Source organism: Oncorhynchus mykiss, chromosome 11, assembly GCF_057628025.1.
Source record: "Oncorhynchus mykiss isolate SJ-2025 chromosome 11, ASM5762802v1, whole genome shotgun sequence".
In the NCBI taxonomy this organism is placed as follows: Eukaryota; Metazoa; Chordata; class Actinopteri; order Salmoniformes; family Salmonidae; genus Oncorhynchus; species Oncorhynchus mykiss.
This window is the reverse complement of record NC_143032.1, coordinates 58,096,099-58,217,994: the sequence shown is the minus strand read 5'-3', so window position 1 is coordinate 58,217,994 and position 121,896 is coordinate 58,096,099. Positions and strand designations below refer to the sequence as shown.

The 121,896-nt window shown below is 42.5% G+C and overlaps 3 protein-coding genes, 1 long non-coding RNA gene and 1 pseudogene across 4 annotated transcripts; 3 read left to right on the top strand and 2 right to left on the bottom strand.

The window, feature by feature from the left end:
- Positions 1-1,440: 1,440 nt before the first annotated feature.
- Positions 1,441-20,842, top strand: LOC110535067 (cGMP-dependent protein kinase 1-like; annotated as a pseudogene).
- Positions 17,940-40,727, top strand: acsl2 (acyl-CoA synthetase long chain family member 2). The gene is made up of 21 exons (XM_021621483.3): positions 17,940-18,085; positions 31,561-31,814; positions 32,500-32,614; positions 32,719-32,783; positions 32,904-33,005; positions 33,201-33,300; positions 33,413-33,591; positions 33,750-33,782; positions 33,880-33,931; positions 34,156-34,229; positions 34,493-34,570; positions 34,670-34,804; positions 34,901-35,035; positions 35,137-35,232; positions 35,341-35,413; positions 35,521-35,609; positions 38,771-38,887; positions 38,983-39,126; positions 39,219-39,320; positions 39,434-39,505; positions 39,956-40,727. Exons 2-21 carry the CDS (start codon positions 31,563-31,565, stop codon positions 40,094-40,096), a joined length of 2,154 nt encoding a protein of 717 aa, XP_021477158.3. The 5' UTR covers positions 17,940-18,085; positions 31,561-31,562; the 3' UTR covers positions 40,097-40,727.
- bin3 (bridging integrator 3) lies at positions 40,702-78,665 on the bottom strand. Its single transcript, XM_021621485.3, has 9 exons — positions 78,506-78,665; positions 73,089-73,137; positions 70,501-70,541; positions 65,295-65,356; positions 62,610-62,746; positions 58,800-58,840; positions 48,909-49,050; positions 45,005-45,139; positions 40,702-41,905 (listed from the first exon to the last, which is right to left on the bottom strand). The coding sequence occupies exons 1-9, from the start codon at positions 78,511-78,513 to the stop codon at positions 41,759-41,761; spliced, it is 762 nt and encodes a 253-aa protein (XP_021477160.1). The 5' UTR covers positions 78,514-78,665; the 3' UTR covers positions 40,702-41,758.
- Positions 78,666-79,199: 534 nt separating this feature from the next.
- Positions 79,200-89,080, bottom strand: egr3 (early growth response 3). Its single transcript, XM_021621480.3, has 2 exons — positions 88,568-89,080; positions 79,200-85,286 (listed from the first exon to the last, which is right to left on the bottom strand). The coding sequence occupies exons 1-2, from the start codon at positions 88,719-88,721 to the stop codon at positions 84,178-84,180; spliced, it is 1,263 nt and encodes a 420-aa protein (XP_021477155.1). The 5' UTR covers positions 88,722-89,080; the 3' UTR covers positions 79,200-84,177.
- A 21,973-nt stretch (positions 89,081-111,053) lies between these two features.
- LOC149979643 (uncharacterized) lies at positions 111,054-113,806 on the top strand. Its single transcript, XR_016484310.1, has 2 exons — positions 111,054-111,203; positions 111,788-113,806. It is a non-coding gene; the product is annotated as an uncharacterized LOC149979643 (long non-coding RNA).
- The last annotated feature ends 8,090 nt before the right edge of the window (positions 113,807-121,896 follow it).

The window sequence follows — 121,896 nt, the reverse complement described above, 5'->3', positions numbered from 1 at the left end:
GAAGGAATGTGAGGAAGGCTCCACATCCCTCTCTCATTTGAGTATCTTACCTAGTTATTTTCAGATGAAGAACGACGAGTTCAGCTAAGCCCATACTGCCCTTCAGTCCCTCGACTTTTTGGTCCTAACGGAGACATAAATCACCCCAGAGAACAATGCTACTCCAGCTGCTCTCTCTTCATCTGATAAAGCATCTGGTCATCGCGGTGGTGGCACAGGGATACTCATTTCTCCTAAGTACAGATTTTCTCTTTCCTTTCTCTCTCTCTCTCTCTCTCTCTCTCTCTCTCTCTCTCTCTCTCTCTCTCTCTCTCTCTCTCTCTCTCTCTCTCTCTAATAATGTCTGTGAGTATAACATAACTGATATGGCAGGCAAAACCCCGAGGACAAATCATCCAGGGGATTTTTTTTTAGGTCATGTTATTTTTCAATGGTTTTCTATGGGATACCCTTATTAATAGGAACCTGGTTGCAGTTCCTATGGCTTCCACTAGATGGCAACAGTCTTTAGAAATTGTTAGATGTTTTTCTTTTGAGAAATGAAGTAGTTCTATGCATTGTAAGTGTCACTCCAGGTGGACTCAACTTTTTTGGTGCGCGTGAACTGGAGCGCGCTTCCCGTTGTTTTTATCCGGTATTAGAAACAGTTTATTCCGTCTTAAATTTGAACGATTATTTACGTTATAGGGTACCTGAGGTTGGATTAGGAACATTGTTTGAAATGTTTGGACCAAGTTTACAGGTAACTTATTAGAAACTTTGTAGGCATGTTGGGCGAGTTGAAACCGGTGTATTTTTGATTCAAACGCGCCAAATAAATTGACATTTTTGGGACATAAAGAAGGACATTATCGAACAAAAGGACCAATTGTGATATTTCTGGGACATTTTGGAGTGCCAACAGAAGAATATCTTCAAAGGTAAGGCATTAATTATATCTCTATTTCTGACTTTTGTGGCGCACCTGCCTGGTTGAAATATGATTTTCATGTGTTTGTACGTGGGACGCTGTCCTCAGATAATCGCATGGTTTGCTTTTGCCTTAAAGCCTTTTTGAAATCTGACACAGCGTCTGGATTAACAAGAAGTTAAGCTTTATTTTGATGTATAACACATATATTTTCAAGAATGTTAAATATTTGAATTTGGTATTTCACCGGATGTTGGCTAGGTGGGACGCTACCATCCCACCTGCCCATAAGAAGTTTTAACTAGGCAAGTCAGTTAAGAACAAATTTTTATTTACAATGACGGACTACCCTGGCCAAACCCGGGCGACGTTGGGCCAGTTGTGCGTCGCCCTATGGGACATCCAATCACGGCCGGATGTGATGTAGCCTGGTGTCCCCCTCCCAGAGTGCAAAGAACCTTACCGTGACCCTGGACAATACCCTGTCATTCTCTGAAAACATCAAAGCAGTAACTCGCTCCTGCAGGTTCATGCGCTACTACGTCCATAGAGTACGATCCTACCTCACACAGAAAGCGGCACAGGTCTTAATCCAGGCACTTGTCATCTCCTGTCTGGACAACTGCAAGTTTCTGTTGTCTGGGCTCCCCACTTGTGCCATCAAACCCAAGCAGTGAGACAGCTTGGTGTTCAACCTTCCCAAGGTCTCCCATGTCACCCCGCTCCTCTGCACACTCCACTGGCTTCACCATCGCGCCGTACTCAAACCCTCTGTTCTCTGTTCTGCACTCTGTTCTTCCACCTTCGGTCTCTTTGCCCTCCCTCTTCTCTGTTCTGGCACAAATAATCCCACAGCCCCTCCCCCCCCCACACACACACACAACTTTCTGTAGAATAATAGTGAAGACATCGCAACTATGAAATAACACATATGGAGCAACCAAAAAAGTGTTAAACAAATCAAATTATATTTTATATTTGATATTCTTCAAAGTAGCCACTCTTTGCCTTGATGGCAGGTTTGCACACTCTTGGCATTATCTCAACCATCTGCATTAGGTAGTCACCTGGAATGCATTTCAATTAACAGGTGTGCCTTGTTAAAAGTTCATTTGTGGAATTTCTTTCCTTCTTAATGTATTTGAGCCAATCAGTTGTATTGTGACAAGGTTTGGGTGGTATACAGAAGATATCCAAATTCGGTAGACCAAGCAAGAACAGCTAAAATCGGCAAAGAGAAACAACAGTCCATCATTACTTTAAGACATGAAGGTCAGTCAATCCAGAACTTTTCAAGAACTTTGAAAGTTTCTTCAGGTGCAGTCCCAAAAACCATCAAGCGCTATGATGAAACTGGCTGTCATGAGGACCCCCACAGGAAAGGAAGACCCCCAGAGTTACCTCTGCTGCAGAGGATAGGTTCATTAAAGTTACCAGCCTCAGAAATTGCAGCCCAGAGGAGACTGCATTAGTCAGACCTTCGTGGTCGAATTGCTGCAAAGAAACCACTACTAAAGGACACCAATAAGAACAAGAGACTTGCTTGGGCCAAGAAACACGAGCAATGGACATTAGACCGGTGGAAATCTGTCCTTTGGTCTGATGAGTCCAAATTTGAGATTTTTGGTTCCAACTGCTGTGTCTTTGTGAGACGTAGAGTAGGTGAACAGATGATCTCTGCATGTGTGGTTCCCATAGTGAAGCATGGAGGAGGAGGTGATGGTGTGGGGTTGCTTTGCTGGTGACACTTTCTGTGATTTATTTATAATTGAAGGCCCACTTAACCAGCATGGCTACCACTACATTCTGCAGTGATACGTCATCCCATCTGGTTTGCACTTAGTGGGACTATCATTTGTTTTCAACAGGAGAATGACCCAAAACATACCTCCAGACTGTGTAAGGCTACTTGACCAAGGAGAGTGATGGAGACTGCATCAGATGACCTGGCCTTCACAATGACCCGACCTCAACCCAATTGAGATGGTTTGGGATGAGTTGGACCGCAGAGTGGAGGAAAAGTAACCAACAAGTGCTCAGCATATGTGGGAACTCCTTCAAGACTGTTGGAAAAGCATACCTCATGAAGCTGGTTGAGAGAATGCCAAGAGTGTTCAAAGCTGTCATCAAGGTAAAGGGTGGCTTCTTTGAAGAGTATAACATATTTTGATTTGTTTAACACTTTTTTTGGTTTCTACATGATTCCATATATGCTATTTCACAGTTTTGATGTCTTCACTATTATATTACAATGTAGAAAATAGTAAAAATTAAGAAAAACCCTTGAATGAGTAGGTGTGTCCAAACTTTTGACTAGTACTGTACTTGTGAAAATTGCACCAGAGTGATAAAAAAAAAAGATGTAAACACGCACATACAAAATGTAAACATGCACAAAGGTAAAGACACACATGCGTACACACACGCTAAATAATGCTGCAAAAGTGTCTTTATGTTTAAATGTGTGTTTAATAGAAGGGAATATGGAGGTGACGAAGGATGTTTGGGGAATTGGCACTCCTGTTCAACTGCACACACACCTACACTATAACAGGTATTGGAGCGTTGTGCATGGAGTGCTGTGTTGCGTGGTTGTTCTATTCTATTGTAATAACAGCTGAAGTGAATACAAAATGTCCTCCAGAAATCCTTTCACAATTTTCCTGTGTTTGGATAGATTTTTCATAATAATTATTGTTCAAGAGAGCAGAACAATCACAGACCAGCCTATTCACAGCTGAGTAGATCTGGTGCAGAGGGAAGTACTCTAGAATTTCTAATCAAAATCTATTTTTCAAACAACATCACAGCTTCACACGCTCCTCTCTGAGATGTGGGGAATACAAAACACGTCTAGCTTTGTCTCATAAATGGCTTAACTCATCTCCTGTCTCAGAGCTCCCACTATTTATACCCGGTGGAAATTGGAAATTACTGTATGCTAATATGTAAAATGGTATATCAACACATTTTATTTGGTTATACATTGTTTGATCAATTTCACCACAAATGTTTTAACTGGAAAATTAAATGTGTGCTATAGTCTTGCTACACTGTCTGTGCTCAGCCTCTGCTGCTCACATCTGACTTGCTTTCACAAAGAAATAGGTTGATGAAATGGAAAGAATCAGTGCGAATTGAAAAATGTTTTTTTTCCCTCACAGTGTTTCCTATACACTTTCCTCTGTGCATTTTCTCTTTCAGTGCAATGATGCTTTCCTGATTAACTGTATAGCACCTTTATCTTTCAGTCAATCCCTCTCCAATTCCCTCTCTCTGTATAACCGTTCTCACAGCAACAGTTCAGCAGTTCTTTCTTCCATATCCACTCCACCCATTCCTTTCCCTGGCTTGGCACTGGCCTTGTTCTCCTGGCTGACTTGAAATGACTTTTTCCCTTTGTTGCCACCAGAGAACATCAATAAAGCTTCCTCTCCTGTGGTCTGACTCACTGTGACTGCAAGAGGTTCTAGTGAAAAAAGGAGTTCATGGTTGCACAGGATGTTCTTCCCAGAAATGGCAGAGAGCATGACATAAAAGGGTTAGACAAATATCTTAGAATGCTCTATTAGGTGTCAGTTGACATTCAGGTTTTAAACTCAAATATACTGTAGCGATCCTTACTATATATAAGTCCCCTGGATAATTTCACAGCATTATAAGGCTGTGTTTAAAAAATATATATGTATTTGACCTTTATTTATCTAGGCAAGTCAGTTAAAAACACATTTTTATTTTCAATGATGACCTAGGAACAGTGGGTTAACTACCTTGATCTTGCAACCTTTCAGTTACTAGTCCAACACTCTAACCACTAGGCTACCTGCCACAGTTGAGACAATTACTTATCATTGACCCAAGCCCAGCTCAGTTAATCCTTACCATTGTGTCGCTGAGTTGTCATGATGCTTCAGAAAATGTACATTATCCCAGGGGCATTGGAAGACACAATGTAAGTAACCTAATAAATGTTCCTCTAACTGCCCTGAATGTCTCCACTGATCCTACAGCTATTGTATGCTGTAATCATGTGCCTATGAACCAGAGTTATACTGTTAGCATTGAGGCTGTGTGCCTTAGTAGGAAGTCTACTTTGTGCAGCTCACCCTGCTCTAACATAAATAACATGAGCATGTCTACTTCTGCTAAGCTTCCCAGCAAAGCAATGAAAACAATCAAGCATCCCAGAAAAGTGCTAAAAATAGCCCATGTTAACATATGTAGCTTAAATAAAGGTTAATTAAAAAAATATATTGGTTCACACACTTCACTATAGAGTTTCCCAGTCTATATAATATATGATTATAGATGTGTTGTTGTTTATTTGATGTATTGCCAAAATAAAGGTTCAATAAAAACTGACTACAAAGAGAACACATTCAAGTCCTCCATCCCCCACTTTGTCTGATTGCTGCTCTCTCTGGCTCCACAACAAACCCCCGCCCGGGCCATCTAGAGGTGTGAATACCCAACCAGCCTACAAGTAGAGGATGGTAAGTGCTTTACAGCAGAAATAGACTTGGGACTTGGGACCAGCAGCACAATGATGTGTAGAGGGTGTTCTAAAGTCTGTAAATGGAAATAGTGTTTTTTTAAATGTTTTACTTTGTGTGGTTTGTGATGTGTTTTCTTATGACATTAGATCAGTGTTGGCTGCTAACTTGGCCCTTTTCTTAAATATTTCCCTTCTGTGTTTGGAGACATTGGATCAGCATTCTTGTTGCATCTCTTGTTAGTACATTTTATGGAGGGAAGCTAATGATCCATAATGTATGACATTCCTGGGAGTGTGTAAACTTGTTTTTTTTATTAGCATAGCATTTTTTATGTTTTCTATATATTTATATTCTTGAAAATGGATCAATTTACCAATTCGCCCACTTGGGTACATTTGGGCAAATCGTGAAGGACACCTAGGTGACTTCATACTAAATGTCATGTAGCTTGCTCATTCTTGAATTTATCAGTCTGAAACTTTGTACATACACTGTTGCCCTCTTGTGGACTCCATCTACATTACCTGTGTGACCTTTCTCTTGCATTTCAAAGATGATGGTACAAATAAAATACAGTTGTTTTTTTTCTTTTAAATTTATTTTACCAGATCTAATGTGTTATATTCCCCTACATTCATTTCACATTTCCTCAAACTTCAAAGTGTTTCCTTTCAAATGCTATCAAGAATATGCATATCCTTACATCAATGCCTGAGCTACAGGCAGTTAGATTTGGGTATGTCCCTCTTGGCAAAAATTGGGAAAAAAGGGGATGATCCTTAAGAGGTTTTAAGGAGCCTTTTGGTCCTAGACTTGGCGCTCTGGTACCGCTTGCTGTGCGGTAGCAGAGAGAACAGTCTGACTTGCATGACTGGAGTCTGACAAATTTTGGGACTTTCCTTTGACACCGCGCAGTATATACAATAGGTCCTGGACGGCAGGAAGCTTGGCCCCAGTGAGGTACTGGGCCGTACGCACTACCCTCTGTAGCGCCTTACGGTCAGATGCCGAGCAGTTGCCATACCAGTCGGTGATGTAACCGGTCAGGATGCTCTCGATGGTGTATCTGTATAACTTTTTGAGAATCTGAGGGCCCAAGCCAAATATTTTCAGCTTCTTGAAGGTAAAAGGGAGTTGTCGTGCCCTCTTCACGACTGTCTTGGTGTATTTGGACCATGATAGTTCATTGGCAATGTAGACACCAAGGAACTTGAAACTCTCGACCCACTCCACAACAGGCCCGTCATGTTAAAGGGGGGCTGTTCGGCCCGCCTTTTCCTGTAGTCCACAATCAGCACCTTTGTCTTGCTCACATTGAGGGAGAGATTGTTGTCCTGGCACCACACTACCAGATCTCTGACCTCCTCCATGCAGGCTGTCTCATCGTTGTCAGTGATCAGGCCTACCACTGTTGTGTCGTCAGCAAACTTAATGATGGTGTTGGAGTTGTGTTTGGCCACACACTCATGGGTGAACAGGGAGTAAAGGAGGGGACTGAGCATGCACCCCTGAGGGGCCCCAGTGTTGAGGATCAACATGGCAGACGTGTTTTTGCCTTCCCTTACCACCAGGGGGAGGCCCGTCAGGAAGTCCAGGATCCAGTTGCAGAGGAAGGTGTCTAGTCCCAGGGTCCTTAGCTTAGTGATGAGCTTTGTGGGCACTATGGTGTTGAATGCTGAGCTGTAGTCAATGAGCAGCATTCTCACATAGGTGTTCCTTTTGTCCAGGAGGCAACAGGCAGTATGGAGTGCGATTGAGATTACGTCATCTGTGGATCTGTTGGGGCGGTATGCGAATTGGAGTGGGTCTAGTGTTTCTGGCATGATGGTGTTGATATGAGCCATGACCAGCCTTTCTAAGCACTTCATGGCTACTGACGTGAGTGCTATGGGGAGTTTACTCAGACCCTTTACTCAGTACTTTGTTGAAGCACCTTAAGTCTTAAGTCTTCTTGGGTATGACACTCCCATTCTTCTCTGCAGATCCTCTCAAGCTTTGTCAAGTTGGATGGGGAGGGTCGCTGCACAGCTTTTTTTAGGTCTCTCCAGAGATGTTAGATTGGGTTCAAGTCCGGGCTCCGGCCGGGCCACTCAAGGACATTCAGTGACTTGTCCTGAAGCCACTCCTGCGTTGTCTTGGCTGTGTGCTTAGGGTCATTGTAGTGTTGGAAGGTGAACCTTAGCCCCAGTCTGAGCAGGTTTTAATCAAGGATCTCTCTGTATCTTTCTTTCGATCCTGACTAGTCTCCCAGTCCCTGACGCTGAAAAACATCCCCAAAGCATGATGCTGCCACCACCATGCTTCACTGTAGGGGTGGTGCCAGGTTTCCTCCAGGTGTGACGCTTGGATTATAGGTAGGCCAAAGAGTTCAATCTTGGTTTCATCAGACCAGAGAATCTTGTTTATCATGGTCTGAGAATCTTTAGGTGTCCTTTGGCAAACTCCAAGCGGGATGTGATGTGCCTTTTACTAAGGAGCGGCTTCCGTCTGTCTCCCACCTCCACAGAGGAACTATGAAGCTCTGTCAGAGTCACCATCGGGTTCTTGGTCACCTCCCTGACCAATGCCTTTCTCCCCCGATTGCTCAGTTTGGCCAGGCGGCCAGCTCTAGGAAGAGTCTTGGTGGTTCCAAACTTCTTCCATTTAAAATTGATACAGACCGCTGTGTTCTTGAGGACCTTCATTGCTGCAGAAATGTTTTGGTACCCTTCCCCAGATCTGTCCCTAGACACAATCCTTTCTCGGTGCTCTGCGGACAATTCCTTTGATCTCATGGCTTGGTTTTTGCTCTGATTTGCCCTGTCAACTGTGGGACCTTATATAGACAGGTGTGTGTCTTTTCCAAATCACGTCCAATCAATTTACCACAGGTGGACTCTAAGTTGTAGAACATCTCAAGGATGATCAATGAAACAGGATGCACCTGAGCTCAATTTCGAGCCGGGTTTCATAGCAAAGGGTCTGTAAACTTATGTAAATAAGGTATTTCATTTCATTTTATTTTTTAGGTGCAAAAATGGCTAAAAAAACTGTTTTCGCTTTGTCATTTTGGGGTATTGTGTGTAGATTGATGGGGAAAACAATTGGTTTAATCATTTTTAGAATAAGGCTATAACATGACATAATGTGGAAAAGGGGAAAGGGTCTGAATACTAGCCGAATGCACTGTATATTGTGTTAGTGCTTGTTATAAGCTTATATGAACCTTTATTATGTCTTATCATAAGGCTTATAATATGTTTTCTTTCTCTATCTCTCTGTTTGTATTTTAATGAGCCATGATCCAAATGAATCATTCCGATGAATTTAACCTTTATTTAGAACCAGTAAAGCAACATGGGTAACTCTTCTTTTCCATGACAGCTGGTCAGAGGAAGATGCAGCTCTCCTCTTCAACGTGTCTCTTCGGGATTTCCAGGTCATATGCATCTAGTAGAGAGGGAAATCGGTCATTCTGAGCTGGTGAGTTGGGAGGAAGTAGTGGGTCAGGCTTGAAAATGTGTCAGTAAATCCCATTGCATTGTTTTTGTCTAGTTTCCAACATTTATTTTAATGGATAGGCCCACATGTTGACGTTGTAGTTTATGTTTTTATACTTTTCTCAGATACAGCTTAGGACCAACATTAACTGCCTTTTCACCATGAGGGTGTTGAGGAAGCATCAGATCCTTAGCACTGGTCAACAGGAGCGCATCCTCAGGGAAAGACACATCCTCATGGTAGCACATAGTCCATTCATTGTCAGGTATGCACCCACCAGCCTCAGGTATGCACCCACCAGCCTAACATACCTCAATATGATCGCGGTTTATTTTTGTATTTATTTATTTCACCTTTATTTAACCAGGTAAGCCAGTTGAGAACAAGTTCTCATTTGCAACTGCGACCTGGCCAAGATAAAGCATAGCAGTTCGACACATACAACAACACAGAGTTACACATGGAATGAACAAAACATACAGTCAATAATACAGTAGAAAAAAAGAAAACAAAGTCTATACACAGTGAGTGCAAATTAGGTCAAATAAGGGAGTTAAGGCAATAAATAGGCCATGGTGGCGAAGTAATTACAATATGGCAATTAAACACAGGAATGGTAGATGTGCAAATTATGGATGTGCAAGTAGAGATACTGTAGTGCAAAAGGAACAAAATAAATAAATACAGTATGGTGATGAAGTAGATAGATGGGCTATGAACAGGTGCAGTGATCTGTGAGCTGCTCTGACAGCTGGTTCTTAAAGCTAGTAAGGGAGATGGGAATCTCCAGCTTCAGTGATTTTTTTTTGTAGTTCGTTCCAGTCAGTAGCAGCAGAGAACTGAAAGGAAATACGACCAAAGGAGGAATTGGCTTTGGGGGTGACCAGTGAGATATACCTGCTGGAGCACGTGCTACAAGTGGGTGCTGCTATGGTGACCAGAGAGCTGAGATAAGGCGGGGCTTTACCTAACAGAGACTTGTAGATAACCTGTAGCCAGTGGGTTTGACGACGAGTATGAAGCGAGGGCCAGGCAACGAGAGCGTATAGGTCGCAGTGGTGAGTAGTGTGTGGGGCTTTGGTGGCAAAACGGATGGCACTGTGATAGACTACATCCAGTTTGCTGAGTATTGGAGGCTATTTTATAGATGACATCGCCGAAGTCAAGGATCGGTAGGAGGGTCAGTTTTACGAGGGTATGTTTGGCAGCATGAGTGAAGGAAGCTTTGTTGCGAAATAGGAAGCCGATTCTAGATTACATTTTTGATTGGAGATGCTTAATGTGAGTCTAGAAGGAGAGTTTACAGTCTAGCCAGACACCTAGGTATTTGTAGTTATCCACGTATTCTAAGTCAGAGCCGTCCAGAGTAGTGATGCTGGATGGGCGGGCAGGTGCGGGCAATGATCGGTTGAAAAGCATGCATTTAGTTTTATTTGCATTTAAGAGCAGTTGGAGGCCACGGAAGGAGAGTTGTATGGCATTGAAGCTCGTCTGGAGGTTAGTTAACACAGTGTCCAAAGAAAGGCCAGAAGTATACAGAATGGTGTTGTCTGCGTAGAGGTGGATCAGAGAATCACCAGCAGCAAGAGCGACATCATTGATGTATACAGAGAAGAGAGTCGGTCCCAGAATTGAACCCTGTGGCACCCCCATAGAGACTGCCAGAGGTCCGGACAACAGGCCATCCGATTTGACACACTGAGCTCTATCAGAGAAGTAGTTGGTGAACCAGGCAAGGCAATCATTTGAGAAACCAAGGCTGTTGAGTCTGCCAATAAGAATGTGGTGATTGACAGAGTCGAAAGCCTTGGCCAGGTCGATGAATACAGCTGCACAGTAATGTCTCTTATGGCGGTTATGATATCGTTAAGGACCTTGAGCGTGTCTGAGGTGCACCCATGACCACCTCGGAAACTAGATTGCGGCGAAGGTACGATGTGATTCAAAATGGTCAGTAATCTGTTTGTTAACTTGGCTTTCGAAGACCTTAGAAAAACAGGGTAGGATAGATTTAGGTCTGTAGCAGTTTGGGTCTAGAGTGTATCCCCCTTTGAAGAGGGGGATGACCGCGGCAGCTTTCCAATCTTTGGGAATCTCAGACGATACGAAAGAGAGGTTGAACAGGCTAGTAATAGGGGTTGCAACAATTTCGGCAGATCATTTTAGAAAGAGAGGGTCCAGATTGTCTAGCCCGGCTGATTTGTAGGGGTCCAGATTTTGCAGCTCTTTCAGAACATCAGCTATCTGGATATGGGTGGAGAAATGGTGGGGGCTTGGGCAGGTTGCTGTGGAGGGTGCCGGGCAGTTGACCGGGGTAGGGCTAGCCAGGTGGAAAGCAATGCCAGCCGTACTGAAATGCTTATGGAAATTCTCAATTATAGTGGATTTGTCGGTTGTAACAGTGTTTCCTAGCCTCAGAGCAGTGCGTAGCTGGGAGGAGGTGCTCTTACTCTCCATGGACTTTACAGTGTCCCAGAACCTTTTTTGAGTTTGTTCTGCCGGATGCAAATTTCTGTTTAAAAAAGCTAGCCTTGGCTTTCCTAACTGCCTGTGTATATTGGTTCCTAACTTCCCAGAAAAGTTGCATATCACGGGGGCTATTCGATGCTAATGCAGAACGCCATAGGATGTTTTTGTGCTGGTCAAGGGCAGACAGGTCTGGAGTGAACCAAGGGCTATATCTATTCCTGGTTCTACATTTTTTGAATGGGGCATGCCTATTTAAGATGGTGAGGAAGGCACTTTTAAAGAATAATCAGGCAATCTCTACTGTCGGGATGAGGTCAATGTCATTCCAGGATACCCCGGCCAGGTCGATTAGAAAGGCCTGCTCGCAGAAGTGTTTTAGGGAGCGTTTGACAGTGATGAGGGGTGGTCGTTTGCTCGCAGACCCATTACGGATAAAGGCAATGAGGCAGTGATCGCTGAGATCTTGGTTGAAAACAGCAGAGGTGTATTTTTAAGGGTGAGTTAGTTAGGATGATATCTATGAGGGTGCCCGTGTTTACGGATTTGGGGTTATATCTGGTAGGTTCATTGATAAATTGTGTGAGATTGAGGGCATCAAACTTAGATTGTAGGATAGCCGGGGTGTTAAGCATGTCCCAGTTTGGGTCACCTAGCAGCACGAGCTCAGAAGATAGATGGGGGGCAATCAAATCACATATGGTGTCGAGGGCACATCTGGGGGCAGAGGGTGGTCTATAGCAAGCGGCAAAGAGAGACGTGTTTCTGGAAAGGTTAATTTTTAGAAGTAGAAGCTCAAATTGTTTGGGTACAGACCTGGATAGTAAGACAGAACTCTGCAGGTTATCTTTGAGGTAAATTGCAACACCGCCCCCTTTGGCACTTTTATCTTGTCGGAAAATGTTATAGTTAGGAATGGAAATTTCAAGGTTTTTGGTGGTCTTCCTAAACCAGGATTCAGACACGGCTAGGACATCCGGATTGGTGGAGTCTGCTAGGGCAGTGAATAAAACAAACTTAGGGAGGAGGCTTCTAATGTTAACATGTATGAAACCAAGGCTTTTACGGTTGCAGAAGTCAACAAATGAGAGAGCCTGGGGGATGGGAGTGGAGGTAGACACTGCAGGGCCTGGATTAACCTCTACATCACCAGAGGAACAGAGGAGGAGGAGGATAAGGGTACGGCTAAAGGCTAATAGAACTGGACGCCTAGTACGTTCAGAACAGAGAGTAAAAGGAGCAGATTTCTGGGCTCGGTTAGAATATATTCAAGGCATAATGTACAGACAAAGGTATAGTAGGATGTGAGTACAGTAGGGGTAAACCTGTGCATATAGTGATAATGAAAGAGATATTGTCTCTAGAAATAGCATTTAAACCAGGTGATGTCACTGCGTGTATGGGAGGTGGAACTAAATTGTTAGCCGAGGCGTGGTGAGCAGTGCTAGAGGCTCTACAGTGAAATAAAACCATAGTTACACACCAGAACAGCAATCGACACGGCATGGTGACGTTAGGAAAAGGCATGCGTAGCCGGGTGATCATACAAGTCCAGTGCGTGGCTTCAGGCAGCTAGCAGCACGGGGCTAGCAGGCTAACAGAAAGGCCTTAGAGGGATGACGCGACGGAGGAAAGTCTGTTGTGGCCCCCTCGTGTAGTTACATCAGTGGACGGATCAGCAAGGTTCCGTGTGGTAAACCAGGCCAATTGGCAAAATATGTATAGTGGCCGAAGAAATATGTCCGAAGGGCCTCTTAAGCCAGCAGTCCAATGTGCTTTAGATAGCTAGCAGGCCGCAGATTAGCGGCTGTGCGTTCAGGGGTTGTTAGCTGCTATCATTCCAGGTGGATTTAAAAAAAATCATAATAAAAATGTACATTTAAAAAAAAAAAAATAGGTTCAGAACTTGCGGTAGGAATCCTGAGATATGGAGAAGAATAAGTCCGACTAGCTCTGGTTTGAGTCGCGCTGTACAGACTGGCGAGAGTTGTCCGGGATAAAGGTAGCTGATGACCGCTAGGAAAAGATAGCTGACTGCTAGCTAGTGGCTTCGGAATGTATTCGATGGGTCTCGTAAGCCAACAGTCCGTTGTGCTCTAGACAGCTAGCATTCAGGGGACGTTAGCTGCGAAGGTCGAAGGTGAGAAGGTTCAGAGCTTGCGATAGGAATCCGGGGATATGGAGAGAAAAATAGGTCCGGTATGCTCTGGTTGAATCGCGTTGTACAAACTGGCGGGAGCTTTCCGAACTAGAGGTTAGCTGATGACCGTTAGCTGGCTAGTTAGCTGGCTAGTTTATGGAAAGATTCCAGTAATAGAAGCAAAGAAAAATACTTTAAAGAAAAAGCAGGTCCACCCCACATTGGGTAAGGCGGGTTGCAGGAGAGTATTTTGAAGTAAGGGTTTAGAAAGATATAAAAAGATATGCGAAGAAAAATGTATCAAAATACACACGACAAGACGAAGGACAAATACGTCTGACTGCTACGCCATCTTGGAACTTTTATAGGCATTGTAGCTTAGGCAATGTTCCCGCGTTCGCAGAGATCCCAATTACGGGAAATGCTGCGTATATCGGCTCAATCGGAAATTGACTTTAAAAACCACAATGTCTATAACCTACGACTCGATTGAATCCCTGCCCTTATTTAAGACTGGTGAACTCACTATATGCTTATCAACTGGACAATACCTGTGTCTTCTTTGCCACTGCTAGGCTACACCGTACCTTCGAAGAGGCGAAGTGCTTGTACATGCTGGCCGAAGCTTGTCTAGGTGGTGAGCTCTGGAGTCTACTGAATAACAGGTACTGCTAACGGCAGTACTGTTTTCATATTATGTTTGTATATTTTACAGTATGGATTTTATAACTGAATTGATAGGATTTGAATACTTCTCCTAGGGAACAACATCGGAATATCCCATGAAACTTTCTGATCACTATTGTGCTCTTGCTTCTACATTTCAGAGGCTCGTTTGATGACAGAAGCACATGTTTTTACACTGCCTGTGTTGTTGAGGCCCTCACCTTCTTGCACCACAACAATATCATCTACAGGGACCTGAAGCCTGAAAATGTAGTTCTGGACCAGTGCGGATAAGCCAAAGTGGTAACTTAAAGACTACAGCTCCATCTGATGCATTTTTAATCCACACAAGATGAAGAAAGGTGGCATCCTTATAATAATATAGCAATTGTCAATTTCGTACATGGCTACACAAACAAATACAGTACGTCCAAAGGTTACAGTTATATTATCATACATAGAACTGTTTCACTTTGGAAAATCTATGTTATAGATCCATTGAGATACCGAAAATCCATATTTATCACGTTTCAGGTAAGTCCCAGATGCAGACAACTTTGAATGAATAACAGTTTATTAATCCAACAGGGCGTGCAAAAGACAGGTCAAGGGCAGGCAGGGGTCAGTAATCCAGAAAGGTGGGACAAAGGTACAGGACGGCAGGCAGGCTCAGGGTAGGCAGAGGTCAGTAATCCAGATAGGTGGGGCAAAGGTACAGGATGGCAGGCAGGCTCAGGGTCAGGGCAGGCAGAAAAGGTCAAAACCGGAAAAACTAGAAAACAGGAATAATCGAGAGACAGGCACAGAGGGAAAAACGCTGGTAGGCTTGACGAAACAAAACGAACTGGCAACAGACAAACAGAGAACACAGGTATAAATACACAGGGGATAATGGGGAAGATAATGGGTGACACCTGGAGGGTGGGTGGAGTCAATCACAAAGACAGGTGAAACAGATCAGGGTGTGACAATATTCATAACTTGATTGTGCTTTGCCTTAGGTTGTGTCACGTCCTGACCTTAGTTCCTTTTTTGTCTCTATTTTGTTTTGGTCAGGGCTTGAGTTGGGGTGGGCATTCTATGTTTTGTTCTATGTTTTGTACTTCTATGTCTTTGGCCTGGTATGTGTTTGGCCTGGTAGGTAGCCTGTGTTTGTGGGTAGTTGTTTTCTGTCTTTGTATTCTGTACCAGACAGAACTGTTTCGGTCTCGTTCATTCTCTTTTGTTGTTTTTGTCATTCAGTGTTCAGTTAATTTCATAAAATTTACGATGAACACTTACCACGCTGCGTGTTGGTCCGATGATTCCTATTCCTCATCATCAGACGAAGAGGAGAGTCGTTACAGAACTACCCACCACCAAAGGACCAAGCAGCGTGGAAGAATGGACTCCTGGACATGGGAGGAAATCCTGGACGGCAAGGGACCATGGGCACAGCCGGGAGAGTATTGTCGTCCTAAAGAGGAGCTGGAGACAGCCAAAGTGGAGCGGCGACGCTACGAGGAGTTGGCTCGAGGAAAAGTGCACGAGAGGCAGCCCCAGAATTGTTTGGGGGGAGGCACACGGGGAGATTGGCGGAGTCAGGTAGGAGACCTGAGCCAACTCCCCGTGCTTACCGGGTGGGGCGTCGTACTGGTCAGGCACCGTGTTATGTGGTGGCGTGCACGGTGTCTCCAGTGCACATTCACAGCCCGGTACGTTACATCGCAGCTCCTCGAATCGGCCGGGCTAGAGTGGGCATCGAGCCAGGAGGGATGAAGCCGGCTCAGTGCATCTGGTCTCCAGTGCGTCTCCTCGGCCCGGGTTATATGGCACCAGCCCTACGTGCGGTGTCCCCGTTTCGCAAGCACAGCCCAGTGCGGCCTGTTCCAACTCTCCGCACATACCTGGCTACAGGGGCTATCCAGCCAGGAAGGGTTGTTCAAGCTCGTTGCTCGGCCCAGTGCATCCGGTTCCTCGGCCAAGGAAGAGGCCGCCTGTATGTCTCCCCAGCCTGGTAAGTCCTGAGCTGCCCGTCTGTCCGGAGCAGCCAGAGCCGCCCGTCTGTCCGGTGCCGCCAGAGCCGCCCGTCTGTCCGGAGCCGCCAGAGCCGCCCGTCTGTCCGGAACCGCCAGAGCAGCCCGTCACTCCGGAGCCGCCAGAGCCGCCCGCCTGCCTGGCGCCGCCAGAGTCTCCCGCCTGTCCGAGGGTCGCCACTCCAGGGGCGCCACCTAAGTGGGCCAAGACTAAGGTGGAGTGGGGTCTACGTCCCGCACCAGAGCCGTCACCGCGGCGAAATGCCCACCCAGACCCTCCCCTATTGGTTCAGGTTTTGCGGCCAGAGTCCGCACCTTTGGGGGGGTGGGGTCCTGACCTGAGTTCCTTTTTTATGTCTCTATTTTGGTTTGGGCAGGGCGTGAGTTGGGGTGGGCATTCTATGTTTTGTACTTCTATGTGTTTGGCCTGGTATGGTTCCCAATCAGAGGCAGCTGTCTATTGTTGTCTCTGATTGAGAACCATACTTAGGTAGCCTGTTCCCGCCTGTGTTTGTGGGTAGTTGTTTTCTGTCTTTATATTCTGTACCAGACAGAACTGTTTCGGTCTCGTTCATTCTCTTTTGTTGTTTTTGTCATTCAGTGTTCAGTCCATTTCATTAAATGTACGATGAACCACGCTGGGTGTTGGTCCGATGATTCCTATTCATCATCATCAGACAAAGAGGAGAGTTGTTACAGGTGGGGTATGGTTCTGCTAAGAAAGTGGGCTTGGGTAAGAAAACGAGGACGTTCTGTGGCACACCTGGCTATGTTGCCCCTGAGATAATCCTAAACAAGGGCCACAGTGTATCTGTAGATCTCTGGTCTCTGGTTGTCTTCGTATTTGAGCTGCTGAGTGGAAGGTAATATTATTAAATAGTCTATAGTCTATTTCCCATTTTTTGTTCTCTGTCATCTCTAAGTCATTCTACTTCATGTCCCCTCTCAATCTTTACCTTTCCAGTCTCCCATTCTGTGGCCCTGATCCTATGAATACGTTCACAGCTACCATCCGTGGGATTGATCTGGTTGAATTCCCTAAAACCATCAGTAAGAGTGCCTCAAATCTGATCAAGAAGCTCTGCAGGTGTAACACAGCTAAGCCATATAACAATGACTGCATACTGTTGTGTGTCATGATGTCTCTCTGTCCAGGCCTCTCAGGAACAACCCCGTAGAGACTTGGGAATCATAGAAATGGGTCCAAGGACAACAAGAAGCACAAGTAAGATGGCTGAAATGGGTTCCTGAGTGGTGCAGCGGTCTAAGGCACTACATTTCAGTGCAAGAGACGTCACTGCAGTCCCTGGTTCAAATCCTAGCTGCATCACATCTGGCTGTGATTGGGAGTCCCATAGGGCGGAGCACAATTGGCGTCGTCTGGGTTTGGCTGTGGTAGGTCTTCATTGTAAATATGAGTTTGTTCTCAACTGATTTGCCTAGTTAAAAAAAAGATGGAAACATCAGACTGTGGCACTGTCATCTATGTAGCAGCAGGTTTGTTATCTTGTTCTTTCTTTCAGGTGATTTGAAGGTTTCAACTGGGAAGGACTTCACAAAGGCACAATATCTGATTATTTGTAAATAGACAAATACATAATCTGAGCTTCATCATGTGAATGCATTCAACATCTGGTTGTTAAATCATAGGATGTTTTCTTCAACTTCAATTAAAAGAAAAATGTAATTACCTCCAGCATTTATTTAGTTACAGTGTAACGCGCTTTACTCGTTCAATGGCTTTTTCTCTCACGATACTTTTTTTCAAGCTGACGTCAGTCAAAGAAGAGGGGTGGTTAGGGTGTAGCATGGGGTAACACTTTGGCATGTGGTGGCGGGTGAGTATTTCGCTTCTCATGCTGAAGTAGGGGAACACAATTTGAAGAACATTGGTGATCTACATTTTACTCAGGTAAGAGGCGGTAACTCGAAACTTGTAAAACGATTTCTTTAAAGGCATGGGGAAAGTTCTGTACTCGCTAGAAATAAGCTACAGTATGTAATTGTAACGCACTAGTAGTGACACTATTATTGGATACAAAGTAGCCTACCCATCGTGGCTTAAGTGCAATACACTGTTTTAACCTGTTCATCATTTCCATTCGATACATGCATTGAAATGTTTTGACAATTTTGAATTGTCCTGCTGCATTTTATGTCAATGGAGATAGAGAGACAGAGGTGTCGGTTCTGAAGATGATGCATGTTGATTTATATATTTGGCATGGATAGGACAGAAATACGATTTTCGACCTCACCTCTCCGACCTCACCAAAATGGTTTTAGTTGTAACATTGTGCCCTTTTGTTTTGCTAGCTACAGCATTGGGCAAAACTCCAATATCCACACAGTAACTATAAAACACAATATTCTAAACTTTACAATGCATGGTCAAAAGAAGTCCGTTTCAAGGAAGGATATACATGTACTTCAGCACGTCTCTGTACTTTTAATTGTAGTTTATGGTGTGAAAAAAACTGCACAATTATGTGGTCGTTCTTTTCCCCCAAACAAAGGCTGGACCAAACCCATGTATAGCTTGAGTTCTTTGGAATTCCTCATTTTGCAGTTCATGCTGTACAGTCACTATAAATCATGTCTGGCTAAATGTCCCTATGTGTCTGCTTTGCCGTAATCTTGAAGTCTATGTCTGTCTATGGAAACCACGGGCAACGTGTTGAAAGTTGTCCCATGTTGTTGGAATGTACAGCCTGGGCAGGGCTGAGTTGGCACACTGGTAGTGATGGTTCGTTCGCGAACGAACTGCTGTTTTCGAACGGATCTTTTTGGTGAACATCGGGAACGAAATTGTATCTGTGACAGAGCCGTTCATTTAACTCCCTGATTTGCAAACTGCTACTGATGCTTTTTGTGCTCCAGACAGCTATTATTTTTTTAGATAAGTTACAAAAAACATTATCTGAAGATGGCAATTCCTCACTGCAAGAACAGGTGGTGAGGAGAGTAGTGCTGAGCGATTAATGCTTTTAGAGGTCGTTTCGGGTTCAATTATTAAAAAATAATAAAGATTTTCGGTTTCGATTTTTTTTTAAACATTAAATGCACTATGCATTATGTGGGATGAATGCAGTAGCAACACAGAATAAAACAATTAATACAATTCCCATGATGGTAGTGACTGTCCATGACTGCTTCCCTTATTAATCATCAGTTATTCACATTACTATGCAACAGGGTTGGTTATGGATCCATTTGCCAATGCATAAATGTGCATTCGATGTTTATGTATTCCTATTGCTTGGTTGAATTTACATATAGATGAGATGTTATGCCATTGGTCATGTTTGTAGTCTGATATTGACATACACGACTCTATTCTATTTTCATATTTACAATGTGTTCACTATACATGGCCTGATATATACAGTGCAATCTGAATGTATTTGAAGCCCTTCCCATTTTCCACATTTCTTTACATTACAGCCTTATTCTAAAATGCATAAAAATAAAAAATCCTCATCAATCTACACACAATACCCCATAATGACAAAGCGAAACAGGGTTTTAGAAATGTTTGCAAAAAATAAATACAAATACAAATAACCTATTTACATAATTATTCAGACCCTTTGCGATGAGACTCGAAATTGAGCTCAGGTACATCCTGTTTCCATTGATCATCCTTAAAATGTTTCTACAACTTGATTGGAGTCCACCTGTGGTAAATTCAATTGATTGGACAAGATTTGGAAAGGCACCCACCTGTCTTTATAAGGTCCCACAGTTGACAGTGCATGTCAGAGCAAAAACCAAGCCATGAGGTCGAAGGAATTGTCTGTAGAGCTCCGAGACAGGATTGTGTCGAGGCACAGATCTGGGGAAGGGCACCAAAAAACTTTTGCAGCACTGAAAGTCCCCAAGAACACAGTGGCCATCATCATTCTTAAATGGAAGAAGTTTGAAACCACCAAGACTCTTCCTAGAGCTTGCTGCCCAGCCAAACTGAGAAATCAGAGGAGAAGGACCTTGGTCAGGGAGGTGACCAAGAACCCGATGGTCACTCTGACAGAGTTCCAGAGTTCCTCGGTGGAGATGGGAGAACCTTCCAGAAGGACAACCATCTCTGCAGCACTCCACCAATCGGGCCTTTCTGGTAGAGTGGCCAGACAGAAGCCACTCCTCAGTAAAAGGCACATGACAGCCCGCTTGGAGTTTGCCAAAAGGCAGCTAAAGGACTTTGAGATAATGAGAAACAAGATTCTCTGGTCTGATGAAATCAAGATTGAACTCTTTGGCCTGAATGCCAAGTGTCACGTCTGGAAGAAACCTGCCACCATTCCTACGGTGAAGCATGGTGGTGGTAACATCATGCTGTGGGGATGTTTTTCCGCGGCAGGGACTGGGAGACTAGTTAGTGTCGAGGGAAAGATGAACGGAGCAATGTACAGAGAGTTCCTTGATGAAAACATGTTCCAGAGCGCTCAGGACCTCAGACTGGGGCCAAGGTTCACCTTCCAACAGGAAAATGACCCTAAGCACACAGCCAAGACAACGCAGGAGTGGCTTCACAATAAGTCTCTGAATGTCCTTGACTGCATCAGATGACCTGGCCTCCACAATCACCCGACCTCAACCCAGTTGAGATGGTTTGGGATGAGTTGGACTGCAGAGTGAAGGAAAAGTAGCCAACAAGTGCTCAGCATATGTGGGAACTCCTTGAAGACCGTTGGAAAAGCATTCCAGGTGAAGCTAACCACCCTTTAACCTAACTCCTAACTCCTAACCTTAACCCTAACCCCTAGTTTAGCTAACATTAGTGAGCTAGCTAACGTTAGCCACCTAGCTGGAATTCATAAGATATCATACGTATTGCAAATTCAAATACCATATGGTACATTTAGAAAATTCATACCATATTTTACTTTTTGAAAATTTGTAACATATTGTACGTTTTGCAAATTTGTCCCATACAGTATGAATTGTAATTCGTTACACATCATTCAAAATGGGTGATGGACATCCACAAATTAATACAAACCATACGAAAAATAACATATCATACTAAATATAGTGTTTTAGTTTTACGTATAGAATAATCCAAAATGCTCTGAGACCAGGTTGCTAGAGGAGAAATCCTCATTCTGGTCCACGCAAATTTTTTCAATGTGTTAAAAATACTTCACTTTTTTTGGAAGTGGTTTAATTTAATTTAAAAAATGTATTTGAACTCATATTTCACGGTCTGGCATAATAGTAGCCAACCTTTTAGCCTTTACATTAGATATGTTCTATTTTTCATGGTTTTTCATACAATTTTTAATCAAGCACTAAACAAAGAGCCGTTTGCGAGGCAAATGAACGGCTCTTTTAGGTGAATGGAGCCAAAATATCTGGCTCACCGATAAGACTCGGAATGCCCATCACACACTGTCCTGTCTCTCTCTCTGGTACAGACAGGGGAGGCACAGCTGTAGGATCTTAATTTGAGTCAGTTTGCTACAGCAGGAAAATAATCCTGCACTAATGCAGGACACTTGAATTATTATGTTGATTATAATTCATTATTATAACATTTTTGTTGAGGTTGTTACATTTTTCACAAGGGATAATATAGTCAGAAATGTCTAATTACAAACTTCAGAAGCCTTTTTAAACCTCAGATATACAAACATTTTTACATTTCCTGCATTGCAGGAAAGTTCTCCTGTAACAGGGTGATCAAATTAAGATCCTACATCTGTAAGGTAACACTGTGGACAGCTTAAGTCTAGTTTCCATTCATGCAGAGTGGGCTGTGCTGCTTTAGTACACAAACACACAGGGTCTGTCAGAGTGCTTGTTTGTTTCAGAGAACAGGTTACTTTGGAGTAAGACTCTTGGACACTTGTCAGATGAAAACACAGGTGATTTGAAATGGTCACTGACTTGTCATGTTATGTTTGTTTTATTTACTGACCAGAGGAAAAACATGAAGTCAACAGGAGTCAAATCTAATTAAAGATTAGAGCTTGGACGATAAACCGAAAATGTGCCTGTCAATCATGTCAGACAGCCACAGCCCTCACAGCTGAACCTGTGTGTCTTGTGTGCTTCTGTGTGTCTGTTTGCAAGTGTTTCTTGTTAATATCATTCCAAATACTGCAGTAATGTTTTGATATAGTCAGCAAGTTACTTGGCTATATAAAATATCCTTATTGGAGAAAGCAAAAAGATATTAATCACTGAAAAGCTCCATTGCTGAAAGCTCCTCCACCACGCACTTGTCTGCTTGAAAGCCTTCTCTCCCACCCTGCCTCCCGACACAAGCCTCTCCCAACTGTCTGGACCCCACCTTTCAGTCTGCTCCCGACTACCCAGGCCTGCTCCCCCTGTCTGGTACAGGTACCCCTGCCACTTGCCCCCTTCCCCCCGAGCTTCGCTCACCACTCCAGCACCCACTTCCATGCACACACTGCGGTCTCTGATTTGAATTGTATTCTTAGCCTGTGAACTTGTGTGGACTTTTACTCTGGAACTTGTATGCGTTTAGATTTGTATTACTTGGCCTTTATTGTTATTTTATTGTAGCTTATTTCTTGTAGCTTAGGCCTATTTGTGATTTGTGTGCAACCTCCTAGTCCTATAGACCGGATTCTTACAAAACTATTGGTTATTTCTCACGTTGATCGATAGGCTACAAACAAACATGTTGCTGTTTCTGTTGTCTACCTTGACTCTTACACTGAGGATGATGCATTTAGGGCCCGATACTAGGCCTGTGGCGGTCACAAAATGTTATCAGCCGGTTATTTTATATTATTTTGTAGAATGAAGAATACAATTGAACAAAGCTGAATAAAATAAAATTTATCTTTTCTCTAAACGATGAGGGAGTGCACACATCCGGGTATTCTGTGTTGAGCGGTGAACAAAGAAATAGGTGTCTCCTATATGCTTAATTTAGAGTTATTACTGTAACTTTAGTTGTTCTAGAAACGTTGGGCTGTATGTTTAGATTTTTAATACATTGCAAGGCTGCATGATGCGACTCTAAATGATGATTTGAAAAAAGTTGCTTGAAAGGCATAAGCTCTGCTTGTTTTTTTTGCGCAGACTGTACACACTCCAATAGTCTCTCATTCACAATTTCATAAGCACTTGATAATGCCTATAATTTCACAGCGGCATCCCATTTGTGTGGCCATAATGCACCCTAAAAAATGCACCACATGATCTGGTCTTTCTCACAGGCTACAAATGAAGACAGACACATGCAGGATGAAACTGCGCGTGTCCTTATCCAATTCCAAGGTGCATATTGAAGATATTGAAATAACATTTACTTACAGTGCCTTGCGAAAGTATTCGGCCCCCTTGAACTTTGCGACCTTTTGCCACATTTCAGGCTTCAAACATAAAGATATAAAACTGTATTTTTTGTGAAGAATCAACAACAAGTGGGACACAATCATGAAGTGGAACAACATTTATTGGATATTTCAAACTTTTTTAACAAATCAAAAACTGAAAAATTGGGCGTGCAAAATTATTCAGCCCCTTTACTTTCAGTGCAGCAAACTCTCTCCAGAAGTTCAGTGAGGATCTCTGAATGATCCAATGTTGACCTAAATGACTAATGATGATAAATACAATCCACCTGTGTGTAATCAAGTCTCCGTATAAATGCACCTGCACTGTGATAGTCTCAGAGGTCCGTTAAAAGTGCAGAGAGCATCATGAAGAACAAGGAACACACCAGGCAGGTCCGAGATACTGTTGTGAAGAAGTTTAAAGCCGGATTTGGATACAAAAAGATTTCCCAAGCTTTAAACATCCCAAGGAGCACTGTGCAAGCGATAATATTGAAATGGAAGGAGTATCAGACCACTGCAAATCTACCGAGACCTGGCCGTCCCTCTAAACTTTCAGCTCATACAAGGAGAAGACTGATCAGAGATGCAGCCAAGAGGCCCATGATCACTCTGGATGAACTGCAGAGATCTACAGCTGAGGTGGGAGACTCTGTCCATAGGACAACAATCAGTCGTATATTGCACAAATCTGGCCTTTATGGAAGAGTGGCAAGAAGAAAGCCATTTCTTAAAGATATCCATAAAAAGTGTCGTTTAAAGTTTGCCACAAGCCACCTGGGAGACACACCAAACATGTGGAAGAAGGTGCTCTGGTCAGATGAAACCAAAATTGAACTTTTTGGCAACAATGCAAAACGTTATGTTTGGCGTAAAAGCAACACAGCTCATCACCCTGAACACACCATCCCCACTGTCAAACATGGTGGTGGCAGCATCATGGTTTGGGCCTGCTTTTCTTCCGCAGGGACAGGGAAGATGGTTAAAATTGATGGGAAGATGGATGGAGCCAAATACAGGACCATTCTGGAAGAAAACCTGATGGAGTCAGGTTAAAAAAATAAACATATCCAGGTGTTAGAATGGCCAAGTCAAAGTCCAGACCTGAATCCAATCGAGAATCTGTGGAAAGAACTGAAAACTGCTGTTCACAAAAGCTCTCCATCCAACCTCACTGAGCTCGAGCTGTTTTGCAAGGAGGAGACATACCCCAAGCGACTTACAGCTGTAATCACAGCAAAAGGTGGCGCTACAAAGTATTAACTTAAGGGGGCTGAATAATTTTGCACGCCCAATTTTTCAGTTTTTGATTTGTTAAAAAAGTTTGAAATATCCAATAAATGTCGTTCCACTTCATGATTGTGTCCCACTTGTTGGTGATTCTTCACAAAAAAATACAGTTTTATATCTTTATGTTTGAAGCCTGAAATGTGGCAAAAGGTCGCAAAGTTCAAGGGGGCCGAATACTTTCGCAAGGCACTGTAGTAGGCCTAACGAATAGCAAAAGCACTAGCCTATGTCAATCTACTATCCCCCATAGTACAAAAGTTGACCTATTCTGTGTGAGAAATAAATATTGCAAATATAGTCTGGGACAGTTGTGGGATGCGATTGTTCCCAAATTAATACGACCACTAGCATCAAAAAAATGTTTTTACGTAATGAGTCTGAAGCAACAGATGAGAATGTTTATCTTAAAATGTTGATAAAATATTAGGCTAAATCTTCACATATAGGCGCAGCAATGCGCACACGGCAGTAGGCTATAAGTGCGACTGTTCCACTAGTGGGAAAACACAATTATCAAAAGTGACCACAAATGCGATTATGCATGTAATGCTTTTATTATAAAGGTGCATTTCTATGGTGAAAATGATCTTCCCCAAACTTGAAACTCACCTGCTTCTTAAGTATGCCAGTTAGGCTCTACACCCCTTGTAAAGCAGATTAATGTCCTTCATTTTAAGAGGTTATTTGGACACTGTAGTTGTCATACAAACCTTTTCAAAACATATAGGCCTATGGGCTGGGCTACATGAGTTGTGCGGCTATTATAAAAAAAAAAAATTAAAAAATAAGACATTGTTTCTTGCCTTAAGAGGGCATCATTCGGAAGTTTACATACACCTTAGCCAAATACATTTAAACTCAGTTTTTCACAAATCCTTGTAAAAATCCACTGTTTTAGGTCAGTTAGGATCACCACTTTATTTTAAGAATGTGAAATGTCAGAATAAGAGAGTAGAGAGTAGAGAGAATTATTTATTTCAGCTTTTATTTATTTTGCCACAACTTTGGAAGTATGCTTTGGGGTCATTGTCCATTTGGAAGACCCATTTGCGACCAAGCTTTAACTTCCTGACTGATGTCTTGAGATGTTGCTTTGATATATCCACATCATTTCCCTTCCTCATGATGCCATCTATTTTGTGAAGTGCACCAGTCCCTCCTCCAGCAAAGCACCCCCACAACATGATGCTGCCACTCTCGTGCTTCACAATTGGGATGGTGTTCTTCGGCTCGCAAGCCTCCCCCTTTTTCCTCCAAACATAACAATGGTCATTATGGGCAAGCAGTTCTATTTTTGTTTCATCAGACCAGAGGACATTTCTCCAAAAAGTACGATATTTGTCCTCATGTGCAGTTGCAAACCGTAGTCTGGCTTTTTTATGGCGGTTTTGGAGCAGTGGCTTCTTCCTTGCTGAGCGGCCTTTCAGGTTATGTCGATATAGGACTCGTGTTACTGTACTTTTGTACATGTTTCCTCCAGCATCTTCACAAGGTCCCTTTCTCTAAGAGACAGAATGCGTTTCCTTTCTGAACGCTATGACGGCTGCTGGTGTTTATACTTGCGTACTATTGTTTGTACAGATGAAAGTGGTACCTTCAGACATTTGGAAATTGCTCCCAAGGATGAGCCAGACTTGTGGAGGTCTACAAAAAAAATTCTGAGCTCTTGGCTGATTTCTTTTGACTTTCCCATGATGTCAAGCAAAGAGGCACTGAGTTTGAAGGTAGGCCTTGAAATACATCCACAGGTACACCTCCAATTGACTCAAATGATGTCAATTAGCCTATCAGAAGCTTTAAAAGCCATGATATCATTTTCTGGAATTTTCAAGCTGTTTGAAGGCACAGTCAACTTAGTGTATGTAAACTTATGACCCACTGGAATTGTGATACAGTGAATTATAAGTTAAATAATCTGTCTGTAAACAATTGTTTGAAAAATGACTTGTGTCATGCACAAAGTAGATGTCCTAACCGACTTGCCAAAACTATAGTTTGTTAACATGAAATTTGTGGAGTGGTTGAAAAATGAGTTTTAATGACTCCAACCTAAGTGTATGTAAATTTCCGACTTCAACTGTATATAATTCACAAGTGATAAGCTTTTTGTCTACCATTAGACTATTATTGATTTAATCTTGTCTTTACATATACTAAATAATATATGTGCACAATTTGTTTTGATTTAGAATGGACCATTATCATGCACCTGTCTCGAAAACAGAGGCATGGAAAAAGACATGTCATCTCTGCACTTAAATAGCGAATGGGGGACACTTTTCCTGTGGTTCATTTTCATGTCAGCCAGGTAGGCTATACTCTTGCTGTAAAGATAAGCAATGTGCTTAATATTAGGAAAGTTGATAAGTAAATATAGTAGGCCTAGCCTATAGAAAGCTGATGGCCTCTATCTTTTTAATAGAGGCCATCACTCTGTTTTCTCGCGCAATTTCATAGCCTATAGAAATGTAGTGCAACATGAGCTCATGGGCTCTCACGAAGTGTTTGATTACATTTTCTATTACATTTGCATTGATGTCAGAGTGATTAGAGGGACAATAGAGTGCCGAGTACCAGGCAGTTAGCATGTTTAGTAGGCTACTAATGACCATCAACAGCATCAGAGCTTGGAGAAGCCTAATTACCGTAACTAAATGGTCACGTGGAATTTGACTGCCTTCATGACTCAGCCGGTGTGGCGGTAATACGGTCACCGCAACAGCTCTACCCATACCCCTTAAATGCAGAGAACTTTGAGTGTTTATTCCATGTTGCGTTCTGGGAGAAATCATGCACTTGCCCCACTATCACTGACAAAGACTTTGGCATTGATGGCTACAATATCAGATTGCAAATGTAAAGGTGGTGGTGTTGCTTGAATACATAAAATACATGTTTTCGGCGACCATTCTGACTTACCAAACCCAAGCAATTTGATCATCTGTCTTTAAAAATAAATCTCTGCACCTCCTTGATTCTTTTTGGCTCCTGTTGTTATAAACTCCCATCTGCTATTGCTGGCTCTCTGGATTGTAGTTTTGAATTACAAGTCAGAATTTTGAACAAATTTAATTTCAAATGACTTTACCTGTTGTCTGCCGATTTCGTCCCGATGTCGGAGGTAATCTGACACAAAATATCCACAGGGAAGTGTTATCAACCCGACCTTCAGTACACTGGTCTGCATATCATTTGCATTTCCAGTTTTTATTTTAAATTCTGATGCAATTCGCACGACAAACACTTGCACAATGTGGCCGAGCCTAAGCGAACAGCAAACACTTCCAGCTGATTGCAAGGAAACTGCTTCAGACGACTACATTCGGTTACAGTTTACATATTGCGCATCACGTGCAATGCGTCAACAGATAAAAAATACAACAGACAGAACTTACTGGCGCTGCAAAATGTCAGGTAAACAACACTTTCTTGTGGACACATTATCACCACCTCCTACCTGCCAACAGTACCAACATGTACAACTGGTAAAATAAGTGTAAATATCATTTTATTCAACATTCTGCCCTGTAGAGACTATTGCGTATTTTTTTACAGTGACTTCTTTCTGACTGATATCCATGGTATTTGGTATTTTAGTCCACAACAATGCAACAAAAAAATGTACAGCTCCCTTAACAACTGCTGGTTGACCTCTATTCTGAACTCTTTTAAATCACAATGTTCTTGATGCAGGTAGATTATTTGATAGGGTTAAAGGTCAACATGAGTCCCCTGTGTAATTACCTAACACTCCCGAGCACTCCTTCTCGCCCTTCTCTTGTCTGAGGTGCGTAGATCCTGAAAGCAATTGATGTAATAAAAAAAAACCTGGCCCTGATGATCTACAACAATAAACTGCATACATCATTGCGCCCCCTTTTGGATTTTATGTCCATATTGCCCAGCTCTATTATATATGTTTAACCTTATTTCAGATAGGTCCTTCTTTTAATCAATACACCATGGAAGTCTAATGATGGTGGTAGGAGTGCTGCAAAGGCCTCCTGTGTTCTTTGAGTGTGTGTTGACTAGAAGGGGGTCTCTGCTCTGTCTGCTCCTGGACAGTTGATCATCCCAGCAGCCCTAAATCGTGACGCATAGCTTGCCTCCTTTCTTCCTCTCCATCGCCTTCCCCTTCCCAAAACCTTCATTGTGACTGTGTTTTTCACACTTCATTTGGGAATCACAGCCAGAAAACACCAGTGCATTTCACTCTCTCTCTCTCCCCTTACTCTCTCATTCACTAATCTCACGTTAGTATTGTTTTGTGGTGGCTTTTGATCACTGGAAATCTGGAAAACACTGCTTAATCTCTCTGCTTGATGAGGAAGTCCCTTACCAACCACATTCCCCCGTGCACCTCTCTCCTGTGGAACGGAGCCCCAGGTGTGTCGTTAAACAGGCCCCTATGTTATTTTAGTGCAAAGACAATGAGGATAGCGATAGTGGATGCAATACTTTCCACAGACAAGTGTTGCATCATCAAATATTCTTATTTACAAATGATATGGTTTCTGTTTTTGTCTTACTGTTGCTCAATTTGGTCTATCTCTGCCAGCCAGCAAGAGTGAATATGCACAGACATGCAAACTGCCCTTGGGTGTCTTAAGTATTTGTTACTTCCTTTTGAAACTAAGCTGGTGCCTTACGGCAGCTTTTAATGCGTACCTTACTGAGCAGTATAGGTGATTCATTCCAGATTGTAGTGTTATATCTATACGTTACAATACAGCAGATATACATGTTAGAGGCCTACAATGGGTGTATTTAATCCCTCTTAGATATATAATATGCTTAGTAACTGTTTGACATGTCTCCATTATTCCCTTTCTCTCATTTCTGTTCTCATTTCTGTTTGGGAGTAAGTGCCAGGGAAGCACAATAGTCTCTGTCTGGCTCTGACAATAGCCATTATAAATGGGACTGCAGGAGGAAAGGAGAGAATACTAAAGTATAGATAAAGAGAGAAAGACAGGAACATAGGGGAGTATGCTCCTCTCAACAAACCATTTTTCTTCATGTGTCATATGAAAACTCATTTATTTTCTCTTTGTATACGTCAAAAGAGACATGGGGACCTTCCAAACTCCATCTGCAACTTTTCAGCAGGTGTTGGCTTCTATTGAAGTGCAACACTTGGGCCAATTGTTGTCCTATTTTTTATTTTATCAGCTAACAGCATTCAAATGATTTATTATTGTGGATGCTGGGCACAGTATGAATTATGCGACAATAGCGACAGAGCAATCTAAGCATTTTATCTGAGCATTTGATATGTTCTGGCTAGATATTGTGCATTTGGAGAGGCCCTAGAACTTTCTAAGAACTTTATGAAAAAGTAATGAGAAAAAGAATGATGGTCATTTTATTCTCCAGGGGCGTGTACTGGGACATGGTCGGCTTGGTTTAAAGACTGAAGGAGAGGGGGTGACATCACTCTTTATCCCCTTTACTTTTGGAAGAAGGGGGAGGAAGTAGGTGAGAGGTTGAGGGGTATGGAGGAGGGGGTTTTATTTTGTGAAGTGAATTCCATGTGCAGATGGAGAGGAAGTGGAACGGTGGGCAAACTCATATATTGGAGTGACATAAGAGATTTTAGAAGACAGGAGGGTGTGAAAAAAACATTTGTTTGGGTTAATGTATTGTGCCCAGGTTTTTTTTCTCTCACACTGGTTTGGTTGTGAGCAATTACAGACTGGCAGGGAAACATGAGGGTGGACCTACGGGCCACTGTCCCACCCCCTCACCCCATCTTGCCACCAAACTCTGTTACTGTATGCAACTATTCTCTCGCTCGCTCACTCACTCGCTCTCTCTCTTTTCTCCTCTCTCTAGCTCCATTTCTGTCAGTGGACACAGCATGACTGAGAGTAACCTCAATAGTGCCTCTTTTTGTTTAGCCAATCATGATTACTTCCGAGTCCCTGTCCCCTATACACCCCAGCCGTTCATTCTCTCCTCAGTACCCCTGTCTGTCTGCTGAGCCAGAGGGCCAGTGTGCTTTAGATGGGCTTTTTTAAATGATCAAAACGGGATGTTGCAGTATTTAGTTTTAGTGGTCAAGTTTGTATGTTGTAATTTTGTTGTATTCATTTTGTACTGTATAGGATTTCAGTCACTTGAATTCTTATTTGTACCATAAAGATTGACCCCTCTCAGCCCCTCTTGTCCCGGAAACTGACATGTTGAATGCTATTGTATAGGGGAGTTTAGCTACTCTTTCCTGCTTACAGCAGATGCTTTATGTTCTATTTCTAAAGTACAATAGCACCTATGTGGACGTCTTTTCACAAGTTTGTTGAGAATTCCTGGATGTAATTACTTCAACTACACGGATCCCCCGGTACTAATGCTCATTCCGTTCACCTGCTCCGGAGGCCTACGTCACCGGCCTTCTAGGCGTCACTGAACTGGATTCATTACCACCAACCCCGGACTATCTTGTCTCATTACGCACATCTGGTTCCCATTTTCCCTGATTAGTATGTTATATATGTGCCCTCTGTTACAATGGCCGTTGATCCTGAGTACCTGTGCTGTTGTATCGGCTTCCATGCGAAGTGGTCCCTCGCTGTGCACTTGTTTTACGGGTCTCGTCCCGTGTATTATTTGGAGGTTTACACATCGCTCCTTTGTTTGGGTGGAGAAAATTAAACACCCTATTACGTATTCCTGCTCCAGTCATTAGACAACGTGACACCCTTTCAGTGTTACACTCTCATTACATTTCTCTCATTCATTCAGGCAAACACACTTGTGTGTTTCTTTCTCTCTTTATCTCTCACAGCTATGCATTTTCAGGAGTGGTTACAGTCCCTTCACTCCAGTGGGGGGGTTCGGGGACCTGTGAGGGAGGACTTCTGGAGCCTTCTCCCCTCTCTCCCTTCGTCATCCTCTTTCTCCCTTTCCTCCCTCTCTCGGTCCCCCTCCTCTCTGCTGGGTATAGGGGCTCTGGCCTCCCTCACTGCATACTGGCTGGTGACCCGCCGTCGGCCCATGCAGCCCCCCTGTGATCTCAATGCCCAGTCTATCGCTGTACAGGTGAGAGCATTATGTTCTGGAAGCTTTTAAGTAGAAGCTGAGTGAAAGATTAGGAGTTATATTTATCCAGAACACTCAAGTGCTCGTTTGTGTGATGGATAGTAGTTGTATTCATCATAGTGTTTTGGATTTCAGTTATAATAACTAATTAACATTGATTACATCCCAAGCCCTGTTTATACCTGGTTATAACGTGTGTCCTTTGTCCACATTCTAATTGCCAACATTTTTAAACAGGTGTAGATTATTAAAAGACGCATTGATCGGATTGTGATCAAATCTTCCTGACCACCCTTGGAGGTAGTCCTACATCATTGTCTGGATACCTTGCAAGTGTAGATGGATCTGGACAGTGAAATCATTTAAATCTTTATCCCGCCCTCTAGTCATTGACAAGTGATGCCATTGACTTATGGCATCAATATGTGTTAAAATAATTAAATAAATAGTATTTAGACAGTATATTGTCAATTAATTTGCATACAGGGAGTGAGCAGGATATGCGGTCACAATGCGGACAGTGGTTGGATAAGAGACATTTTACTGCCATGTGTAGGTGCAACGGCTAGAATGTGGGCACAATCAGAATATAAGTAAGATCAGGACAAAGGACACATGTTAGCCCTCGGTATAAACAAGGCTAAAGAGCTGAATAGGGAGAGTTTTTATACAGTCTGTGTTGCAGGGAGAGCCCAATTGGAGGCGTTCAGCTTTGCTCAAGGACGATGCCCTGTTGGAGTTCTACTATGATGACACCAGGACAGCCTATGACATGTTCCAGAGAGGACTGAGGGTGGCAGGTGAGCTGGCCGGACACAGTGGACTAACAGGCTAGTTAGGAGCAGACATGGGCTATTTACCAGACATGCCAGAGTGTACCTGATGAGCTTGTGTTGATGCACAGGGAATGGCCCATGCCTTGGCTTCAGGAAACCTGGGGAACCTTACCAGTGGATCTCCTACACTGAGGTCTGTGGATCTTTGGTCTTTATTACTATTTACAGAGAGAATACAAGTATACAAGCATACAAATATGCTCAAGCTCTATTCAAGGATTGTATTATTGTTTGTCTGATTGTTCTGTTTTAGGTGGCTGAACAGGCACAGGTGCTGGGCTCTGGGCTTTTGGGCAAAGGCTGCCAACCAAACCCTGAGCAGTTCGTTGGAATATTTGCCCAGAACAGACCAGAGGTACAGAAGGCTACACATTCCTTCCCTATTATTTTTATGTAGTGAAATTCCATGATGTTTAACCCTAAGGCTTCCCTCTGTTAGAGCACTGTCCTTGTAGAGACTCCAGCAATGTAGTGACCAAGCATCAGTTAGGAAGGAGTCTGGGATCTGTCGTTCTAATAGTGTTGCTCTGTCTCCCTCTGTTGGTGGCAGTGGATTATTTCAGAGCTGGCCTGCTACACTTTCTCTATGGCCGTGGTGCCCCTGTATGACACACTTGGAGAGGAGGCCATGGTGCATATCCTCAACCTGGGTAAGGCTGGAATACTCTGCTACAAAATGAAATGTGTATATATAAATCAGTACACTCCCATACCACTGGCCTACAACTATTCATGTTGATTTGTCGCTGTTTCACCTCCTAGCGGAGATCTCACTGGTGATCTGTGACAAGGAGGAGAAGGCAGAGTCCCTTCTGGGGAATAAGGAGAAAGGTGCAACACCCACTCTCTCCTGTCTGGTGCTCTTTAATGACTGCAGTGATGCCATAGTGGAGAGGGGCAAGAACTGTGGAGTGGAGATCCTAGAACTCACACAGCTCATGGTGAGAAGAGGGTAGCTGCAGACAATGTAAAGATGATGAATTGCTAGAATAGATGCCGGCTTCTTTAGTTGAGAGAGAAGTCCCTTTCCATGGGGTTAGATTAGAAGACATCTTGATTACCACAGACTATCACAGTGACATGACCCTGCATATTGCAGGTACTTGGACGACAGAACCTCAAAGATCCTATGGTGAGTTTTCTTCTGAATGTTGATATGGTCTCATTGACTGTTTTTGTTGCTTCACTGCTGTTGATCCTGTTGTCATTCATCTGTCTTTTTGTTGCAGCCACCAAAACCCCAGGACCTGGCAGTTGTGTGCTTCACCAGTGGAACCACAGGTACCATTAGTTTTTATAGATCTCTGTGTGAGTCCTCATGTAGCCTACCCCCACTACCCTGCATGTTAATCATATACTAAAGCATTTACCCACGCTACTAGAGATGTGCCCATGGGGGCCCACTGACAACCTCTCATTATGTTATGAGATGAATTCTTGTGCTGCACAGAGCCGTGCAGTAATGCCCTCCTCCAAACTAAACTGTGTTCTGTTTATTTGGCCAGGAAAGCCGAAGGGAGCCATGATCACCCACGGCAACATCGCCTCCAACTCCTCCTCTGTTATTAAGATCCTGGAGGTCTGTTCTGGCTCCCTCTGTCTAAAGTTCAGGAGGAGTTTCATGGCTCGCCCCATTTAGCTCACTACATCTCTCGTTCCATCTCTCAATCTGTTCCTGTGATAAATGGGATGTTTAATAGAGATAGTTGACCCATTATTGTCCTACTAAAACATACACTGCACATCCAATTGCCTTTGTAAAATCTAGATTGCATATTCAATTGGCCACCTCTATTATCCACTGTGTAACCGTTTTACGTATCAATTCTTTCCATTTCACAGGGGTCATTTTTTATTCGGCAAGAAGACGTGTCAATCTCTTACTTGCCTCTTGCTCACATGTTTGAGAGGATGATTCAGGTAGCTCACCCTCTTTTGATTACAAAAGTAAATGTATTTGTCTGTCTTGGACTCAGGGCATGTCAGACAATTCTTTAAATGCTCCTACGTCTGTCTCAGGTGTCCATGTTCTGTCATGGGGCCAGGGTAGGATTCTACCAAGGGGATATCTCCCTACTCATGGACGATATTAAGACTCTGAAACCCACTTTCTTCCCAGTGGTGCCTCGCCTACTCAACCGGATCTACGACAAGGTCAGTCCAAATCCTATGATACCAAACATACTTTAAAAAAAAAATATATAGCCTTTTATTTTCTATGCTCTTGTGTGTGAATGCGTGTCTGTGTAGATCTTAGGCTCTGTGACGTCCCCATTGCGCCGGGCAGTGCTGCACTATGCAGTGAGGAGGAAGCAGGCTGAGCTCAGCAGTGGGGTTGTACGTAACAACAGTCTGTGGGACAGGCTGGTATTTAACAGGATTCAGGTCAGTCACTGAACACAATGAACGTGGCCCAACGTCTCCCCTTTTCTAAAACTCTATTTGTTAGACGTAATGGGATTCTATTTGTTTTCCATGGGTTTCAGGCTAATTTAGGAGGTAATCTGAGGTTCATCCTGACTGCCTCGGCCCCCATCTCCCCCACCGTGCTCTCCTTCCTCAGGGCCACCCTCGGGTGTCTGGTGAGAATGCCTGCCTGGAGCTCAGACTAAGTGTGTGTATGTGTTTATTTCTGATGGGAGTGTGGGTATGTGAGGTTTGATGTGGAATGTTCCTGCTGCTCTGTGCAGATCTTTGAGGGTTACGGGCAGACTGAATGCACAGCAGGCTGCACCTTCTCCATGCCAGGAGACTGGAGTGCAGGTAAGGGGACTCTCTGACAATGGGGAAACTATCCACGTATATCTGGAGACGACTAGTCCGTGATACCCATGTCTGCGTGTTGGTTATACTCTGAAACTCTGTCTCAGGCCATGTTGGCGCGCCCCTGCCCTGTGCAATGGTGAAGTTGGTTGACATCCCTGATATGAACTACTATGCCAAGAACGGAGAAGGAGAGGTGAGGTGGTTAAAAAGCATAATGGTATTACGGTGCTATTCTACAACATAGTGAGTCAGGGATAATTACCCAGAAAAAATGTATCCCCCTGGCTGTTGTGTATGTTATATTAAAACCCATTTGGTCACAATAGTGAGATTTGTTAGGGGTAATTTACAGGCTCTAGAGAAGTTAGTTGTATTTATCAACAAAGTCATTATGCATTATAGAGGTGTCTAGTATGATTCAGAAGTTTCGGCTGATTTCTCACAATGGTCACGACCACATCTACAAGGCGTACTTTTACAGATGAATTTGACACCAGAATTCTGTATTCAACAGTTTGAAAAAATAAGGTCTTTGTAAATGTAATGTTTTAAAGGGCTGAGTTTACATTTATGCCTTCATTTTCAATAGTGAATCCATGATGCTCATGGCATATGAAAATATCTTAGCGGTCACATTTGTGACCAATGGGAAAATAGTGTCTCTAACTTTATATACAGTGCATTTGGAAATGCAATTTTTCCACATTAAGTAAGTCTTGTACATTTTTATTTTATTTAAATCCCCCTTATCAATCTACACACAATACCCCATAATGACAAAGCAAAAAAGGGTTTTCTACATTGTAGAATAATAGTGAAGACATCAAAACTATGAAATAGCACATATGGAATCATGTAGTAACCAACCAAATGTTAGTATATTTTAGCTTCTTAAAGTAGCCACCCTTTGCCTTGATGACCGCTTAGCACACTCTTTGCATTCTGTCAACCAGCTTCACCTGGAATGCTTTTCCAACAGTTAAGGCGTTTCCACATATGCTGAGCACTTGTTGGCTGCTTTCCTTCACTCTGCGGTCCAACTCATCCCAAACCATTTCAATTGGGTTGAGGTTTGGTAATTGTGGAGGACAGGTCATCTGATGCAGCACTCATCACACTCCTTGGTCAAATAGCCCTTACACAGCCTGTCCTGTTGAAAAACAAAATGATAGTCCAACTAAGCGCAAAACAGATGGGATGCTGTGGCAGCCATGCTGGTTAAGTGTGCCGTGTATTATAAATAAATCAGTGTCACCAGCAAAGCACCACCTCCACCATGATGGGAACCACACATGCGTAGATCATCCATTCACCTATTCTGCGTCTTACAAAGACACGTCGGTTGGAACCAAAAATCTCAAATTTGGACTCATCAGACCAAAGGACAGATTTCAACCGGTCTAATGTCCATTGCTCGTGTTTCTTGGCCCAAGAAAGTCTTCTTATTGGTGTCCTTTAATAGTGGTTTCTTTTCAGCAATACGACCCTCTGAACAGTTGATGTTGTGGTGAACTTTGAAGCATTTATTTGGGCTGCAATCTGAGGTGCAGGTAACTCTAATAAATGTAGTCCTCATGAAGCTGGTTGAGAGAATGCGAAGAGTGTGCAAAGCTGTCATCAAGGCAAAGGGTGGCTACTTAGAATCTAGTGTACATTTTTTAAAAAAAGTAACACTTGAATGAGTAGGTGTCCAAACTTTTGACGGATACTGTATGTACGTACAGTTGAAGTGGGAAGTTTACATGCACTTAGGCTGTAGTCATTAACTCGTCTTTCAACCACTCCACAAATTTCTTGTTAAACTACAGTTTTGGCAAGTTGGTTAGGACGTCTACTTTGTGCACGACAAGTAATTTTTCCAACAATTGTTTAGACAGATTATTTCACTCATAACTCAGTCACAATTCCAGTGGGTCAGAAGTTTACATACACTAAGTTGACTGCCTTTAAACAGCTTGAAAATGTAATGGCTTTAGAAGCTTCTAACAGGCTAATTGACATCATTTCAGTCAATTGGAGGTGTACCTGTGGATTTATTTCAAGGCCTACCTTCAAACTCAGTGCCTTTCCCATGACATGGGAAAATCAAAAGAAATCAGCAAAGACACATTTTTTTTTGTAGACCTCCACATGTCTGGTTCATCCTTGGAAGCAATTTCCAAATGCCTGAAGGCATCGCCTTCATCTGTACAAACAATAGTACACAAGTATAAACACCATGGGACCACGCAGCCGTCACACCGCTCAGGAAGCGTTCTGTCTCCTAGAGATGAACGTACTTTGGTTCGAAAAGTGCAAATCAATCCCAGAACAGCAGCAAAAGGACCTTGTGAAGATGCTGGAGGAAAGGTACAAAAGCATCTATATCCACAGTAAAACGAGTCCTATATTGACATAACCTGAAAGGCCGCTCAGCAAGGAAGAAGCCACTGCTCCAAAACCGCCATTAAAAAAGCCAGACTACGCTTTGCAACTGCACATGGGGACAAAGATTGTACTGTTTGGAGAAATGTCCTCTGGTCTGATGAAACAAAAATAGAACTGTTTGGCCATAATGACCATTGTTATATTTGGAGGAGAAAGGGGGAGGCTTGCGAGCCGAAGAACACCACGGGGGTGGCAGCATGTTGTGGCGGTGCTTTGCTGCAGGAGGGACTGGTGCACTTCACAAAATAGATGGCATCATGTTATAGGGAAATGATGTTGATATATAGAAGCAACATCTCAAGACATCAGTCAGGAAGTTAAAGCTTGGTTGCTAATGGGTCTTCCGAATGGACAATGACTCCACGCATACTTCCAAAGTTGTGGCAAAATTGCTTAAGTACAACAAAGTGAAGGTATTGGATTTGCCATCACAAAGCTCTGATCTCAATCCTATGGAAAATGTGGGCAGAACTGAAAAAGCATGTGCGAGCAAGGAGGCCTACAAACCTGACTCGGTTACACCAGCTCTGTTAGGAGGAACGGGCCCAAATTCACCTAAATTATTGTGGAAGGCTATCTGAAACGTTTGACCCAAGTTAAACAAATGAAAGGCAATGTTACCAACACTGAGTATGTGATCTTCTGACCCACTGGGAATGTGATGAAGGAAATAAAAGCTGAAATAAATCTCTCTATTCTGACATATCAAATTCTTAAAATAAAGTGGTGATCCAAACTGACCTAAGACGGGGAATTGTTACGAGGATTAACTGTCAGGAATTGTGAAACTGAGTTTAAATGTATTTGGATAAGGTGTATGTAAACTTAAATATGGATTAATGTTAGTGTTACTAATGGCATAAGATTTGCATTGTGACATTTGGGAACAAATTGGTTAACACTGTTCCAAACTTTATGCTTTGTTAGATCTGTATCCGTGGCCACAGTGTGTTCCGGGGTTACCTGAAGGATGAGGAGAAAACAGCAGAGGCCCTGGATAGTGATGGCTGGCTGCACAGTGGCGATGTGGGCCAGTGGTTACTGGTGAGCTGGGTTACAATATAGGACAAAATATGATCACTAGATACTACAGTCAGTCAGGTCATATACATTTGTGTGTTCGTATGTTTTCCTGTTAGAACGGGACACTTCGCATCATAGACAGGAAGAAGCATATCTTCAAGCTGTCCCAGGGAGAGTACATCGCCCCTGAAAGGATTGAGAACGTCTACATGCGTTGTGTCCCTGTGCTACAGGTCTTTGTGCATGGTGACAGCTTAAAGGTATGAGATACTGGTACTCTTATATTCACTATCAAAGGATAGTCCTTTTTTTTGGGACATACCATCATTCTCACACACTCTTTTTTTTCCAGTCTCACCTGATTGGTATTGTTGTGCCAGACCCAGAAGTGTTTATTGATTGGGTTAAGGAGAGGGGAATCATTGGATCCTACAAGGAGCTCTGCCAGCATCCAGTATGTGACGTCCCCATAGCTCACACAATAGGCCATCTGCAACTTTACAATGTGTGCCGTTGTTGGCTCGTATCAACTCAACAGGTACTGATTGAAATCTTGTCTCACTACAGGATGTGAAGAAAGCAGTGTTAGAAGACATGACAGCTGTGGGGAAGGAAGCTGGACTGAAGTCTTTTGAGCAGGTGAGGAATCAAATCAAACTATTTGTTACGTGCCGAATACAACATGTATATGGTTAATTACAAGCCCTTAACCAAAAGTAGAGTTCAATAAAGAGTTAATAAAACATTTACCAAATAAGCTAAAGTAACACTATATAAAATAACGAGGCTATATACAAGGGGTACCAGTACCGAGTCAATGTGCGGGGGTACTGGTTAGTCAAGTAATTTGTACATGTAGGTAGGGGTGACGTGACTGCATAGGCAATAAACAGCAAGTAGCAGCAGTGTAAAAAAACTAAATGGGGGGGGGGGGGGGTGTTAATTAAAATAATCCAGTGGCTGTTTGGTTAATTGTTCAGCAGTCTAATAGCTTGGGGGTAGAAGCTGAATACATTCATACATCGACTTTCTACTTGGCAAAACTATCAGTGTTGTATTCAGTTCTGTTATCTCTTTCCTCACTGTCAGCTGAAGGACCTGCACCTGCATCCAGAGATGTTCACTGTGAGCAACGGCCTTCTCACCCCCACCCTGAAGAGCAGGCGAGTGGACATCCGCAGGGTCTTCCAGGAACAGATCACAAACATGTACAGCACAACAGTCATCTAGTAGACCTCATTCCACTGACATTTACATGAACTGTATGTTTCCTGTCACTAGACAAAGATATGCCGTTTACGGGATCTCACTGTCTATAGTACTAAAAACTGAGCATGTAGCCAAGACAACAGACATTCCTACAGTACTTAGCTCAAATACTATCAAACACGTTTGGTACGGTTTCAGGGAATTTCAGTTTGACACACCTTTCAGTTCGACCCCATGCTGCTTCTTGTACATCAGTATGTTAAATGTATTTTCATTGTTTACATATCATAGACAGAGGAACAACATTGAATGGGACCGAACAAATGCGCCAATGTTGTCCACGCAGAAAACCTAGCCATAGAAATAGCTACAGCTCCACTTTAGAGAGCAGCGGGCAAGTAGATGACCTGGGCCTGATTAATAAATATAGACTCTAAACCTCAAGGCTGCTTTTGAAGTGTACATTACTTACTCTGATTCTAGATATGACTGTTTAGTGTTCTCAGTTACAGTAGCTCATTCCAAATCAGACCATTGATCCAAGGTTGAGGGATTAAAGTTACCCTTGATAGTCAGAATGCTGATGATAGTGGCCAGTGTGCCTAATGTAGAAATATGCTTGTACGTTTTCCTGAATAAAGAAATTGTTGTATTTCTGTTTTATTTAGTTGAACAATGAAGGAAACCCTCCTTCCAATCCATGTATTGCATGATTGTTCATAGAAAAAGTGAAACAATGTCTAAACAGATGGTAACATAGCTCAACAAAAATAAAACCCACGCTTAATAGATTACATGTCAAGTAATGTTGGTCCAGGCCTGTCAGAAGTTGGAAAAAAATCTACGCAAATGCATATCTGTCCACAAAGGCAGAGGTTTCCCTCAACATGACAAAGAACGTAGATATGGTCAAATGAACTAAGTGCCACTAGAGGGAGCAACAGCATTTGTTATGGAAAGCAAGTCCTCAACCTATGCGAAGAAGGGTAAAAGGACCATCTCAAAGACAATGTTAGATTATTCCTTAGCCTTTCAGAAGCAGGGGACAATTAGGCAACAGCCAAAGAAATGTTGACACCATCACAGATCTGAAGAATAATGACAGTCAGGAAGCTGGAGTTAAATACTACAGGCAACTTTCAATATTTTTACCTCAAGTTCCCGGTCCACAATGCACATGCTAGATCTGTGTGAATAACACAAATGGAGCGATTCGACCCACTACCCTGAGTCACATTTCTAGTTCGCTAACAGTACTATCCAATTTGTTTCCTGGTATGCATGTTTTGGAAATGACTAGAAAACAGATTCAAACTTGAGTATGGAGCTTTGAGAAAGGTGTGACCCGCAGGGATCTTAAATCTATAGTACTATTTGTAATTCTATGGTGTAAACCACAAGTTAGTTCTTAGAACGGTTTCATTACATGATTCAAAAAATATATACATATTGGCTGATGGCTTGGTAAATGTGGCAGTTAAAATGCTTTGAGTTGCTCTGTTTCTTTCGATGTCAGGAGAGAGCGAGAGGAGATTAGTGCAAGAAAGCTATTAATGATTAGGCTATGACCAAAGCGGTCCATTTTCACAGAAGGATCCTGAAAAAGATAAATCCATTCACTGAGGTGTGAAAGGAGGCAAGGCCAGAGGTTTAGAGGGAGCCCTTCCCCTTCTTGGTGTTCTCTCAGTCATCAGCGACAATGGACAGAGCACGCAGCTCATTCAGCTTGGCCTCGTTCTCCCTCTCCCTCTGCTCATCAGTCAGCCCTGCCTGGTCGATCTGATCCGTCAACTCACTGAAGATATTGTGCATCTCTGTGAAGTACACCACCTGAAAGAGATAAGAATGGAATGGTTAGGGAAAGGGTCTTACGTTTACAGTTTACTTACAACATGCAGAGAGGCTGGTCCTGGTCCTACAGCCCTTCACCTCCACTAATGAAAAGCCATTCAAAGTAAAGGAGTGAGCCCGGAGAACTAAAACAAACCCCAGAACTTCAGTGGGTAGTGACCCTGCCTTTTCTCTTCCAATCGCAACATGAGATAGAGAGTGTTCACTGAAAGCTTTCCTGACACATCCCACCCCTGCTTCTTCCCCCAGTTCATGAGTCAGAATCCCAGGAGAGATACTTTGATGATTAATAGACTTTAATCACATTACAAGACTCCAGAAGAGTGGGCCGAGAATGAAAGTACTGGGAAATACAACCCCTTGAAACCCACACACATTTCAATATTTATTCATGCAGCGATGCATATGCTACAGTACACTTAAGGGGGCATTTCTGATTTATTTGCAAATGTGCACGTTTGTTCTGTTCTATATAGAGGTTGGAATAAAATAATAGCTGCTGCTGGCCGATTATGGGCGTTGATGGGCTGTAGGCCATAACAGAAAATAAATAGAGGCCATTTCAGATAGGAAAATGAAGATCTTTCCTGGGTAGACGAGGGAGAAGACTGTTAACCACATGCTACTATAAGAGCTTTGTCACAGGATGCATGCTGCTAGAGAAATGACAATATGTAGCCATTTTCAACTAATTACATCTGATCAAAGGACATTTAATTCAGTCCAAATGTCTTATCCACATGATGTGTGTGCCAGTGGCAGCAAAAGTTATATTAACAGAAGCTCTTTAGTTGGCTAACCGGAAGAGGTACCCGGTTTGAAAGGCCTCTGTGTGTTTATAGCGAACTCTGCCACCTAGACCACATCAGTGGGCCATGATTATTAAGTTACCGGTGTATGTGGGGGTAAAGTGGATATTTTTCATTTGAAAAGTGGCTTGGTGAAAAAGCTATGGAATACATGTCACATGATCACTGTGATCATGATCACATGATCACTGTGTCTGGTCCGGCGTGAACATCCTTCTTGTCATCCAGTCTCTACAATTATCCCAGTAAGTCTACATGGACCACATATGAAAAGAAGCAAAATTCAGACTATTATTTGTATGACCTCGGTGACTTATTTTTGAACAAACGCCCAAATACACACCCTTGGCCTCACCCTAGCCCTGATTGACTAAATATTGATATAGACAGAGAGCTACACCGGCTCATCAGACCTCAACTCTTGATTATTTCGCTATCAATATTTCAATGGAGAAAAAGTCATAGAAATTTGGCATCCAATATGAGCCCATCTCTATCAATCTAGTCTATCAATGGGCTCAGGTGCAAAATAACTCAATCATTATGACAGTAGCGTGTGTCAAAAGAACATAATTTCTTTCAGTTTGTACAGGTAGTACAGAACACCGTAACCAAGAACAACCACCGGGAATCCACACTCAGACAATGGCTCAATTATCCAGCATCTGTACAGGTGGACAGGCACATCCGATCACAGCAGAGCAGAGCATTGCTTCCCATTCACAGCCGTTTTATGGAACTAGTGGTGTTCGAGCCTCAGAACAAAGAGAGGCATTGTGAGGGTGCTCTGGGAGCCATGCAGCATGTCCGGGGGAGAGAGAGGGGGAGTGGGAGTCCAGACTGCGCTTGCAGGGCCAGCTGAGGGGGGCTGGCCCGGACCCGAGGTCCACTGGGCTGCTGTGCTGTGCTGACTGACTGACCACCCAGTAGCGGCTGTACTGGAGGAGTGGCTGTGTACGCCAGCCCAGCTCTGGAGTCTGTCCTTCTGACCCAACCCCACTAATTCACACTGCTAGAGTTAGAGATGAGCTATCTGAGCATGTTCGAGTCATCAGCGCTCTGCCTCCATCAGAGGGCCCTCATTCCTGTTTGAAGCTGCTTCAGCAGTGAGTCAGTCTGTTTGCAAATGACTGAGTAGTACAGGCTTGTCCAGTGTCCATAGAGGACAGAGCACTGAAACAGGGACAATGTAACAGTGGGAAGGCCCAAAATCTGTACCCATTAATTTTCATCCACAACCAGTCTCTATTAAATCCAAATCTTATAGGGAATGATTATGCTTGTATAATCACCATTCTAGGAAGAGATAATGACACAGTGATGTCCATTGTTAAATTACAGCGCTACTATGAAGGAGATAATCCTGATCAGCTAACAAGATTACCAGAGACCTAATGGCAGCTACCAAGTCCAGTGAAGATTAGGCTCCGCTGCTGTTATACCCAGGAGGGCTCCATTCACTTAGTCTACTAGTAACAGTCATCACACACAAACCTACCCACCTGCTCTGCTATCATAGGAACACAGAGGAACGTACAGAACTCTGTGTCACAGAAGACATCACTTTGGATTGATCAAAGGGCAGACATATCCTTTGAACCCCCTATGGGCTTGCCTGGCAGTATCATTGACATGTCTGCTGAGTCTGATAGGCATCTGTCTGTCTGCCAGTGTTTTTGGGGGCGGGGTGCCAGCCTGTCCTAGTGACGTGGCCACTTCTCAATCTGATTAGGCGTGTGTCAGTCTTTAACCATAAGAGGAAATGACATGGCGGGGGGTGGGGGTAGGGTGCGGAGGGTGGGCGACTGTGGCGGGCACTCGACTCAGCTGCTGGGCTGGTTATAGCGAGGCGGGCTGACCGGGCTCCTAGGTTAGAAAGAGTCTGGAGCAAGACGGACAGACAGACAGACCTGGGCTAATTAGGAAGGCGTGGGGCCGTCACTGGGGTTAATCACATTAAGACTGGGTGGGGAGACAGGGAGGATTACACACACTCTCTTCTACACTACCACTCTCTCTTGCTCTGATGCTGGTCAACAGACAGCTAGGGGCAACACTACACCCAAATAAACAATCTATTAAAACGACTCAAATAAAACCCATTGGAAACTATTTGAACTGGGATTGGAAAGTTGTGAACAGGTTTTGTGTGTCAACTGAATGCCTTATAATTCATAACTGTGCATGTATGCATTATAAAGATGGCTCACCAGAGTTAAACTGGGTCGGTCACAAGTGTGCACCCAATCATACACTATCTATAGCTCACCTGTGCCCGGATGAGTGCCTCAAAGCTGGGCTGAAAGTAGTCGATGCGGCTGTGGTAGAACTTGGGCATCTCATCCAACAGCTGCTTGTTCTTGGATTCAAAGTCCTCCCTGACTGGTCTCAGCTCCTCCCTGGCCTGGACAGATTAGGGCAAACAGAAGACCAGTTGAAGCTTTAGCATACATACCTAGGACTGTGGCGGTCATGTCAGCCGGTGATTGTCAAGCAAATAACTGCCGGTCTCACAGTAATTGGCAAACATATTTAGCACACATGGCCTACAAGCCACTGATGTAGACATTTGGAACATCTAAACTCAGCAAAAAAAGAAACGTCCCTTTTTCAGAACCCTGTCTTTCAAAGATAATTTGTAAAAATCCAAATATCTTCATTGTAAAGGGTTTAAACACGGTTTCCCATGTTTGTTCAATGAACCATAAACAATTAATGAACATGCACCAGTGGAACGGTCCTTAAGACACTAACAGCTTAAAGACGGTAGGCAATTAAGGTCACAGTTATGAAAACATAGGACACTAAAGAGGCCTTTCTACTGACTCTGAAAAACAACAAAAGAAAAATGCCCAGGGTCCCTGCTCATCGGCGTGAACGTGCCTTAGGCATGCTGCAAGGAGGCATGAGGACTGCAGATGTGGCCAGGGAAATAAATTGTAATGTCCGTACTGTGAGACGCCTAAGACAACGCTACAGGGAGACAGGACGGACAGCTTATCGTCGCAGTGACAGACCACATGTAACAACACCTGCACAGAATCGGTACATCCGAACATCACACCTGCGGGACAGGTACAGGATGGCAACAACAACTGCCTGAGTTACACCAGGAATGCACAATTCCTCCATCAGTGCTCAGTCTCTCAGCCTATTGCGGACAGAGGCTGGACTGAGGGCTTGTAGGCCTGTTGTAAGGCAGGTCCTCACCAGACATCACCGGCAACAACGTTGCCTATGGGCACAAACCCACCGTCGCTGGACCAGACAGGACTGGCAAAAAGTGCTCTTCACTGACAAGTCACAGTTTTGTCTCACCAGGGGTGATGGTCGTATTCACGTTTAACGTCGAAAGAATGAGGGTTACACCGAGGCCTGTACTCTGGAGCGGGACCGATTTGGAGGTGGAGGGTCCGTCATGGTCTGGGGCGGTGTGTCACAGCATCATTGGACTGAGCTTGTTGTCATTGCAGGCAATCAACACTGTGTGTTACAGGGAAGACATCCTCCTCCCTCATGTGGTACTCTTCCTGCAGGCTTATCCTGACATGACCCTCCAGCATGAGAATGCCACCAGCCATACTGTTCGTTCTGTGAGTGATTTCCTGCAAGACAGAAATGTCAGTGTTCTGCCATGGCCAGCGAAGAGCCCGGATCTCAAACCCATTGAGCACGTCTGGGACGTGTTGGATCCGAGGGTGAGGGCTAGGGCCATTCCCCCCAGAAATGTCTGGGAACTTGCAGGTGCCTTGGTGGAAGAGTGGGGTAACATCTCACAGCAAGAACTGGCAAATCTGGTGCAGTCCACGAGGAGGAGATGCACTGCAGTACTTAATGCAGCTGGTGGCCACACCAGATACTGACTGTTACTTTTTATTTTGACCCTCCCCCTTTGTTCAGGGACACATTATTCCATTTATGTGAAAATGTTTCATGTCTCAGTTGTTGAGTCTTATGTTCATACAAATATTTATATATGTTAAGTTTGTTGAAAATAAACGCAGTTGACAGTGAGGACGTTTCTTTTTTTATTTTAAAAAGTCTAATAAATCCATCCATGTTATATAGCCCACACCATCACAATAAATCCATTATTTGTTTTAGAGACTGGTCTAAATAAATATGATATGAAGAAAATTGAGTTTATTTCAGAAGAACAGAATAGCATACTCTTGAGTTGTCCTTATGTTAGGCCCTGATCTGGTTATGCAATATGGCTGTTGGCTACACTAGTTCATTTAGCAGACAAGATTTGCTTAGAATTCCGTGGCATTATTTTATCCTATTTTGTTGTATGAAGAATACAAATGAACATGGCTGAAAAAAATAGAAAGGATATTTTCTCCAAATGATTTGAGGGAGTGTACACATGCGGCTATTCTGTGTTGGGCGGTTAACAAAGAAACAGGTCCTCCTATATGCTTCATTCAGAGTTATTTATGCATCTTTAGTTGCGATACAAACATTGGGCTATCTTGCAAATCTTTTTGTACATTCTAAGGCTATATGATGAGACTAATGATGATTTGAAAAAAGTTGCATGAGCTCTGCTTTGTTTCTTGCACAAGCTGTACACACTTCATCAGTCTTTCATTCACAATTTGACAAGCACTTGATAATTTCTTGAATTTCCCGGCCTCATCCCCTTTGCGTGGCCATAATGCACCCTAAAAAAGTACATGTCTTTTGCGACCAGTGACCGTTGTGCCCTTGGGCTGAAAATAATAATTATAATTCCCTTCTCCTGGCTGTGTGCTCCAAAGCACCTCTCACCTCCACGGTTCTATCAGATAGCTACATTCTTATTAGCCAACGCCCGTCACATGATTGAGTCTTTCTCACAGGCTACAAGTGAAGACCGACACATCAGGGACGCAACTGCACACGTCCTTATCCGAGGTGCATGTTTAAGGTATTGGAAGAACTGTCCACATTTACTTTTCAGCAGCCAACAAGATGAGTAGGCCTAACGAACAGCAAAAGCACATAGCATATAGAAATGTTGCGCAACATGAGCTCATGGACTGTCATGAAGTGTTTGATTAGATTTTCGATTACATTTGCATTGATGTCAGAGTGATTAGAGGGACAATAGAGGGCCGAGTACCAGGCAGTTAGCAAGTTTGGTAGGCTACTAATGATCATCAGCAGCATCAGAGCTTGGAGAAGTCTAATTTCCGTGACTAAACGGTCACGTGGAATTTAACTGCCGTCATAACTCGTGACCGCCCGTGTGGCGGTAATACGGTCACCGTAACAGCCCTATGCATACCTCATAATCACTACTGGGGCTCAACCATAACATATCAGCTACGTTCTCAGAAATGTAATCCGTCAACAACAGTGAAAAACAACAGGAGAATGAAAATGTCTTCCCACAGAGAACAGAGAAAAAAAGAAAAAGCCTAATCACGATCACAAGTGAGGAGGAGTGGGTTATGTGGGAAGAGTTGGCTGTGTGCAGACCACGCCACTGCTGATCAGGAACGTGTGTGATGTATTAGTGGGTAGTCTGGTGGGCATTAAGAAAGATGATATCTCAATGAATAGGCAATGATATAGAGTGCGCAATGTGTGTGTGCTCGAGAGGGGATATAACATATGTAGAACAGAATCACCTGTGTGAAGTAATATTTATCTTAAGTAACTCCCCTGTGTGTCTGTCCTTTGTGAGTCTTTAAATGGCATGTTAGTGTTTGGTCAGGATCATTTCTCTAAGAGCTGTGAGATTCAAAGGCCAGGGACATAGGGGGCCTCTTGACTCTTTGTGCCACTGACAATGCTTTTCTCAATGTGTGTGGGTGGCCACCCATGTGAGGGTGTGTGAGCCCAGGCAGCGCTGCATTGATATCTGTGAATGCTGCCATAGAGGTCTCAGCGAATGTGTCTACAATACTAAATGACGTGCCCGTTTATGTGCAGCAGTGCCTTTTCAAAAGGCAATACTTGACAGCCTGGTCGCTTGTGTGGGTGAAAAGAGTGCACATGTCCAGTTTGTTCATATCCAGTCAGCATTTGTACCTTGTTCACTTATTGATTGTATTCAAAACACTGACACCATGCAAGGCAAGAGCTTAAAGCCTGACTTCGGTTGCGCAACAGACAGATTTCAAGTGGACAACACACGTGCCAGCAGCCGCTTTTAGCACAGTTCTGTTACATATATAGTGTACCTGGTGTAGTTTGACCATGATGGGACCTGTCTTCTCCTTCTCTTCATACTTCTCTACCTTGGACTGTAACCTCTTGTAGTCCTGTAGAGCTTGCTCCCTTCGTTTCACGGCCATGTTGAGGCTGGGGAACACACTGCTGTACCTGAGACACACAGAGACACAGAGAATGGGATCTAGGCGCAGAGACTGACAGAGATACTGCTGGACCACATCATGGAGACAAAGTGACACTGCTTTGTACCGGAGATATATACGTGGACATAGGCCTAACGAGAAACGATACTGCTCTGTGAACATAGACAGGCAAGAGGCCTGTCAGAGGAACAACTGCATATTAACAAACAATCTGACTGATTCTTCCTACTTAATGCAATGTGCTCTCAATTCAGATCAATACATCTAAACCAATCATGCCAACTGAACCCTAAATGTCGTCTTGAAATAATACAAATGTGCATAGAAAACTGCACTTTAAGATTGAAAGACTGTAAAAGAAAAAACAATCAATGCTTTTTCTGAACCATTGAGAACTTTTTGAATTGGGGTTTACAGGTGTGCTTGTGTGAGGTCACCTGGACCGATATGCATGTAACACAGAAAAGCACCCTCAAGTAGGAGTCCTCTTAGTGTAGACTGGAGACACTGTCCTTGGTTGTTAATATTGAATTACTCTAGTGCAAAATGGCATGAAACAATTCATTCGGTTTCAATTAGGTTATTCAAAATGAAAATACATTCTTTCAGAGAGAATCCTTGTCTTAGGTACTAAAAATAGGAAACACTCATCTGTAACTTAGCAACAGGAGTCCGTGCCTCATCCTGGGACTTACTTTGCTCCAACACACTGGTTCTGTGCGTTCTGCTTTTATTGGGAAATACAGTGCAGAAATGCAGCTACGCCACTTCATTTGGAAGAGATGAACATTTTCCAAACTACAAAACAAAAATGGTTGCCAACCTGTTTAGTCAGAAAATCTAACCAAGTGTCACACATTTGAGAGCACTTTAATATATTGTGTGATTATATATAGGCACAGTAAGACAGGTGTCATATTCACCATGCATGTTTAATTACACAGGTCTAATGCAAGTTTCATAACCTGATGACATTGCTTTGATTTTCTATTAATCATCTGAGATGATTTCATACAGGCTGCAGATAGCTATAGCGTAGTTCCTTGGTATGCTACTCTCACTAGCGTAAAGTGTGCCAGTGATTCACTTTTTCCTCAAACAATGAGCCAATCTTCCTTTCCCACTACTTACTATGCAACAGGTGAAGTGAATTGACAATGGACCTGACAAAAGGTTGTGAAATCCAGTATTCCTCAACACCGAGTAGAGTAAGCCCTGTGGAGGGGTGGGCCGTTGGGAGGAGGGCAGTGTGACGTGACCTGGGCCTCAGACAAGCTGTGGATTGTTTCCCACAGGAAGTTGAGAAGGGAGCGGCCTTGTATCGTTTTGGCGACGTCACAGAGCCCAGCCCCACAGCCCACGCTCTCCCTCCATTTATAAAACATCCCTTTGGCTCAGTTAACAGCAGGCAGCGCAGAGTGGATGCCTTCCTCTAGTAGTTTACTATCTGCCTCTTGCTCCAGTGTAGTGTTCACATACTTCGAGTGCCAGGGGATTATGCAACCACCCTCTAGGCACGAGTGCACTCTGAAAAAATTCCATTGGTCCATGACATTACACACCACACTGGCTCACTAAAAAGGCACAAAGGCTGACCGCATTCTCCTCCACCAGAGCACATCACCTCACACCACCTCTGCATGGTGTCATGAGGTGCCATGATGTCTGATGACTACAGCAACGCAAAAGAGTAGTAATGACAGCATTTAGGTCACTTAGTCACCCTCACACATGATCACATTGTAGGTAGGCGGTATCTGGTAGTGGCGACAGTCAGTCCTTCCTCTTAATGATGTGACTGACACCTGTGTGAACCGATATAAGAAGTTGATCCCGTCCTTCCACACTAATGATCTCCTCACTGTCCCAATGCTTTTATACCTAGAGGTAGTGCTCCGAGAGGATGCCAATGTGTCCGTGTTGTGCTCAGACTGTCTAAAGAGGAGCTCTGTGGGAGCCTGTCTGACTCAACTGTAACTCAGACATGTAATGGAGTGACAGTGGCTGTGTTTGAAGGTCACTTTACACGCTGCATAATGATAGTTTGGGCTAGATCGCTGGCTGGTTTGGACATTTCCCTAGATGTCTCTGGACTGACGTCCACATACTGACCGGTCAGCTCCAGACTAGCCTATATTTACTCCAGCCGTGTCTAGCCCAGGCTCTGCTGGACCAAGGGCGCACTACCACCGTCTGTGTGACTGGTCATTTAGGGTGTGGTGGCTGGCTGAAAATAGCAGGTGGACGAAAATAGCAACTGGTCGACAGAGCTTGTTTATGACAAGCTGATCCATAGCTGGACCGACACAACCCGACAGTCAGCCAAGCCCCAGTCTGGACCAACCAGCCCAGCTGGAGCTGACCAGAGACCTCGGAGGAACCTTAGTCTGGCAGGCTCACTGACCGCTCCACTTAACACCGTCAATTTCACATTGCTAAAATAACAAAAAGGTATCTCTAAGAATATGTTGACCTCCCATATCTCACTATGAAATGAGGGACTAACATTGAAAGCCAAGATTACTCATAAATTATGCATATTTTGTGATTGAGTAATGAAAATACAAAGTATTCTGAACAAAAATATAAATGCAACATGTAAAGTGTTGGCCCCATGTTTCATGAACTGAAATAAAATATTTTCCATACGTACAAAAAGCTTATTTCTCTAAAATGTTGTGTACAAATTTGTTTATATCCCTGTTAGTGAGAATTTCTCCTTTGCCAAGATAATACATCCACCTGACTGGTGTGGCATATCAAGAAACTGATTAAACAGCATGATCATTACACAGGCGCACCTTGTGCTGGGGACAATAAAAGACAATGCAACAGATGTCTCAAGTTGAGGGAGCGTGCAATTGGCATGCTGACTCCAGGAATATCCACCAGAGTCGTTGCCAGAGAATTGAATGTTAATTTCTCTACCATAAGCCGCCTCCAACGTTGTTTTAGGGAATTTGGCAGTACGTCCAACCGGCCTCACAACCGCAGACCACGTATAACCATGCATGCCCAGGACCTCCACATCCAGCTTATTCACCTGCAGGATCGTCTGAGACCAGTCACCCGGACTGCTGATGAAACTGTAGGTTTGCACAACTGAAGAATTTCTGCACAAACTGCCAGAAACTCTCTCAGGGAAACTCATCTGCATGCTCGTCGTCCTCACCAGAGTCTTGACTTGACTGAAGTTTGGCGATGTAACCGACTTCAGTAGGAAGATGCTCACATCTGTACACAATTCCTGGAAGCTAAAAATGTCCAAGCTCTTCCATGGCCTGCACTCACCAGACATGTCACCCATTGAGCACGTTAGGGATGCTCTGTATTAACGTGTATGACAGCGTATTCCAGTTCTTGCCAATATCCAGCAACTTTACACAGCCATTGAAGATGGGTGGGACAACATTCCACAGGCCACAATCAACAGCCGCATCAACTCTAGGCAAAGGAGATGTGTCGCTGTTGCGGTTTTCTTCCGTCGAAGGAAAGGAGGACCAAAATGCAGCGTGGTTATCTTGATACATCTTTAATGAAGATAATACCGAACAATACAAAAACACTAAACGTAACGTGAAAAACCGGAACAGCCCCACTCAAAGAATATGGCTGCCTAAATATGGTTCCCAATCAGAGACAACGATAAACACCTGCCTCTGATTGAGAACCACTCCAGGCAACCATAGACTTTCCTAGACTACTCTACTATACCACAATCCCATAACCTACAAAAACCCCAAGACAAAACACACCACATAAATAACCCATGTCACACCCTGGCCTGACCAAAATAATAAAGAAAACACAAAATACTAAGACCAGGGCGTGACAGAACCCCCCCCCCCCCCCCCACCCCCCAAGGTGCGGACTCCCGGCCGCACACCTAAACCCATAGGGGAGGGTCCGAGTGGGCGTCTGTCCACGGTGGCGGCTCCGGCGCGGGACGTGGACCCCACTCCAACATAGTCTTAGTCCGCTTGCATCGCGTCCTTAGATTGGCGACCCTCGCCGCCGACCTTGGCCTAGTAACCCTAACAAAGGGCCCCACTGGACTGAGGGGAAGCTCCGGACTGAGGGACAGCTCCGGACTGAGGGACAGCTCCGGACTGAGGGACAGCTCGGGACTGAGGGGTAGCTCGGGACTGAGGGGTAGCTCGGGACTGAGAGGAAGCTCAGGCAGGTTGATGGCTCTGGCAGATCCTGGCGGCTCTGGCAGATCCTGGCTGACTGGCGGCTCTGGCAGATCCTGGCTGACTGGCAGATCCTGGCTGACTGGCGGCTCTGGCAGATCCTGGCTGACTGGCGGATCCTGGCTGACTGGCGGATCCTGGCTGACTGGCGGATCCTGGCTGACTGGCGGATCCTGGCTGCTCCGTGCTGACTGGCGGCACTTGCTGCTCCGTGCTGACTGGCGGCTCTGGCTGCTCCGTGCTGACTGGCGGCTCTGGCTGCTCCGTGCTGACTGGCGGCTCTGGCTGCTCCGTGCTGACTGGCGGCTCTGGCTGCTCCGTGCTGACTGGCGGCTCTGGCTGCTCCGTGCTGACTGGCGGCTCTGGCTGCTCCGTGCTGACTGGCGGCTCTGGCTGCTCCGTGCTGACTGGCGGCTCTGGCTGCTCCGTGCTGACTGGCGGCTCTGGCTGCTCCGTGCTGACTGGCGGCTCTGGCTGCTCCGTGCTGACTGGCGGCTCTGGCTGCTCCATGCTGACTGGCGGCTCCTTGCAGACTGGCGGCTCTGGCGGCTCCATGCAGACTGGCGGCTCCTTGCAGACTGGCAGCTCTGGCGGCTCCTTGCAGACTGGCAGCTCTGGCGGCTCCTTGCAGACTGGCAGCTCTGGCGGCTCCTTGCAGACTGGCAGCTTTGGCGGCTCCTTGCAGACTGGCAGCTCTGGCGGCTCCTTGCAGACTGGCAGCTCTGGCAGCGCCGGACAGGCGGGAGACTCCGGCAGCGCTGGAGAGGCGGGAGACTCCGGCAGCGCTGGACAGGCGGGAGACTCCGGCAGCGCTGGACAGGCGGGAGACTGGACAGGCAAAGTGCACTGTAGGCCTGGTGCGTGGTGCTGGCACTGGTGGTACTGAGCCGAGGACACGCACAGGAAGCCTGGTGCGGGGAGCTGCCACCGGAGGGCTGGTGCGTGGAGGTGGTACTGGATAGACCGGACCGTGCAGGCGCACTGGAGCTCTTGAGCACCGAGCCTGCCCAACCTTACCTGGTTGAATGCTCCCGGTCGCGCACCGCTCCCGAGCATACTACTCGCCAATGTCCAGTCTCTTGACAACAAGGTTGATGAAATCCGAGCAAGGGTAGCCTTCCAGAGAGACATCATGGCTCACTTGAGAAAGGCTATCGGAGTCGGTACAGCCAGCTGGTTTCTTCACGCATCGCGCCAACAGAAACAAACATCTTTCTGGTAAGAAGAGGGGCGGGGGGGTCCTTCTGTTCACCTGACTTGGAATTCCTCACAATCAAATGTCGACCGCATTATCTACCAAGAGAATTCTCTTCGATTATAATCACAGCCACATATATTCCCCCCCAGTCTAGACACATCGTGGATTGGGGGATATGTTCCACATTGCGTCAAACAACAACATTGACGAATACGCTGATTCGGTGAGTTCATTAGCAAGTGCATTGGCGATGTCATACCCACAGCAACTATTAAAACATTCCCAAACCAGAAACTGTGGATTGATGGCAGAATTCGCGCAAACCACTGCTTTTAACCAGGGCAAGTTGACCGGAAACATGACCGAATACAAACAGTGTAGCTAAACAAGCTAAGTGTCAGTATAGAGACAAAGTAGAGTCGCAATTCAACGGCTCAGACACAAGAGGTATGTGGCAGGGTCTACAGTCTATCACGGATTACAAAATGAAAACTAGCCCCGTCGCGGACCAGGATGTCTTGCTCCCGGACAGACTAAACAACTTCCTTGCTCGCTTTGAGGACAATACAGTGCCACTGACACAGCCAGCTACCAAAACCTGCGTCCTCTCCTTTGCTCGCTTTGAGGACAATACAGTGCCACTGACACAGCCAGCTACCAAAACCTGCGGCCTCTCCTTCACTGCAGCCGACGTGAGAAAAACATTTAAACGTGTTAACCCTTGCAAGGCTGCAGGCCCAGACGGCATCCGCAGCCACGTCCTCAGAGCATGCGCAGACCAGCTGGCTGGTGTGTTTACGGACATATTCAATCAAGCCTGCTGTTCCCACATGCTTCAAGAGGGCCACCATTGTTCCTGTTCCCAAGAAAGCTAAGGTAACTGAGCTAAACGACTACCGCCCCGTAGCACTCACTTCCGTAATCATGAAGTGCTTTTTATTTTACCTTTATTTAACTAGGCAAGTCAGTTAAGAACAAATTCTTATTTTCAATGACAGCCTAGGAACAGTGGGTTAACTGCCTGTTCAGGGGCAGAACGACAGATTTGTACCTTGTCAGCTCGGGGATTTGAACTTGCAACCTTCCGGTTACTAGCCCAACACTCTAACCACTAGGCTACCCTGCCGCTTTGAGAGACTCGTCAAGGACCATATCACCTCCACCCTACCTGACACCCTAGACCCATTCCAATTTGCTTACTGCCCCAACAGGTCCACAATCGCAACCACACTGCACACGGCCCTAACCCATCTTCTATCTCAAAGCCATCAGACTGTTAAACAGCCACCACTAACATTGAGTGGCTGCTGCCATACATGTAAAAAAATGTATCACTAGCCACTTTAAACAATGCCACTTAATGTTTACATAACCTACATTACTCATCTCGTATTTACTGTACTCGATACCATCTACTGCATCTTGCCTATGCCGTTCTGTACCATCACTCATTCATATATCTTTATGTACATATTCTTCATCCCTTTACACTTATTTTATTTATCTGTTATTTTACCAGGTAAGTTGACTAAGAACACGTTCTCATTTGCAGCAACAACCTGGGGAATAGTTACAGGAGGGGGTTGAATGAGCCAATTGTAAACTGGGGTTTATTAGGTGACCGTGATGGTTTGAGGGCCAGATTGGGAATTTAGCCAGGACACCGGGGTTAACACCCATACTCTTGCGATAAGTGCCATGGGATCTTTAATGACCTCAGAGAGTCAGGACACCCATTTAACCCTACACCCATTTAACCCTACACAGGGCAGTGTCCCCAATCACTGCCCTGGGGCATTGGGATATTTTTTTAGACCAGAGGAAAGAGTGCCTCCTACTGGCCCTCCAACACCACTTCCAGCAGCATCTGGTCTCCCATCCAGGAACTGACCAGGACCAACCCTGCTTAGCTTCAGAAGCAAGCCAGCAGTGGTATGCAGGGTGGTATGCTGCTGGCATAACTTGTAGCTGTTGTGAAATTGTTAAGTTAGATTACTCGTTGGTTATTACTGCCTTGTCGGAACTAGAAGCACAAGCATTTCGCTACACTCGCATTAACATCTGCTAACCATGTGTATGTGACAAATAACATTTGATTTGAATTAAAATCTTTGAAATTGTTGCATGCGTTTATGTTTTTGCCGTTTGTTGTGTAGGCTAGGCTAAGTGTAAAAAGGGTAAAGACAGAGTATGTTGAATATGTGCCAGCAGAACCTCTGTTTTTATAGAGGGTAGGTTTGCTCTGCCGCAACATGCCTTATGCTTTGACTCGGTTAATGGAAAGTGAGAGGACTAACGCAAGCTAGATACCTGATCCACCAGATATAAAAAGGCAAGAGCAGAAAACCCCCCAGATAAGGCAGCGGGGGGGGGTTGGCTTGAGTCTAGACTGAACATAAAAACATACAAATAAAAAACTTTTCTGTGATTAAAACGTAGGCTAGTTTATAGGCTACGTCATTTTGAGTCACCCCCTTAAACACATCTAATTGCTACTATTTCACAACAACAGAAATCCAACAGCACCTTAACTCCCAAAGCAGGCTAACTTAACCAGAGTGTCGGGGAAGTCCATTTCCCAGCCTTGCTAGCTTAAAGGAGCAGTGCTGGTTTGCCCTGCCACTGCTTGGACCAGAGCACGTCTTTACGACAGAGCTGCCTTCAGTCTTACCCAAAAGAGCAATGGAGCAGAACGGGTTCGGCTAGGAGGCCCAGATAACAGCAACGACTCATGCCCACACACTCCCCCTCCCTCCACATAAACAGACTGATGTCATTCACTGATCCCGCTGAATGGATGGAGAGAGACAGAGAAAGAAAAACGGGGAGAGAGAAAGAGTTAGAGGTATGGAGACAGGGAGAGAGACAGATAAAGGGAGAGAGACTAAGGGAGAGTTAGACAGATAAAGAGAGGGAGAGAGAGAAAGGGAGAGAGAGAGAAAGGGAGAGGAAGGGAGAGGGGTGAGGAGAAAGACTGACCTTTCTGAGCTCATTATTTCCTGGATGTGTTAATACAGTGAGTGTTAATGACCCAACTAAGTGTGGCCTAAATGTGAATACACACCGGCCGGCACGTACACACACAGCCCATTGAAGGGACAAATAAAACCCTCCATTAAGAGACTTTCCAGGCTCGGACCATTCTCTGCTCCATTTAAGATTCCACACATGTTCTTACAGATCGACACAAAAACATCAAAAGAGTACCGAGACTTCAGAAACAATGGTCAACATTCAGTTACTGGTGGACTAATGGAAGCTTAATGTATGGTGGCTTAATAGATCAGTCCTCTATACCTCGATGATTAATTACATTATGCTGTGCTTCAACGCCATATACAGCAAAAGGGCTGGCGGCTTGTATTCCCCATCTTAAAACATTGTTTATGCATGCAGGACTAAATCTACTACTTCCTGACCTATTTCAATCTCATATAAGTGAGAGGCTAACTTCATCTGGCCTCAGAGCCCATCCTGTTAGTACAGTGACTCCCCATAATGTGTTTGTCCAATGCGGTATGTGTGTACTGTCCTGAGACAAGTCCTGCTCTCCAGCCAATCTCCTGCCCTTGGCCCAGGAAGCTGGGCCCTCTGCCATATTCAGGGCCTGCCCACACGTCCGCCTGCCGCCCACCAGGAAGAGGAAATTAGAACCATTCCATCCTGTCACAGCTCCGGCACCAGAACACAAGAGGAAGAGGCCAATAGCACACGCACACATACACTAACTCATAGCATTCTTATGTTCGATCAAAGTTCACTTTGTGAAGGGTTTGATATGAAAAGATCAGGGATTTCAGACCGATTTGTGGTTATAAACAAAAGTTAAACACACAAATTCACTGGCAAGCGCACCAAGTCTCTCTTTTTCAAACACACACACACACCCCGCTCCAAAAAACAGCCTCCGGGGAGGGGTCAGCAGGAGGAAGTAGGACCTTAACAAGCACTACGGAAGACGGGTGGGATCCTTGCTCCCGGCTTGGCCACTCCCTCTACCGCCTCTGCACTGTGTGCGTGTGTGTGTGTGTGTGTATAGTGTGTGTGTATAGTGTGTGTGTATAGTGTGTGTGTGTATAGTGTGGTGCTTGGACGGACGGGGGCGAGAGTAGGGAAGGGGAACCAAGTAAACTTTCTTCCAGACACACCACCACAGCAGCCCCATTCACTCCCCAGTCCAGTCCAGTTTTACTATCAACTATGCTTTATTACAGAGCCTTCTGGAGCTAGTGCTAAGCTCCCCTTAAGTGTGTGCTCCTTCCCACTCTACAGACAGAGCAGCTTTTAAGACACAGCAGCTGCTGCTTGTGATGTATTAAAAATATGCAGACAATAGGAGAGGTGCAGGTCCAGATAGACACTTACTTTTTCAGAGGATCGATCACCGTCTTTGAGATCTGGTTCACCTATGGACGAACAAACACGGGTCAAACATTCATTTAAAAAGTCCAGTACTTCTCTTAAATTGAAAGGGAATGTCTTTAATACTTGAAATTTGTTGTCAAAGTTAATTACTTTAAGTTGAACAAAATACAAAATAGTCCCACACATTAACAGCATGATAAAAAAAATATCAACAATTGTGTATTTTCAAACAGAGCACTCAAGACAATAGAGGGGAGGGAGGTGAGGCGGGTTGCAAGAAACTTTTGTGACGTTGACTCTTTTATTGTACACAAGCCCCGAGGAGAAACACCTGAATATTCATAGAGCTGAACAATACAAAAGGATGCAACTGTCAGGGGACGGACATGAAAGCTAAGCCCCACTGATTTCAAATCCTGCGGAGGGTGGGCTGCCTTACAAGATGAAAGTTCTTTGCAAACAAACATTTTAACAATAACAGTTTATATTTTCCTGCATTCTCCTTCTCGGAGCCGACAGGGGAGGGGGGGGGGCTTTGTTAAGTGGAAGTAAATGAACATCTCATCTCGAGGCCTCCAGCCCGGGTGCCAAAGTCTCATCGACAGAAGTTGGCAAACATTTAATAAAGTTTACAAAGTCATTTACATTGCAGATTCAAAATGACTCGTAGATCTACGTCTCTGACAGAACGCTAAGTTAACCCGGCAAACATCTCCAGTGAAGAGTATCGTTCAAATCATTTCAATGAGGAATAAAAGTGGCAAGACAACTCCATGAAGTGACAGCTCCATGAGAACAATGAGCCTAGTACAACTAATCAATCATTCACTAGTTATTGGAAGGATAGTCAATCACAGAACTTAAGAAGCAAATACTGTACAACAGCAAAGCTTTGTGAATGCCCTGACAGTCTCTGAGAATATACACCCACACACAAACAATCGCAAGGCATCTTTCCAAATACATAATGCGAATGAATGTAGTTTGAGAGAACCAATAACAAATAAGTACATGGGAATTCACATTTTCCTCTGTTTTACATATTCACACCATCACCCCCTCCCTGGGAGAGTGAAAAGGCTGGAGCTGCGCTGCTGCCGAGGTGAGTGCATGCAGTAAGCGGGGAGAACAACACCAGCACATTTGCTTAAGCATGCTGGTGCCCTCTACCCTCTGCCCTTTCCCACAGAGAGGGGGGCAGGACTATTCAGCTGAGGCCCAGCAGTGCCTGAGGCCGGAGCTCTAGCAGCAGTCTCTGTGAGTGAGTCACGGGGCAGAGGCCATCCCGGCACACAGGCCTCCCAAAAATACATGCAGATCGCGGAGGAAATCAATACCCCTCCAAACGGAGCATCCGCTACTGCTCAGCCGCCATTTTCACTAGGGCTTGACTTCAGCAGCAGTATGCCGGGGGGGCTCCGCGCCCTCCTCAGCCCTAGAAATAAACACACAGGCCTGGGCCACTGCTGCCTTCATTATCCCTGCACGTTTTATCCGCTCGCTCAATCGCAGCCCCCGCGGCGAATCATCTCGTCTCAACACCAAGGCGAGCAAAGAATGTTTGCTTCGGTGTCTGTTTTGCTTGAGCAGTTGAGTCGTTGGCGGTGCCGTCAGAAGGAAGAACAGCCAGCTTGGAGGGAGAGCTGGTGGAGTATGATTCTGGTGAGCTGCGCTGGGCTTTAACAACTCTGGACTCCTGAGGTGATATTCCAAATATTGAACCAACTGACCAACCAAGGGCCTAAAAAAACTTTGCCGTCAGGTTTCAACCAGTTTAACGAATGCCAAGCTAAGCGGCACAGAGAAACATACCGTAGCAGAACACGGTCACGTTAAACATCTTGCTGACTGAGACTGGCTGAAAAAGGAGGCCCCTAAACTCAAGTACCATTTTGTGATAACAGAAGGGTTGCATGTCAAAAACTCTCTCTGAAGGCCACTTAAAAATCACGAAGAAAAAAAACAAGCAGGCTGGATATGATGGAGAATCATGTATTTTGTATTATTTTCTAACTGCTTCGCCTCCAGAAGTCAGAAGGTGTATTTGGCTCCATGCTGCCTGGCTGGAGCCCTGTCCAGCAGACCATGGCCATGAAGCCAAGGAAGGAAATTACACCCTATGGAGCCAGCCAACGCCTCCACTCCTACACACTGTAGAGCAAACCTGCACCTTTTGTTATTGACCTGGGATGTAAAAAAAAAATATTTAAAACATTTAAAAAAATACAATACCGCATTGACATCTAGCTGTTCCTGACCGTATGACTCAAAGTAGCTCAAAACCAATTCGAGATGATTTGGAAAGCTCAAATAGTCCAACAAGATGAATGCTGTGTAGTGCAAAGCTGGCCTCCCAGGTTGTGTGAAGGTGATGAAGGTTATTAGCGTAGTCAAAGGGATGAGGGCTCAGAGGAAACCAATAAGAGATGTTAACTACCCTTTAGGGTCTTGACACTGTTTAACTAAGAGGGAAGTGGAGAAGGAAAGAGAAAAGCAGACTGAAAATGGATACTCTTAATTGCCTACATTTCATAACAGGTGGGTAGAAAATATTGGCAATGCTTCTGCTTTTGTAAAGATTCCAGAATTTGAGCTGAAAGGATTTTGATGTTAAAATGTATGAAAATGTTACTCATTTCCAATCTTCAGAAGACATTCCATATTAAATACAGTCAAAATTGAAGGACTGTTCTTCTTGGCAGACCACTAAGAAGCAACCCACCATAGGTCACAAGCTGTGAACCTCAAGCAGTCACCACACTTAACTTTGTCCAGTCATTTCAAATGGCTACTGTATATCTTGATTACATCTGAGCACAGTTTACGTGGTGTATGTCTCTAGTCTTTTCTTGAAGAATGCCTTGTTGTTGAGCGCTTGAAAGGAATTCACAGAGATCTTCAGAATATGTACAGAGCTGAACATTGGTCACTCAAGGTAAAGCCACCAGCAAATAAAAGGATGCTGGGAATACTAGTCAAAGGCAAAAGCACTCTTCTGAAGATATAGTATAATCAGGTCTCATACTATTTATTTTCTTCTGCATTCTTGATGATCAGTGTGATTCCCTGTGTGACTGACTTCTCTACCTTAACAGAGATGCCTCTCACAGTGCAATGCCCTGTAGAAACACATGCAATGCCAACCCTATGATTTCCTTAGCAATTACCTGCAGCGATGATTTTAATCCAATATGTGAAGCACACATGGCAAATAACAAAGGAGCTAAGAGCAGAAGTAGAATTGCTCACAGAGAGGGACTGGGGAAGATCATGCAGAGAACAGATCCCATTAAAACAGCCTGTGACATTCCCAAGTGAAGCTATTCCATAGTACGAGTTATTTTAAACACTAGTGAGTCACAAATGCATCCGATCTACAGCTCTCTGATATTTGACAAAGATGAGCAGCTAATAGACCAGTGTGCTGCTGGAGGCGCTTTCAAAAGACGAGAAGAGTGAGATGATTTTTTTCTCGTTCACACAGTTACGCAATATTGACAATGATGAAAATACACTTAGGCCAATCAACCCCTTTTGGTTTCTGCCCTTTGAGTGTTTGAAGAGAGGGGAGCGTATGAGGCATATCTGTCAGAATACTGAATAAAATGCCCATAGGTAGAGCTGTGAAAGCTAGGCTGGGGGAGGGTTTCTTCTACCACTGTACAGGCCTCCCTGCCTAAAAGAGTATATCGTTTATTTTGGTTTCAATAGACAATTTCGATGCACCCCACTTAGAATACAATCTAGGAGAATGACTCGGCTGTGGTGTGAGGCAGTGTGAGAGAAGCACGGACAGGTCCTGACACTGACCTTCTCCTGGTTAAAGGAGTCCATCCTCTTCATGGCTGTGTCCAGAGCCGTCATGGACTCCAGGAAGGCCTGGTCCTGTTCACACAGCGGGTTACTGAGCAGGTCACCTGAGATCTTCACTGCTGCCTTGGACATCGCTGAAAGACATAAAACAGGCAGAGAATATTAGTATTCAAATGGTAAAACTGGTCCTGAAAAAGAGGGAAATAGGAAGGGAGGGAGGGAAGGAGAGAGATATAGAGAGAAAGAAAATAAGCCATAACTGAATAGAGAATGGAGAAACATACAGGTAACTGCCAAAATAAAGGAAACAACTAAATAAAGTGTAATTGGGTCACCACAAGCCGGAACAGCTTCAATGCACCTTGACATAGATTCTACAAGTGTCTGAAACTATTGAAGGGATGCAACACCATTCTTCTATGAGAAATTCCATAATTTGGTGTTTTGTTGATGGTGGTAATAAAAGCTGTCTCATGCGTCGCTCCAGAATCTCACATAAGTGTTCCGCTGGGTTGAGATCTAGTGACTGATATGGCCATGTTATTTAGTTTACATCATTTTCATGCTCATCAAACCATTCAGAGACCACTCATGCCCTGTGGATGGGGGCATTGTATAATCCTATAGCCATGGTAGCCAAAATAATTGCCTGCGCAGAAATGTTATACATGAGCCTTCCCTGAGCATGATGGGATGGAACCACACCTGTGTGAAAGCACCTGCTTTCAATATACTTTGCAAATATATAACTTACTCAAGTGTTTCCATTATTTTGGCAGTTACATGTACAAACGGTATTATTAATGTTTGGCTTGGTTTGGCTATTTGGCACAGACATGCTTGATGGGCATGGCTAGCAGCAGAGGTGAGTACCCGTGCCAGGACTGACACTGTGGGCATTTGACAGACACAAAAGTTAAATAAGCGAAAAGGAAAAGTAGGATAGAGAATTAGCAGCATCAGTTGGAGAGAGTCGAGGGGGTGGTGGGCTTGGCTGCTGTGATGAATATTCACAAAAGCACTGGGAATGTGTGCAAATGTTTCTATAGTGCCAACGCCAATTACAGTTAATCTGCACTCCTGACACTTTATCTTAGACACAGAGCACATATCGGATCACCGCATCACTGTCAAAATAAATTAGCTGCACTGGGGACATACAGAGAAGTTGATAAGACGTAAAGTAAAATAGAAAACCCCACATCAAACTCAACTGAGGCCTCTGAGCTCTGAGGATCGGGTAAAGACACATTACAAAAAAATGTAATTAAGTATGTTAAAAAAAGCAGCTTTTCTGTGTACCTCAACAACAAAATGGTGTGGCCGCACACCGATCATTAGAAATATTCATGTGAGTAGACTGCTGATTGGCAAACTCAGCCAATGAGCCAACATGACATCATGTTCTATAAGGAATTATAAACTGGGTGGTTTGGCTGACATCTGTGGTGTATCAGACCATATACCACTGGTATGACAAAACATTTATTTTTACTGCTCTAATTACTTTGGTAACCAGTTCATAATAGCAATAAGGCATCTCGGGGGTTTGTGATATATGGCCAATATACCACGGCTAAGTGCTGCATCCAGGCACTCTGCGTTGCGCATATGAACAGCCCTTAGCCGTGGTATATTGGCCATTTACAACACCCTCCGTGCCTTATTGCTTAAATAGCAAGCTTTTTTTTTAATTGTCTGTTTGAGATACAAGTTTGAGGTGGGTTTTTTAAGTGTTTTTTTCTCCAATGTATACTTTGGCCACAAATACGAGTATAGAATGAATCAGCAACATTATTTAGGTATGAGAATATGAACTTTTAAAAGTGTGATTTTCACTGGACAGTTCAATTTTAATTCCATTGTGTGTTCTATTTTTAGTTAGGTAATAAAGATTTGTGTTGCCAATGGTATAAATGGCTTGTGGCCAGTGATATCCTGACTCTATAAAAATTCATCTCTAATGACTTGTGGACTTGCCCCAGAAGAGCCCACAATTTCATCGTCTTACTTTAAATAGACTAGACAAATGATTGCCATTATGAAACGCTGCGTGGAGCACACTGTGCTGTGCAGGCAGGTCCACTCTTTGTTGTTTGGTGGCAGTTGGTGGAGAAAGGACCTGTGCAACAGATGGAATCCATTAATTATAACAAGATGTTGACAGCTCTGATACTTTGATGAGGTATCATCCCATATTCCAGAGCACAAAGCAGAGGAAATGAAGAAGCCCCTCACTCCCCCATCCTTCCCCTCTCCACCCTCAGAGTAGAACGCTACCAGGGGCAATTTCTGCTACTGCTCCTCCCAAAGATACCCATTTCCATTTCCAAAAGCTCCAACAAAAAATAAATATCTTTCTTAGTAGTAGAAATGTAAAACAGAATGTAAGCTGAAAGCTATGAGTAGGAAGAGTGTGAGAAACATTGCATATTTTTAAGGGCTACTGAAATTAGGGTAACCTCATTTTCCAAAATTGCACAAGAGACATTGTCCCTGAAAACCCTGACAGGCAACAACAATTACGGTGTCAGTAAATGTATGCCGAGAGTGTGAAGGAGATTAATTGAATGAGAGAAAGCTAATGATTTAAAGAAGATTTGTACATGAAAGAAAACATGATCAGTGGGAATGTTTTTTCCAGAGACTGATCAAAATATGAACACTGTGTCAACAACACACCTATATCAGCCTCTGTGCTTTTCTTCATGTCTTTGTGGAGCTTCTTTGTCTGATCTTCCAACCTGTAAAATAAGGGAAACGTAGTTTTTTCAGTTCAGATTCTTGGATATCACAATAATACAGCATATAACATTTGGTTAGTATCAGTCCAAGTATAATTCAGCATCTTACAGAGCAAACTGACAGTAGGATCATGTGTTTGCATTAAGCAGCTAGGGTAGGCAGAGGGCAGTACAGAAAAGGGGTCCACTGTGTGCAGCCTGATCAAATCACTAATGCCTATACAGAGCTCACTGACAGTCTTACTGGGATCTCAGTCCAACAAGAATGCCACAAATAAACACCTACAAAATAACCTACAATACATTTGGAAATGATTCAGACCCCTTGACTTTTTCCAAATTATGTTACGTTATAGCCTTATTCTAAAACTGATTGAATTGTTTTTTTTCTCATCAATCTATACAGAATACCCCATAATGAGAAAGCAAAAACAGGTTTTTAGAATCTTTTGCAACTGTATTAAAAAAATAAAAAAAACTGAAATATCCCATTTACACAAGGATTCAGACTCTTTATTCAATACTTTGTTGAAGCGCCTTTGGGAGCGATTATAGCCTTGAGTCTACTTGGGTATGACGCTACAAGCTCAGCACACCTGTTTTTGGGGAGTTTCTCCAATTTTTCTCTGCAGATCCTCTCAAGCTCTGTCGAGTTGGATGGGGAGCGTCGCTGCACAGCTATTTTCAGGTCTCTCCAGAGATGTCGATTGGGTTCAAGTCCGGGCTCTGGTTGGGCCACTGAAGGACAATCAGAGTCTTGTCCCGAAGCCACAGCTGAGTTGTCTTTGCTGTTGCTTAGGGGTCATTGTTCTGTTGGAAGGTGAACCTTCACATCAGTCTGAGGTCTTGAGCAAGTTTTCATCAAGGATCTCGCTGTACTTTGCTCCGGCATCTTTCCCTCGAGCCTGACTAATCTCCCAGTCCCTGCCACTGAAAAACATCCCCACAGCCTGATGCTGCCACCACCTTACTTCACCGTAGGGATGGTATCAGGTTTCCTCCAGACGTGACGCTTGACATTCAGGCCAAAGAGTTGAATCTTGGTTTCATCAGACCAGAGAATCTTGTTTCTCATGGTCTGAGAGTTCCTTAGGTGGCTTTTGGCAAACTCCAAGCGGGCTGTCATGCCCCTTTTACTGAGGAGTGGCTTCCATCTGGCCACTCTACCATAAAGGCCTGATTGGTGGAGTGCTGGAGAGGTGGTTATCCCATCTCCACAGAGGAACTCTGAAGCTCTGTCAGAGTGACCCATCGAGTTCTTGGTCACCTCCCTGACCAAGGCCCTTCTCCCTGATTGCTCAGTTTGGACGGCCGGACAGCTCTAGGAAGAGTCTTGGTGGTTTCAAACTTCTTCCATTTAAGAATTATGGAGGCCACTGAGTTCTTGGGGACCTTCAATGCTGCAGAAATGTTTTGGTATCCTTCCCCAAATCTGTGCCTCAACACAATCCTGTCTCTGAGCTCAATTCCTTCGACTTCATGGCTTGGTTTTTGCACTGACATGAACTGTTAACTATGGGACCTTATATAGACAGGTGTGTGCCTTTCCAAATCATGTCCAACAATTGAATTTATCTTCAATCAAGTTGAAGAAACATCTCAAGGATGATCAATGAAAACAGGATGCACGTGAGCTCAAATAAGGCATTTCTAAAAACCTGTTTTCACTTTGTCATTATGGGATAGTGTGTGTAGATTGATGAGGGGAAAAAATATTTCATACATTTTAGAATAAGGCTGTAACTAGGGATGCATGATTTATCGGTGAACTAGATGTCTAGTTTAACGCCGATGTTGAAGCTGACGTGCATACCTATATAGCGTAGTTTGCGCTACACGTGCAACACAGCATTCATTACCTAGCTCACAATATCTGCTGTGTGGATCGAGCAGTCAAGAAGTCGAGCAGTCATTTGAAAGAGTAAGAAAATTTCAGCGAGAGAACTCAAAAGGCGAAATCCATTAAAGCCAAGATAATGGAATTCATTGCCCTTGACAATCAACCGTTCTCTGTCGTGAGGGATGTTGGCTTTCGCCAACTGGTCGAGCACTGGTACACACTACCAAGTGCGCTATTTGTCAGATGTTGCCCTAGCGGAGTTACACAGTAATAGCGTCACTGCTGTTAGCTTCAAGACATACATACTATGGAACGCTGTTTGGGTCTTTGCGTGTCAAAAAAGATACAGTAGCACTGTCAAAGCTTTACAGAAAAAGTCTGCAAACAAGCAAACAGAGGCCACGAACGATGTGTTTACAATACCGCGTTGGTAATAAAGCATAATTTGTTTGACCACAACTTCTGGGCTAGCTAGCTTTAGCTTGGTACCTAGCTAGCACCAATACAACCAGCCTGAAAACAATGACCAGTAGAAACTGCAGTCATTTTCATTATTCTTAGCAATGATTTAGGAATCCTTGTGAGCAAGTATTAGCTAGGTTGCCACTTGTTGTTCGCCTATTGAAATTGAACTTCAGTTCATTCAAATAAATAGCTAGCCAGCTACTTAACTGTGTTGCCCAAAGCTAACATTATAAGCAGCCAGCTAGCTTCATCTGCCTAGTGAGTCTCGACCGGACTTGGTTATCAGTTGTGAAACTAGCCACAATAAGGATTAGGCACAATAGTGGACTTTGAGGTTAGCCTTCAAAATCATTGACAGAGATGCAAATGAATACAAATAGTAGAGTTATGCCATACTTTTATTTTGAAGGCTAACCGCAAAGTCCACTATTGCGGCTAATCCCTATTGTGGCTAGCTTCACATAGATGGGTCCGACCACCATTAATCAAATAAAAACTGGTCTTATAAATTAGGGTTATTTTAGATGATGACACCTAGCTATATAGTTAGCTAGCTAACTATAGCTACTGAAACAGATTGTTGCTTTGCTATGTTTATGGGGAAGAACATTGTTTGCATACATGAGCTAGCTAGCTTTTTTTTTAATGACCAGCACTCTAGGTGCGAGAGACAACTTTACCAGCATCGTAGCATACGTACTGATGAATCGTTGTGGCATGAAATACAAGTAATAGTTATTACACATTGATTACTCTATGTAAAAAATGTATGAACACGTTAAATTATGTGACGTGCAGTCATATTCAGGTCCTGATTGGTCAACAAGCTTATTTGACACGTCAAAGGGTGTTATCTACTGGTCATTGTTTTCTTTTTTGACACGCAAAGACCCAAACGGCGTTCCATAGAAATCCAGGTTGAGAATGAAATGACTGAATAATGAAACCACACAGCAAGTGAAAGAAATAGGTTTTGATTATGTTTTACTGGTAATGGGGACATACGTAACTGCAGACAAAATAACTTTTTAGTCCGTGTGATGTGTTTGTGTAACCTTTATTTAACTAGGCAAGTCAGTTAAGAACAAATTCTTATTTACAATGACAGACTATCCTGGCCAAACCCGGACGACGCTGGGCCAATTGTGCCCTGCTCTATGGGACTCACAATCACGGCCGGATGTGATATAGCCTGGATTTGAACCAGGGACTGTAGTGATGCATCTTGCACAGAGCCTTAGACCGCTGAGTCCATGTGAGTGTGTTAATTATTTAACTGTACTAGAATGCTTAAAAGGCTGCAAAAAATTTTTATATCGATTATCGGTACCGTTTAGTTTTTTTGGGCAAGGAAAATATTGGATATCGGTATTGGCCAAAAATGTAATATCGGTGCAGCACTAGCTGTAACGTAACAAAATTCAGAAAAAGTCAAGTGGTCTGAATACTTTCAGAAGGCACTGTATGAACTGGGACATTCAATAGGATTACAAATTGCATTGATTTGATATAAAACACACTATTATGACATCCCTTTAGCTAATTAAAAATACTAGGATTGCTCCATGTTTCGGTCAACTAAATTCTGGCATATAAGCATTTATGTCTTCAATCATCCCTCCACATTCATTCAAATGATGGGTGTTAAAATAGCAATTATGAGAGTACGGAGGCTGTATCGTGTGTCGTTCATTATATCAATTAAGGGAAACGAGGGACTGTTTAGCAACTCCCAGGAGACTGCTGTCACATTAGTTTTCAGGGATTCATTAAGGGAGGGGGACTGAAAAAACAACAACGCTTTTCCCATTTCCTTGTCCAATCGGTGTTATCTGACAGGAGGCAGGAGAGTGTGAAGGCTGAGGAGGGCTCTTCTGGATCTCGGCCAGGTGTGCCAGAGGTCTGTTCCTACAAGGTGTTAATGGATGCCTGCTGAAGCAGCTGCTGCTACTCACTGCTTGGTGCCCCAACAGTTTGCCCTCTACTGCCGCCAACAGCCAGCCTCTCTACACTCCCTGCTGCTATGGTATAATGCCATAGGAGTATGGAATAAGCAGCTGATCTCAGGTAAAAAATACAAATACTGCTCTGGGATTAGAGATGCAAGACTTAACGTGGAAGGCATTGGATGATAAAATAATTTGCCAAATTGGACCCCGAGAGGTCTTTAAAATGACACGGGTTATATTTCCAGTCAGATTAATAGAAATATTGAATTCAACAACAGATCAAAGAGCTAGATGGCAGAATTACGTTCAGTAAGAGTTCCTGATATGGATCTGAAGGGAGTGCCAAGACGTCTGTATGTGCCTGCTCCTCTTACTCATCATGTGTAAGGTATATTGTGGTGCCACGTCTCCTACTCAACGAAACCTTGAAGCGCTCCCACTCAGTCTGCAGGCCCATCGGGGAGTCTCTTTAACCTAAGACACACAGCAGGGGAGGGCCTCCTATGTGCTAGCTCACGGAAGGTCATGGACAACAGAATGCTTTGAACACTTCTCTACTTGGTTTCACACAAACAATCTATATTGTGTAACCCAACTCAGTTCTGCATGGATCTGAAAAGAGAGATGTGAAAGATTGGGTCTAACATTGTCTTTCCTGTTGAAAACAATTATTTAAATGTTGATGTGGAAGCCTAAAAACCCTGTGATAACACGCATGTGTTCACCTCCACAAATCAATGGAATATTTGCACTTAAAATAGCAGTCATAATGCTTTGTGGCCTGTGTCAGTTCAGTGTTCGTCTGCAATGTTGTTTTTTTTGCTGCAATATTGACGCACAGTCAATACATATGGGAAACAGAGCACAAATTAAATCTTTAACAAACTTACTTTTGGAGCTTGTCATATTCTCGTTCAAAATCTCTTTCAACCTGTAAAAACACATTGAAACTCATTGTTAGATGCAACATTATCATCTTTGTGTTCATGTCTGTTCAGTCAATGTTGTTCCATTATAGTCCTAACACGTGCTTACCAAATACTAAATATCCCAGGCCAATTACACAGTAACAGAATTACGCTTTGACTCAGAATCTCAAATATAAAATGTATTTAGATTTGTTTAACACTTTTTTGGTTACTACATGATTCCATGTATGTTAATTCATAGTTTGATGTCTTCACTATTATTCTACAATGTAGAAAATAGTCAAAATAAAGAGAAACCCTTGAATGAGAAGGTGTGTCAAACTTTTGACTGGTACTGTATATGAAAGTCAATCTCCTCATGTTCCGCAAGTTTGGAAATCACAGAGCATACTATTCCTTAATTTCCCAAAAATATAGGCTCTTAGCTATGGTTGAAAAGCTAGTGGTAATTTACTAAAGTTACCGGAATCTTCAGTAATTCTGGTAATTAACAGAAAGGCAATCTACTGTAACTTTGGTAATTTATACTTGAATAGCTTTTTTAAATGATTAATATATACAGGAGCATTCTTTTTTTTTTTTTATCTGTGTTTATATTGTCTATGAGTTTCTAGTATATAGACCATGTTATTCAAGAGAAAATAGCCTGATTAATGAGAAAAAAAAAGCACCAAATCAACAATGGCATTATTTTCTATTAACTCTGCAACTCTTCCAACTCTGGACATTTTTCGCAACTGCCACGAGATTGACGCCAAAACATTGACAACAAATACATAGACATAGTAAAATAAATATGTTTGTAAAACAAATATTAAGGATATTTGATATTTGCTGAAACCCTAATTTAAACACCAATGGTATTCATTTAAGTTGATGGTTTATATTTAGGATAATATTTTACAGCTCTCATTCAATTTTATTTTATTTATTTCAGACATTTTATATGTGATAAGGCCACACAGAGGGCCAGAGATAATTACAGACACCTGTGATAATCTGAAGTACCTAAAAGGGCCACTAGATGTCTTGTGATAGATTCCTTAAAATCCTTGAAAGACACCAATATTGTGGTGGTTTACTGGTAAACTTCAAAGGTTTCCAGTAATAGACTGTGACCTTTGCAACCCTACTCTTGGCTTTCATTTGACACCCAATTTGATATGGAACTTGTGCTCATGGGTCCTTTTCGATGGAAATGCCCAACAATAAACCCGTAATCTGAGCAGACTGGCTCCCCCTTGTCCTTGGACAATTAGAAGTCACTCCAGTTCCTCTAATTTGTTTCATGTTTTTAGTTCTAGAGGTCTGGTTGAAAGCCCACACCCTCCTCTGCCTCAGATCAGACTAGACTGATTGAACAGGCCAGCGCTGATTATGGAGGTAGCAGGGGTTCCTTTTTTGTGGTTCTGTGGGCTTCTGGATAAACAGGCAGCTGCCCGTCTGTCACCGGAGGGAGGGCTGTCCACAGGGCTCCCTGTACTCTAGCCCACTCCCTGGGTCTGGCCTGGGATGTCACAGGAAGCTGCCCAGGAGCCTGTTCTTACTGTCTGCCGCTGCTGGGCCACAGTCAGACAAATTACTGTGGAAGTGGTTTTCCCCTAAGGAGGGTGCCCACTCACTGGCAGCAACCTCAGCCCCATCATATGGCTTGGACAAATTGACACCCCACAGACTCACTTGCCCAGGTTCATTGAACTTGTCTGACAATTTGCTGATGGTTACCTCTAGTACACTATGCTCATTTTGTGAACCTAGACTCATATGCCTTATACAATATCAAGATATTTCTGAAAATCCAAGGGTAACAAGTGAAAAATGTAGTTGGTCAGGATGAGGGACTTTATTTGGGTTTCCTACATATTTTAATTTCTGAATGTGCTGATTATAAGCTCCTTTGGAGAATCAATAATTGGAAGAAGAAGCTGGGTAACTGATCTCCATTAAATTCTGTGGGACCTGAAACATTGTGTGAGGTTTATGGAGTCACTCCACAGGCCACATAGACACGAATTAAGCCTAACTCCTTCACTGCCCAGTACAGTGTGTGGATAGGGGTGCTCTCCCTCAAAGCTAAACCCATAGTTTAAAAGCTAAACCTGAATTTGTCTTACAGAAGAAAATGTTGATCCTCTTCCAGAGCCACCACGGCATTTCAGTCTTCGTCAGAAGGACACTCATATTTAAAACACACAGCATACATTTCTAACAGCAAAATGCAAATGACTATTTTTAATTGGTTCGACCAGAGTGCCTAGCATTAGCCCATTAAAGAGGTACAAATATCAAGCTTGGATTGTTGCAGTCTGAAAGTCTCTCACGCATCAGTAAAACAGAGAGTTGTTGTAAGATCCCAGTATGCCTCTATACAACAACAAGCTAAATAAAGCCTGGTAGCGAGTGTTTAGCGAAATTATACATGATTTCATTATCTATTGTCTGGTTTCATTGGTGTTGAAGGTGCAACACTAATGGAAGCTCTTATGTTGGCATGTTAGATCATTTTTGTAAATTAGGGACAGGGAGAAGAGAGAATACTGAACACTTACTGTTTTGGAAACAATCTGCTTTTTTGGTTGTCCAATCTTGAAGGGCATCCTAGAAGCAGACAAAATGATCAATTGGTGGGACAGACACATACATGTACAACCACATTCTGCACATCACAAAGACAATCTAACACATCCAAACACAGACATTTAACTGAAATGAGAGGCATTTTTAAAGGGCTGGCAGACCACAGCAGGTACTCTGACTGGTAGGTAATAATGTGTTGTGAAGTGGGACCAAGTGAACAAGTGTATCCTATGGCTAAGTCACAGCCAGCCAAATGCAATTCTGTTAACCCCTGGCCTTGTGGAGTGCGTTTCAGGAGCCCTGTGCCTTGACTTCCTGTCACCACATCTGGCTTCCATTGCTAGCGGATATCACTAATTAGAAGTTGCAGTTCCCTCTGCTCCTAGTGACTTTCCTGCACCCCCCCCCCCCCCCCAACCAATCAATCAAACACAGGCCCACATCAAACACAGGCCCACAATTGATTTGATTTGATTTGAGATAATGGGCATAGCCTTACAGATTGCTGTGATTTGAGACTGCAGAGGCAGCTCACAATGAATCACTCTGCACTCCTTACAGCCCCCAGTCAGTCTACAGCCTAAGCCTATGGTTTATTAAAAACTTAAACGCCAGTATGATGACAAGATCCAAGGTTAGCCTCCTCATCGTTTGATAGAAGATTTCAAGATTCCCAAATTGTATTAATGGTGTAGTGGTTAGATTAAGCATTAGGCTACATCCATATGCAATTTTCCTCTATATTAATTAAATTCATGCCACTGCTGTCAAAAAATTATGTAATTTAAAAAATATTGATATATATTTAAGTCCGAGACAAGCTTTTATATGGAGTCGTTGGCTCAAATGACTGGAAGTCTATGGGAACAGCGAGCATGTCATTGCGCTAACACTAATAGCAATGCACACTAGAGGTTGACACGTGAACGGGATTCCCGCAGATCCCACGGGATTCCGTCAGGAATGGGAGTCAAGTTCTAGAGTCAAGTTCGGGACAGTACGGGACAAGATCGACAGTCCACAGGAACGAACAGCACATAAATAGTTATTATTCTTACAAGCATTTCACTACACTCGCAATAACATCTGCTTAATATGTGTATGTGACCAATACAATTTGATGAAAATTTAAAAAATAATGTAGCCCTAATATAGTTTACTTAATAAAAATTTATAAAATATATAATGGTGATTTATCCCATTCCCTATCATCAGCTCACACATCACTGCACAGTCACTACTTTATCTCAGATGCCAACATAGGTCAGTGATTGACGAAGCTTGCAAGAGAGGAATTGCGTTCATCTGACTCTGGGTAAGTATAAGGTCTGCCTTCATTGCCAAAATCTCGTAATGTGGTTGTTCTCAGCTGTGTGTGTAGGGCAGGCACTGTCTCGTGAGCGTTGAGCAGTTGCCAAATGGAGCAGTTGCTATGGCTACTCACACACAGAGCGCGGGACAGAGACGAGCGGCTATCGGAGGAAGTTATTTCTGATTTCTGTGCGTAAAAATGAACACGGGTGGGAATGATTTTTATCAGGATGGGACCCGAAAGTTCTGGGGTTATATAACTTTTGAAAAAGTAAGGGAAACATTTTGACAGGATAAGAAGAGACAGGAACGGCTTTTCACACACCCGTGTTAACCTCTAATGCATCCCCCTACCCTTGCCACCACTGCTGAAAAAAATCATAGGGGAAATGCTGATACGTAAAATAGGCATCTGATCTGATGCTAGTTTTGATAGGTAACGGCATCTTTTCTTAAGGACATTAGTTTTTTATCCACCTGAAACCAACTTTCTAAACCATGTCGCGCTACATAAGTTGTTACTTAAATCACCAGAATGATGGAGAATCCACGAGGAAGAAAACTTTGTCTTTATATAGCCACTGCACATGGCTGTAGGATGTCATTGACGTGACACTAACAACATCCAAGGCACAAGATGGACGGTTGCCGTTGACAGGCTCAGTGAGGCAGCAGCTGCATCAAAAGAAAGGTGTGTAGACTAATGAGATGGAAAGGAGAGGGTGTGAGGTAGGGCAGCGTTGTGCAACCAGGAAACGCCACTGATGTGTGTGTGGCAGTTCCCTTAGATGACGGCTCAATCAGAAATCCCAATACAGCCAAGAGGCAGGAGGGAGTATTAAGTCCCTGTCAAACTAACCCTGGTAAAGCTCTAGGAGAAAGATGATTTTGATTCCCTTTCTGACTGCCAGAGTAAAGCAATGTTAAGAAAAAAAGAATGTATCCCATTCATAAACCACTGTGTCATATCAGATCAAGTCCAAATTCTAAGGTTGAAATGGCTGATTTCAGGAGGAAAACATACGTTCACCTATGTCATACTTCTGATGAGCCAACACCATCATGGTGTTGTCACCCACTGAAATTCCTGTGGTCCACAGGGTGACTCATCTTACTACATGCAACGCATCACCTGTCCACTATGGCAGTAACTAGGCCTAACTATCTGAGCAACAATCTGGAGACTTTGCAAGGACTATTATGCTATGTCAACTGTTTGTTTAAACATGCAGTAACTTTCCAATAAAGAAGGGAAGATCATTAAGGCAACAAGGCATGCTAGAGCTCTTGCAAAACACCATGACTGTAGCTTAGGCTATATCTTTAACCCTTCAATACAAAAGATCTTGGCCAAGTAGAACATGCAATCTAGCCCACTGTAACACAATAGGCCATAGGCTAAGTATACTTATTAACAACAGCAGTCTATGTGGACACTGCCTTATTTGCTCAAATTCCCAAAGCGATCCAGAGAACGGGAGGCTATATAGAGGGGTAGAGGAAGGAGGATGGTGTATGCTGTGGGAATCGTTTGTTATGTTTCTTCACACACTGTGCCATTTTAGTAGAGGCCTGTACATTTAGAAACTTTGGTTAGTAATAAGCCCTGATCCCATGACCTACTCAAAGGGCAGGAATGACACAGCTTGCACAGAGCTACATTAGGTAGGCTAACTAGAGAGCACAACCTTCTCTCTTATGAACAGACTTGCAGCTTATTAGTCTAAGTGAACACTGCACAGTGATTACAGCAAGCCAAGCACAACAACAGCACAACATTGTGCTCAAACTACAATAGGTTAGGCCTAGATTTCAGGTTCAACAACTGAGAAATAAGATGGCATGTTTCGGGGGATTATTCTATAGAATAAATATCAGGTCAAAAATGATCATCTTTGGACATGTTCCAATACTTGAATTCAAAACAGCAATACAGTGCTTAGCCTATAGGTCAATAAACGTATACGGCATACTTTCACTTCATTAATCAAGGAGTAGGCAAGGGCCAATTTAAAGACAAAGTCTTAGCCCTTCATTTTTTATATTTAGCCTAAATGTCCTTACACAATTATAGCCCAAACTTTTTATTTTAAAATGAAGCACAATAGTCCCAATTTTCCCAGAGTTCTGCGATGGTCCACACGACAATATGGCTGATGGTGTAGTAGGGATGTCAAATGTTCAGCCTGCTGCACAGACCCTATGGACCGTCTAGTCTAGGGTGCCTGGTTATATTTTGCTTAGGAGCATTTTTTAACTCTCTCCATGTTAAAGTAGGAAGAAATACACTTAGTGTAGCATTATTATGTATTTGGACATATAAAACCAGTGTTTTACATCAAAAGGCCATGACAACAGGAAGCAGCAACAGTATAAATCTCAATGTATGTTTTGGGAATATAAACGGTACTTAACATTTTCCAAAAGGATTCTACTTTATCAGGTAAAAACGACTGATTTTTTAAAATGTTGTGATTAGTAAAATCGTGATAATATGTTTGTCCTGGCTAGGTGTAGGCCTTTTGCTTAAAAGGGCAAACTGCAGGTGAAACAATAAAGCAGGCACCCCACCACTATTTTGGTAAAAAGCTGAGGGATAGGGCTGGAGAAACGTAACAACTCAAATTTAGGCCGAGCTACGGATGCAAGGACTGCCCAACCATGATATCAGAATTATAGTTATAACTGTGTGTTTCTATACAGTGTTTACATTGTTTACAAACATTGGATTAAAGCAAGCTTATATTTTGGATTCTGGTGTGGTAGGACAGTTGAACTAAGCTAATGAGGCATTTATAAATTATATTCTTCAAGAATCAAGGACTAAGCTGTTTCCTTACAGACGTCACTCTAGTCTAGTCTAGACGTATGCATGCCCAGGGAAACAACAGTCTTATTTACCATCACAGCTATTGGCTCTGCATGATACAAATACAGAAATTATGCTGCTACAGCTAGAACAAATGAATAAGTTGGAACTACAAATGTGTACGCCATCGGCAAGGGGATACAATTAACTGGGGCTATTGCAAGTACAGAAGACTGGTTGAGGACATTAGGAGTGCGATTGTTCTGATGAACCCTGAGTCAAATCACTCACGTCATAGAAGCTGGAGTGAGGGCCTGACAGGAATGCATCAGTCAGCAAAGTCCATAAAGGACTCTTTCACTGGACAGGACCTTATGCTTGGCTGTGCCGTCTGATGGAAGCGTGGCCTGCCAGCTATTGATCCTCAGCCTCAGCTGTGTGACGCTATCTTGATTATTTCATCACTGGCACATTATAGCCATGCAAATGGGGGGCAGTCACAGAAGCACAAGAAACGACCGAAGATCTCCACTTAATAAGTCCCCTACATATATCAAAGACAGGTCTGAAGGGGTGGGGGCTAGCTAATGTGTATGGAAAATGTACTGTTCTGTATAGCCTGTAAGGGTATCCACACATTTAGGCTACGGTGAAATGTTGGCTGTCAAGCAAGTTCCTCCTGCCTAGCTGGTAACGTTTGCTAAGAATGTAACTCCAAAGTTGACAATGTAAACATTGGATTTAAATTCCTTAGCTAGCTAACGTTTCTTAGTACTTGCACGAAACGATATCTGCTAACTAGATGGTAGGTTAGCTAAATTATTTAATAGTTAGTTGGCTGCTTACTTAATCTAACAAGCTGAAGTAAGCAAGCCAACAGCTAGCTTGCTACGGTAGCTAGATTGCTAATGTAAATAGATAGCTAACATTAGGTCCCTAGCTAGGTGCGCTTATGCTAGCGTTTGAAAATGAGTTGACGATTTTGCAAGGCAACTGGACCAATACTATTCGCTATATCTATTACGACATTAGCCACATAGCTAATGTGTATAATATATTTGTAAAAATATTGATCAGTTCTATATTACTTTACTGAAAGCTAAACCACAGCCTAAATTCGCTGGCTAACAATTTAGCTTTTTTATTTTTATTTTTGTTGCTAACAATTGAGCTGTCGCTAAACCCCACAATGTCACTTGTCGAGGCAAACTGTTAGCTTGAAGGTGAATTCGTCTTTCATTAAAATAGCTGTTTTATCGAAATACATACCAGCTCATTTTGTCTGAATTTCTAATCCAGTTTCAATGGGCAGCTATTCTCTCAGCAAACCTCATCCCCTTTCATACAAAATAATAGATTAAGTAATCAGGAAGTGGCTACGGTAGTTTGTGTTCACGTGGGGGTCAAGGGGATTTTAACTACGGAAAGCAGAAAGGCCTGCACGGCACACTGGGTACCATGGATATAAAATAGAGATCGACCGAGATAAAACTATTTCTGTGGGATTGTCTCTTCAGAATGTCATTTTTTTAGTTTTAAATGTTATATTATAGTTTAGAAAATAAATTATGCTTCTGATAGATTAGCTCATATCAAGGAAAGATCAGAAATAAAAGAGATCCTGGACCTTGAGGATTTCGTCCTGGTCTCTGTTGATTTCAGCCCAGATGTGGAAGCATGGAGATAATATATCTATATGGATGGAAGTATGATGCCATGCCAGTGGATGTAGGCAGATCCCATTTTCAACGTTCTTTAAAACATGTGTGCCTAACAAAATGGTAATTCCATAGTAGTCTACATCTGTTGATAGGCATATAAAATAATGTTTCAGGCCTATTCCTCCACCAAATCAAAGATAATTTGAGTCTGTGTACATTCTGAAATGTTTTAAATAAGAATGTTATCTTAAAAAAAATATATATATACATATATATATATAATACTGAAAATGGTACGCACACAGTTTCATTTTCTTTATTCAAGTACTTTACATAGAAATAACAAAAACAATTGCATTACAACAAACTGAAGTGCCAAGTTAACAATGAGGGGAGTACATCTCCCCACCACAAAAGGATAATACATGTCATTACAATATTCAGAATTTATTTTAAGACCTTATTATAAGGTAATAGAAAAACATGAAGTAAAAACATCCACAAATTTTTCAACAAGACCTCTTGTTTTCTTTGAAAAGAAGCCAACAAAAAACAGTTCTCAAATCCTAGTGTGATTTTCCAAAATGTCCATATTTGTATTTCCGCAGTTTGCCCCATTTTACTAACGTTTAATGTTTTTATTGTAATAATTATTTCCATGCAGAATAAAATTAAAATAATTGAGCACCACCTTTAGAACCTTAGGGTCGCTCTAAACATGTTTGGAACCTTTTCGTGCACATGCAAACATGAAGATATAATGAAAAGGAAACAGGAGATAACAAATACAATTTTCCCCAAAACATTTGAGTGCCATCTGCCAAAGGTTAACCTACTCTACTTAATATGGACCACATTGACAATTTTTGGAACCATCCTCAAAATAAGCGTTTAGGATAGCAATCTATCATCAACTTCAACAGTTGCAGCATTTTTGGGTCATTAAGATGAGAAGCGCTGCCAGTCATTTATCCTAGTACAAGAGTGGCCATGGAGGTTTTGTTTGGAACGTTTACTTTCAGTCTTTAATATTCTTGCACAAAGGCAGCTTTGTAGTGAATTAAAAGTAAGTAAACACAGACATCAGCACAGGGCCATCTTGAGCCGTAAGCTGACTGAGGTCACATTTACGTTTGTTGCTTCTGTGGAGTTCTCATTGCATATTGTTCCTAATCACCCAACCATGCAACCTAATTTGGCACAAACATGACTGTTAAGGTTGGCTTGGGTCCAAGACTGAGCCCAGAACCATCAGGATGATGAGGAGAAGATATGAAGGGAGCTCTCTTATTTTAATCTCTTACACACTTAACGTATCCTCTCAAATCATACCAGAGCAAGACAAAAACAAAAAGGAAATCAGTCTAGAAATAGTTCAGCCCTAATTGACATGGTAATGTCGACTACTGAAAGTACTTTGTTCAGATCATGGGGGACAAACAAAGCAGTATTGAATCATGATTCATGAGGACAGTTTTTACTTTCAGATCTTTTGACAGTGGTTTGATATTTAACAGTAATGTGAAATAAAAATGTTCAATTGTTATATGTAATATAGACCATGCTTTTACACTGTGCAATTTGCATTAATTAGAAATGTGACAGATGACATCCAGTTTACAATGTTGTAATTACATGTCTTTGGGTGACAGATAGAAATATGTTGGCGTATTCTCCTCTCTTCCGAGCACAACTTCCACTCTTCTCACAGAGATCTAGATAAACACAGTATTCTTTAAAACCAAATCTCATCCAATGCCAGAAACTCAACATTTGAACCTTCAGAGACGACCATCAAATCCACAGGGTTGCTATATGATCTGTGAAAACTGTCTTTGTTATTCTACCCTTACTGAAAGGCTTTTCTTGCTGAACCATGCTGGTTGAATTAAAAAGTACAGAATAATTCAGAAGGTATTTTGCTCATTCTCTATGGTTTTTACATACCATGTACCCTTAAAAGAATGAAGACATCATTCTTAAGCACAAGATGCTTAAACAACATTTAAAACCACCAAATTATGTCTACACCAAATCCTTGGAGACGTTCGGTGTTCACTGATATAGCTTATGTTTGCCCTTTCCACCTGAGAGCCAACCCTGTCTCAGCTGTTGAGAATTATATCCCCTCAAACACCCAGAAAAGTTAAGATCGGTTCACTTGCTTGTGTACACACTTTCAACATTAAAGGCAAGAACTGAATGAAGAAATTCAAGGGTTCCAATCCATACAGTTTTTTAGACTTCACTTAGCTTATGGAAAATCACACTTCAATTGATACAGTTTTGATTCAATAGAGATCAGTGTTATTTGAGTGTCATTATAGATAGACTGTAATCATCTACATTCCACTTCTATATCCTTTATTTTTCCACTTTATTCATGAACAGTTATCAATCCTTTTTAAATTCCTTCCATACATCGAACTAGCTCAAGCAAAGTCCAGGAAATAATAATAATTGTCACCAAGAATACAAGTGTCCTAAAATGCACTTCAATAAAGCCATTGATTTACATAATAAGTGAGATGATACTGTATGTGTGAACTCGCCAACACTTTCAGACAATGCAAGGAGTCTGCTAATTTATCCATTTACAGTAGATGAACTGGAGAAAGACTCTCTGGGGCCAAATTAATTGGAAAATAAGTGGACACTCGCCAGGAAGCCTAGCAATGAAAACAGGTTTGTACAGGAAAGAGGGAATATGGCCTTGGAAGCACATCGGAGAATTTTGTGTTCTCTGAGAACAATGCATTTGTAAATTCTCATTGTTGACATTTTCAATCAAGATTTCTGAAAGTGTTTACTATCAGGCACATCTATGACAATAAGTAATCCATATCAAACACACAGAGAACACATTCGACTGTGGTGCAGAAATGATTTCACACGGGGCCTGATGGGACAGGAGGGGAAATAACTGTCCTTTCAGGAGAAAGACATCCTAGAAAAACATCAAGACCACAGCTGACAAGAGCATTGAGCACAGTGAAGACAACAATCTAATGTAGTGGATCAATTACCAAACAGTTTGGATTCACATCCCTGCAATGACTTGTATTATCCATTATTAGCTATACCTATACAGTGTTATAATTAGTGAAACTACTTGTTTAATGGTTTTATAGATTTGACGCATTTGAGCACATTTTTTTATCAGTATGACCTAAGAAATTCATTTTCTGAATCTAGAGCCAATCAAGTAGTGTATAGCCTTCAGTCAATGCCAGACTTGGCATTTGTAAAATTGTATATTGCTTTACTGATCAAATAAAAATGATGATTTGTTTTGCATACTTATCTTTTTTCATATATTTGACTGAACTTTGGAATCCAATACATTACAGGTTTGTTTGCAATTGAAATACACACGATTTTTGTTCAAAAATGTTTTTTTGTTTATTTCTCTTATTAAGAACACATTAGTGTTTCCTAAAACCACTCCCCACTTACAACCCTACAGTAGGTACAAATAATATTAGATTGTTTTGAAATGGAAGATAAGGCACCCAATTTGGCACTGTCTCAATGCTCCAAAGTCTTTAGCAATGACTTGTTTTCACAGAACATCCTGCAGTATCATTACTTTAGAGGGAGCATTTTAAGACACCTTCTGCACAAGCATTCAATCAGTTAGAAATGTGTGCATTTTTATATAGTGTACATCTAAATACAATTGCACACAAATGCACAATTTAATACTGAAGTTTCCACAATCTGAGTACACAAGTTTAAGTAATATACCTGTATACATCTCTCACTGTAGAAAAAAAAAAAATCCCTAATTTCTAAATTCAGAATCTCTCAAAACAGTAGGAGGTGTAAACATGGAAATATCATGTATATTCTATGGTAGTTCTTACAGGTGTTGCTCATCGTAACAATATGCAAAACATTTGCGTCCCTTTCATTTGACAATATCTCTAATTACATGCATGTAGCTGGCAGGTCTCTGTCAGTGAAAGCGCAGATAAAAGACCCTCTAATTCATCTCTGCTTTTATCCAGATGTGTCGTCGGCTTGCAATAGCTTACAGAGGCAGGCATTTCAATGTTTCAGTCTTTTTCTCTACGCTCTCAACATTTTATTTCAAGATTGGTCGAATGTGTCTTAAATGCACTTCTAAATATGACCAAGAGGAGTCTTCGGAAGATAGACGAAAGCTACATAAAACACTCTTACTTAAAATATATATATTAACTTAAAAAGAAAGAAATATATATATATATGTTTATCTTGGACATCTTAGTAGGCTATCTTTCATGGATGTGTGTAATTTGTAGTGAACATGTTGAAAATGTGTAATTGGTTCAATGACACATTGGTTCATGATTATTTACCATTAATGTTGCAATCCAGTTCACTGAGTGTACATCAGACCACAATAGTTTACCACCAAATACTGGTCCATTGACCACAGGATCATGTTTGGATGGACAAAGCCAACGATCCCTGGGCTTTTTAACGCTCATGTTGTGAGCTTATAGCAAAATACCTTTGAACCATTGAACTGTAACTGTGATGCAAATAATTGCAAAAAATGCTACTAAAATCAAAACTATTTTTGAGTATTTTGCGGCTACCAATCTGCCTAAAATCAATGTCGGAAACATAGTTTATGTCTTTGTAATGTTTGGTTAATCACAGGCACAATTAAGAAAACAAACATTGTCATTATTATCCCCATATGTTTGGCACATTCTGTTGAGAAACAATAAAAAAAACAATATAATTAAATACTTTTTCAACAAAAAGACAGGCAATCGAAAGTGCAGTAAATAAGGTATCAACAACAGTACACAAATACAACCAATTGCACTTTTAACAACCAGATGAAATAAATGCATACATCCCAAACATAGCTCACCTTATTCTACGCCTAGTTGTAATTCAGTCTCAACCCAATTGTACAAAAATGTTTGAATCCCTCCTCAGTCAAGATTCTTGGTGAATTTCTCAGAAAACACAAGACATGATATGACTTCAGAAACTTGAATTGAATTCTCAATGATATGCCATGTCCTCTTGGACAGCCGGTGCCATGATGCCCATCTGCTTGCTGGCATTCACACAGTTGTTGGCCGCCCAGTCTATGTCCTCTCCTTACCCTACTCTTACAACAAAACAAGCCCATCTCCAAATAGAGGAGGGAAATATTACCTGGAATTAAAAATTAGGAGAATGTAAGAGAAAAAGTGAGAGAAAGAGTCATCTATTTGTCTCATTGTGGATAGGACCTTTCCTCAGTCTTATGTTAGAGCAGGGTGATGATCCATCCTAAGCACAGGTAGTGACAGTCATGATGTTGCCACCGCTGGGCCCTCCACTGCCACCACAGGAACTGGGGGGTGAGCTGTGGCTGCCAGCTGCCCCACTCCCCTTGTCAGCCGGCTTCTTGTCTTTCTGCTTGAGGTGAACTTTGGCATGTCTCTTGCGCTCGTCACTCCGGGCAAACTTGCGTCCACAGAACTCACAGGAGAAGGGCTTCTCGCCCGTGTGCGTGCGGATGTGGGTGGTCAGGTGGTCACTTCGGCTGAAGGAGCGCATGCATATGCGGCACTGGAAGGGTTTGTGACCCGTGTGGATGCGGAGGTGGCGTGTCAGTTCATCTGAACGGGAGAAGCGTCTGTCACAGTTTTCTGCTGGGCAGGCATGTGGCCGCTCATGCACAGGGGTTTTGCTGGGTCGGTTTGGGTACTTCCGTGGTCGGATTGGTTTGAGTGTTAGCGTCTGTGGTGGCTGGTGGTGTTGAGGAGCAAGCTGCTGCCCGCCAATGAAACCTGGATGAATCTGCTGCTTGTCTTTGAATGCTCGAATGGTCTCAAGTGGTGTGATAGGTGGGGGGTTGACTCTAATTGGGTCCATGGACTGGAAGGGCTTGTGCTCCATCACACCAACCTCACCCTGATGATGGAAGAGGTTGTAATCTGGGATCATGGAGAAAAGGCTCCCGTCCATGGAGGGCTTGGAGGTGGTGTGATAGTCATTGCCGGGGTAGCCGAGGGCAGTGCTGGTGGCAGGGCTGTGGTGGAAGGAGACCTGGTCCTGGTACAGCTCGCTGCAGGTGGAATAGGCGGGCAGTGGTGGACCGTACACTTGCTCCATGTCTGAGGACTGGCCGCCCATGCTGGCCCCAGAGGACGACGTCTGTGTGGTGATATTGCCAGGCGACGGGGAGACACCCAGGATGCCAGCACTTACTAAACTAATGATATTGTTGTCTGAACACCAGCCGGAGCCCCCGATTCCACCCGACGGAGGAGTGTCGAAGGCAAACTTCCCCAGATAGGTGACGGTCTGCCCACTGCGGTTTGACTGGAAGCTGGAGCCATACTGGATCTCTGCAGTTCCCTTATCACTTCCCATCCCCAGATCCATGATATTATCTGGATGACAGGGAAACAAATGAAATACATTTTAATGAATAGTTCACCCAGCTGTTATAACATGAAAATGAAATACAACTAAAAGCAGAACCTGTTAGAAAAAACATACATGAAACTGTGCAGTACAACTAGTGCAGAAAACTTTTTATAAAGTCTAGAAGCTACTACGCTAGTCTACTCTAAATATGAACTTGCTTGATTTCAGTCAGAGCCCTCGATTAGTCCGAAATTCAGCTTCTCTGCATATCTCTGCATATAGTCTGCCAAGAAAATATAATAAAACAAAGCAGCCCAATACAGTTCATAGGAAAAAGTGAGCGGTGCTGTCAGACTTGCAAGTTTATCCACTGACTTGTGCATCTGAGACAGTGTTCTCTCTCTCAGATCCCACAAGCTCTCATAAATCAAGACCTAAACACCCCCTTTGATCCAGTCATTATATGTCTCACAGGAGGACAGCCACACTGAATGGCAAGATCTGATTTCCACACAATAGGGTGCAAGCCAGACACCACTGCTAGCATTTTCACAGATGCATGCATGTTCAATGTAGCTGCGTGGGTTTTAGCAGAATGAGATATCTACTCAAAATGAGGAAATTCAACTGTAAAGTATACATCCTACTCAGATCATTGGGTCAGCTATGCACATCTGGTCATAGCAATGCACATTTGGCCATCTAGCTAAATGTTATGTCCACACTAACTTTCTTGCTCTTTTGTCAGTGTGTTTTTCACTAGTACTGTAGTAGTCTGTCTTAGGTATTATATAATATCAAATCAGACACTTGCAATGAAAACATCCAAATGAATGCAGTTTTTGCACAGTTTTGTGCAGAAAATGTAACAGAATTCATACATCAACAGAGATAAATCAGCCAATCATTCGCGTCACAATAAATTATACACAGGGGTGCTTATATATTCAGTCCCAGTAATTACTGTCTGTTTACCAGAATTTGGCTAAGGGCAAAGCATGATGAAGCAAACAAAACCAAAATTACATACATTTCGCACAACTATTCAACACATGAGGTTATATTTGAATTGTTGTGGAGATGAAGTAGAAGAAAACAAGCCTAAAAAAATAGCCAATGCTTAGGAGTGTGTTTCATCATGAAGGCTATTGGAATACAAGGCAGACACTATCTTGCTGTAATCTTCCTCAGTATTTTGATTTGTTTGAGTTAAAATAAAATGTAAGCAGTGTCACAGATGTTGCTCTAAATTGAGCTGGTGTTATAACTTTGGGGTAAATATTGTGAGAGAACACCACTTGCACAAGGGACCTAACACCTGGATCTAGGTATTTCAAAATGTTGCTCATCATAGGGAATAGCTATCACAATGTGTGTGATTTGAATGAAAATATCCAGTCGGATATGATCTGACATGAACATGTTAGATTATCATACATCGATGGCTACCTGGCAAACTCTTGGCTAACCTAAGGTGTGAGGCATGTCAAAGGGGTTTCATCTCCATTACGCTTTTCAAAAATCGTATTTATTTCCGATTAGTTCTAAGAACAATGCTGTATCTCTGAGTATCGAGAGGTGATAAGCCTACTTATATCAGAGCAAATGTCATTTTGCTACTGTACTAGGGCACCGGGACGGGTAATGATAGAACATATATCAATATTAGAATTAGACGTGGTTGGTGCTGTGTCTTCAGTCATATATTTGTAAAGGTTATCTACAATTTTGCCTACAATTACTTTGCAAAGTAATAGGTCTAACATATTGACAAATAACAAATATCCATAGATATTTGATAATCAATATCGATTATATTTGGACAATTGTAAGTATTCATTGATGAACTTATAAACAATACTGACACTACAGATGGCTATATAATTCTGTAGTGAAATAGTTACACTACGCATTATATTTAATTAAGTTATTAAAGACTGTATAGGCCTTTATCTTTAGCTTGCGGCTAACCACAACTCTAACAACAATTAGGCCTATTTATTGTAAATACCTTCATTTTTGAGGGACACACTTTCAACAGGGTACCATAAAATTCCTCGTGTGTTGATATACAGTTCCGAGGTCCAATAGAAATGTGCTATATGGTACTTCTGGCTCTAAATTTGAATAAAATATGTTGGTGTGTCTGAAGCATATTTGATCTGAAAACATGTATGTGCTGCTATTAAGATTCGTTTCAATTATCACATTAAAGTAGGCCAACATGTTCTTCTATACTTCACTTTAGAATTGACAAACACTTGCATTCAATTTTAACAGAAGACATTATCATGTTATGTCACACATCTCTGAAAATGAAAGCTGCTGTCCTCTGGAGACTTGCATTCCAGTGAGAACCTAGAAATACATTTGTATATGTAGCCTAATCATTATGGTCGTATAGAATGCTATAAGGCTTATAGCCTAGCATACTCGGGAGGCTAGGCATGGGAAAGCTTGAAATGCAGCGCCGGTCGAACGCCCACTATATAGGGGATGGCCATGCCACCTTAGCCCAATCCAAAAACAATATCTAAATTGTCGACAAATATACAAACAATTATTAATGAATGGAGTAATTTAATGTTGACTAGACATAATGAATGTATGCAACTGTCGTTTTGATTACAGTGGCACATTTATTTATGGTCGATCAATCAACAAAACGATGGCTTCAGTTTAATTTAACAAAAACTATCTAGGCCTTTCATACCAGGTCAATTTATGTTTTTGTTTTGGTGAATAGGCTTAGATGTATGATTTTTTTTTTATATATGAATCTTTATCTATCTATGAATCTTACGCCAATTCGGACGTTTGTATACTTACTTTCACTTTAAAGGCATGCCAATCATTTTGTGTAAGTTTTCACCAGAGCAGATAAGTTCATGATACTATTAATTACTGTTTGACCTTACATGTAAATTGCAGGTTGTGAAATCGTGACGGTTAACTCATAGGCTTGGACATCGTTAAACTACGCATCATATTTCTGGCATAAATGCTTGCCTCTCATATCGTTAACACTAACAGCACTTGTTTTACATGTCATCAAAATAGTAGTATCTAACCTTTGTGAAATATGCTATCAAAAACTAGATCAGACTCGATTCAAATGAGATCGAGTCAGTGCGTAACAGCCCGAAGCGCAAACAGGTGCCTAGAAGATGTTCGCTGCGCGCGAGCTCCAAGACAACTGTTGCCGTGCCTGCGTGCTCTCCACAGCTGAGACGCGCTGTAGTTAAAACAGAGCCTTGATAGAACAGAATCCAATCACATCACAAACAAAGTAAACTATTCTTACCTGTATTCATTTGCGAGTAGTGGTTTATAGAATCCGTATTGGTGAAAATGTTCATAGACGTCGGAATGTCCTCTTCTGGGTAAAGACTGTCAGGAATCGTGTTTATTAAACTGCTCATGGTAAGAGGGAGCTTGTCCGCTAGTTTCCCTGTCATAGCAGTTATTTAGTCTGACATAAATGGCAAGGTGCAGGTGTCCGAATAGATCACGAACAGTGTTTTCAAATAGAAAACACAGTAGATGATGATCTATAAGGATTAGAGAGAGGAGGGAAAAAATCCTAGATGTTGTAGGCTATCCAAGTTCCTTTCAGAGACAGCGTTGATATCTCTCCGTTGAGATACAGTCGAACTGAATAGTCACAGGCAATTGTTATTAATCTAATCTACAATGATTCCTGTTTTTTTGCTTGTTGGGAGTTTAAAGTCTGTGAATCAATGAAACCGTGGTGGTTGCACAAGTGTAGCGCTGATCTGTATTGCTCGTATAGGGAACTCCAGCGCTTGCTGGTATTAAATAGGGGGACGGAACATTTATGTGACGTAGATGACCATTTATGGATACACAAAGCCAGACCGTACATAACACGTCACCAATGGAAGCACCTCATAGTGGAAACATTAGAGTCTGTTGCAGTAAGACAGTTTCAAGCGACGGATGAGTTCCGTGGAGCGAAGCCTGTTTTGGTATACTGTGCTACCTGTAGACGAACTCACATTTTATAAAGTTTTCAACCAATTGGCATAGCTTGGTAATGAAGCATGTTGTTTGATACGAGCTATTCGTGTTGTCCTTGAGAACACATTACACTTTTATCCTTTGTCATATTGGAACACTGACAACTGAACCACAAATCATAATCATTCTGGTCAAAATGCCATTAGAATCATCATATCCATTCATGTGTAAAGCTGCTTTTGCCAAATCATCGCAATTATTCGTTGTGATATAAAAATGAAAATATAAAAATTTGGCTAGACAACGGGTTATTGCACATTTGCATGGGTGACAGTTTTCAGCTTTCAACATATAGGCTAGTGAACATTGTAAAGGTAAGCTATGCTATAGCCTACCTACTGAACCAGTTGAATCCATACACAATATACCCGCCGGAGACAACTGTACGTAACATTTTGAAGAAGGCATGTCAACTCTTCTCTTGAAAATGTTTTAGCGTGATTTAAGTCATGAATACTATATTCACATCTTAAATGTATGTACATGTACAGTATTATACGCATGTATTGCATCATTACACATTGTAGTTAAATAATGGCTTTATAGCCTACAAAATCCATACGAGGCAAATACAGTTTTATGGAGGCGCACTCCAATTCAGACTTTTGATTACAGTGGGCTCAATGACCCCAACTTGTGTGTCTCTTGTCATAATGTTGCACCACACTGGCTTCTTGACGTTGAGCTGTAGCCTATACAGTAGAGTAGTCCTGCTTGAACTCGTTCTCACTTTATGTGCAAAAAATAAATAATCATCCCCACACAGTGCATCATGAAACAACTAACTTGCACAACATAACGCATGGGGTTTAATTGTCCTTCTACACTCTAAAACCCTTTTCATGCACCAACATTGGTTTACAAAGACAGTAATTGTCAGAGTTAATCGCTTGTAAATATTGCAAGCGCTCTGTGAATCCACAGGCTTGCTTTGACTGAAGTGGAAACTCCAAATAAGGCATTGATCCGGCACCGCCCCTCGAAGTCTGTATTTGGTTAGTAATGTTCCGGTGAAGCCACTGGTAAGTGGAAAAGAGATCTGAACCACAGATGACACAACGTCATGGGTCATAATTCAACAATTTGAGGAACCTGAGAGAATTTTTAAAAAGTGTTTCTTACCCAATTAATAGACCCTCCCTTGTTTGTGATGTGCTTCCTTTGACGACAGTGTTGTGTATGGCCTACTGTAAAGAACTGTCAGGATTCTTAGGAAGTGTCCATATGGCAGTGTGGGCTTAGCAGGCTTGTGAACTCACCACTATAAGACACTGACTGTTAGGTTATTACTAAGCTACTACAAGCTATTACCGCTATACTACCACTCACTCACTATTCACTAATGATGATAACAATATGGTCACACAAACATAACTGGCCATATGTGGCAATATGGGGCTCATATGAAAATAATTCTAAACTTTCAAACAATTCTGAGTGGTAGAAATAATCACATTCGTTTGAATTTTTTAAATGTAGTATGCCATTTCTGGCCTTGAATATTTAAGAATGAGATATTAAACAGTCTAGTATTAGCTCACAGACTCCCTTAATAAATGGAAAATAGGATGTGTGGGAGAAAGTCTGAATCATACTCAGTGTTTGGGGGGCTTTTACTAACAGAACGCACAAGGAAGTCCTGTGTCTGATCCCTCTAAGGGCTATGTGGAACAGTCAGTGTGTAGGTGAGCCATGAGGGTGATGAGTTCAAATTGCCATCTGTGGATTCAGGGCTGACTCTAGCCTTTTGGGGGTCCTAAGTAAAATTTTGTTGGGGGACCCCCCACCCTAAGGGCAAAACATTTTGGTGCCCACCCTCTAGTTGGCAGAGAGATACATTTGACGTTTTAGAGTTCATTTCATGCAATTCTACACATTTTGCCATGTGTTGTAGAGAAAATGTTGTGGTTTTATGACTCATTTCATGCAATTCTACTAATTTTGCCACGATTTATGCCATTGTAATATGACATCTGAGTGAGAGTGACTAACAAAGTCAATGTGGGTCCCCTGAATGTCAGGGCGCCTGGGCACGTGCCCTGTGTGCCCAGTCACTAATTCGACCATGATTACTACTAAGTTTAGGTAGCTGTGATAACTCACCAATATACATAATTATTTTTGCTGACATGGGTTAATTGAGGGACTGACAATGACTGACATAAGCGGAAAAACTGCTGATGCACAACCAAATTTCGAAATGGCACCTTCTATATTCTACTATTCTAAATCGCAACAGTAAGTTGAGACCCTGACTGATTTCCTATTTCCTTTCGCTTATGTCGCTTATGCCTGGAACCAGCTCTGTGTGCATTATTTAGAGTGTCCTCACTGTACTGGAAATACAGTAAGATCAGGGATATTATGGTTATTATCTGTGTTTGGATTTCCTTTTCCTTCAACTTGGAGAAAAAAGTCTGAGTCTGAAAATTCATGTGAAAGGAGATGAATCGGGCAAAAGGTGTTTTATAATCCAGATGTGAATGGGAATATATGATTGAATACTGTATTTACCAAAGGCAATCTCCCAGCTGATAGTTCATAGGCCTTTAGCAGAGGCCCACAAAGATGTATGCGTCTACTAGTCAAGGTGGGAGTGTCCAGTAATAACGCAGGTGGAAAGCAGTGTCATTGCACCTCCCTCTAGTTAATTACTAACCCTTGACGGTTATTTTATGGATAAAAACCAGTGAGGGTATTCCCTTTGAACTAGAACACCAAGAGGTCCTGACTCCTTGCGCCTCCAATGCCTTTCCTCTGGGGAACCCTTTGTATGGGGTGGAGAGAGGAAACTGGGCCGGAAATAGCTGCCTGTTGTATTTCCTAGACGTCCAGGTACATGAGGTGTCACAGTAAGGGAAGCAGTATGCATGGTGGAAGTGATTCGTTACATCACCTGGATCAAAGCTCCCTGTCTGGTTTGCATATGGGGATTCCGTGGAAGCACCGGCTTGTCCAAGATGGTTATCTAGCTCATTTGAATACAGTGCCACTATGGATATATAATCTAATTAGTTCACTTTTTTCCATCTTCATGGGGGCCAATTCAAATGTCTGTTCCTCGTTGTATCCAATGAACAGTATAGCTTACTTATCCCTTACAAGAAGAAGATGATTTATACAAGTTATGAAACAACAATGAAAGTTGCCAAATACCATATCTTTATCTTATCATATGGGTTCTAATAGTGACATGTATACATTGTGTTGCTGGGTATGATAGCTCATATTGCTAAAATAATATGATTTGCATACATTGGTATCATAAGACAAGCTTCAATGCCATTACAACTCTCCTTCCGTAGCCTCCAACTGCTCTTAAATCCAAGTAAAACTAAATGCATGCTATTCAACCGATCGCTGCCTGCACCTGCCCGCCCATCCAGCATCACTACTCTAAAATTGACCAACCTACCGATCCTCGACTTTGGCGATGTCATTTACAAAATAGCCTCCAATACCTTACTCAATAAATTGGATGCAGTCTATCACAGTGCCACATAAACTATCACAAAGCTCCATATACTACCCACCACTGCGACCTGTACGCTCTCGTTGGCTGGCCCTCGCTTCATACTCGTCGCCAAACCCACTGGCTCCAGGTCATCTACAAGACCCTGCTAGGTAAAGTCCCCCCTTATCTCAGCTCGCTGATCACTATAGCAGCACCCACTTGTAGCACGCGCTCCAGCAGGTATATCTCTCTGGTCACCCACAAAACCAATTCTTCCTTTGGCCGCCTCTCCTTCCAGTTCTCTGCTGCCAATGACTGGAACGAACTACAAAAATCTCGGAAACTGGAAACACATCTCCCTCACTAGCTTTAAGCACCAGCTGTCAGAGCAGCTCACAGATTACTGCACCTGTACATTGCCCATCTATAATTTAGCCCAAACAACTACCTCTTCCCCTACTGTATTTATTTATTTATTTTGCTCCTTTGCACCCCATTATTTTTATTTCTACTTTGCACATTCTTCCACTGCAAATCTACCATTCCAGTGTTTTACTTGCTATATTGTATTTACTTCGCCACCATGGCCTTCTTTTTGCCTTTACATCCCTTATCTCACCTCATTTGCTCACATCGTATATAGACTTTTTTTTCTACTGTATTATTGACTGTATGTTTGTTTTACTCTATGTGTAACTCTGTGTTGTTGTATGTGGCGAACTGCTTTGCTTTATCTTGGCCAGGTAGCAATTGTAAATGAGAACTTGTTCTCAACTTGCCTACCTGGTTAAATAAAGGTGAAATAAAAATAAATAAAAAATAAATCATAGGGAAAAGGCTACAGCCTTGTAAAAACAAAACAGCAAGGTTCCTCAAAAGTTGTATAACAATGTCCACTTTGGGCCTAATCTAATTTCACAGTCCATGGTGAGGATGGATGGCTAGATTTGATACAAGAAACCCTATATGATATCAGAGGATAGAGGTTTGACATCTATTGTAAACTTTCGTCACTTATAGTTATGACCAATAACCACAGCAAGCAGTCTGAAATGCCATGCCTTGAAATACACACACCTACAGCCCCAAGGTTTCTGTGATGAGTCAAAAATGATATTCTTCCCACATAGAAAGAAAGTATGTGTGATTGTCACATATTAAATGTGTTTTTTTGACTACAGCATAATAATACTATTGACTTATCCCAGAGATGGCCAGTGACAGCATGTAGGCTACAGTACGTGTCACTGTAAATCCCTCTTCTAAATTAACATGAGTTGGAAGATGTCCAGGTTAATAGCACAAACCATCTGTCTGAGGACAGACAGACAGACAGAAGCCTCCTCTCATAGTCCAATGGGGCTGGAGGACTGGGCCAGCCTGCTAAGGTGACATGTCAATGTGTAGAGTTGAGAAGACTTGACTCTTGACATACGTGAAACAGATGGTACAGCATCTCACATTCTTACCACTCCTCCTTAGCAATAAAGTAATGAGCTGGAGTAGAATCCCAAGTGAGAAATATTTTGCAGGTCTCACAGTTTACCAAAAGAAGAGAGAAATGGAGACTCATTCAAATCATTATGCATATTAGATCACTTGCTACGGTTAGGCAATTGAATTGATTATGCAAATTCCTTTTAATTAATGTAAGTTTGAATATATTAAGCAGTTATTAAATTATTTTCCCATATTATCAAGGGATGTGAGAGCTTTTTTTTCTGAAAATGCAATATATTGCACATCCTGATACCAAACTACAGCTGTCACTTTTTCTTAATCATAATATGTTAACCCTCCTGATAATTGGAGCTGAATAAACATATTTGTTGGCATACAGTGAAGCTGAGTGTCAGAATCCAGCTTTTAGTTGTAAGCTGAATGTAGAAGAAATGGCTGTTCCATGTAATCAGACTGCACCTTACACTGGACTAGACTAGACGTATAATGATTAGAAGTTAGAACTCTGTATGTGGAATATTTAACCTATGAGCTGTGCGAATTATATTGTATTGCTTAATCACATACACTGAGTACATTTAAGAACACCAGATGAAAGCTATGATCCATTATTGATGTCACTTGTTAAATCCACTTCAATCAGTGTAGATGAAAGGGAGCGACAGGTTAAAGAAGAATTTTTAAGCCTTGAGACAATTGAGACTTGGATTCTGTATGTGTGCCATTCAGAGGGTGAATGGGCAAGACAAAAGATTTAAGTGCCTTTGAACCGGGTATGGTAATAGGTGCCAGGCGCACCAGGTTTGTGTCAAGAACTGCGATGCTGCTGGGTTTTTCACGCTCAACAGTTTCCCGTGTGTATCAAGAATGGTCCACCACCCAAAGGACATCCAGCCAACTTGACACAACTGTGGGAAGCATTTGAGACAACATGGGCAAGCATCCCGGTGGAACGCTTTCAACCAGTCGAGGCTCCCCAGAGGAGGAAGGGGAGGACCATCCTACTCAATGAATTTCATAAAAATGTAAATAGTAAAACATTTAAAAAGTTTGATTTTTTAGATAAAACTATACTAAATATAATCACGTCACCAACAATGCCAAGCATGTTTTAATCAGTTACCAATGTAACTGATTAAAACCCACTATTTTGCAAATAAGGTCTATAGTGGCCTCAACAGCACTCTGTAGGGTAGCACAATGGCGTAGCCAGAGGACAGCTAGCTTCCATCCTCTTCTGGGTACATTGACTTCAATGTAAAGCCTACTAGGCTCATGATTCTCACCCCCTTCCATAGCCTTACACAGTAATTATGACAACTTCCAAAGGACATCCTCCAGCCTATCAGAGCTCTTGCAGCATGAATTGACATGTTTTCCACCCAATCAAAGGATCAGAGAATGTATCTAGTACTGAAAGCATAAGCTACAGCTAGCTAGCACTGCAGTGTATAACATGTGGTAAGTAGTTGACTCAAAGAGAGAGAAAGACAATAGTTGAACAAATTATTTTCTTCCAAAATGAAGGAGATGCAAGAGAGAAATAGATAAGGAGATGGTCATTTTTTTAACTTTCAGTTTCACTTACTTAGCTAGAAAATGCAGCTAGCTAGTTTAGCCTACTAAAACACCCTGCTCAAACAGAAGGATGTTATGTTAGCTAGCTGGCTATGACTTTCCAACACAGCACTGGAACTCTTCCAAGTCAAGGGAAGCTTTTGGTATTACTAATTTATTGCCACCGGGGCCCGCCAGTGTAACTGCTTACTGCCTGTACACTAACGTTACTGCATGATTGTAGCGGGTTTCCTAACGCGTTAGTTCAATTAGCTATGCTGACTATGATGTTACTTGATCTAATATGGTGACAACGATGCAACGAATATGAATGAGAGTCATCCAATATGCTGTAATAGAAATAAAGCCATGCTCATAAAAAAAATGTGTCCTCCCCCATCTTAAACGGCACTGACCGCCACTGCTTTCGACACCTTGTAGAGTCCATGCCCCGACAAATTGAGACTGTTCTGAGGGCAAAAGGGGGAGGGGAGTGGGGTGCAACTCAATATTAAGAAGGTGTCCCTAATGTTTGGTACACTCAGTGAATGTATTAATGAACATGAATAACACACAAAAAAGGTTGCAATTGATCAAGGTATACTGAGATCATATAGAATGAATTGTGCTGTGCTTTGTGCATTTTGCATTGTTTTGGCTGTGTTGTTTGTGGACTGGACTGCTCTGAATACTAAGTCTGAGAGATAAACAAAGCAAATACCGGACAATTGATCAATGATCTCCCAGAGTTCATTGAGAGGGCACATAGAGGTTTACCAAGGCTGGCTTAGCCACCAAAGGAACAAAAACCTCTATTACCTACTTCAGCCTAGCCCACTGATGAGACACCAAAATAGGGTCAATGAAACCACCAACAAAACATTGATCATCAGAACATCAAAGTCCCTCATGTAAATCCACCCTTTTTCAGACATCTGGGGTATTAATACAACCCTATCCCTGGAGGAGGGGTGCTGGTCAGATGCCAATATTCCTTACGGGGGGTACTCTGGCCCACCCTCTACAAAGACCTGTGGAAGTCTGAAAAGTGTAGCTCAGTAGTCAAAGGGTTGAAAAGTTTATCCACACTGTCCTCTAAAGACATGCCAGGTGGGCCTGTTCAAAGTTCAAAATGGGTTCACAATTTTAAAGTTAAATTCAAGAACACATAAAAATGCACCATGGCCTTTATATAGTCTTCCAGCTGATGGTAATTGCTGCATATTATCTCAGCATCTTTCACACGAGTGATAAGTGGTCAATGGAAATATGAAAAACACATTCACAAACAGAATGTTCCATTCACCACAAAACAACAGAAAAAAACAGCAGCTCCTCCCCTGTCCTGTCACTCTGTCAATGTCTGCTACATGGCTAAATAGTGCTGAAGAGTATTTTGGTTCAAGTTCCACTGTGGCTTCCGGCTGTGTTGCGGTCTCGGTTTCACCTCCCACTTCCTTTTTTGGCCATGACGTATTTCCTCCCCTGAATTAGAATCTTTCTTTCCACTGTTTTCACACTCAGTCCTGATATCAGGTTGTCTTCCCTCTCTTTTCAACAGGGTTTGGAAACTAATATGAAACGCCCCATCAGATAGTCAATTTCCTTCAATTTCCAACTTCCTTCAACCCCAAATCGGGTGACAGAAAACTCTGACTGCATCAACATCTGCTTATATAGTGCAACACACACAAAGGGGAATTTGATATTAGATTTACTGTACCTAGAAATCAATGATGCAACCTATTACATTCCAAGAATTTTAACATTACATTTCTATTTAAAGCAATATTAACTGTTCAATTATACCTATGGTTATTCAGTATGCCATTTTGACATTATAAAATGGCATTTTGTCAGTGGATAAAGTACGTTCAAATTGCAATTTGAAGGTACTTAATGCATAAGCAGACAATTCATGATCAATCATTCTAGTAAAACAGTCCACTCTTCATGTGACATGCACCTTATGGATCAAGAAGATGCAAGGTGAGGAAAGTCAGGTTGTGTCTAACTCTAGTTCATGTGGTTTTGGGTGAGGAACTGTAGTCATAGGCCTTGGGGCGGCAGGTAGCCTAGTGGTGGTTAGAGCGTGTAGCCTAGAGCGTTGGATCAAATCCCAGAGTTGACAAGGTAAAAATCTGTCTTTCTTACCCTGAGCAAGGCAGTTAACCCACTGTTTCCTGGGCACGGTGGATGTCGACTAAGGCAGCCCTCCGCACCTCTCTGATTCAGAGGGGTTGGGTTAAATGCGGAAGACACATTTCAGGTGAAGCCATTCAGTTGTACAACTGACTAGGTATCCCCTTTCCCTTTCTCAGACCAGATCGTTTGATGAAAGCCGGATGGTTCCATTTGCCTGGGTCAAGAGATGATAGGAGAAAAAACACTTTCATATCAGATATGTTCCACAACAAAAGATCAAATCATAGAAAACAATCTTCATGGCATTAACTGTAAACGTTGTCAAAGTAAAGTAATTAAATGTTAATTACTGATTAGATGGCCTACCTATCACATACTGTACTTTCAACCAAATAAGGCTTTATTTAGTACACTGAGTGAGAGAGCGAAAGCTTGACTTGAGTAGTTTCCAAGAATGTGCATCCTTAATGGCCACTTTCTAACAGTGCAGCACTTGTCTCTGGGATGTGAGTCACTGAGAACAACACAGCTGAAAATAAAACATGTTGCTGTAATGCTGGAGGTGGGAACGCAAGGACTTTTTGGCAAGAAGATATGATTGATATGTTTTTCCCCTCCCCTTTAAAACAAACACCAGACGGCAGTCCGGCTGGTATGACAATATCACTTCATGGATTTTGACAACCACCTCATTCCCACCAGCTCCGCCTCCCTACACAAAGCGGGATTCCAAGACAAGGAACTGCTCTCAGTTTCTACTTTAAGGGCAACCCACTGGGCACACACTGGTTAAATCAACGTTGTTTCAACGTAATTTGTCGTCGAATTGGGACGTAAAACACGCTGGATTTGAAAAAAGTCATCAACCAGTACCTATTCTCATCTCATTTCAATCAGCGTTGTAAACATTGAAATTAGGGGAAAACTTCAATTTAAATACATTGACTTAACCTGACTAACAAGTTACATCAATCTAATTTTAACATAATCATCAGAACTATGAAAACGTTAAATTTGAAAATTCAACATAGAAATGTAAAAAATATTTTTCATCCTATATTCAGTTGGGTGGTTGAAATTATGCTGAATTGTAGATTTGATTAGACATGATTTACACTACATGGCCAAAAGTATGTGGACAACCTTTCAAATGAGTGGATTCTACTATTTCAGTCACACCCGTTGCTGACAGTTGTATAAAATCGAGCGCACAGTCACGCAATCTCCATAAACAAACATTGGCTTCAGAATGTCCTGTACGGAAGAGCTCATTGACTTTCAATGTGGCACCGTCATAGGATGCAACTTTTCCAACATGTCAGTTTGTCAAATTTCTGCCCTGCAAGAGCTGCCCTGGGCAACTGTAAGCACTGTTATTGTGAAGTGGAAACTCCTAGGAGCAACAATGGCTCAGCCGTGAAGTGGTAGGCCACACAAGCTCACAGAGTGAGTGCTGAAATGCGTAACGAGTTAAAATCGTCTGTCCTCGGTTGCAACACTCACTACTGAGTTCCAAACTGCTTCTGGAAGCAACGTCAGCACAATAACTGTTCGTTGGGAGCTTCATGAAATGGGTTTCCATGGCCGAGCACACAAGCCTTAGATCATCATGTGCAATGCCAAGCATCAGCTGAGTTGGTGTAAAGCTTGCCGCCATTGGAGTCTGGAGCAGTGGAAACGCGTTCTCTGGAGTGATGAATCACGCTTCACTATCTGGCAATCCGACTGACGAATCTGGGTTTGGCAGATGCCAGGAGAACGCTACCTGCCGAACGCATAGTGCCAACTGTAAGGTTCGGTGGAGACGGAATAATGGTCTGTGGCTGTTTTTCATGGTTCGGGCTATGCCCCTTAGCTCCAGTGATTGAAAATCTTAACGCTACAGCATACAATGACATTCTAGACGATTCTGTGATTCCAACGTTGTGGCAACAGTTTGGGGAAGGCCCTTTCCTGTTTCAGCATGACATTACCCCCATGTGGAAAGTGAGGTCTATACAGGAATCGTTTCTCGAGATCGGTGTGAAGAACTTGACTGGCCTGCACAGAGACTTGACCTCAACCCCATCGAACACCTTTCAAATGAATTGGAACGCCAACTGCTCTTGTTGCTGAATTCAAGCAAGTCCCCCCAGCAATGTTCCAACATCTAGTGGAAAGCCTTCCCAGAAAAGGGATGGCTGTTATAGCAGCAAAAGGGGGACCAACTCCATATTAATGCCCATGATTTTGGAATGAGATGTTCGACGAGCAGGTTTCGACATACTTTTGGCCCTGTAGTGTATATGACCTTGTTTCAGTGTTGATAGTAAAATGGTTTGTTTGAACAGCATCCGTGTTTCAACGTCATGCTATCAACGTCATGCTATCAACCTAAATAAATAAATAAAGAGTATATTTAAATCAAATGTGAAAACACAGTCCAATGATTTCTGCCTGAACAGTGACTCCTACTGGTATATGAGGGGTAATGCACTTCAGTGAGCTCAAGTCTACAATCCAGATACCTATCTCTATGTGCCCTGTGTTCATTTCAGCAGAGCTATCACGCCAACACATTTGGACATTGATTAGCTTCCATACTCGTTTGTGTAGACTACCTACAGTGCCTTGCGAAAGTATTCGGCCCCCTTGAACTTTGCGACCTTTTGCCACATTTCAGGCTTCAAACATAAAGATATAAAACTGTATTTTTTTGTGAAAAATCAACAACAAGTGGGACACAATCATGAAGTGGAACGACATTTATTGAATATTTCAAACTTTTTTAACAAATCAAAAACTGAAAAATTGGGCGTGCAAAATTATTCAGCCCCTTTACTTTCAGTGCAGCAAACTCTCTCCAGAAGTTCAGTGAGGATCTCTGAATGATCCAATGTTGACCTAAATGACTAATGATGATAAATACAATCCACCTGTGTGTAATCATGTCTCCGTATAAATGCACCTGCACTGTGATAGTCTCAGAGGTCCGTTAAAAGCGCAGAGAGCATCATGAAGAACAAGGAACACACCAGGCAGGTCCGAGATACTGTTGTGAAGAAGTTTAAAGCCGGATTTGGATACAAAAAGATTTCCCAAGCTTTAAACATCCCAAGGAACACTGTGCAAGCGATAATATTGAAATGGAAGGAGTATCAGACCACTGCAAATCTACCAAGACCTGTCCGTCCCTCTAAACTTTCAGCTCATACAAGGAGAAGACTGATCAGAGATGCAGCCAAGAGGCCCATGATCACTCTGGATGAACTGCAGAGATCTACAGCTGAGGTGGGAGACTCTGTCCATAGGACAACAATCAGTCGTATATTGCACAAATCTGGCCTTTATGGAAGAGTGGCAAGAAGAAAGCCATTTCTTAAAGATATCCATAAAAAGTGTCGTTTAAAGTTTGCCACAAGCCACCTGGGAGACACACCAAACATGTGGAAGAAGGTGCTCTGGTCAGATGAAACCAAAATTGAACTTTTTGGCAACAATGCAAAACGTTATGTTTGGCGTAAAAGCAACACAGCTGATCACACCATCCCCACTGTCAAACATGGTGGTGGCAGCATCATGGTTTGGGCCTGCTTTTCTTCAGCAGGGACAGGGAAGATGGTTAAAATTGATGGGAAGATGGATGGAGCCAAATACAGGACCATTCTGGAAGAAAACCTGATGGAGTCTGCAAAAGACCTGAGACTGGGACGGAGATTTGTCTTCCAACAAGACAATGATCCAAAACATAAAGCAAAATCTACAATGGAATGGTTCAAAAATAAACATATCCAGGTGTTAGAATGGCCAAGTCAAAGTCCAGACCTGAATCCAATCGAGAATCTGTGGAAAGAACTGAAAACTGCTGTTCACAAATGCTCTCCATCCAACCTCACTGAGCTCGAGCTGTTTTGCAAGGAGGAATGGGAAAAAATGTCAGTCTCTCGATGTGCAAAACTGATAGAGACATACCCCAAGCGACTTACAGCTGTAATCGCAGCAAAAGGTGGCGCTACAAAGTATTAACTTAAGGGGGCTGAATAATTTTGCACGCCCAATTTTTCAGTTTTTGATTTGTTAAAAAAGTTTGAAATATCCAATAAATGTCGTTCCACTTCATGATTGTGTCCCACTTGTTGTTGATTCTTCACAAAAAAATACAGTTTTATATCTTTATGTTTGAAGCCTGAAATGTGGCAAAAGGTCGCAAAGTTCAAGGGGGCCGAATACTTTCGCAAGGCACTGTAAATAACATTGAATAGTTGAAAGTAACTTCTCTAACTTTTCTTACACAAGCTGTATGTGAATGTAAATTCAGAGTGAGGTTGGGTTTATGTAGGCTACATTGACATCTGATTTGCCCAACAAAAGACACCATAATTTCAAAGTGTAGCAAGGTATTCTATCATTCCTCCATGTTTGATTGGATGTTTGGCTAGCCTAATCTACACCTCGATTAGGCTGAGAGAAATCCTTTCAGAACTCAGGGATGGCTGTAGTTTTGTGACAAGGACCATGAGCAGCTGCTCACCGATTTGACATATCTAATGCAGTTGTATCTCCGACACCGCCAAAACACCAACTATGTGGGTGTCGGCTATGGCAGGTTAACGCTTGATCTGACTGAATCTAAACCTTAGTCTTGGTTGAACTTTTTCTAAACAAACAAAGCTTTGGGGTCTGATGAAGGGATTGGATTGTATTGACAGCTACAGTTGAAGTCAGAAGTTTACATACACCTTATCCAAATACATTTAAACTCAGTTTTTCACAATTCCTGACATTTAATCCTAGCATGAATTATCTGTATAGCAGACGCAGTAGCCATCTGACATAAAGAAATGCATGTCGGTGTCGTGCATGCCACAGCATATCTCTATCTCTCTCGATCTCTCTGGAGAAAGGCTTTAAGCCACAAGCTACATATACAGTTGAAGTCGAAGTTTACATACACCTTAGCAAAATACATTTAAACTCAGTTTTTCACAATTCCTGACATTTAATACTAGTAAAAATTCCCTGTCTTAGGTCAGTTAGGATCACCACTTTATTTTAAGAATGTGAAATGTCAGAGTAATAGTAGAGAGAATGCTTTATTTCAGCTTTTATTTCTTTCATCACATTCCCAGTGGGAAGTTTACATACACTCAATTAGTAATTGGTAGTCTTGTCTTTAAATGGTTTATCTTGGTCAAATGTTTTGGGTAGCCTTCCACAAGCTTCCCACAATAAGTTGGGTGAATTTTGGCCCATTCCTCCTGACACAGCTGTTGTAACTGAGTTAGGTTTGTAGGCCTCCTTGCTCGCACACGCTTTTTCAGTTCTGCCCACACGTTTTCCATAGGATTGAGGTCAGGGCTGTGTGATGACCACTCCAATACCTTGAATTTGTTGTCCTTAAGCCATTTTGCCACAACTTTGGAAGTATGCTTGGGTTCATTGTCCATATGGAAGACCCATTTGCGACCAAGCTTTAACTTCCTGACTGATGTCTTGAGATGTTGCTTCAATATATCCACATCATTTTTCTTCCAAATGATGCCATCTATTTTGTGAAGTGCACCACTCTCTCCTGCAGCAAAGCACCCCTACAACATGATGCTGCTACCCCTGTGCTTCACGGTTGGGATGGTGTTCTTCGGCTTGCAAGCCTCCCCCTTTCTCATCCAAACATAACGATGGTCATTATGGCCAAACAGTTCTATTTTTGTTTCATCAGACCAGAGGACATTTCTCCAAACAGTATGATCTTTGTCCCCATGTGCAGTTGCAAACCGTAGTCTGGCATTTTTTATGACAGTTTTGGAGCAGTGGCTTCTTCCTGGCTGAGCTGCCTTTCAGGTTATGTCGATATAGGACTCTTTTTTACTGTGGTATAGATCCTCCAGCATCTTCACAATGTCCTTTGCTGTTGTTCTGGGATTGATTTGCCCTTTTTGCACCAAAGTACGTTCATCTCCAGGGGACAGAACGCGTCTCCTTCCTGAGCATTATGACGGCTGCATGGTCCCCTGGGGTTTATACTTGCGTACTATTGTTTGTACAGATTAACGTGGTACCTTCATGCGTTTGGAAATTGCTCCTATGGATGACCCAGGCTTGTGGAGGTCTACAAATATTTTTCTGAGGTCTTGGCTGATTTCTTTTGATTTTCCAATGTCAAGTAAAGAGGCACTGAGTTTGAAGGTAGGCCTTGAAATACATCCACAGGTACACCTCCAATTGACTCAAATTATGTCAATTAGTCTATCAGAAGCTTCTAAAACCATGACATCATTTTCTGGAATTTTCCAAGCTGTTTAAAGGCACAGTCAATTTAGTGTATGTAAACTTCTCACCCACTGGAATTGTAATAAAGTGAATTATAAGTGAAATAATCTGTCTGTAAACAATTGTTGGAAAAATGACTTGTGTCATGCACAAAGTAGATGTCCTCACCGACTTTCCAAAACTATAGTTTGTTAACAAGAAATTTGTGGAGTGGTTGAAAAAACGAGTTTTAATGACTCCAACCTAAGTGTATGCAAGCTTCCGTCTTCAACTGTATTTTAATAAGAGCTCTGGGTACTAAATTTATAATAATAACTGAATAAGATAGCTCTAATGGACAGTGTATTGTAATTGAAGCCTTTACTTTCACTGGTAAAGTACACACTCTATAGTTGTATCATTTCTATTTCTATCATCTGTGTAGGCCTGACATATTTGATACAAAGGAAAATAATCTTGAAGAAATAAGGCCTAAGTAAATAGATAGAGATAGCTAGCTCTGCGTTTTCAATTGGAGGGAAACCCTGTCAGCTTCAAAGTTGCAAAGCTCACCACATCCTGGAAAAAGCCGCTGTGTGTGTATGTGTGTGAGAGTGTGTGTGCGTGCATGTGCAGTGATGTGCATGTGTGTGTATGCATGCTTGCATCGTTGTGTGTATTGTATGTGTGTATTTGTATGTGTACTCACGTTTCTTTGTGTGTTTGAAAGACAGAGCTTGAGAACAACCACAACCTCTTCATTCTATGAAAGGTAGTTCAGCTCATCGTTAAGCTGAATCATTTCCTCCCATGCTCTGGTATTTCACTGTACAGTATAGCAACTTAAGCAGCTGCTATAACAGAAATAGGGAAATAACAATTTTTTGAAATTAGAGCCAAATATTCAAATTCTCCCAATCGGTTGAGAGAAAGCTTTTAGAGTTTTACCCATTGAGGGGTCTTACTGTACCTGGATGGATCAACACAACCGGGCTCAGATACAAATATCAGTCCTGCTGACCTCTCACACTGGAGCTGTACTTTCTCTCTGTCGACTGGTTCCTGCGTCAGGTCACCACACACCTCCAGTATAGAGTGTAACTGTTATTATCAATTGTCAAGTCTACAAGTAAAAGTACAGAATGGTGTGAATAAATCTGATCCACCTACTGTATTGTGATGTGGTTCCTTCTGTCTCCGGGCATTGAGGGAGGGAAGCCTGACACTGTGTCTGAGGCCCTGTCGGATGATGACAGTTTCTGAGCTCAGCTGGTGGAGACGGTGAATAATAACTGGAGGCAGGATTAGTCCCTGAGTCTTTCCAGGTCCACTCTGTGCATGGGAACAGGGCCTCTGTAATTGAGTGAGGGTAATAGGAGTTAACTGACCTGCAGTTATGATGTGACATGGGCCCAGCGGCCCCTATGGCCTAAGCACCACTGGAGATAATGTGCCGCCTCTGCAGATCCCGACCCTGGCCTAGCTGACCTGTACCCAGTCCCACAGACCCACACCCCACGGAACCACACACTTAAAGTGAATATGCAATAGAAATAAACTGTTGGTTTTATATACTACGATGGAAGTGATGGGTGAATAAAGTAACTTTAACAGCAAAGTCTAGTAGTATGGCATAGCCTTTCTTTGTGCACAAAACACACTCGCTTCTGCTAAGTCAAACAGAGGATGCTCCCATGTGGTGAGGCAGTGTTTTCTTGTTTTAAGAGTATATTGAAGTGAGACTTGAGAAACACTGTATGTCAGTGTGAACATCACATTTTGAGAATCAATATAAAGTAGGGCTTGTGAAGTCTACCTTTTTACAAGGCCAGAACTGTCTACAGCTGTGCCTCATTCTTTCATTGGGCACAGATATGAAACACAAATGACAATAGCTTGTGTTGTCATGCAGGCAGGGTTGGCTTCCTGCTAACCACCCAAATTTACACATGACCTTTAAATAGTTTGGTGTCTGTTTCTGCTCATTTCAGGGCAGCGACATCTTTCCACCTCCCCAATCTGCCTGCTCATGGAAAGGACAGATAGGACCTGTGGGTGACGCTACTCTGTTTTCCCCCTCCCCCTTCAATCTCTTTCTGGCCATCTTGTTTGTGTGATGCAGGAAGTGCAGGGCTGTGTCGGGTGGCAGAAGGTTTCAGAGAGCTAGCCACATTCTAGTTGTTTCAACGAATTATTATTAAGTACAGCCTTTTTTAGTTCACTCAAACTTTCAGTCAGTGTTACCTGAACATAAAACTTTTAGTTGGCCCAAACTTGGCTCCAACTTGAGAAAACTTTTTTATGTCTTTGTGTTAGTTTGGTCAGGGGCGTGAGTTGGGGTGGGTAGTCTATGTTCTTTTATTTATGTTGTATTTCTGTGTTTGGCCTGGTATGGTTCTCAATCACAGGTAGCTGTCGATCATTGTCTCTGATTGAGAATCATACTTGGGTAGCCTGTTTTCCCCATTTTGGTTGTGGGTGATTAATTTCTGTCTGTTCACCTGGCAGAACTGTTTAGTTTTCTCTTCGTTATTATTTTGTGTAGTGTTCAGTTTGTTCAATTAAAACATGACGAACACTTACCACGCTTGGTCCTCCTCTCCTTCCACCAACGAGAAGCGTTACAGAATCACCCACCAAAGAAGGACCAAGCAGCGTGGTAACCAGGAGCACAGGGTTCTGGACTTCTGGACTTGGGAGGAGATTTTGGATGGAAAGGGACCCTGGGCACAGGCTGGGGAATATAGCCGCCCCAAGGAAGAACTGGAGGCAGCGAAAGCTGAGCAGCGGCGATATGAGGAGGTAGCACGGCAGCGCGACAGGCACGAGAGGCAGCCCCCAAATTGTTTTGGGGAGGAGGCACACGGGGAGTGTGGCAGAGTCGGGTTGGAGACCTGAGCCCACTCCCCGTGCTTACCGAATGCAGCGTTGTACTGGTCAGGCACCGTGTTCTGCGGGGGAGCGCACGGTGTCGCCGGTACGCGCTCATAGCCCAGGGCGCTATAGGCCAGCCCCCGCAAGTACCATGCGAGAGTGGGTATCCAGCCAGGGCGTGTTGTGCCGGCTCAGCGTGTCTGGTCTCCGGTACGCCGTTTCGGCCCAGGGTATCTGGGGTGCTTGGAGGGTGCAGTGTGTCCTATGCCTGTGCTCTGCCCGTGCCGGGTGAATGTGGGCATTGAGCCTAAGGGCGAGGTGCGAGTAGTATGCACCAGATCTCCAGTGCTCACCCACAGCTCGGTTCAACCTGTGCCTGCACTCTGGATGGTCCGGGCTAAAGTGGTCATCCAGCCTGGAGGAGTGGTGTCAAGGCTGCGCACCAGAGCTCCAGTGCTCCCCCACAGCCCGGTCCATCCGGTGCCTCCTCCACGCACCAAGCCTCCTGTAGGTCTCCCCAGCCTGGTGGGTCCTGTGGCAGCCCCACACACCAGGCTGTCTCTCCATCTCCCTCCAGGTTCTCTCTCCAGGCCAGACACGCCCGTCTGTCCTGAGCTTCCAGAGCCGCCCGTCTGTCCTGAGCTGCCAGAGCCGCCCATCTGTCCTGAGCTGCCAGAGCCGCCCATCTGTCCTGAGCTGCCAGAGCCGCCCGTCAGTCAGGAGCTGCCAGAGTCATTCCGGCTTTGGAGCGACTCCAGGATGCTGTACGCCTTTGTAGATATACCCTTGTTAACAAAGTTTAGTTTTGGCAAGTCGGTTAGGACATCTACATTGTCAAGTCATTTTCCCAGCAATTGTTTACAGACAGATTATTTCACTTTATCACAATAATAATAATAATTCACTGTATCACAATTCCAGTGGGTGAGAAGTTTACATACACTTAGTTGACTGTGCCTTTAAACAGCTTGGAAAATTCCAGAAAATTATGTCATGGTTTTAGAAGCTACTGATAGACTAATTGACATAATTTGAGTCAATTGGAGGTGTACCTGTGGATGTGGTTTTAGAAGCTTCTGATAGGTTAATTGACATAATTTGAGTAAATTGGAGGTATACCTGTGGATGTATTTCAAGGCCTACCTTCAAACCCAGTGCCTCTTTGCTTGACATCATGGGAAAATCAAAAGAAATCAGCCAAGACCTCAGGAAAAAATTGAAGACCTCCACAAGTCTGGTTCATCCTTGGGAGCAATTTCCAAACGCATGAAGGTACCACGTTAATCTGTACAAACAATAGTATGCAGGTATAAACACCAGGGTACCACGCAGCCATCATACTGCTCAGGAAGGAGACGCGTTCTTTCTCCTAGAGATGAACATACTTTGGTGCAAAAAGTGCAAATCAATCCCAGAACAACAGCAAAGGACCTTGTGAAGATGCTGAAGGAAACGGGTACAAAAGTATCTATATCCACAGTAAAAAGAGTCCTATATTGACATAACCTGAAAGGCCGCTCAGCAAGGAAAAAGCCACTGCTCCAAACCCTCCATAAAAAAAAACAGACTACGGTTTGCAACTGCACATGGGGACAAAGATCATACTGTTTGGAGAAATGTCCTCTGGTCTGATGAAACAAAAATAGAACAGTTTGGCCATAATGACCATCGTTATGTTTGGAGGAGAAAGGGGGATGCTTGCAAGCCGAAGAACACCATCCCAACCGTGAAGCAGGGGGGTGGCAGCATCAAGTTGTGGGGGTGCTTTGCTGCAGGAGGGACTGGTGCACTTCACAAAATAGATGGCATCATTTGGAAGAAAAATGATGTGGATATATTAAAGCAACATCTCAAGACATCAGTCAGGAAGTTAAAGCTTGGTCGCAAATGGGTCTTCCATATTGACAATGAACCCAAGCATGCTTCCAAAGTTGTGGCAAAATGGCTTAAGGACAACAAAGTCAAGGTATTGGAGTGGCCATCACAAAGCCCTGACCTCAATCCTATGAAAAATGTGTGGGCAGAACTGAAAAAGCGTGTGCGAGCAAGGAGTCCTACAAACCTGACTCAGTTACACCAGCTCTGTCAGGAGGAATGGGCCAAAATTCACCCAATTTATTGTGGGAAGTTTGTGGAAGGCTACCCAAAACATTTGACCCAAGTTAAACCATTTAAAGGCAATACTACCAAATACTAATTGAGTGTATGTAAACTTCCCACTGGGAATGGGATGACAGAAATAAAAGCTGAAATAAAGCATTCTCTCTACTATTATTCTGACATTCTTAAAATAAAGTGGTGATCCTAACTGACCTAAGACAGGGAACTTTTACTAGGATTAAATGTCAGGAATTGTGAAAAACTGAGTTTAAATGTATTTTGCTAAGGTGTATGTAAACTTCCGACTTCAACTGTATATGTAGCTTGTGGCTTAAAGCCTATCTCCAGAGAGATCGAGAGAGATAGCGATATGCTGTGGCATGCACGACACCGACATGCATTTCTTTATGTCAGATGGCTACTGCGTCTGCTATACAGATAATTTGCTAATTCTCAATCCGAATATTTTGTATAATCAACAAAAATTGGAACGCAACATGAAACAATGTCAATGATTTTACTGAGTTACAGTTCATTTAAGGACATCAGTCAATTGAAATAAATGTATTAGGCCCTAATCTATGGATTTCACATGACCAAATGATTGGTCACAGATACTTTAAAAAAAAGGTAGGGGTGTGGATCAGAAAACCAGTCAGTATCTGGTGTGACCACCATTTGCCTCATGCAGCGCAACACAGCTTCTTCGCATAGAGTTAATCAGGCTCCTCTTCAATGGCTGCGCGAAGTTGCTTGATATTGGCGGGAACTGGAACACGCTGTCGTACATGTCAATCCAGAGCATCCCAAACATGCTCAGTGGGTGACATGTCTGGTGAGTATGCAGGCCATGGACAATTTTAACTTCCAGGAATTGTGTACATGGGGCCATGCATTTTCATGCTGAAACATGAGGGGATGGCTGCGAATGAATGTCACGACAATAGAGCTCAGGATCTCATTAAGGTATCTCTATGCATTCATACTGCCATTGAAAAAATTCAATTTTGTTCATTGTCCATAGCTTAGGCCTGCCCATACCATAACCCCACCATGGGGCACTCTGTTCATAACGTTGACATCAGCAAACCACCCGCCTACATGACACCATACATGTGGTCTGCAGTTGGACGTACTGCCAAATGATCTAAAACGACGATGGTAGACAAATTAACATTCCTGCAGTCAGTTCTGGTGGACATTCCTGCAGTCAGCATGCCAAATCCACACTCCCTAAAAACTTGAGACATCTGTGGCATTGTGTTCTTTGACAAAACTGCACATTTGAGAGTGGCCTTTTATTGTTCCCAGCACAAGGTACACCTGTGTAATGATCATGCTGTTTAATCAGCTTCTTGATATGCCACACCTGTCAGGTGGATGGATTATCTTAGAAAAGGAGAAATGCTCACTAACAGGGATGTAAACAAATTTGTGCACAACATTTGAGAGAAATACGCTGGGATCTTTTATTTCAGCTCAAGAAACATGGGGCCAACACTTTACATGTTGAGTTCATATTTTTGTTCAGTGTATAAAGATAAGCATTGTATTGTTAGATTACAAGAGTAACTCTGGTAGGCCTGAAACAAACTTCCTCACATCAAGTTCAACTGTCGGAGTCAGTTGGCGCGCCGGGGTGCACTACCTTCATATTATAGGCAGTAGCTAAAGATGAATTATAGCCACTCCATACCAAACCTTCCCAAACATTTGTAAACTTTATTAGGGTAAAGTAAGTCAAGCCATTGTCAAGCCATTGTTTACAGGGAAAATATGAGCAGAAGAGTGAACATAAACCAGGGAAAAAACGCACAACCCTCCCCTGTGCTCAAGAAAAAAACACTGACACCCCCCAAAAGCAAAAAAAAGTTTGACAACCCTCCCCTATTTTTTATCACCTCTCCCTACAAGTAAATGTTTATCTGTCACTTGAGTGTACTTTTAACAGAGATGAGATGATTTACTTTAGAGTGCAAAGTGTAGCAATACAAGTGAAATCAGTCATTGACACAGACATGTTGGCGTAGCAGGAAGATCGGTCTGCGGACAACCAAGAAATTGTGAGTTCAAATCCAAGGTAAGAAAACGTTGAATAATAATTACTGTACAATAGAATCATGTGTGTCAATTTTCTGAGTTTAATACATTTTATGTCAAAAGCACTGTGTGTTCCACAGCTCTTTTTTTCTGAAGTCCAAAAAATTACTTCTAGTTGAATGAACATCATTTTAAGTTTTCTCGAGTTAGAAGTAAGTTTGGGCAACTAAACCTGTTAAGTTCAGGTAACACTTTGATTGAAAAGTTGAGTAAACTAAATAAAGGTTGTGGAACCAGTTACTTAATAATAATAATTAGTTGAAACAAGTACAAAAATACAAATTACAGCCCAGAGGGAGACTGAGAGAGGTAGCAGTGTGGGTGGTGCGCCCTTGTTAACTTCTTAAAGTAAGTGTTGAACCCTATGACCTAGCATGCACCCTGCATCAGAGAACAGGCAGCGCAGCATTTAACAGAGGAAGCTTCAAAGGGGATTTCTTGTGTGGTTAATGCCATTACTCATCAAAACATTGCCGATCCACATGCGCCTCTGACCGGCCTCGTTTCAAAACTATTCACCCACTTAGCCATCTGCATGGTTCTTAAATGCTATGTTTTTTTAAGGACCTTGCTCTGGATACCGCAATGCTCAAGCTCAAGGCAGCTGAAAACGGGAAGATTCGTGACTCCAGCAGCTCAGGCCTGGTGCAACTTCAGCTCCCTGGCTCTCCTGACTGCAGGGCTCTGATTAATGACAGAGGCTGTGGGTGGGTGGGAGACACAGATCTGCCCATTACTACACTACAACGTTGCAAATGGCTTCAATTACTGTGGAGTGTGCTGCGCTGGCAGTAAGAGGAGTACTAGGAGTGAGAATGAGAACCATCATGCACCATCCATCAGCTCTGTGAAGACCAGAGAACCCCTCGTTCACACAATGTGATGCTCCGCCACAACTCCTTCACTAAACAACGCTGATGGAGGAGGGAAGACAGTGTAAGCAAAAAATATAAAAAAAGGCAATAATCAAATTTGAAAGGAATTTGAAGTCAAAATACCAATAAAATATGAAAAAGTGTTGGTAAAATTAAAATTGTACAGTGTACAAAACAAAATCAGGAAGATAAAGCACTTTTCCTGTTGAAAGTCTCTGTGGTAGTGAAAAGAGCGGTGGACAATGATTCCCCCCTCAAAGGTCCACTCCAGTTTCCTCTACAGCATTGTTATAGTATCACCCCAAACTGACAGACTGGTCTTGAACAGTAACATGTTGAGGCTTTGCCAACTGGCTGCAAAGTGACACCAGGCCCTGTCTGCCCACGCCTGCCCTCGCCCCTGGTTTGTGAAACCCCTGGCATGAGGGAACATTCAGACAGGAACAGCCAAAGAGATGGGGATTCCCCAGCATCACGCCCCCTGTGTCTAGTGCAAGGAGCCGATTCCCCCTCAGCTACTTGTGTAACAACCAGCTGTCTCAATCCATCGACTGACCCACATTTCCTAACCTACACACAGGCGGCACAGCAGACTCCCGTGGTTCCTCACGACCAGATCTGCTTCACCTTTTACCACTCAGGCCCCCTATTACTTTAAGTGGCAGTCATAGATTAAAACAAAATGACAACTGATTTGCAATGAAATTGAGTCAAGGATTGAGACACTGGAAATGGAAAATGATCATTAGGAGTCTCCCACCCACGGCTGAATGTTTTCCCTCCACAAATCACATCAATTAATGTCATGGGCTATGAGAAATGCTCTCTGTGTCATACCACATGGAGTGAGGACAGACGATCATCGGAGAACATACTTCTCGGGGGTGGAGGGGATAGATGGGATTCCCCCTGCTTCTCATGTCTGTCTGTGTGGAGTACCATCCTCATGATCCATGTTTATACTGTAGGCCTATAATACTCACCACAGGTCAGGTAGGCTTTCCTAGAGAAAAGACAAGCAGATAGTGATTCCATGTCTAGTATTCAGCCAACTCTAGCCAACTGTTAGAAGATGAGACTTTTATACTCTGTGTATTATGTGCTCATATTTCTGCCATGTTTTCCCTGTGCATTCAGATGACATATTTGATCATATCACAGTGGAGCATTAATTCGCTAATTTCATTTCCTTTGGAAGGAGAGCAGAGTTGCAGAGAGGAAATGTCTTGGAGGGAATCAGAATCATATGGGGATTAATGATGGGTGGATCCAGTCTCACCGCTGAATTGGATCACTGAATGTTGTATGTTCATGGGAAATGGTAGCTACTACAACTGGCTAGTAACGAAAACCTTATCCTGATCACATTGAGCCAACTCACAGAAATCAATCAGAGCTCCATCTTCCATTGAAAGAAATACAAATACAATAGAGAGCTCCAGCTTCATCACTCTTTAGTTATCACAATAAGGAATTATTTTACTTATGCATTTCTCACCGTATGAACACTTATCCATGACCCTTTGTTAGCCATTAGTATTGACTATATTGTTACAAAAATGCAGTTATTTTCTTGAAATATTCTAAATAGTAGAGTATTATTCAAACCACTCATCACAATTCATTGACACAGTGAATACCTTGATAATATGAAAGATTTTCAACTCAACCTCCCCAAATGCAAGTTAAATAAAGAAAGTGCTCAAAAGTGCATCTACTTTTAGAATTTTTCCTGCTGTTCTACTGTACATCAAACAAGCTTCACTCTAAAGTGTCGTGATTGCTTGCTGACAAAGCTGTCAAGACTTCAAACAGAGCAGACTGGATGCTCCGCTCATTCAGGCCGCCATCCTTGAAGTCTCAAACCACCCTGATCTCTCCTCAAATCACTCAGCACACCCCTGAGCAGAGCAGACAGCTGGACACACCCCCTCCCCTGTGAGATGTATCCAAGCGCAATCATTTTTTGATAAGAAAAGAATGAAAATTTATACAAATAACAAAGCTCTTCTGGCAGCAGCAACTCATGGCCTTTTTTGAAAGATACTTGAATAAATAATTAGTATTAACTGCAGTGTTTACCCCCAACAAGCCTACTGAGAGACAGCAATGGTACTAAGGAGACAGGCTACACTTGCAAAAATACTGTAGCTATTCATATTATTGAGTAGGCTAAACTATAGATTCCTTACTATCAAAATGACCAGTATTACCAACATTTCAGCATGGCCTCTCTCAGAGATGAGAGAGGCAATAGCTAGAGAGCTGGTCAGGAGGAGGACTGGGCAGAAGACAGAAGCCAATGCATGCAGGTGTGCGTGGGATCCCACAGCACTCAGCCTGACCCCCGCAGCAGCACTAGCTACAACACAATGACTCACTAACCTCATTAGCATTTTCCTTATTAAGTTCAAGCACTTTGAGAAAATAGTCTTCGGAAACTGGCTCAAAATGCTTTGATTGAGCGCTCGCTTTTATTTGTGAAGCTAGTTATTATACCCTTGACAGCAGACAGCCCAGAGCAGAAAACAGCAGAGAATCATGATAAAACATTTAATGGCTAGGGAAAATGTTATTGTTGTTTTGATCAAAATGTTTGAGGTGGAATTTGGAGCTCAGGGGTGTACAGTCACTTGAACTAACATATTTAGTGACGTGAAGTTATAAAGTATAAGTGAATGGAGAACACAGAGACAAGGTCTGCAATGGCAGGGTTATGCATATTGCCCTGATAGTCTGTCCAGTAGTGTTGTTATTATACAGAATTACACTACTAAAGTGGGCAGCTGAAGTATTGAAGGATAAAACAAGTGTGAATGGAGTGTTTACCTAGGGAGGACTTCTCCTCTTTGGTGAGTGGGAGGGTTATGTCTGACGGCTACTCCAACAGCAGCGATGTAGACCATAGTTTTCTGGGGGGTTGGGAGGGAAGGAAAATAAAGAATCACTTTTGATTAAAAAAAAAATAGACAAAGACAGATAAAATATGACGTAGAAGACAATATGACATAGAAGACACGATGACATATGATCACCCATTTATCACCCATTTCATTCTTCTTCCGTGCTTCTACACCTGCATTGCTTGCTGTTTGGGGTTTTAGGCTGGGTTTCTGTACAGCACTTTGAGATATCAGCTGATGTACGAAGGGCTATATGAATAACTTTGATTTGATTTTATTCTTAATAATTGTTAGTATGCATAAAAAGTATTTGCTCGAAGTAACTCAACAAATTATTTGCCTTTTCTTTCACTTTCATTCTTTTCCATGGGCTATAATATCATGTCTTTGAAGCTCACAATGAAACTGTCTGAAGCATTGCCTGTTGAGCTCTGTTAGGTAGCCTAGTGGTTGGAGTGTTGGACCAGTAACTAAAAGGTTGCTGGATTGAATCCCAGAGGTGACAATGTAAAAATCTGTTATTCTGCCCCCTGAGCAAGGCAGTTAACCCACTGTTCTCTGGGTGCTGAAGACACAGATGTTGATTAAGGCAGCCCCCCCACCTCTCTGATTCAGGCATTCAGTTGTACAACTGACTAGGTATCCCCCTTTCTTTGCATTGCAGGGAATGACTGGGTGAACATCTATGTGACCAGTGAGGGGAAGATGGGGGTTGAGAGGGGGGACGATAAGACAAGTGACAGCCTTGAGCAGGTTGACCAACCACATCAGCTCGCTACGTGCCCCATCATTAACCTAAGTGATCTTATTGGACACTGAGGCCATGGTGCGCAGAGACTACTGATTAGGAGAACATCACATGGCTGAACCCCCACTGTACTGCCTCTGCATTGTACATCATAATACTGTAAATGGGGATTGATTTGAAATACAAGCAATGCATTACAACAAGTACTGTATATGGTAATCAATAGTGGCTAGCCATACTGTATGATGGCTCTACAATAAGTAGACATTAGGACTACTTGAAGTCAATCAAAATGTAATATAAAAAATCTTACCAGGCAATTTTCTGTCTTTAAAACCCCTCTCTTCAGTCCGTTTCCATGTGAGTTCAGGAAGAGAGATATGGTCAGTTTCTTGGGGGTGGTAATACTACACATTAGACTATGTGATACAAGGGGTTTGGTGAATGTAAGGTTACATTATAACAGCAGGGCCAAGGGAGTGATTGTGAGAAGCCCATAATTTGTCACCAGAGGGCTGAAGATCCCAGCTTGTAGGAAACTGGATTTAAGACTCAATTGTTCACCAGGCTCCTATCTTTACTAGATCTGGGCTTAAATGTGTCAATGCACACTACATTTGGGATCTGCAATATTTAATATCTGGATACTAAGACAATTCCCAGGCAAATTAAGCCTGTGATTGGATTTCAGGAAAGCAAATTCCCATATTATTAATTGTATATTAGCTTCTTGTTGCCTAGAAACCGGAGTGCATTCAGACTGAAATGAACTGAGCATTTATTGACATAAGCATGTATGTTCTATATTTTTCTGGTTATCCTCCCATATCCTCAAGAACCACGTGTTCAGACAATTTACCGCAAATTGCACTAAATGAATACTTGCTTAATAAACCAGGTTTCTTACTGTTGTAATGCTGCATGCTTGTGTGGGAGGTATAGGTGTAAATATGTTGTTTCTGAAAGTGGCTAAAACCCACTTGAGGTGAGGATGGAAGTCCCCATCATACTCTTCAAGTTTTGCTTCAATTCTCTCCTGTTCTGTCTTGTCTACTGTTCAATACACACAGGCTCCCCCCACAGGGTATTAAGGGTATAACACTAAAAGACAGCACACTGTTCTCACCCAATGTCAGTGGACATATAATTCATGCATGTATATTCAGAAATAACACTATTTTTTGGTGTACAACATGGATCCCTCCTCATTTTGATTTTCATTGTGCCAGCCAACAGAAAAGAGAAAATGAATGTATTCAATAATCTTGTTGAAAGAAAAAGTCATACTGCGAAACAAAAGGCTTAAAGTTACTATAAATCTTAAGTGTATGTTTTAGCCAAATGCATTTATTCTCTCAGATATCAAAGAATGATACTATATCTACACCAGGAAAGCCTGAGGCGACATGTTTTACTCATGACCTAATCTGACTTGAATTTCTATATCCATATATTTATTTAACCATTTAACCATTATTTAACCACTATTCTTTTCATCATGGGGGTAGATCTTTTTAGCATTTGACGCAGTAACGTAGTTGCCAGAAGACAGCACGTAGCCACCCTGCTTCCCCACACACTGATTGCATGCTTCATTGACCAGAGGACCCAGGACAATCAGGGGAGGGCTCCACCACCCTGCTCTGAAAGGGCCAGGGCACCCCTCTGATTGCAGATCAGCAGCCTATGAAATATGCAGGTTTGCATTTTTCATCATGAATCTTGTTCTGGAGGCAGAGTGGTCACTAGCTAGAACAGCCACAAAGTCATACAATCTGATTTTAAACCTAACCACAACCTTAACGCTAACCTTTACCACACTGCTAACCCTAATGCCTAACCCTAAACTAAAATAAAACCAAAAAGCACATTTTTGTTTTCAGGAATTTTTACAATGTAGCCAATTTTAACTTTGCAGTTGGCCTACCTAAGGGGAAATCGCTCAGTTCTGCCTCCAGGACAAGACTCATGACAATCAACGTCAACATACGAGAAATACTGGATGGGAGGACCAATGGCTCTGACCTGAGCTCCGTGGCACTGGTATCTTAATAGTGGCAGTGTATACATATGATTATGGCACAGAGACAGTGGAAAGAGGGAGAGTTAGATTAGATGCTAATGGTTTAGCTTGGTTGGTCAGAAATAAGTGCAGTAGATTTATGTGGATGCAGATCATCAGCTGCTTAATGTGCAGTACGATATATCACGTTCTAATTTCCTATTTAGAAAAGTGAAACCAAATCAAATCAAATGTTACTTGTCACATGCTTCGTAAACAACAGGTGTAATGCGTACTTCAATTAACAGTACCGCTGTACAGTATGTGCCTACTTCGATCATTTCATCAAAGCATATGCTCAGTTGCGTCACCAACTAGAATCAAGATAACATTTTAATGTCTTTATTTTTTGTGCAATATGATCAACAGTAAATCAATGTATATCAACTTAATGTGCATTTTTAGAGCTGAGACAATTGTCTGAATATACACGGTAAAATACATCAATTGACTGAATATACACGGTAAAATACATCAATTGACTGAATTTACACGGTAAAATACATCAATTGACTAAAATGAAATATACTTTTTTAGAAATAACAATAAGAAAACAATTGTGTATTGAGATTTTGTTCTGACACATACAGCAGGCTATGCTAACATGACCATGACAGAGTTACAAACTGAAATTATCTATTCAAGACTTCCGTTGACTCGTTATTGAAAGCCAAACTAATTAGCCTAAGCCATATTTAAAAATGACACATGTAAACTAATCAAATAGTTGTAGCATATTTTGACATGAAATCATGATCAGTGTTGTACTGTTTTTCTTTTCTGGAAAGGAATCACTCACTATACAGGGCTGGTGCCCACAGGCTGATAAGAAACGGTTTCTTTTGATTCGTTTCAAACATGAGTACTTGTAGCTTCATCCACTGATCAGCGAGAAAAGCTTTATTTAGAATAGCCAAAGACTGAGTTCCAAAGCCTGCTGGATCCAAACTCATTGCCATAGCAACAGGTAGTCAACATTTGAGAGCGCAACTCACAGTTTCCCACTTGTTCTTCATGCTATGTTCTTACTCACCCTCGATAGAACAACTCACTGACCTTTATCTGCACAAGGAGCATGACATTAACATAAAACAGTTTGAACTATGATACACAAGCAAGGTGCCATAATACAAAGTCAAATACCATAATCTTTTTCATGGTAAAATACAGTATGTGACTGTGGTCAAAGTACGCACTACGCATATGGGCATGCATAGGCTATTTAACCAACTGATGCTGATATGTATAATACTCAGATATTCAGTGGTTTAATTTACTCTCCATAACTTTTTGGATGTCAGAGCATAGATGGTTGGGAGTGGCACAGCAGAGTGGTGAGGTCAACCTAGACCTCTTGGGGACTAACACCTATATGCATGACATTCTCACATGCTGGGCCAGCCTCCCTATGGGGACCTAGTGCGTGGGCGTGGCAGAACATGTGAAAAGGCTTGGTCACTGATTGACTGACACCTTGCTATGTTAATTATTTTCATGTCAAGAAGAGGAGCACCACTGAGAGATGAAAAGTGATACTTGATTTATCTTAATATAGAAATAATAATGTATGGCATTTATGAAGTACTTTTCACCAAAGTCTCAAAGTGCCTTATTCTCACCTTAAATCCCCTCACCCACCACCCACATTTGATCAATTTCTTCAGTGTCATTGTCATTAGTATCATAGAGGCATGTGTGTGGTGTACTGTACAGAACATTTTTCTCATATAGTACATAAATTACAGTGTTGTAAAGGGGATTGAAATGTCACATACAGAGTTTATGGAGCTTATCTTCTATCAAGGACATCAAATGACGAGTATTCAAGCTCCAGGTAAGAACATTTGAACAAATAAATAATTTATTAGTTCAACACACTTTACAAGCTCTGGGGTTGGCGACAAAACGATAATAACAATATGCCATAAAAAGGCTCAAACATACAAAACAGTAATTCATGTAAACAAAAAATAATTATAATACAAATATCAAAACAGAGAGTTGATGTCACAAGTGGCTGGCAACACATGGTTAAAGAGCTACACATCTGACATTGATGAAGAAGCAGATGCAGTCTTACCAAGAGGCATAACACCCTTTATAAGGAACAATGTATTGCACTGTGTATAGTGTGTGTATAGTATGAAGTGACAGGATAAGTGATGGGACTAAAACAGCTTTATAACAAAGAGAAAAGCATTCTGCATCTCATACAGTTTATACAGAGCACCTGTAAAATAAAATAAAAAGAGAGTACAAGATAGAGATATATCAAGTTGGATCAGTGCAAAACTATCGACACCCTGATGAAAATATAAGCATATTAGCCAGAAAACATACTTGAACAAAGCGGCAGGGTAGCCTAGTGGTTAGAGCGTTGGACTAGTAACCGAAAGGTTGCAAGTTCATATCCCCGAGCTGACAAGGTACAAATCTGTCGTTCTGCCCCTGAACAGGTAGTCAACCCACTGTTCCTAGGCCGTCATTGAAAATAAGAATTTGTTCTTAACTGACTTGCCTAGTTAAATAAAGGTAAAAAAAAGTATTATTCAGAACTCTTGGCTTTTTATCTGGGGAGTCTAAGTACTTCCTTCTAGAGACACAAAAACTGCTTGATACTTTCAAAGAAGCAGATTGCATGCAGCTCAAGGGTCATGACATTGTTTTGCCAATGTATAATAGTCATATAACCTCTTTTGCATCTTCTTTCCCAATTTTCTCGCCCAGTAGGCCTATAAATTACATGGATGTGCATATGATTATACTGATCTGAAGTGATTTGCATGTGTAAGTACAGCTGGGTCCGAAATTATTGACACCTTTGATAAAGACGAGCAATAATGACTGTATAAAATAACTAATTAAAATACTGAGCTACATTATATGCTAAAAATATTGGGAAATTATTTTATTTTATACTAACACAATTGCTCAGAGAAAGAGATTTTGTTTAACTTGTTAAAAAAAAGAAAAAGGTAGGGTTCAAAATGATTGCCACCCCTAAAGATTCTTATAAATAAAGTAGTCAAAAGTTTAGTATTAGGTCCCGACATTAATGTGGATGCTACCATGATTATGGGTAATCTTGAATGAATCGGAAATAATGATGAGTGGGAAAGTTACAGAGGGTCAAAGATAATGCTAACCTCTCACTATTATGACCTAATATGTCGCCGTACTGGATGGCCAACGTTTTGCGAGCTCCAACCCAACGTTGCTATTTTGTGATTATTTTGGCGTTTATTTTTACTTTATTTTCACAAAATGTATCCGCTATCATTTCTTATAACCGACAAGAACTTTTGAACATCAGATCAGCAGTTACTTACTCCAATTACGGCATCAACTTCAACTCATCAGCCCTGAGCCATTTTTATAATTCTGACCCATTTTTCGGGGTACCCAACAGGAAACGCCGGTGTTACAGAGGCAAGAGAGGGGGGATCCTGGTGAGATTAAGGCAAAAGGAAAACCAGCCACCTCTTCCCTCTATTCTATTGGCCCAATAATAATAAGATGGATGGATGACCTTCGCTCAAGGATTTGCTACCAACGGGACTCTCTTAACTGCAATATTCTCAGCTTTTCTGAAACATGGCTATCCAACTCGATGGATTCACCGAGCGGACAGGACATTAGAGCCAGGGAAATTGAGAGGGAAAGGGGTGTGCCTCTTCATCAATGATGGATGATTGGCTGAAAGAAATTGATGATTAAAATATTGTAGCAGCTTTGACATTATCGATCCTAGTCTGCTGCTGGAAAACTTGTGTGTTATGGCTTTACACCCCCTGCTATATTGTGGAGGAGTAAAGCCAGTTTGTCTATGTATGCGGATGACTCAACACTATACACGTCACCTACTACAGCGACTGAAATGATCGCAACACTTAACAAAGAGCTGCAGTTAGTTTCACAATGGGTGGCAAGGAATAAGTTAGTCCTAAATATTTCAATAACTTAAAGCATTGTATTTGGGACAAATCATTCACTAAACCCTAAACCTCAACTTAATGAAATGAATAATGAAATTGAATATGAATAATGTGGAAATTGAGCAAGTTGTCATGGTCAAAATATATTGA

Coding starts and splice junctions, on each gene's coding strand:
- acsl2 (XM_021621483.3), top strand. CDS start 31,563: ATGCATTTTCAGGAGTGGTTACAGTCCCTTCACTCCAGTGGGGGGGTT. Junction 34,571..34,669: donor TGTTTGAGAGGATGATTCAG/GTAGCTCACCCT, acceptor CGTCTGTCTCAG/GTGTCCATGTTCTGTCATGG. Junction 34,805..34,900: donor TCAACCGGATCTACGACAAG/GTCAGTCCAAAT, acceptor GTGTCTGTGTAG/ATCTTAGGCTCTGTGACGTC.
- bin3 (XM_021621485.3), bottom strand. Junction 58,841..62,609: donor ACTCCTTTAACCAGGAGAAG/GTCAGTGTCAGG, acceptor GTTCGTCCATAG/GTGAACCAGATCTCAAAGAC. Junction 49,051..58,799: donor GTGATCGATCCTCTGAAAAA/GTAAGTGTCTAT, acceptor TGTGTGTCTCAG/GTACAGCAGTGTGTTCCCCA.
- egr3 (XM_021621480.3), bottom strand. CDS start 88,721: ATGACAGGGAAACTAGCGGACAAGCTCCCTCTTACCATGAGCAGTTTA. Junction 85,287..88,567: donor CTACTCGCAAATGAATACAG/GTAAGAATAGTT, acceptor CCTGTCATCCAG/ATAATATCATGGATCTGGGG.